The sequence below is a fragment of the Lutjanus erythropterus genome, chromosome 9 (assembly GCF_056507025.1).
Source record: "Lutjanus erythropterus isolate fLutEry1 chromosome 9, fLutEry1.hap2, whole genome shotgun sequence".
NCBI classification, from domain to species: domain Eukaryota; kingdom Metazoa; phylum Chordata; class Actinopteri; order Lutjaniformes; family Lutjanidae; genus Lutjanus; species Lutjanus erythropterus.
In genome coordinates, this window is record NC_139325.1 from 1070638 (window position 1) to 1200812 (window position 130175).

Here is a 130175-nt window from a genome sequence, read left to right on the forward strand (position 1 = left end):
TCTCTTATTTTTGTTTGCATCCACAATTTCCTCTAATTTATCTGAGGTCAGAAGAAGTTTTATGAGTGGTGGGGAGCATTGTTATCTAGCATTGTTGTCTGACACAAGGAAAGTAAAGTTTAAAAAAACGGAATAATTTTAATATATGTTCTAAAATATCAACCTGTGGTAGACATGACATGATAAAGTGCCCTCTATGGTGCCCTTCCAGTGTAGAAAGCTTGGTGCAGTGCCATGTAGGCTGCCCTGTACGCTACGCTTTTATTACAGCTGTGTATAGCTGTTGTACTTTAAGTCACATTATATTACACTTTTAATCTAAGGGATTGGAACTATTTCACCATAAATGTATCACAACTTTCTGTGTGCTGGTGCCCCAACTCATGGAGCTGGTGCCCTTTTTGCCCCGGCTCCTGAGAAAGTCTGAATCCGCCACTGTAGTTGTTGTACTTTAGGTCACATAATAAAACTATTTAAATGAGGGTTTGGAACTGTAAAATGCATAAATAAATGCAACATGGTTTTTGACATGGTGGTGCCCTACTGCATACAGCTGGTGCCCTTCTTACATTTTTGCTCCTGTTCCTCAGATAGCCACCAATGGCTTGTCCCTTTGTGCTCCTCACAAAGCAAATTATACAAATGCATAAATAAATAATAACACATTAAAATTATGCATTTTTATGAGTGTTGAGGATAAATCTAGGGGTCTTAATGTAATTATGATTCCTAATGTAAGAAAAAAGAAACTTGGTTTCCATGTTGGTACACAGCAGCTCTACTATAATAAATGGAAAACATACATACATTAGTTTTTAAATTATTAAATTAAATATAATCTCTCTTTTCTACTTAATTCAACAAAAATGTACATATTATGTTTGGAACGTAACAAAGTATATAATAAAAAGTGAAACAACAACAAAAATAATATAAATATATATTAAAAAATAAGAGGTGAAAGTAATAAATTAATATAATGAGAGACAAATAATTATTCTAAAATGCTAAGAATAAAACAAAACGGAATAACAAACCTTCAATAAATAAATGAATGAATAAATAAATAATGACAGATAAAGATCAGTTCATTTGACTTTTGGGAGGGTGCATTAAACAGATTATTGTAATACTCTAAATACTTGTTAAAATTTCCAAATAAAATGTAAATTGCCAACACACGCACACACGCACGCACGTGCGCCAGCAGTAGTCATGGAAACAGAATGATGGGCAGGTATATAAAGGCCTGCAGCTCATTTTAATGTCCCCTTTTCACTTGGATTTTGGCGACTTGACCTGTTGAGCTGCTGCAAACCCAAACAGTGGAAAGATCTCAAACTCTGCTGGAGAATCTCTCTCAGAAGGACTCAACCGGAAAGCGGATCTTGTTAGAAAAACCCAACTCTTGGATTTATTGGATTATTGTGGACAACTGCAGAGCCTGAAGATGGTCCCTGGAGGACCACCGTTGGATGACGAGGGACACCTGCTGCGCTGGGAGGACGCACAAGACATTGAAGGTAGCTAAGACGGATTTTATTTGATTGTTTTACTTCTAACTTCTTCATTGATGTAGACATTTAAAACCATTGCAAGCTTTATCAGTGATTTGTTGAATTTTAAGGTCATTTACATTATGTTATTAGGCCTGTTGAATTTGGTGAAAACAGACTTTCCGTCGACGATTTCTCGGTGTAAAATGATGATTTATGAATGGAATGTCTGAAGTATCCCGGGACAGGTGTAGAGTGTGGTAATAATTACTATGGTTGTTTGAAAACATGATTATTTTGGTTTGAAGGCACAAAATTGTCAATCGTTTGCATCGAAATTAGAGAAGTAAATATGGCGACTGGATGGATTTTTGTGAAATATTAAAATTTGTTTTACTTGCGCTCCATGGAGACGATGGAACTTTTAGCTCCGAACGTCCGGACGCGTGGGTGGAATCAAAGCAGGGCGCGCTCTCAGGGACTTGGAAAAAAAAAAAGAACAAAATGTGTCTCTTGTGGAAATGTGTCCAATGTGTTGAATTAAGTGTTATATGTACTTAAAACTGCTCTGTGCGTGAAATCAGGCCTCGTGGCTGAGAACTTGAAGCTCTGCTGTGTTCTTCTGTCTGTGATTGTGAACGGTGAAGTGAACCATGATGCCTCACTGTTGTTGTTGTGTTTAGTAATCACACAGAGCATAAACTCATAAACTGCGACAATAATGTGTTAAACTACTAGTCAGGTGTGCAGAGAGTTACTCTGGAGAAACGGTCTTGCTGGTTGCTGTGTGATGTTTTTTATTCCTCCTCTTGTCCATTTTTCTGTTGTTTACATTTCTCAAACTCCCAAAAGTGGACAGCGCGGTGCTCCTGGTCCAGCAGGTATATAACTTGGTTCACCTGCACCTTAAGATTGGAAATGTTTTAGGTCGAAGCCCTACAGAATTTATTGTTATTGTATTGTATTATTGTCTTATTTTATTAAATATTTTTCCTGTTTGATTCTGTCTCTAATTATCTGTATACAAGATATGTGTTTGGCATGAAGGAACTGAACTTTTTCATTGTGAAGCCCTGTGTTGATAATAAATTACCCTTATACTTTGATTTAATCTAAAATGTTTAATGTTTTGACAAAAATGTAAAATTTGACATTTCTTTTATCTGTGTTCCCCTCAGGTGGAATGCGTTTCCTTTTTAGAACGTCTTGGCGGCATCCTCCCAGACGTTGGCATCCCTGATGAGGAGCGTGAGGATGAGGAATGGGGAAGGGTAGGTATTCCAGTTGGGTTGTTCGCGTTTTTGCCTCCATTCCTCGACCCACACTCCTCTGATGAGGAAGAAGAGACGGAAGACGAGGAGACGGATGAGGAGGAGGATGAAGACAGTGAGGATTCCGGGGACCAGTCCACGTCTGAGGATGAAGAGGACCCCGAAGAGGACCCCGAAGAGGACCCCGAAGAGGACGAGGAAGACAGCGAGGATTCCAGGGACCAGTCCTCATCCGAGGACGAAGCAGACCTTGAGGACGACCCCGAGGACCCTCTCGTCCAGCGGTTCCCACCAGAGGACTTCTGGCATGGATGGCAACACCAGGACCCTCCTGCTGCTCCTCCTCCTCCTCCAGAAGATCTCCCCTCAGGCTCTGCTCCCTCATCCTCCGGCCTTGGCTTGTCCACGAAGAGGACCCGAGAAGAGGACGACAACGACCAGGTAGGTATGAAGAGGCAGAGGTGGACCAGCGAGGAGGACAGCGAGGAGGATTAGGACCGACGACCTGTTTGGAGGAGAACTGGAAAACTGAAGCCTCGGTGAATTGCACTCATGGACACTTTCTAATTCGGCCTAACCAACACAGTGGACGTTAAAGTTTCAGCAACATACATTTAAAGATTTTTAAGACCAATAGGACAGCAATTTAAGACCTATGTCTAATTGATTTTTTTAAAAACATTTCAAAGAACATTCTGAATGTAATGTAGGACCTAATTCACATTCAATAATCTTTTATTAATTAATTAATAATAATTCATCTCTTAATGAAATCTGATTGTATAACATCCACACTTGAAGGTCAGGTTCCATGTTGGTTTTGTATTGTATTGTATTTAAGATATTTTAAGATGATTTTAGGATTCATATCATTGGATTGTCGACTTTAAGAATTGTTCAGGAGCTGCAGAAACCCTGTCAGTAGAGTCAGGCTGACATAGTATGTGTAAATTCAAAGGAACAGGTGCAATACAATGTGGAAGCAAACAAAAAGAAACACTGGGACAAAAGCTGGAACCTTTCACTCCAAGAACGAGGACAAAGAAAAGATGGAAACACACAAACTAAAAGCACAAAGATCAAGAACAAGTGGAACCAATCAGTCTTAAAAAAGGGAGGGAAACAAGACAAGGACAGGAAATAAAGTCAACAAAAACACAAGGGAGGATTCCTACAAAATAAAACAGAAACCTAAATCTTTTTTTAATCTTCCTGTCATACTGTGACTTATTTTTCTTGAAGGTGTTCATGGTTACCAGACAAAGGTGAGTAATGCTCCTGCAAGTCTTAAGCTCACTCAGCAGTAAGTCAATTTTGATTTATTTTACTCTCTCTGTTTCTCTGTCTAGCTTTATACACCCTGCATCAACATCCCCACAAGAAGCGAGGCTCTGCATCCAGGATTCCCATGACGACCGAGAAGAGGAAGACTAGATGAGACGGATGGATGACAGCGGGAGCAGCTGGAGGGTGGTGGTCACCTTTTTTTTTTTCAGCATAATGAGTGCGTAATCCCTGCACCAAGCACCAATAGTGACAAAAAATTTTGACTTTACATTTGGGGATTATATGCATTATACAAACCTTCTCTAATATTATTCTGTTGTTTATGATATTTCTACAAATTCAACAATATGGATGCCAACAATTCAAAAGTACTCATCACTTGTTTTCCTGTCTCACAGGGCAGGGCCGACTCCTCCATACTTTATGTGCCTCTGGAGCAGCTGAGCGTGGATGTCAACCAGCCAGTCATCAACAGCCCTACCTGCTTCCAGACGCCAAAGCACTGTCTAAAGTCTCAGTGAGTAGAACGACGAACCCCCTGCCTCTGCCTCTGCCCCTCCACCCCTCGCACCGCCCTCTTCACCCAGCAGCCGAGACGATGAGGAGCCGGTCACGAAAGACACAGACAGTTCAGGCCGAAGGAGAAAATGCTGAATATGTATTTAGCAGAGGTGGGAAAGAAAAAGTAGGGGTACAGACGCTTTTGCAAAAAAGTCTGGTAAAAGCAGAAGTACTGATTCAACTTTTTACTCAAGTACAAGTTAAAAGTATAGGCTCTGAAATGTACTTAAAGTGTAAACTAACTGAACCACATGTCAATATTAATATATATTTCAGACTTTATTAAACTTAAACCATTCTAACTTAAATTAAAATGAAAAAAAAAAAAAAAATTCTGAAAATAATAAATATCAACTTTTCTCCAAAGTACAAATCAGTTTTCAATGTCAGCAACAGAATGTAAAAAATTATAACCAACTCAAGAACACATTTAAGGTCTAATTAGGGCTGCGCGATATGATTTTTAAATAATATCTCAAAATTTTTAGTCTATTCTGTGATACACAATATATATCTCAATCCAGATGTTCTCTCTAAAATAACTAATTTTCAAATAATTCAAACGTGACAAACTTTTAGAACATGATGCATTGTTGTAGTTTAAACTAAAATTAGCACAACCTTAAACATCTACAGCAGTAAAATGCAACGTGCACTTTAATACAGCAGAAATATTAATCCATAAACTTCAGATATGACAATAAAACACTGATAGCAGGACTAATTAATGTGGACAAACTCAAATATCATAATATTTGTTTTTACCAAATACCTTGATATTAATATTGTGGGAAGAATGTAGGGATAACTGTTGGTGCTTTCACAAAATATTAACACAATTTTGATAAATAGGCATCATTAATATCCAAAAACTAAAAGATATAGATATCAAATCTCACATCATATTATCAATAGAATATGGAGATATTGCTTTATTACTAATAAATTAAATTAAATTAAATTAAATTAAATAATCAATGATTCCAATCAAATGCATAAAACTAATGAGCCTGTTTTGAAAATGTAAAATCAAAAGTTTTTATAAAAATAAATACTCAAGTAAAGTACAGATACCTAAAAAAAAAACTCTTTAGTACAGTAACAAAATTTAGTGCTTAGTTACTTCCCACCTCTGGTATTTAGTTTGTCACATTCAGTAATCTGTACAGTGTGTTTATTGATTATCCTCTGAATATGTAATGTGCATATACTTCTGTTGTTTGACATGTTAAATCAAATAAATATTGTGTCAAATGTGATTCAGTGTGTTTTGGTTTTCATTTACTGTTATTGTAATATTGTACTGTAAGTGTAACTTTAAACTTTGGGATTTTGAATCATTTGGTAAATTTGGTGTTGCCTCTCTGTAACACACCCAGTTTTGGACCTTTACACTCACACAATACACAGTGTTTGAATTTGTCACAAGTGTCCCTGGAGGTTATTTTGAATCCGTTTTTTTTTTACAGTCTCTTACATGGTTCAGCTCCATCATCTCCACATAAAAGGTCCAAAAATGTATTTTTGTGTTATTTAATAGATGAGTTACGTTTCATGTACTTTATTTGATAATTAAATAGTGGAAAACTGTTAAAATGTAAATGTTGCCTTGAAGTACCCCAGGGTGTAGTGATGAACACAGATGTGATAAACTGTGGAAAATCTGTAGTTTAATAATCTTGTTTCCCTTCATAGATGAATACATTTGATATGAAAATAGATGATTAAACTCAGCCTCAATTCAGAGAGGTGGATAAACTGAGTTTACCCCCCAATACACCATCTCATTATGGATTTCCACCATGATATTTTTGGTGTTATGTATTTAAGTTTACATACTGTTAAACCAATATAAGACAGGGTGTAAATGAATTGAGCTATGAACTATTTTATTTTATTTTAAGCAGTGAACTGAAGAGACACACCAGGGAACTGAAAACAAGCATTTAAATGTAACACAAATGATCAAACACTGAAATGTGACTTACTGTCTTGTTTTCGGGAGGGTTTTGATTGTTGATGTAATTTCTGCTGAAATATGCTGACACACTTACACACAGTCCTTCCTATTGGCTGTTCCACAATGGTGCAATGTTTTTTCAGGGTAATGTCCAAACAAACAAATGTGTGAAAACTAGAAAATTAGAACTGAGTGAGACAATTTTTTCTGAAAGTATTTTCATAAAGTTCATTCAGATTTTAAACAATAACCATTTTTGAATTTCTTATTATTATGGTATGGTGTTGCTTTAAGGCAACACACACTAAAGTGTATGCTAAAATAATTCTTAAATGTCTTTAAGTCATGTTTACTTGATCTATTTTGTGACCAAAAACTACAATTTTCTTTTTACAAGCTGGCATCATAATACATACCACAGAGGTTTAATGATGTGTATCACATTTAAAACTCATGTAATATTTTATTTATTTATTTATTTATTTATTTTTTTAAATATAACAGAGTTACACAAATAACAGCAGATGAGCTGTGTGATTTGAATGGCTGTTATTAGAGACTGAACGTCATTAATCATGTGTCTCAGAGTCAGAGTTTACTGATACTTTTGATGTCAAAACACTTGAAAAATGCTTTCTATGTGGATTTCCCTGCAGACTCACGAGCTTGGTTCAGTGCTTGAACAGGTTTACACAACAGGCTTGGCGTCCTCTCTGGGCCTTTTACACTTCTTTACTCTCCATGTTCCCTGAACTCTAGCTCTAGCTAACTAGTCTTCATATTTCAGTGTATAGGACAGGGCTGCCTGAAGTGGGGCCTGTAGGATAAAAATGGCCCTCAATTAGGTTTGATTTCACCTACCATGTTTTCTAGAGGAAACATTTAAAAACTAATTTAAAAAAATATAATATATGTCACTGTTTTTTGTGAGCTAAAAATTATATTTAAGGTATTCCTAATTATTAATTGAATGATACATTGTGCAGGAATTCAGTCAATAAAGGAAACTTGGTACTCCAGTACTATTTTGCATCTTAAAGGGACAGTTTACCCCAAAAACAAAAATATATATTTTATTTTTATATATAGGCAAAAAGTTTGGCCACTCCTGGTGGAAACTAGTGGCATCTAGTGGTGAGCTTGCAGATTGCAAAGACCTCCCCTCACTCCTTTTCCAAGCATGTAAGAGAACTTGTGGTGACTGCAAAACTTGAAAACATGAATATTATATTTAATTCCTGACATATTTTGCCAATAAATCTCCCTAAATCTCACACACTGGATCATTAAATATGCTCTATAAATAAATTTAACTCCAACCTATTTATTGATTCATTGATTTCAGTTCCCTTGGCCACTGTAGTGGGGTAATATGCTTACTGTGAATTTAAGAAAGTTTGTATTGACAGTGCAGCTTTGAATCGTTATATTTCACAACATAAACAGCAGATTTTTGGGATTTGTCAGTGGAGAGTCAGTGTGGATTGATATTTGTGATAGAATGGAAGTCAAAAACACAAAATGCAAAAAAATGCTTTTTATGTTGACCATCTCGTGGACGCATGAGCTTGGTCCAGTGATCGAACAAGTTAACAAAGCAGGCTTGACATCTCTCTGGGCCTTTTCCTGAGGTCTAGTATAACAATTCGCCAACCAGTTCATATTTCTTTATATTTGAAATTTACTGAGTTCACTCATCCACAATGCAAACATTTCCTCTCATCTTAGCAGCTTTCTTTTTTTAGCCTTTAACACAAACCCCTGCTATTCTGAACCTCTATCCTTCAGCAATGCAGGTTTTATAATGTATGTATGAATGCATTAAGTCCAATATAATCCAGATGGGGTTTAATGAGCTGGACCAAAAATGTGCTCAAATAGAAGCAAGGAAATTAATGCAATCTAAAGCCAGTGGCGGGCAGCACACTTTGGTGGTTTGACACATGAAAAAAAATAGTCAAAACATTTAATGTAAGAGAGATCAAGAGGGGATAAAGAGAGGATCACACATTTGAACTGTTTCTCATTAGAGCCATTTATTCAGTGATGAAAGAGGAAGCCATAGAAAATGTCATTAAGCCACACAAGCTACCAGTATGGCTGGAATTGTAATGCAAGGCATAAAACAGCTTTAATGATATCACATGCTTTTCATATGAACTGAAAAACCAGAAGAATGTTTTGTGACAGTTCAGCTTCAGAAACGTGTCGCTCAGATTGAAAAGCCTCAGCTCTTTTCCTTCTCTAACGACACTTGATTTTCAACCAATTTTCATCCCCTTTCTTTCATCTTGTGTGCTTCTATACACTGCTGTGCATTTTAACAATGTGCAAGGACAGCCACTTTGAAAAAAATTATATAAATAATGTATGTATAATTATATATTATACACACACACATATATATATATATATATATATATATATATATATATGTATGGTCCATTTTTATCAAAAGGCTTCTAGGATCTGGTCCAGAAGCTATTTGCTGACAGCCATTTTTAATCCCTCGATTAAAAGCAGAAAAGCTTATCTCATAAAAACAGACATCCGAATCAATCACTCGATCTGCTGTTGGCTCTCTGTGAAATATGAAAATAGAAAAAAAAAAAAAAAAAGATAAACCGTGCTTCTTTCCACTAAATTGTTTGAAAAAATCAGCACTTGGTGGCTGCGGAGGAGTGGGGGAATAATTTGTCTCACATTTCCCTTCTGTTAGGCGACATTTGGTGTGATGTTGGAAGACAGAATGAAAAACATGAATATGTTTGGAGAGACAAGCATCCCTTATCAACAGACTGAGCTACAGGGGTATTTCATTTGGTGCAGATGATCAAACAATTAGAATGCATTAGACACTTTGAACACGAGGGCCTGCGTGTGTTTGCTGCTGCTTTATGCCTGTCCAACAAACTCAGTGACACACTTAATACCTGGAGGCTTTGATTCTGTTTCCAGAGCAGAATCATTTTGTCCTCTGTGTGCGCTTTGATGCTGAGATGGTGATGTTGATAATTTAATGGTTTAACTGTAGTCTGTAGTGTTTTTTTTCCTCATACACCAACAGATCAGCTGTGTAGATTACTGCATGTCTGAGTCACTGAGTTTAGAACTTGTATGTAATGGCTTTATTAAATCACCAGCTATTACTTTATAGATCAGTTACTGTGTGAGCCCTTGATAAGGACAACTTTTGGGTTGCCTCATCATGGCGGGTATTTAATCTCTTCCAGCAGGACAGATGCTTTGTCTTTTTCACTCTAGTTCATTATAAACACTCCTCCAACGGACTATAAGGCTGCTGACTTTGTGGAAAAGACTTGTTAATGTTAATGGCTTATGAGACAATGAGGAACCAGTGACCCTTTATTAACATTCATAACAGCAGAGTGATGGTTTATTTCCTCTGATAACTTATTAACATGTAAACAGCAGACTTAATGGCTTACTGAGAAATTCATGAACATTTATACATGTCTTGACTGTAAATGAAACCAGCCAGAGAGATTTCTCACAACCCAAAAGTTGTCCCCATTAAAGGTGCTACATGGAACTGCAGTCAGCATCCACATGCATGTGTGCATCACTAGGTGGAGGCACTGGACAAAACGGTGACATGACATACACTAGCATCATGTTGATAGATGAGGAAAATAAATCTAGGCTTGTGTTGCGGTGGTTGCTGGACATTAGCGGGATCGATTCCTAAGCTAATGTTAGCTAGTGTTGCACACTGTTGGCGCTGCAGGGGAGCTCAAAAGAGGCGAGGCACTTGGGAACTGCAGAAACATCTTTTGAATTTGCTGTGAAAACTGTCCTGAGTCCTTTATATTGAAATCAGACCACAGGCTGTCGTAGGTCAGCCGCTCTCAAACTAGGGGTCAGGACCCCCAAGACAATTTCTGGCAGTTCCCCGGATGGTTGTGGAGAAAAGATAAAATAATGAAATCAAAATGAGGGACAGGCTCTTGTATTGGCCTGGAAATGTAACAGCTACCTCACTAATGCTTAAAACTATAAACCAGCAGGAAAATGAGACTTAACATAAACCACTATATTCTGAACAGACACAAACACTAACAATAAGTCACACTTGCACCATGGTGGCAAAGTGGGAAAGGAGGCTGTAATTTAGACTATGGAAAGGTTTTTACATTACGTCGAACCACTGTTATAGGCAACTGAGAAAATAGGGGAAGGTATCATTTTTCTAAGTTATGTCACACGTTGGCAGTACACAATGATAAAAAATGTAAATTGCTTCAAATAGTACCTATAATGGCTTAAAACTGACTGATAAAATCATTAGAAAATGACTAGTCACAAGTGGAAAGTTGGTCTTAGAGTCCTATGCTCTCTTAAAAAAAAAATCTACACCCAGGAAGAATTTGGTTTTGGTATCATGATAGCTTCCACCTTCTTTGCATTGACCTGCAACACAGCTGGTTCTCGTCTCATTTTAATCATCATTAAACTTATGACTGGCTGACAGCATCCTCACACACAACACAAAGAGAGCTAACAAGTGTTAGCAAACAAACATCCACACTAAACACTGTGGGCCAGTTTGCTAGTCAGCTACAGATCATTTAACAGCTTAAAATTTCAAACTGAATGTTTTGGTCCGTGTTCTTCAGCATCCCTGTGAACAGAACACTGTGTGTGTGTTTGGCTTGTACACTATAGCTAACAGCAAAGTTTTACACTCTGCAAGTGCAAAGCAAGTGCTTTCAATGAGAGACACAAACTGGCTCACCCACTCAGAGCTTGGAGGCTACAGGAGAATTTCTGATCTTTAGGTAATAAAAACAATGACACTTCTGACTCTTTTTTGACTAAAAATGGATAACATTTGTAATTTGAGTTAAAATATCACCACTGCTGGGTTTTAAAACTTAAAATGGTATCTGATTGGTCCATAGACTCTGAGACTGTGGATCTTGTATTTGTTATAACCCCTTATAAGGGTGTTTTTAACATCCAAGCCTGTCTGCTCTGCTCCTAAATTAGCTGAACTGTTTAATCTCTTTAGGTTTTCTCTTTGGCTGCAGAACGATCTCTCTTTGATTACACTGAACAAATGTCATCTCAACAATCACAGTGTGACAAGTAATGTTGTTTGGTTTCTATTTCTGTTTGGTGCCGTCAGCTCAGTCACAGGTCCCTCTTGAGTTGTAATTTCTTGTCCCTGATGTGCTGGAGGAGAATCTTTCCTCTCTGCTCCAGAGTGTGGATGAGAGGCCTGAGACCGCTGGCCCCGCCTTGGCTGTCCCAGAATTCCTTGTCGGTGTAAAGGGAGCGTAGAAGAAGATTCTCCAGACAGCCTGACTGGAGCACAGACACGGCTCTCTCTGGAAACCTGATGACAGGGACAACATTAAATTTGATGTGTTGTGGCTTTTTTTAAAGTCTAGAAAACAAGATGACTAATGTGTCAAGTCTGTGTAGCCGCCCAGCGAGGCTGTGATGTTCTCTATAGACCACAATTCATGACTGCTGGACAGAAAACAACTGTTTTGGGTGACTCTTTATTTGAAGGTGTGTGCTTTGCAGAAGACTGACATGACATCATCATAACCATGACATCTGACATGAACATGAACATGAAGCAGTCTTCATGAATGTTTATGACTTGTGTCATTAAATGTAATTCTGTCAATTATGTCAACTTCACATAAACCAGAACAACATAACATGTCAACATAACCAGGGGAAAACTGAGGCAAATGCACAAACAATGTTGTTTTTAAATTAACAAATTAAAGTCAATGTAAACACATAAACCGCAAATAAACAGACTTAAAAAACAAAATCAGTCAACCACACTAAAAGACTGTACAAAGCAATAAACACCCTTTGTTCATAGCAGAACTGAGGGAGGAAGGGAGAATGGCTACGGGAGATAACACAAAGAAAGACACACAAACACCCTCCCTCTGAAAAGGGAGTAAGGTGGCCAAACTTGCCCCATGCTAACAGCATGCTAACAACAAACAGTCTAACCTGCCATCAAAAGGATTAGACCACACATACACAAAGACCAATGTCTGCCAAACGGTCCACTGGTCCTGGTTCTCAGCTCTGTCACTGCTTTTAAACTCTGAGCCCTGATTACTGATTGATCACAGCCGCTGCCAATCACTGCAGCAGCTGCAAGGAGGAGAGACGCAGGAGAGCAAGAAATACAAAACACTGTGCTACCCTTCATTCTTTGTCAAAAATTAGTTGTAATCACGTTTGTGACATTAAAGACATTTTTTGTCATGTGGACAAATATCTTCTCTCAAGTGCGTTTTTTTTTTTTTTTTTTTTTACTTTTGCCTTTATTTTTGATAGCTGAAGATATGACAGGAAAGGGAGACAGGGGATGACATGCAACAAATTAGCCACAGGCAGGAGTCAAACCAGCGGCCACTGCAGAGGACTAACAGCCTCAGTATATGGGACGCACCATCTATCAACTGAGCTATTTTATTTAGGACAAAATAGAGTATCTGCAAAAAGCCATAGAGAAACCAAGGCAAACCACCGTAACTTCAGTTACTGTATTTTAACATGTAAAATATATGCCAGAAAATGATGACATAAAGGACATAATTGACAGAATGGCAAGGGAAAGGGTAATTTCAGTCATCATCTACTCACCCTCATGCTGATTGACATTGGAGTTTAGTTTTTTTTAGTTCATGAAACACTACTTTTAGTAGTAGTAGTTTTACAAGCAAACGGTGTTGCAGAATCTCACAATTTAAGTGAATGGTGTGCAATGGTATGTAAGTCAATGTATATTTTTGTTTAAGGGAGATGCCAGCCTGAGGTGCAACCAGAGCTGTAGCAAATTTGGAATACTTTGCCATAGCATTAGAAACCAAATACTGTGCCACTGTTGCTGCATTGTTCAAGAAAAAATCAACCCTAAATCAAAAAGAGAAGTGCTCTAAACCACTTGATGTTTAGCATTTATTTTCAACATGTATTCTTCAGCTTTTGTTTGCCATTAGTATTTACACCTAATGGATTTTTAAGCTTTTATATTATTAATCTTGAGAGTGACTGACTTGTCTTTTTATGTGCACAGGCTTGTACCTTTGGCTTTCTAACCAAATACTGCTGTTGGTCATCTTTTACACTGATGATTTAACCAAGAGACTTTTATGTCCATTCCAGCCTTGGAAGTTCTCCAACACCCAGTAACCTGACCTTGTCTATGCAGAAAATAACTTTTACTTGCAGAACACTGGATGTCTAAAATTACTCACTCTGCTACTATAACTAGAGAGAACAAGCAGTTTGCTATAATGTTCAAAAGCAGTATTCCCTCAGAAGTTTACGTGACTCGGACCAGCAAATGATTTCCTCCAACATGTACAGTAATTGTTAATGGCTCCTTCTCAGTTTATGCAAACAACATATCACATTTTGAAACACACTGCTGAGCAAAATGCACCCCAAGAAGTTGATCGATTGAAATGAGTAACTCTCTGCTTCTGGAAAATCAAACCAATTTTCATTTTGTTTTACTCCATAGTCTTCAGTGATGAGAAATAATACAAGACTTTTACATTCTACTTCTCTTCAGTTTCACGTCCAGGCTTAAGATATTTAAGAGCATTTTATAGAGTGGCTTAGTAATCCTAAGTGACAGACAAAAGGGAATTTCTATCAGACCTGATTCATTCAGCATATTGAATAGCAGGCTAATTGAATGCACACTAATCTAATCAGACAGACATTGTAACAAAACCCTAACAAGCTTCCAGTGGACGTCTCTGTGCTGCTGAATTGAGTGCTGTTCACCAGGGAAATATGTTGTTAGATGTTTTTTATTTTCTCCTGAAACATTTCCTCACATCAGTGTCGGTGCCTGCTGTGAGCCCAAATAAGTCTGAGACTCAGTGTGGCGTAATTTATCAAGCCTGGGTGCCAGAATGGAGCGGAAAAACAACTTGCGTTGGCATCGTCCTGCTTTAAAATGATACATTTTGTACTCACTCGTCAATGCCCTCAACCAGCCTGAAGTTGAGGTTGTCACTGGACTGCTCTGGTCTGCCAGCGTTGTCTATGAACACCAGTCTGGAGGGATCAGCCTTCCTCACCTGAACACACACGCACAAACAGGTTACACATGAGCACAGTTCAAAAAAGTTTTGCTGTTTTTGAAGAATTTAGAACCAGAATTTTAACTTTTGGTCTTGTTTTGTTAGGGTGACATGTGAAATAAAGTGCACAGAATAACATCAAAATTTAAATAGAGACCTTTTTCACAGCAGCTATTTTGACATCGTAGGGGCAACAGGGTGATACCAATGATACTGATGTCCCGTTCCATCAAGGTACCTTGGTCAATTTTCCTGTTTATCATAGGCTGCTTAAAAATGGTCTGTGCTACACTCATCTATGTTGAAAAGAAAAACAAATTTTGAAGACGGTGAAAAGATATTACTGGGGGTCTTTAAAAGTGATGACACATCTTAAGTTAATGTTAGAAACAAATTTACTCAACTGTTTTTGGAGCACAGAGCAAAAAAGGGGTGGGACTGAGCATGGTGGCTCACTGGAAAGGCTCTGCTACACTTTAAAAAAAATATACTGTAGTTTATTGTAACTTTGCTTAGTCGTGGAAGAAAGAAATCTAATTAGTGTGCACAAATGAAAAAAGACTGTGCTCTAATTAATCATTTATGCGCATGAAAAAAAGAATGTGCAGTTAAATGAAAGGTGTCTTGTTCTTGCTAACATACAGTTTATTTAAAGCATGTCAAATTAACACAATGTTGTTCACAGGCAAACAGTGTAAATGCGTCTTTGTATCTGAGCTCGACATCACAACTAAACTGCATCGAATCCCAGCAGCTCATTTAGATGAGATCTCACATCTTTTACGCTTTATTTTGCGCTGTATTTATTATCATTTCTTAACACTCTGGATGTTCCTCCCTTACTGAACACAGTATCCATAACAACCTGAAACTTCAGTTCCTCCTGCTAACAGGCAATTAACGAAACTGATAAAAGACAGCAGACTATCTAATCAAATCTAAATGAGATGCTGGGGTTTATTGGAGTTTTGTCATGAGAATGGACAGGGAAATTTGGCTATACTTTATCTATTAGACTTGCACTAATCAATACCTTTATATTAACAATTAAATCACTCTGAGGGACAAACTCACAGAGAATGATCCTGCAACTTTAAAGGGATAGTTCATCTCTACAATATGTATTTTTGATTTTGGGGTGAACTGTCCCTTTAAACATTATCAGATACATAAAAGTGAAATATAATTCATTGTTATTTTGCTTTAAAATAGAGGAAGAAAATCTGTGTCTTGTCTCAAATAAAATGGGACTAAGTGGCTGTCAGCTTGTGGTGCTCAAAACACCAAATAAATGTGAAAAAATTCCAAATCAGTGTCTTTCCAAAAATCTTGACCTGGTTAGTCAAGATGATCCACAGACCTGTGAGCAACATGAATGCCTTGAGGGAATTTCTCCACACCTGGCACAAATGTTCACTCCAACTCAAAGATGAACTGATTAGCTTTTAGAGGTCAAAGTTGAAAGGCCAGGGTAGTGGTGACCTCACATTTTTGGCAATAACTCAACATTTCATACACTAGTTATGACAATATTACAGACAGCATATTTCTCACTTGAAATTATTCACTGGAATCACACATGTATGGTGAGAACTTCCTTTTTCTTTCAAAAAATAAACTCAATACTTTTTATTAAATTCCTTCAAAGTTACAGGTCAATATAGTGGTAAGTTCCATACTAAATTCCTTCAAAGTCTTCACTACATACATTATATGAATCTGGACAGACATGGATATAAAATGTAACTGTACTGACTGCAAGTCAGTAATTCTATTTTTTGACTGCTCTGTTTATATGACCACTGACAGCTAACTTCTCACTCTTCTTAAATGGCTTCTAGGGGGCATAATTCTTCAATTTGAAATTTTATTTCGGCCCTGACAACGTATGTCAGGGTCATGTTAATGTTGGTAGAACTTTGTAAATCTCAGCTGGTTGCATCTGGCAGTTGTGGCATTGCAGTAGGTGCTTCACTATCTGTTGGCTCATGCAGATCTGCACTCTGCTGAGTGCAGTTGTTGTACAGCCAGGATAAATATCCTTCAGTAAAATACATTACAGGATCACAAAACTGTAAATCATAAATAAAACACTGACTAAAATTAGACTCAACTTAAGTCTGAGTTCCACTGACTAAATCTTGACTAAAACAAGAGAAAAACAAAAAACTAAAATGTGACTTTGACTAGCTACAATTTCAGGAAGCGAATAGGACTAACACTACATTAATGTCAACATGTGAATGTGAACATGTGTTGTAAAACACATGTCTGATTGTCAGTAGAGTAGAAAAATGCTATAAATACATGAATCCATGTATTTGCTACTTTATGGTCTGAATATGAAGCATATGACAAAATCAGCTTGGAATAAGATGACTGAATAACAACTTTATACCTGTATGACATCAACAGCCATACAATACACAACACAACAATATGTTCACTGAGGTTTCAGCAGTGGTGTTGGAACCTTGAAGTCAAGCTCCTGCTGTTTCACACAAACGGCTTCACCTATTTTTACATATAGCAAACGATACAAATCACATGTAATCATCACCTGCCAGCCTGGGAGCTCGTTGTCTATAGCTACGACAAACATATACATCAAGGCCACTGGGTATATAATCATGTATGCTTCTGTTCTATCATTTAAATATAGAGCCATCCTCCTGTGTTGCCATGGAAGACTGGCAGCAACAAAATGTTGAACAAAAAAACAAACAGGCCAGCTGAGGTGGATTTCATTTTCTTCATTCCTTCCTCAGATATGATGAATAATGATTTGACAATAACAAGAAACAGTGACATTTAAAGTTTGGAAATCAAATCAATATTTGGCACGGCAGCAGGAAAAGTATTTTCTTTTTTCTTCTTAGCAGCCCATCAATCAAAGCACGCATCAGTAAACTTGTCCTTCGACTGAGAATAATTCATTAGTCTGCTACAAATACAGAGAAAATACCCCAAAGGCCTTCAGGACATAAACCATTCTGATGATGGCACAAAGAGAAAAAAATCTAAAAGCTTTTAAAATAAAAAAAGTTCTGTCTGTGAAGTTGAAATAGCATTATTAGAGTGGCAATGATTTATTATTATTCAATTATTAAATTAATCACCAACTATTTTGATAATTAATTACTTGGTTATTATTATTATTATTATTATTATTATTATTATTATTATTATTATTATTATTATTATAACTATTTGTGTAGCACTTTTCATGCAAAAAGAATTGTAGCACAAAGTGCTTTATAATCATAATCTCAACTAAGTAATTTTCTATGAAAAAAATCTCAAATTTCAGCTTCTTAAATGTCAATATGTATTGGTTCTTTTACTCCTCTATGACAGTAAACTGATAATCTTTGGGTTGTGGACAAAACAAGACATTTGAGGACATAATCTTGGGCTTTGGGAAACATGGATCAGCATTTTGTACCATTTACTCTCATTTTATAGACCAAACAACTGATTGATTAATCAAGAAAATAATCAACAGAATCATCGACAATGAAAATAATCATTAGCTGTAGTGCTAAACATTAATATTCTTTCTGATACGTACCAGGATGTGAACCAGCAGCAGGTCCTTGGTGTTGCCACACTTGGCGTGCAGCAGGTTCTCCACGCAGAGTTCTGTTGGATCAGGTGTGAAACCGCAGCAGTACCTGTCCAGACGGTCACTGACCTGCAGCAACAGACAAAGAACATACAGAAAGTCGTTCATGAGTGAGGTAAAGCTGCTGTTTGTTGCTGCTGATGCTATTAACACAAAGTCATCATCAGGGAAATTACGCAAAAAAATCCTATTTCTGTGGACTTTTTTGTCCCCAGTTTTCTCTCACGCTCTAACCCTCCTCCTTGAGGAAATTTCTGTTGCACAAATCCTGAGAGGAAGATTTCATCTCTGTTTATATTTGCAGCTAATATTCTCAGAAAAAGACACAAGTTAGCAATGATGCAAATATATTATCTACCATGAAACTAAAGGTGACTAATAACAGTAGCAACTACCTATACTACTATACTACTAAAAGCATACAATTTAAAATAGTTACAAGGACAGTTCACCCCAAAATCAAAAATACATCTGTTTCCCTCTGGTCTGTAGTGCTATTTATCCATTCAGATTTTTTGGTGTGAGTTGCAGAGTTTTGGAAATATCATCTGCAGAGATATCTACCTTCTCTCCAATATAATGGAACTAAATGGCACTCGACTCATGGTGATCAAAGCACAAAAAAAAAGCATTTGAAAACCAGTGTGTCTTTCCAAAAATCATGGCTTGGTTGCTGAAGATAATCCACAGACCTTGATAAGGGCAGCCTCATGTAGAAACTGTTTTCTTTCTGCAGTAGAATCTACCAGAACTACTTTACCATCTAACTAAACTACTTTATTTTCTACTAGAAAAAAAGTAGTTTCTACACGAAACTGCTCATAATTAGGTCTGTGGATTATCTTGAGTAACCAGGTCATGATTTTTGTAAAGGGACTCTGGTTTTGAATGTATTTTTTGGTGCTCTCAGTGGTGCTCTCTATGGCTGATATCTCCAAAATTCTGCAACTCACACCAAAAAAAAAAAAAAAAAAAAAAAAATCCAGATTGACAAATAGCACTACAGGACAGGGGAATACACGTTTTGATTTTGGGGTGAACTGTCCCTTTAAACTATAGTTAATATAAGATGCATGACAACCAATTTGATGACAATATTTTATTTGCTGCATTGATATAAATCTATATTAATGCTGGATGCTTTTTTTATTTTGAAGAATCTCTGACTTCACTGTTTCTCTCAAACCAAACCTACAGTACACCCTTTTTGATTGATTGGAACTGATCTGATTGATTTGGAATAAAGAGCAGGAAAAAGAAACCAAATGACAGCAAAGCAAACTTTCAGCTTTGGATGAGTCTGAGCTGATTTCATCTGCAAATCATGTTGAAACAGGCAGCCAGCGTTGGCTTATCATCCCAGTGAGAGATCTGCTTCTGGCTCACAGTCTGACAGATAATCTCCTTAAGTTATCAGTATGAAAACAGATGAAACACATATTTAGTGCCAGTGTTGATGTGCAATTACATGACTATCAAGTGAAACAAATAAGGACAGTTGTAAGAACTAGGGAAAAATTTAAATTTACAACAAAATTCATAGGCTGAATCATCAGAGCTGATGTCCGAGCACTGCCAAAAACAAAAATAATTTTTCAGGAGTTCAGAGCGTCTCAGGGCATGCCTATGGTTTGGGGAAATTCCATCCTGCATTAATCTGCTCAAGTGATTTGTAATACTAGTGATATATCAGTCTGATGTCTGACTACAGTGTTGCCAGATTGGTCAGTTTTCTGCCCAACTGTGTAGTTTTCAGTTGCACTGTGTGGGTTAAAATTGACTTGACTGGCAAATGGACAGGATTTGGACTGGTTTACCATTAGTTGGGCTGGCTTTTAAAAGACATTAAAAATTACAGTACATTATAAAATATATTCAGAAATTAATATTCCTTAGTTCTGCAAACATACAGCACAACTTTGATATGACAATTTTCATTTATTCTGCTGAGAGAAGCTATGAGTTACAATCATTACTACAAACCCGCAGCTTACCATATTAACACACACAAACTGTAGTGTTTTTGCACAGCTGTATTTTCACTGTTACAGAAACCTCTATGCTTGCAATATTATAATATTCAAATCAGATGCCCCCCCCCCACCTCATTAATTTTTTCTTTATTTTCAAGGCAGAGATCAGAAATGTAAAACTTAAGTTTTATAGTGGCAGCGTACTTGTGAACACTTGAACTTAACTAGCATTAACTAGCAGATAATTAACACAACAATAAGCATTAATTAACAGTAACAAATGTCCTGTTAACATAGGGTACTAACTAAGTATGGTTTATAAAAATGTTAATTAACATTTATATGAAGTTCACAGCTAAACCATTTTACATTAACATGTTAACCTTGAATAAATGTTAACAAGAGACATTTCTTAACAGTTAATTAATGCTTATTATGCTGTTAATTAACTGTTAGTTAATGAGGTATTAACTGATGTTAATAGCATCTTTATAAATGATTATTTATTTAAAAAGGATCCCCATTAGCGAGTGCCCTCGACACCAGCTATTCTTGGAGTCCAAAATCAGTTCATCAGATCATATCGATCATTAGCTTGTAATAACACATTTCTGTTACATATGTACATCACATGTGTGTCACAATGATTGTGCATTTAACAGTTACAATTTTCACAACCATTCATTCCAAAGTACTTTCCATACTGACTCTCGACAGCCAGTGTCAGAGAACACAACAAGACATTATGCTTAAACAATACTTGACTATTGATCAGCTGCATAAATAATACATCAACAACAAATGATGATTGAATGTGGATTTCCTCAGTTCACTTTTAGATGCAGACGACCAAACAGGTGAACAATAATCCAAGTGGCTTAAAATGAAAGATTTAACTACTTGCCCCAATATGTGTGCAGGAACATAAGGAAGGCACTTTCTTGACATGGAGATGCCATTTCCCATTTTCCTCGCAATTGTGTCAATATGATCTACCCATGACAATCGGCTATCTATTATTACTCCCAATAATGTAACCTTATTCACCTGCTGTATTGGTTCACCAGCCAAGTTCAGGGTCAGTGTAGGAATAGATGACATCTTATGGCTCGATCCCAGAATTATAGATTTGGTCTTAACACCAATTTATTTAGTTTTATCCAATCAAGGACCAAATTTAACTCAGAAGATAAGACACTTGCTAATTCTCTGGTAGTATTTGCTGCATAGTACAGTGTAGAATCATCTGCATACATTTGTATACTTGCTTTCTGTAAAACAGATGGTAAATCATTTGTAAAGATGGATTACAGGAGTGGTCCTAGACAGCTACCCTGTGGCAACCCATAATCCAACCCTTTACAGAGAGACATACTACTGTTATAATACACCCTTTGAGTCCTGCATGAAAGGTAACTTTTCATAAATGAGATTGCACTTGATCTGAATCCATAAGCTTTTAGTTTACTTATTAAAAGACCATGGTCTATAACATCAAATGCAGCACTAAAGTCCAGCAACACTGCACCTGCCATCTTAGAATTATCCATTGCTTTTGAACAGTCATCTGTCATTTGTGTGAGAGCAGAACAAGTAGAATAGTTACTTCTATAAGCATGTTGAAATCTTATGTGTAAACCATTACAGTCAAAATACTGTTTTATTTGCGAGTGAACTATTCTCTCCATCAGTTGATGAATGATTAAATAATGTATAAATCAATACCAAGGTTAACATGAACACATGAGTAAATTATTACTAGACACATTAGGTGTTCAGTAATTAACTGTCAATTAATGCTTATTGCTGCATTAACTAATGTTTATTGATGACACCTTATTGCAAAAATAAAATTCAAATCCAAGCTCCAAATCTTTCTGTGATAACAACCTTATACTGCAGCCTATAGTCGCTAACTCTAAAAAATGAGCAGCTGGAGGATGAGTAGAAATGTATCAACTCGTGCAGGCTGCTGTGGAGAATCACAACCCACAGCGAGCTCTTCCATCCTGTAGCCGTTGAAATGATGAACAATACGAGAGGGTCTTGTCAGTGTGAAAGCCTTGTGATTTACTCTCTGGTGTTTAAGTGCGAGACTGACACACAGAGAAGCAAACATACGCAACCTTGATGAGATCTGCCCTGCGGGTTTGACGGTGTGTGTGAGGATTTGTGTGTTTGCTCTCCCACTGTGTGTATGTAATATGTGTGTTTTGTGTGCATCAGTGCACTTGTGCGGGCCTGTGTGACTCAGACACAACCCTGGTGCCCTCAGGTCAGCCATGTGTGTGTGATAAAGAAAGTGTTGTGTGCTTTGTTGTGCAGTAAAGCTGCACCACCACTGTTTCTTCTCACTTGTGTGGTGATTTTTGGAGACTTCTCACCCTGCTGCCACATTTCCTTCCCACACTGGAATACACTGATTTTGAGTTTGGTCCAGCAGCCTTGTGGAGACTGAGCCAATATTGACTTACACTGCCACTGAACACCAGCAAGCCTCAGGGAAAGACAAGATGTGTTGCTCTGCTGTGGTCAGAGTCAACACAAAATTAAACTGGAACAAACTGTAAAGTGTATGTGGGGAGTCTGATTCACTCAAATCTCCATATTGAGCACAACAGTTTGCTGCCTGATGTGATGTTCTGTAAGACAGTTAACATCATCCTTTCAACTCATTTAAACCTTACATTACCTTATCTGTATACACACTTTTCCTTGTTTCAGTGTTGGGTGATAAGCTTTGTTATTGTGTTGTTTCTTCATTGAACTTCTCAGTTCTCACCAGTCAGTCAAACAGTGTGGGCAGTATGTGCTAGTTGGGTTTTATTCTAATGAAATTTGACTTTGTGTGGGTGCTGCTCTATTCTCTACTTTTCAGCCACTGGCTATTACAATGACAAATTCAAACAAGTCAGTTGTTAACTGCTTCAAAGTTCCACTACATATTAATTTTAAGCAGGTTTTGAATATGGAGTGTCTTCACACTAGAAATGTACAAAGTTAAGCGTATTTAATAAAGTCAGAGTGCATAATATACAAGACTGAGACTGCAGTCACGCTGTCTGTGAGACCGTACTTACACCAAGTATTGATTTGAGCTAAATTTTTCATTCTTTTGAATGATCTCAATCTGGACTTTAATAAATTTGGATTATTAAATGTCAATAATCTCTCTTGTCATCATTTATTCTCAGAGGTACAACAAGAGTGTATTTTAAGTGTATTTTTTGTCAAAATGGAAGTTCTCAGTATATTGATGTGTGATTTCAATGAATAATTTCCACTGAGAAACATGCTGCCTTCACTTAGATAGTATTTTACAAAGGTGGACAGAGGACTGATAGAGAGCTGAACATTATGATGGCACAGTAAAGTTGACCTTTGGCCTGTTGGATACAAAATGTCATCACCTCATTATTTTACCCTATTAGACATGTGTGTGATATTTTGGCAGAATTAGCAAATAATTCTAATCAGTTCAACCCTGAGGGGTACTTTGTCCCAAGTCTGAAAAATAATCCATCAAGAAGTTCTTAAGAAATCACATTTACAAGAATGGAATAAGAGGTTTCCACTGTAGTAACAATGGTAAAATTTGCCAATAATGCTTACATACTTTTACTTAAGTAACATTTGAATGCAAAAATGCAAAAATTTACTTGTAATCAAAGACTGTAAGACTACAGTATTTCTACTTTAACTGAAGAATCTGAGTATTTCTTTCACTACTGGTAATAACACTTCACATTTTAATGTGAAGTCCAAATTATATCGTCAAGGAAAATATTCATAACACATTTATAATGGTCTCATGACAACCAATGTCAAAACCAACCACATATGACAGTTTAATGTGATGTACCACATAAAGCTAAAGAGTTTCATTAAGGTTGTTAATTAGGGTTACTATGACATGTTTATGACACATTATGTTGTCTTGGTTATGTCAAGATGTCATGACAAAGACATGATACTATATATATTTTATAAACTAATTATTTTATATTATACAAACTAATAATAAAATAACATAGGATTACTAATAACTGGTAATTATTAGTTGACCATTTTATCGTTTTTTTAATTTAAGTTTAATTCACTATTAGTTTACTATCATTTCATTGTCAATTAATTAAATTAAATTAAATTAAATTAAAATTAATTAGTAGCCCAACATTACCTTTCTACTTTTGGTGATTTCTTTTATGCTTCAAATGTATTAAATGTAATGAAAGTGGTGCTTGCTTGGGAAGATCATCTTGCTGAAAGTATCATAAACTTTTGATTTCCATTAACTTATTTTCTGTACGAAGCCACAATCCAATGGTAAAATACCACTCGCTTTTTGTGGAGATGCTAACTTCTAGGTTGGTCGACAAAATATTTCATCCCTGTTGTACTCTATTAGCACTAAATACAAAGTACAACGGAGGCTGATGGGGATGTCACTAGTTTTGCAGATATTATATAAAAGTATTGGGCAGAAATTTTGACTTGATGATTGGAGGATCACCAAACTGTTACATTTCATCCCGTGGGCAACACAAATCTATGCCGGAGCTGTAAATATAGTTCACTAAAAGCCCAAAATATCAACATCATTGTGGAGCTAGTGAAAAAGCCAGTATGATTTCATCCTCTGGGCACCTTGGATATACTGTACAATATGCTGCATTTCATGGCAATCCTTTGAAACGTTGTTGAGCTATTTCAATCAGGTGGATAACAATCCCTACGCCACACTGCTAACTATTTTTTAGTCTTTTGTTGGTGGGTACTATTATCCCACAATGCATTGTACAAAAGAAATATAAGAGCTACTCACATATTGGACAACAAAAGTGTTATATTAAATCTTTGGAAAAACTCTTTCTCTGCACGCAGTTTAACAGCTAGTAGTGTTCCAAAGTCACAGTTTGACTGATGTCTGGGGGGTGTGGTATAATTTCAATCTGTACACTAAATATGAAGCTCGAAAATCTAACTTTACATTTTTGCCCCCAAGGCACTCACACTAGGTGTGCATTATGTCAGGTGCTGTCAGCAGGGCTCGAGACTGTAAGTCTTGTTTGGCCATGATCACATTTTTAACTGATTTCAGACTATAATCTGAGTCCACCACAAACATGCTGAGCGTGCTGAGCTCTGGTCGATTTTCCTCACAGCTGCAGCAGAAACTGCTGGGCAGCAGTCTGAAGCAGTGTACCTTTCATTCTGAAAACCTGCACTCAAGTTGTCACCTTATCCTCAGTTCCCCTATCTTCCCCAGGGTGTCCTCCACTGCCATTGTGTATGTATGTGTGTGTGTATGTGTGTGATAGAGTGAAGGTGTGTCCTTCACACTGCTCTTCCTGCGCCTTTGGTGTTTGGTTCCCTGCTATCAGAGCCCAGGGAGGTGTTAAGGGAGCAGGTAGGAACAAGTGTTCAGAGGCACGCTCATCGGCTCTCAGCAGATCAATAGGAGGCTATTAGAGCTTGGCCCTGTTACAGGGATTGACTTCTGGCAGTGAGGGGGAGAGAGCTGCCTCACGGGTTATTCATATTCAACCCCACACACACTGTAGATGGGTGTTAGATACACATTCCATCTCAGTGTGCAGACCGAACAAGGCAGGACACAATTACTACTAGAGGTTGTAAAATCAGCGACATGGTGCAGCCTCTGCAGTGTAAGTGGAGTGTGTCAGACTGAGCTCAACACCGAGGGGTTTAAATGTGAAAATAACAGTGAAATGTTCAGCACTACTCCTTCTCAAACACTTACCCCGACAGGAATAAATCCACAGCATGTGTTTATTCATGACAGGGACACGAAATACATGAACGTCATTGTGCAAAGACGCAGCTGTATGAATGGCTGCTCATCAGAGAAAGACAGCCAGGAGTCACAGCAGTTATGCTGAACACGCTCATAAAATATGAGCTCCTCATTTACTTCCAGTGGCATCTGAGGTCAGTTCTCCTTGATTAATAGGTTTTGATTTCTCCCACTCACTTTAGTATGAGGAATGGAACTGACAATGGGGGTAACTGGATTGGGGCTGACACGTCCCCTAAAATTACCTAATGAAGCTCAGTGTAAGTTCAGTCAGGAAGACTATCTTTGCACCTCATCCATCCATAACTACTCTCTCCCCCTCTCTCTTTAACCACCTATTCTCAATCAGCTGTCTGTGGGCGTTCACTTCTTAAGTCATCCAACCAGCCACAACCTCCATCATTGTGTCAAAACTTTAAATCTGTTCTCCTCTCTGCTGTTTTCAGTTGTCATTTCTGCACAGAATTGTTGCAACCCTACTCCACCCAATTCTCCTCCAGTTCCTCTAATCCAGTTCCCAGGTTGAGCTCATCAGAAGTCCAGTTCTCATCACATCCAGATCTTCAGTCATCACTTCACCACCACCACCAGTGTCTAGACTCCATCTGGGGGTTTCCTTTACTAATCATGGCTTCAGTACTCCCTTTACACATGATGATTCCCAAAGACATTTCACATTTCTCCTCGCAATTGTGCACATGTCAATTAAATGTGTTTTGTAGACTCAGAACAAAGTCTCTCCTGATTGAACTGAGTATTATCATCAAGACGAAGAAAAGCAGTAAATCTTCAACTATCAAAATAGAAGCAAATATCATTTACTGTCTGCTGATTAAAGACCTGAATGATTTGATTAAAACAACATCCTGCCATTCATCATGCAATAAGTTTGTTTTTATTGTGCACAATGACACTCATCACAGTAATTTGTTTTCCTATGGCACCCACAGAGCCTCATAATAGTTGAGACAGGTCGTTTTATAATCACGCTTCATAAGAATTCCATTCAAACCACACCACAACCTATCAGGAACATCTAGGTGCTCTACATACACAGATGTTGCCATCACTCTTTCTATATACACCACTGAGAACAACACTGCTACCTGCCAGTTGTTTTTTGTAAGCAAAATATTGCCTAGCAAGCTCACACCAAGACAAATGCACACAAATACACACATGCACAGGTGAAAATACAATGCTATACGGCTAGGTTTCTTCCTGATAAAAGAAAGTGAGCAGTTACATGTACTTTCTTAATGCCATAGAAAGAACATAGTTCCTCTATTAAACTGCTCACAACAAGGTCTGTGGATTATCTTGACTAAGTATGGCTGGTAAGACATTGCGGTTGAGTTTTTCAAATGTATTTTGTATGGCTTGCCAACTACTCTCATTATACTGGAGAGAAGGCAGACATCTCCAAAACTCAGCAATCCACAACAAAACAATCTAGATGGATAAACAGCATGACTGGCCAGGGGAAAAATATGTATTTTTTATTCAGGGGTGAACTGTACCTTTAAAAATTTCTTTCAAGAGCTGCTGGTTCCATAGGTGTTTTCCCTGATCGGTATTCCCATTTCAAAATTTTTCTTTTAATATCCTCAACGTTACTAAACATGGAAACAAAGACCTCTCCTGGAAGATGCAATGATTGTATACTGTAACTTTATGCTATGACTGCCAGCTTTAATTATTCACATTATTTCCGAGCCTGAGCTGTTATTTCTGTTGAGGAGAAGCCACCCGTTGTTGAATTAATGAACAAAACAGCTGATTTAAGCTGCAGACTGTATCTCAAGCTTTTAGTCACTATTAGTGACCTCACAGCACTGTAAGCTTTTGATTGGATGATTCTTGCCAAAATGCACCACAGCAGTTGGTGTTAACTTCTCCCCCACAATTTTGTCCACAGGCTTTTGACTTCGGCTTTTTTTTTTTTTAAATCAAAGAACCAGAAGCTTATCTAAGCAGTTGTTTATCTTTTGTAACAGGGCTTCAACCAGGGGAATTTGTCCTTGTCCATTCAAGCCGTAGAGGTGCTCCAATTGTGAGTCATGCAGTTTTTTCTATGGGACAAATGAATGGTACTTTTTCTTGTGGTGGCAGGGTCACCTGAAAAAGCTTCTCCCACTTAACAACTCTATTCACACAGGAGTAAATAGTGCATTTTTCTAGGATTATGTTAACTGCAGATTTGTCTCTCTAATGGTAATGAAGGAACATGTCAACCAGTGCAACAGTGAGGCTCGCTGATGCATTTATAATAGTTTTTGGACAGTAAGGGAGCTCTAAGCCACAGAATTGGATACAAACACACAAAACCTGTTAGCAGGATACATTCAGAGTTGGTTTGGGTTGTTTCATGGCAGCCCTTCTCATGACAGCAGACCTATCCTTAAAAGCTTTATTATTCACTACCAAAAATGTCTCTATACCATATAGTGTTCATATTATAGTTTTTTCTGAAGCCACTTTTTCATACGGTCTGCATTACTAACATGCATCTTGGCCAAACAGTTAATCTCGCCTCTAAAACTCACTCAAACCACCAAAACATTCCATAACTGCCTCAAAATAGGCTTGTTTGATCAAAATACTGGAAAGCACTCACAAAGCTTACACTATCACTCATAACACACTGACCTAAAAACATGAGCGACAGGGAGCATTGACCAGCATTACATAAAACTTTTATCTTTGATATCTGAATGCTTGTTTTTACATTAATCTGTATTTCATTATAGAATAACACCTTTCACTTTATTGACTGTGCTAAAATAAATGTAACAAGAATGAATTAGAAATTGCAGTCATTTGTTTCAATATGCTTTACTGTCTTCACATATACACTCAGTCATTTATTTGTGAAAAATAAAAAACTGACAAGAAACAAATCCCTGAGATTCCAGGGCTACAATGATACTATAAAAAACTATAAAAGTTGTAGTATAATTAGTAGTATTAGTATAATTAGTAGCACTCATTCTGTGTGTGACTACAGTAAACATAGGACACCTGGGTGGCTTTCAGGTGAAATTGCAATTAGCTGTCTTTGGAATAATAAAATTTTCATTTTACTGTAAAAATTCTGCTAAGACTTTCTATGTATTTCAGTATGGTTACTGTAAAAATGCACAACGTAGCAGTTTTGAAAACAGTGTGCTAGCATTTGAAAAATGTGCTGCTTACAGTGTTTTGCAGGTGGAGGTGGAGTATACTTGAGAAAAGAGTTCACTGATTCAATGCATTTTGTATGAAAGCAATGAAAAATGATTCATAGTTTGGTCCAACATAGACTTCTGCTTCACTGACTGTGATAAGTTTTGAATAATGTACATTTCCAATCGAAAAAAAGTATCTATTTATTCAAATATCTAGTCTGTTTGCCAATACTTATCTTTCTCAATTACTGAGACTGACAATTCCACTTAAACCATGCTCAGGCTGAACTTGTGCATAAGCAATCTCCTTTATTCCCTGAACCACAACAAGTATCTCCTGCTCAGAGATGTCTTATCACAAACACAAGTGCAGAGCAATTTCAGTCTTTTTTGTACATGACTGTACACACAGACACAAACCCCCTTTCATATAAATTTGTTATATCATAAGAATCATACAAAGTTCTTTTTTTATGCATTACAGATATATGAATGCATCTGCACTGGCCTCCTTTACTAAGTGATTCTTTGCAATAATGTAATTCACAGCTGCACTTATGAATCAATCTTCAGATGTGGCACCACCAGGGTCTGACAAACTGTGGGTACAAAAGCGTCTGTGCTTTCAAACACATAAGATCGGTGAATAATTCAACTCAGATTCCACATTAACACAGTGAATTAATTTGCGTCATGAGCTCCATCAAAGCTGCTGAAACTTTTTATTTACTTTAAACAGAACCCAAACACCATTTCCTCTGGATAATCACAACAGTATTTCCAGCGGTGTAAACAGGATTATTGTGGGGAGCTTTGAGTTTATGCTCTAATGTAAGCAGTCAGACTTTCTTTTCTCACAGTATTTGTAGTTGTGGCTTCATAGCGTGCATGCAAACCTTCCCACATATGAATAAATGAGTGCAACCTTTTTCTTCATGAGTAAAAAAAACATAAATATGGGCAGCACACTGTAATAATTCAACTGCACACTGCATATTCCCAATTTACTATAATTCTAGCCACAAGCTATCTTTGTTTTCTAATGTAGAGTGAGCACACTGCAGTGAAAATTCTCATTTGGTTTTGTTCTCCTATAAGAGCTACCTCCCAAGCAGCGTTTTTGTTCCCCAGCCATGATTGTGTCACATGATGCAGGGGAAAGTAGGGTTTCCTGCAGTGTTGTCATGGCACTGCGCCTCTGTTGAGAGGCGCTACATCATAGTGAAAGTGGGGGATTGTGCCACGCTGTTCAATTGCAAAGTCAGCCACTCAACACTTCTGAAACCATCTGGATAAAATCACTCGAGGGGATATTTCTTCTCACATGACAAGTGATCCCAAAATTCTACCACACACCTTTAAGGGGGCCTCATTTTACCCCTTCCTCTGGGCTTGTAAACGGCTCCTGATTTTTATGTAAATGTTGTAAATCTGCTGGGGTTCATAAGCTCAAACTCAAACAGGTGTTTTCTGGAGCAGAAACACACAGCAAATGGAGATTATTTTTGAAATCACTTGTTATAACCTTGATGGGAGTGACCTGATTAAACTATTGTGTAACGGCTGATGTTAGTAGCCACACATACTGGCTTGTAATTCTGTTACAAGCCCAAATGGCAACTGTGAATAATGAAAAAAAAGACAACAACACACGTTTGCACAACGAAATGAAAGTTGTGCTACAAACATTTATGTCCTCTATACAGATAATTAAAATACATTAGTCCAGCATGATCCCAGCTGTTTCAGTAAGCACTGCATTGCAGAATTTACACACTGCTGTGTCTTCTTTTGGTTGCCTTTTTGCAGATGAACACTTTGTCCTTAAGGAGCCAAAGTATAATTGCAGAAGACATCTCCTCTCAGACAGTCACAGCTTGAAGAGGGGCTGGGAGGGGAGACAGCCATTAACAACAACAAATATTTAAAAGGAGAAATGAGTCAAGGTATTTGTTGTGTTTGAAGCAGAGAGTTTTACATTCAGTCACAATAATGATGTTGACAAAAAATCAGACAATGCACAGGCAATTTAGTGACATCCCTGCAAGACCAGTCTTGAGATATAATCCTCAGTCCTCTTTATTTGAGACCGGAAATAATTTTGTAGTGCATTTATATTAGCCCCACCAGGGGATCAAGCAATCGTTTCGGTGTGTGCGTGATCAACAGACCTGCATCTTGTCCGGAGCTAATCTTGCATACCACTGGGCCGATCAGCCTAATTTTTTTGTGCACATTCCTGACTTTATGTTGAAGGACCTCTACGATTCAGAATTATGATGACTGTGATGCCATTCCTGTGAAAGCGAGAACACTTCCTCAAACTTAGTTCCCAAAGGTCAAGTTCACGGTGACCTCACTTAACACATTTTTGGCCGTAACTCAATATTTCATGCACAAATCATAACAAAGTTAGACACAAATATCAAACAGGACAGAATGAGGTGATACTTCATATCATCACTTCACTGGGACATCATGATGTTCAGCTCTCTATCAGTCCTCTGTCCTCCTTTGTAAAAATAGTCTCTAAGTGAAGACAGCATGTTTCTCACTGGAAATTATTCACTGGAATCACACATATATGGTGAGAACTTCTGCCAAAAATACACTCAATACTTTTTATTAAATCCCTTCAAAGTTAGAGTTGGAGTCACCTCAGGACAACATATGTGGGGGTCATGTTAATGTTCTTTGCTAGTTGCATTTGGCTGTTGTGGTGCCATTGCAGCATGTGCTTCACCATCTGCTGCCTGGCAGGGATCTACACACAAATTCAAAGTGCAATCAGCACACTTTTCTAATTGAATTTGCATCAGGTTGAATGTAAACAGCATCAACAATATAGTGATGGCATTATGGTCTTCACATAAAAAGTTCAAAATACAGGAAACATCTGTCCATCAACCCTGAACCTGTTTGTGCACAAAGCACCATAATATAATCAGAGGATGCTCCTCCCTTTAACTGCCGTCTGCTCGCCAGCACAAGTCCCATTCCATCCATTTAATTTTCCTGACTGGACATTCATTCTTATCTCTGCTCTCTTCCTCTCCTCCTGGATTTGTCACTGATGGCTGGCTGATCTGGTTGGCTGGTTGAAAGATGTTGTGTGCATTGTTGATTATCTCAAGGTCTGTTGCTCTTTAATCCAAACCCTACACTTCCTTTTCTAATGCTTATGAGTGTATTTCTGTCATGAAAATAACAGATTAAGACAAAAATCTAGCAAAGTTTGAAAGCCCTACTAACTGCAGCATCAAAAGCAAATTAAAATAAGTAAAATTTGAAAAAGTAAAAAAACAGTCCTAACTGTGATATCAGTTTTTGGACATGTCAGCAATTAGCAATCAGTTACTCCTTAAAGAATGATTGTACACAAAATGCACATTTTCTCGACATAACATAATTTGTAAAGGACTGGCAAGATTGCTTTGGAGAGTGGACCGTTCTTCTCTGTAATTTTCTGGGAAGGTGAAACACGTCTACAGCATGGTGATGTTGATCAGAGCCAGAATTTGTTGCAGTTGCACAACTGGGATCACTCTGATCTGTGGACACTACAACTTCCTCAGCTGCCCACATGCTATATCAACAGCCTCAAAGAGGCCGGTGTGTGTAGATGAATAGGAAACTACTTTGGTTAGCTGGCATGTTTCCCAGGAAAGTGGATCTCTTTTCAGGCAGCTATAATAGCTAATCCAAGGGGCTAATATCTGTGTTTACTTTTGGAGTACTTACTTTCAAGAGCCAAGTATTTGAAAGCTTTAGGAGAGCTAGCTGCTTACATCAGTATATGTTTGTGTTTTGCCTGATTCCATATTTTTCCAGTCTCTATAATGAAGATGCTGAGTGTAATGGTAGTGTGACCCACTGGGAATGGAAAGTTATGACAATTTTGAGGATATGACCAAAATTAAATAATGCTGGAATTTTTGATTGGCATATAACATCATTCTATCTATAATACTGTAGTCTATTGTGTTCAAGGCAGTAGGTTGATAGATGTTAACTTTTCTGCTATCGAGGAGAATAGCTGGCATACTGCTCACTCTCATTCTGTCTCACCTTGTCCTTTTTAGAATGTCTGATTGTCGACACTTCACTATCACCATGGTAACCGCATCTATCTATCTATCTATCTATCTATCTATCTATCTATCTATCTATCTATCTATCTATCTATCTATCTATCTATCCATCCATCCATCCATCCATCCATCCATCCATCCATCCATCCATCCATCCATCCATCCATCCATCCATAGTGTAACGGCACTTCTCAGTACTCTGCTGCATCTTCACCCACCTGTCATTTAGCCCAGAAACAACAGCTCTGGCACAATCATTAGCAGCTGACACCTTATAAACGAGCTCCACTCAAAATGTAAATCCAGAGATACATAAATACACGCACGTACACACTCAGAGAGACAAAAGCACACACACACTCATATCCAGACCGACAGCACCTCGTCCTCACGCACAGACACTGACACATCACTACTCTGGACACACACTCCTCAGCACACACAAAGAGACACTCACACATACACTTCCAGTACATAGGTAGAGCTCATTAAGTTGAACTGATACGTAGGAATAAGCCTGGCAGTTTTGGCCTGCTGTAACCTCTGTACCTCTTCATTAGTAAGAAATAAATGATCTGATATCTAATTACACTCAGGAATACTAACTATAGAAAGTGCAGGCTCTCTTCTCTACTACACTCTTTAAACAAGAGTAGTGCAGTTAGCTCATATAACCAGTATTTTTTTTTTAAATGATTGCTGTTGTACTGTTAACTCTAAATTGACCATAAGTGTGAATGTGACTGACAGGAATAGCTCAGATTATTTGAAGTACTTATCCATAGTCAGTGTATTACCTACAGTAGGTGCTGGTGGAGATGCCCCCAGTTTGTAGGAGCAGCAGGAGTACTGGTGGTGTAGGTGGCAAAGCAATGTATTTCTGTGGACAGGATCAGCTGCAGCTGACTTATTTTAGCCACATATAAAAACAGTCCATCTGAAAATCATCATCATTAATTTATTATCAGTTTAACTGTACAATATTTTAGAATGTTCTCACCGCTTTACTGACCTACCCTGATGGGAACCTCGCAGAACATGGGAATTGTTGATCTACCACTGCCTTGATAGTTACTTGTACTTACTTGTGGTATCATATGACTTTGGTGAATCACAGCTATCATTTTAAAACTCTGAAGTTCAAATATAACATAAACAAACTAACCATTTGAGGCAGCAGTAATTCCAGTGACTCCCATGACCTACAAGGTAAAACAGTTTTGGTTGGTTCAGAGAGAACGATATTTGTCATATATAACTGTGGTTAAGGACTCGGAAAAGGCTGTGTGACTGTAGGGTAAAGCTTTGTCAACATAGTCAACTTGACTATGTTGACTATGATCCTAACATACAGAAAGTCACATTTCTTACTGTGTGAATGACCAAGAATGATCAAGTATGGTAAAATGACTGTATCACACATAAATGTGGTCAAAAATAATAGGGGTAGGTGTAAATAACAAATGACATATATTAACTCTATATATATTAACACTACTCCTTAAACTATGTTTGAGCTATGCTGTAGTGGGGACTGTGGACAAACCCACTGCAAACACTACAGTTTTCAAGAATTTTCAATGATTATTTTACACCTTTATCACATTAAAAGTGATGTTATTCTGCTATGAACAACCAAAACTATATTTTGTGACAGCATTCTGGGTGATGAATTAAAGGAAAAACACAACAAAGTTTCAAAATGTGTCATGTCTGTAAGTAGACTTAGTATCCTGTATAGCCTGGCTGAGCCAATAGCCAACTTATTTTTTTTTCTTTTTCTAAAACAGAACTATTCAGCAGGTTTATGAACGTGTTCCCAGAGACTACTTTCAGAAGCATGCAACAGGTGTGATACAGCTGGTGCAAACACCTCCAGGGCTGTAATCATAGGAACCAGAGTCAAGTCCAAGTCCAGAAAAACCACAAACCACAGAAATGACACAATAGATACAGCAGTGTCAGCTTTCACAGACTGGTGCATGAAAGGATAAATTTTAAAAGATGTTCAAGTGACAACTTAGGGAATCAAATTAAATAAGGCAGGGTTTACCTTAGTCATAAGATAGAGGGAGCTCTACAACACCTCACAGTCACACACACTTGCACACACACACTATCACTCTTTTCTCCCTCAGTGTAATTTGTTCCCAGCTGTTTTCTGTCTTATGATTTGTTGAAGACATGTAAGCCTCAGCAGTTCTAGGCACCAGCATTTCAGCTCAGCAGTCAGCAGGTTTGTCTTGTCCCTCTGTCCAGCTGGCACATAATTAAAATAGTTATGTTTCTCATGTTTCTCCATGGCAATGGCACTGTATGCAGATGCTGAGGCTGATAGCTCATTCAAACCTTGACACATTTTTGTTATAATCTGTTATCTTTTCTGCTTTATTGCTGAAACATGTATTACCAGTGACAGAAACACACTCATAGGCATGGACTCTCACACCGCATCTATTGACAACGCAGTCAGATCAGCTGGATGCAGTGCTACAGACCGTCTCTTATAGATTACACATTATTCCATTCTGATTTAATTTAAGTCTGTATTTAAATTGGTCCCACGTGTGTGTGTGTGTGTGTGTGTGTGTGTGTGTGTGGGTGTGTAGTATGACGGGACAAAAAACTTTCTTTTTGTTGTGCAACCCTGTGTGTATATATTAATTAATAAATAAATAATAAATAATAAATTACCATGATTTTATAATGATTTAACTGCATTATACTGTATATTATTTACATTATTATGCTGTCTATTGTCGATCCATGCTGAAAGCAGTGATGTCTCTGTGCAGACACACTGCAGGCAGCATTTTTTTTTCAGTTTGTTTTTTTGTGTGAAACTAGCTTTATTTTGGCATTCTTACCCGTAATTTACACCAGGCGCGCACCTGGTTTTGTTCCGTCATGCACGCGACTTCAATTTACACCAGCAGCGTTTCAGAAGCGTTTTGCCCATCTTATTATGTTTACTTGCTCTGATTTTGTTGATTAAGTCCTCTTTTCTTGCTGTTTGTGCTTCTACCATGGATAAGCAGGCTACGTAGTTAAATTGTTTATTTTCTGTCTGTCTTTATGATCGCGAGTCTGCACGGGGTCTTTTATTTTGAAAATCAACCGGATTCTCCCCTGTTTTCCGTGCATGACTTCCTACCCGTTCGACCTGCTCTGTGTCGTTTGACGCGCCATCCGTCAAAAATAGACTCGCTGTGTATTCTCCATGGAGCGGAGCGCCGAGCCGCTTATGGGATGCCGCGGAGCTTCTGGTGTAAATTACAGCATTGACTAGAATGGCCGCGAATTGCTCTGTGTGCCGCGGCGCAGCCTGGTGTAAATTAGGGGTTATTGTTTTGTTTACTCCCTGATTTCCTGTTAAAAATACTAGGCAAGGCAAATAAGATGAAAAAAACACATCTACTCCATGCTTCTCCTTCCACATGGAGCCAAAGAAGGCCATTGTACTTGAAGATACATATGCATTTTGAATGCTGCACCCGGATTCAGAAAAGGCTCCCAGTCAATCTCTGTGATATCGTTTCATCACAAGAAGGCACTATGGTGTTGACACTGATGCCAACCCCAATGACTGTGAGGCAGCAGGACATTCAAGAGTGTACTCTCACCCACTGCATGCTGGGATACATTCCACTATAGGTGCTGTGGTACTGAATATGCTGAGCACATACTGAAGGATGGAGGATGGATACAATGCTGCTGCACATTACAACAGCAAAGCTTTTGCCTTCTAGAGCAACTGTACAAAATGCTGTAGTGTTGTCAGGATAACTGGAATTTCTCATTTTGATACAATAGTTTGGAAAATATCAATATTCAATATCATATAGCAATATTTTTGACAACACTACTGACTATGCATATTGCTAAAGGGCCCCATAAATTACATAAGGGCCCCATATGCCCCTCATATCAAATTACTACTGTCCCAGGTCACAAAAAGAGAAAAAACAGCACGAGTGAACAGCAATTAGGTAAAGTTGTGCTCTCTCCTCCAAGTCTTATCTTACCAAAGAGCAGTAACATTGACTTGTTGTGCTATCTCGCAGTCACAGTGCATCTCTTTCTAGTCTGTCAGTCTTGTTAACCTAGCTGGGCAGTGCATGTCTTGATCTGTTTGTGTCTTGCTCTCTGTGCTCTGTGACTTTGTGCCTGCAAATGTGAGAGTAAAATACAACTCTTAATTAAGTTTTATAAATGCCAACGGGCAACAGTGTTTATAAACTGCAGCTCGGAAAAAAGTTTATTGTGCCACATGTGAGTATGCATTCATATGCATGTGCACAAAATTAAACTTGTGCTCTCCAACAGCAACCTCTGTGAGAACCAGTCCAGACAACATATGGGCATCATGATGTAAGCAAAGACAATGATTATCTAGTTTCTCAGTTAACATTTAGTTCCAAGTATGAATTAATGCAAGATGGAGAGCAATGGATTGACTTGACTACTTATTAAATATTGAATTTAAAATGTGGATTAGCTGGGCATACTGGGAAATATGGACGCACATCCCTCAGTAAATAATCACCATGCTATAGTATAGTATAAACACCATTTTATATTTGAAAATGTTGTTTTATTTTGCTACTTAAAGCTGCAGCCATAGCCTGTAGGCTTATGTTTACATTGTATAGTGAAAGCTAATTGTATAAATGATGTGAGGAATGGAGTAATTACCATGCAGCAAAGCCAAAGCTTAGTGATAAATATTTTATTTTTCTACATTTTATATTTTGTACAATTTCTTAATTATGTTGATATTAATATTCACTTTTCTTAACATTAAATAGAAACGATTCTCACAAATAAATATTGTTTATTTATACCTCATTCTGTACTGTATAAGTACTTAATCTTAGAGTGACAGATGGAGCAATATGTTTTAAAAGAGGGAGGATTGTAGTGTAGCACTCAGGTGTCAGGTGTGACCGTGTAGCACTCGCAAATAGTTGGCTCACAGGTCAGGTAAGAAGGGCCCTTAGCTTAAGGGCCTCAGGGAGGTCAGGACCAGCTCTGACCTGTGTCATTATAAAACTGCCAACTATGAAATAAACACCAATGCTTATAACCACATAGTCTCATTAAAACAGCCAAAGTATTCATACTGAGCCATGTTTGGACTGCACTCTGAGTAATCAGATGGGAGAAATTAAGTAGGAAGGAAAAAATGACATTCAGAAAATTCAGTCCAGTACACATTAGTCCACACAGGGTATTATCTCCTGTCCAGTGGCAACCTCATTTCCACATGCAATAAGACTTGTGTGCACAGGTTTATAGATAATCAATGTTTTGTGCAATATACATATTTCACATTAACACTACCACCAACCTTCAGTAAACATGGCCTGTGAGATAATTTCTTTGTTCATATTTACCTCAATGCTTTTATCTATGTAGAATGTAATAAACTGACTGAGTATTTTATTGCTGCACATCACTATTACAGCCACATACCATCTTGCTGAACTCTTGCTGCTCTGTTTTATAATCCTCACAGGAAAAAGAGAAACTTTGTGCAGTGTGGGAGGATTGCTACAACCAGCTTTATGCTTCTTACGTGTCAGATCTGATGGCATCTTATCTCAATTACACTTAAAGCTGAAGCTTTGATCGCATCCTAAAATGAATGACTCAGCCAGCAAGGACATCTGGTGTGTGTGTGTGTGTGTGTGTGTGTGTGTGTGTGTGTGTGTGTGTGTGTGTGTGTGTGTGTGTGTGTGAGAGAGAGAGAGAGAGACAGAGAGAGAGAGAGAGAGAGAGAGAGAGACCAGATATGACATTTCTGTTCGCTCTGTGTGTCTTCTTTCAATTCTTTCAATTCACTGAGCAAATCAAAGCACGGGTTTACACAACTGTGTGCTTTTTTGTGCTTTAATGGTCAGTGTGAAACTGATATATAAGTCTTTATAGCAGCTGTGTCCAGTAAAACAGAAATCGATGAGGCAGAGCTTTAGAAAGTGGAAGAAATGATGATGAATGAAAAGCAATGACTGACAAAATGACTTAGTGAGTCATGGCTCAAACCACTGTTTAAAAAGGCATGGCCGCTAGCTAGCTTAGGCTACTTTTGATGGACCACTACAACCTACAAGAAGAGGGTCATGCATGTCAGCAAAAGCATTAGTAGACTAGTTTTTGTATCATTATTAGCTTGTCTACTTGTATTATAAAATATAAGTATAATAAGCAGTGAAACTGCATAAGCACAATTGTCCTCAGAAAATCCTCACAGCAAAGAGAAAAAGTATAGTAAAGCTGTTAATCAATGTGCTGCTTTTCTATCTTGTTTCACTAATATTTAGTTTTGACAAATTGTGATAAAACCTTTAAAATAATAAATGATGATAATCAGAAACAATGAAGATGTAGCAAGAAAATGTAGGCTGATCTTTAATGATCAGTTCTTACTAAAAAAGTGTTCAGGTGCTTTGAGTGTCTCCCAGCTATGGATGGATTACTGAATGAGCCTACTGGGCACAGGCCCTGGGGCCCATGGAGTAAGGGGCCTCCCTGGGCTTCACTTACAACATGTTGCTCATAAAGAGACAAATCGACTACAAAGAGACACAAAATTACCACAAAGAGACACAAAATTACCACAAAGAGACATAAAATGACAATAAAATACACATAATGACCGCAAAGGCAAAATAACTACAAAGATGCATAAGAACAACAAAGAGACACAAAATAACCAAAAAAAGGAGCAAAACAACCACAACAATGAAAACAACCAAGAACAATAAAATGACTACAAAGAGAGAAAACAACCACAGAAAGACACAAAACAACCAGAAGGAGACACAAAATGTCAACAAAATGCACACTGACCACAAAGAATGGCAAAACAGCTATAACGAGATGCAAAACGACCACAAAGAGACACAAAATAAAAACAAAAAGGAGCAAAATTACCTAAAAAAACCCCAAAAAAACCAACAAAAAAAAGACACAATCAACAGAAAGACACATGAAATGACCACAAAAAGATGCAAAACCACTACAAACAGAAACAAAACAACCACAAAGTCTGTGTGTCTTGCTTCTAAAGTAAGAGAGATGATGGGGCCTTTTACATATCTGTGCCTAGGGGCCCATTGTCTCATAATCTGTCTGTGTTTCCAGCAGGCTTTAAGAGTTCTGACTCACTATAGCACTGGCACGTCCCTAGCTGACAAGCATGTCTGTGGTTAGCTCACCAACCTCAGTGGTTCACCAACTAGCCCGGCACTTCAGTTTGTCGCCACATTACCAATGACCTGCAGTTGCAGGTCACCTATTTCTTCACTGGACGTGTGCATTGACTTTGCTGTCCCCCAGTTTGATTTGACCACGCCTTTAGATTACTGCTCACACTAATGTGCCACATTTACCTGTGGGGCTTTTCCACCGGTGCTTTTGCCCATGCCGAGTCAAACCGTGCCGCACTGATTTGCATTTCCATTACCACTTTTATCGCAACAAGCCGCACCTGAGCCCAACCCACCTCCAAGTGGGCTGCAGTGACATCACGCCGGCCATGGCCAACCCAGAAAGACATTTCTTAAAGTCTCTATATGTTCAGCTCTCAATACATTTGTAGCTTCTCACAGAATCTTTATATTTTGAAATGTGTTGCTGTTTGTACAGTGAGAAATCTGTATTATTTTAGCATTTCATTTTTCACTTTCATTTTTCTTTCAGCTGTGTCAGAGACATTTTAAGTTACTGCTGATGAATGAAGACATTTCCTCTTAGTGTTGCTTCATAACAAACGTATTTAAATACTGAAACAATAGGGGACTTCTATTGTGAAGAATTTAAGGAAACAGCACATTTATCCCAGAGATGTATATGAATGGTTTATCAATCACTTTACTCAAGCCTCCTCAAGCTTGTATTCAGTTAAAAGACACACCTTCAAGCAGGTAGCCCTGAAAATGCAAACCCCTGCCATGCTGGACTGATGGGCCAAGCCAAACTGACCCGAACCAGGCCAGCTATGTGTATGGAAAAGGAACAAGGGCTGAGAAAAGGGGTGCACTGCTGCTGTGCTGTTGCTCAAACCCCTGAAGGAGCTGTTTGAAAATAAATGTCTGAGATGCATTTTACTGTGAACACTATAATGAAAACAGCCTGATGTTTCAGACTCTTTCCTGTTTCATGAAGGAATCCTCCCTCACTAATCCTGACTCCAGTTACCCTCCCCTCTCTAAGATGGAAAACATTTATTTCCCCCTCTGCAATAATTAAAAGATTCTGTTCCTTGTGTGTGTTTGTGGTTATGTCTGAGGAAACCACAGCATGACAAAAAAGTACTTTTCCTACCTGTAACAAGAAGTCAAAGAGAGCCAGTCTCCCCCACTCTGAGTGGTGAACTCCCACACAGGGCACTGCCCTCGGGTCTGCTTCACTCCCACAGTGGGCCTGCAGGAGCTGCTGGTACTGGATCCAGCTGAGAGGCACTGAGTTCTGGTCGCTGTCTGTATCCACGAGGTGCTGGATATCTGGATCCCACCACACCACAGGTCTGGGGTGGCCTCTGATGTATCGATACGGTAGAATGCCACTGTGAAAAGTCCTCAGCACCACGGGGAGACTTCTGTTCAGTCCCAGCACCCTGTCCAGGTGGAAGGCAAACACTTCAAACCAGTCGTCAGTGCGTTTGATCAGGGAGCAGTGCCCCTGCTGGCAGCGCTCACTGTGGGTTTCTGGATGTCTGTGGCCAGGTCGATGCTGAGCTGAATCCCTCTCCGGTGATGGCTGTTGTGAGGTAAAAATAGTGTTATATAATACTTTCCATCTAGTTTCATAAAACAGCATTTTGTATTAGACTCCACATCCAGCACCTAGTGCCGCAGGCTGCAGTCATGAATATTTTGTTCAAATGGCTTCACTTATAAGAGTGTGAATGTATACAATACAACGAAATAATAACTTTTGATACAGCAGGTAAATTATAACACGAGTTCCGACTTCAACCTTCCACATGGAGAGGAGGGATTATTACAGTTTTCATATGCAGCTGAGAACTTAATGATTCTACTTTATGGTGCCAATCTTTAAAGGGCAATGCCAGGTGTTTTTGGTTTGTAGCGCTTTAAAGAGGACCTATTATGCTCATTTCCAGTTCAATATTTTTATTCTGGGGTTCTACTACATTAGCTTTGCATGATTATTTATCTTGTAGCAGCCCTTTATGCAGCTCCTCTGTTCACTCTGTCTGAAACAAGAGGTTTTAGCTCCTGTTGTTATTGTCATTGTAATGCACTGTAAAGCGTGAAACTTAAGTTATTCTATATTCTTATTACTGTCAACAAACCAGAGGATAAGACCAAAAACAACAATGCATTTGTTAACTATCAGTACTGTCTGACTTATTTACCACGTCTGTGGTGCTCATCTCTAATGCCGGAGACATACTTGCTGTTTAACCATGTGTTTGCGTTCGCGTATGCGTAGTGTTAATTTCTGAGGACATGCACAACCATCGCTCCAAATGGATGCAGGATACGCGAGGCAGCCATGAAGCGTAGGGATGCTTATGCGAACGCGTAGTTAAAAGCAAGTATATTTCCAGCATTAGCCGATTGGTTCTTACTGAAAATGTATAGCTTTAAAAACAGCCCATAAATCTAAATTTTCATTTAAAAATACCTCAGTAATTTTTCAAAAACGCTGACTTTTTTCTAATTTTTAACAAACATCAATCAAAGAGGAGGAAGTAGTGTCTTCTGTTGTGAACACCACATTACTCTACATTTGGTGCTCTGGTAAGTATTTTGGGCAGTTGGATGGTGGTGTGTGTTGGATGGGATTCAGTCAAAATAAACTAAATAATGAAAGAACTAGTCACTCAGTGTAACACTGAGGCTCACTGATAACTTAATAGTTGTTGGACAACAATGGAGCTCTATGGCACAGAGGAGTAAGATATGTCAAGCTCTGGATACATACACACAATACTTGTTGGTACATTCATTGTAGTTGTTTTTTTTGTTGACAATACAAAAAATACAGAATAACAGCAGCCTTATCCTCTAAGGTTTTCCACAAACTCAATTAATCAATCAGACTGCATCATTTTATATGATTTCTTGTAGAAGTTTCTGTGGACTGGTACAAACATGTTTAATATACAGGCCACCAGCGCAGGCCTGGAATAATTGATGTAAAATCTAGAGTTGCAAATAAGGATTATTTTCAGAGTCAATTTCATAGTCTGTTGCTTATTTTCTCAATTAATTCTTTAATAGTTGAGAAGATTTTAAAATGTCAGAAAATGGTGAAAATGTCAATCGGTGTTTCCCAAAGCCCAAGATGACGTCCTCGAAATTTGCTGTTTTATTCACAACCCAAAGATATTTAGTTTACTGTCAGAGATGAGTAAAGAAACCAGAAAATATATTTAAGAACCTGATAGAGAATTTTGACTTCTTTCTTTAAAAAGAAAAAAAACCTGATTTATCTATTATCTAAATGGCTGGTGATTATTTTAATATTCAATTCCCAATCAATTAATTTATTAATCAGTGCAGTGCTAATACAATCTTGCAATTTAGAGTGCAATCAAAACATTAGTAAGAAAAATTGCAATTCCACATTTTCCTCAAATCATTCAGATCTACATATTAAATGCTTTTATTTATTTAAAGGACAGTATGTAGGATTTAGTGGCACCTAGCAGGGGACTTGCAGATGCAACCAAATCATCTCACCCTCCCCTTCCAAACATGCAGGAAAATCTATGGTGGAAATGTGGCAGTGCAACACAGTGGACTCCATTGAAGAGGACCTGCTCCCTCTGTAGATATAAATGGCTCATCCTGAGCTACCAAAAAGGCAACAATTCTTATTTTCAGGTGATTATACGCTAATGAAAACATACTTATGATTATTATACTCTATTCCTGTCATATTCTGTTAATAATTCCTCTAAAATCTTATTTACTGAACCTTAAATGTTGTCAATCTGTTTCCTCATATTGAAATCCTACAACTAGTACATTCATCTTGGTATAGAAAGAAAATTCTCAGGAAAGATGGTGTCATTTGTTGTCATTTGTTTGTTGTAAGACTTTAGATTTTAGGCTATAGATATAAAACTGACATCATGCCATAAATCATGACCTTATAATTAATAACAGTCAAACTGTACCTGCTGGTGTGCAGGAGGATCCAGCGCCACCTGAAGCACCTGCCCATGTGCAGGCACCCTGGCCTTACTGACCACCTCCCCCTCAGCAAGGAGCACCATCTTCTGGATGTCATCCTCGCTGAGCCAGGGAAGAGGCCGGAGATCTGGACTAATCCTGATCCTTCTGAGGTCACTGCCTGGGAAGTCCTGCTCTGTAAAGCTCACACACCGGCTGCTGTCATCTTTCTTTATGGCTGCCTCAGGTCTGGACAAAGCCTTTCTACGCTCCAACAACCCAGGATTCTTCTTTGCTTCAGAGGGATCCTCTGAGAGATTATGGTGTTTTTTGAGATCCCTGGAGGGCTTTTTCACAGCCTGCTGCCCCTTACTGACTTTGTCAGATTGCCCAGAGTGCTGTCTGTGTTTTTCCAAAGCCTGGTTATGTTCAGCTTGCTTTGCATGGCTGCCATGTATTTGTGTGTCTGCATTCTTATTTATGTGTCTATCCTCCCATCTGTCTGCCTGTCTGTCTGCAGCTCGTCTGTCACTTATTAGGGTATCTTCTGGAGCAACGATATGAGCTGCTGTGGATTTTCTGCCTTCGAGATGAATGTATGCCTGTGGAGTGAGCTTTACCACAGCGCTGTGGTCGCTTGGCTTAATTCTATGCTTTGGCCCTGTGTTGTTGACTGTAAACTCTGGGAGATTGGGATGGTGATGACTGGTTGGATGCTGGATGGCGCCTGCCATCTCTATTCTTTTGGAACCTTTGCTTTTTTGTTTATTTCTGTGCAAGTCTGCGTGACTTCTCTCTTTGATGCTGTTTTTGTCATTGCCAGCAGCGGCCCCGAAAGGTTTAGGTGCCACTGAATGTTTAGACGTCTCTTTTCCAGTGGTTGATTTCCAGTCTCCGCGGTGGATGTGCGTGAGTGACTGCTGAAAGGCGGTGGCTAGAGGGAGCTCCACGACCTTGGGCCTGGATCTGAACTCCCCAGTGGAGCTCAGAGCACGGGAAGACCGATGGTTGATGTCAGCAGGCGGCAAAGGGAGGGGGAGCGTCATCGTCATCACTGCTATGGTGAAGAAGAGGAGGAAGATGGGGGAGAGGAGGAGCAGCCATTTCTGACCACAGCAGAACTTTGACCACACTCGCCAGGCCTGGAAGAAAAAATAGAGAAAAAGAAAAAGAAACACAAGTCAGAGACCCACAGAACCATGATTATAATGGAGTGGTACCATAAATTGCAAAGATAGCATTTGCACTAAACAGAACAGAGCACTCAGATTCCTGTGGGGTGAACCAAAGGCTGTGCTGAGATCTCTTGGCTCCAGGCATGTGGAAAGCAAATGTGTTCATGATTCACACTCTGCAAGGGGAAAGGGAGCAGAAAAAACAAACTGTGCTTTGGCACGTTATTCTGCTCTGTTCTGTGATATCACAATAGTGATGTGTGACCTTTGAGTGTTTATTACCCAAAATGGAAATGAGAGAGAAAAGCGGGAATCTGGTGACAAAGCGGGAGCACGGCTAAAACATCCTGTTTATGCTGCACAGATCTGAATATGTAAGCAGCAGAATATAAAGCTGGTGTCAGCCAGCTCTGTTTCCAGTAGCTTACAGCAGAATTGGACTTATCCAGCTGAGACCAATACGATTGTGGCTCACCATAATTCAGTACTGCCTCCTGCACGCAATGCACAGCGAGAGGAAAAGCCATATTTCACACAATATGCTGTCACAGCCCCGATATGGCTTACTGTACACTCACTGAAGGCTCTATAAAAGTGATTTTGCTATAGGAATTCAAAGCATTTGGCCCTTTATTTACTGTGGAGTCGGGCTGTGTAGACATATTATGCACCACTTCCATTTGACGCCTTTAAACAGCAGCATCAAAATTGCAGCTCTATGAAACTGACATCTAAATAATAAAACCAAAATAAGGCCTTCAAAAGATTTATTGTTGTGTATTCCAGGGTTTTATGTTGGAAGCAGCCTCAATAGCAACACTTATTCTGTGTGACAGCAACCATCTGAACAGAAACTACAAATACACTTGCCAGCCTTTGAGACCTCAAACATGGGGAGGATTTTAACACTTCTAGTGTTAAAACTGGAAATGAGAAAAAGAAATGGGAATTCTAAACAGGAAGTGTTGTTTGGATAAAAACAGCAGACTTTCAGAGTTATATAGTGCTCAAACACACTGTACAGTGTCAGAAACAGATTGTGATAATGAAAAGTCAAAAAAGTTGCGAAAATTTGTCAGAAATCTGGAGTGATACATGAAAATTGTGATCCCAGGAGGAAACAGGGAGAGGGCAATGAAAAACGGGAGTCTACTGGGAAAATCAGGAGGGTATGACTACAAATAAAATTGTCTGAGAAAGGCTGGCAGCCTCTCCACCCTGTGTGTGGAGAGGCTGGCAGCCTCTCCACACACAGGGTGGCCCACACTTCATGTTCAGTGGAAAGATAAACAGCTGAGGAAGCGTAGACCACCTATCCCAATAACGAAGCTTCCTTTCATTCCCAAAAATTGGAATCATTCCCAAATGAACTGTAACCTGAACCAAACAGTGCAAGTTCTATTTGAATGCCCCACTTTTTATTCTCACCTATAAGTACAGCCATAGGTGAAAGGCTGCTGTCTTCATTCCTCGCTGGGATGACCCAGATAACTGCTGCCTTTCCTCTATGCCCCCAACTGCTCTCTCCCTCTCTGTCCTCTGCTCTTTTCCTCTGTTTAGGTGAACATGCTGAGTGAAGGAATGTTTCAGACCCTTGAGACGTCCGCTCCATCTTGAGAGCCGTTAACAACATTCCCAGATCCCTCCACCTGTGAATGGATCCCATTATTCTTCTCCTGGACTGGAATGCCCTGTACTGGCTAGCACTGAGAGAGCCTGACATGTTATACACACTTATACACACACACACTGTAGGGTTCCAATGTGAGGCTTAGTTTGTGTGTCAGACTCAAATACATATTAAGATCTTGGATTTTTTTTAATAAGCCATAATGAATAGTGCTGCTGTACTGATACTATGAAAATCTACAGTACTTTACAGAGGCATTGCAAGGAATACTAATCAGTCCACAGTCGCTCAAAGGTGCTAATACGGAGCAATTCAATTATCTCCTCCAGGTGTTTTCACAAGCCCAGGTTGCATGCTGCATCAGGGAGACTGTTGCTAACTTTATTTGCTGTTGGACAATATTTACTTTGTTTTTCAAATCAAACATGGTTTGAATGATGATTCAAATTTGAAAAGGTAAGACTAATCATCATGAATTTTATCATGGATGATCATGAAACTAGTAATCATTTCATCCCTACTACTCACACTTTCTAACCAGCCAGAGGGGCCGCAAGTCATCAACATCTGCTAGGCTAAAATAAAAAAAGGCTTTTACCTGCTGGTCTGTTGCAGGCAAAATTTTGGACATCTACAAAAAAGTTTTGTCACATCTTAAAGTGGAGCTTCTGCACATTAAGTAAATACACAATGTGATGCACTTAAGTTAGGCATGACACAAGATTAATAAATCCCCACCATTTTTACTGTACCTCATTGCTGTATGTCGCGATCACCATATTGGAGCGCTCACACCAGATCCACCATAAACAAATAAGAGATGCAGGCTTCACTACAAAATTGATGATAACTTAATTCTGACTTCAAATGAAATTTGGTTTTGGTACAAATCAGAAAAATTGAAGATGATACTGATTACTTGTTGGAATTAAATTCAGTTACTATCTATATCAGCTTTATGCCAAAACATTAATCTTGTCAATAGCCAAAACTTCCACTGGAAAATGCAGGAACCAATCTTTGCATAGGCGACATCAAGTGTAAAACATTTAGAATTTCAACTTCTGTACACGTATCCAAAAATGTAGATTTTAATATCTATTACATTGTTATAAAGCCGCTTCATGGCTAGCAATGTTCTAAATAAATACACATAATGTTCTAAATAAATAACAACATTAAAACAGACCTTTTTCACAGCAGCAATTTTGGTGTTACTAATGATACTACGTAAGGTTCTGTTCCATTCAGGTCAAACAGAATCGAGGTGCGGCTATTGTGCATGTTGGCACACTGGAAAGGCTCTGCTACACTAAATGGAACAGGGCCTTAACAACTGTGTTTACACAACTATTTCACATCATATGGTTGCTGTGAAAAATGCCTTTTGAGAAGTTTGGACTTATTGCACCATTTATTGTTTTCTTATTAAGTTTGTACTGTTACGTGAACCCCGGACACTCAGTTACTATCACACTATTTTACAGTATGCATCTTAAAGATAACTGACACTATGCTATAAAACACTTTATTAAAACTGTTGCCAAATGCATTTTAATAGGTGCTTGACCATCTGTTGCCTGGCACAGAGCTGCACTCTACTGACTACACTCTAATTTATTTTGCTATTTAAAAAACAATAATGTAAACATACACTCCAGAAAGTTGTAATCCTTTTTTTCATTTTATCAATTGTGCTTCAGTGTGTCTGTGGGGAGGTGTGGGTATATTTATTATATTACAGTTCGCAGCTTATACTGCAAGCCTCAAAGCAGGGCACACAAAATAAACTAAGCATCAGTGTTTGGTCTGTGAACTCTGCCTGGCCTGGATAGCACCCAGTTAAAGCAATTTTTCAGCCTGGCTGTGGAGGCTTAGGTTTAGGAAGGCCCCACACTACAGGATAACTGGGCAGATTTTGGGGCCAATTCACTTCTTCCAAGAATCACAGGGGTGTTCTTGATTCAAGGCTGGTCTGACCAGATAATCTGTCCAGACGATCCTATAGTGTGAGGTGTTTATGGACATAATCTTACTGCTCCCAACTGAACCAGACTCTGGCCAATTTTGAATCGTACATCTTAAAATCTGGATGAGCAACAGTAAACTTCAGCCCTTGTTAGCTTGCATACTACTGTTGATAGATATTCAAATCTCACCTCTGATTCTCACTGAAATAACAGCCCTTGTTGACCGCATCCCCCCAAACATTTTCTCATTTTAGTTCTGATTTTGTTTTTTCTCACTGCAAAGCATTAACATTATTACAGCGAGTTGTCCTGTGATGTCCGTCTCAATTGTTTACATCTGCTTCACCATGAAATCACAAGACCACATTGCCCATGAAATCATGCGAGATCGTGCTCCCTCTGCCACAATAATTTTGATGAATCTTGATGTGGAACCAGCCTTAGGTGACTGGCCACTGCAGAGTGACATCAGGTTGCATTTCTCCAACATTTGATTCCGCCTTTTTGGCATCCCCTGTGGTTCCTACCGCTGCACCCTAAATAAACTACCCCCATTCAATAGAATGAGAGAATGTTTTTGCTGCAAACCCTGAATGAGTTGTCATTTACGGCTGTTGCACATGCTGTTACATGAGAGTCCACACTGATTCATCGCTCGTTGCACTGAATTACCAAGATTAAACATGTATAGATATAAATTGGCATATAAATCAGCCCATGTTGAGACATAGACATAGACACCACTGCTATTATCACAAACACAAACACGAGTCACTACATATTAATGTGTGAATGCTTCACTGTTGTTTACCCAGCGGCCTACCGTCTCTGCCTTCATCATACATCTCCCCCCTTTGTTAGCACTTGTTTTGGCGGAACATCGCTAATTAACGTCCAAGCGTGTGCAGCTTAGCGTAGCTTAGTGTGAACGTGTCAACATGAGAGTGTGTTGTTGATACTGCGTTGCCTTCAACACCTCTCGACAGCAAACACACACAGCCGGGCCACGTCGAGGGTCAACAGAGAGAGAGGGGTGAGTGTAGCTGGAGACACACTCACCCGAGAAAACACACACATACATGTTTCATGTGATGTGGTCGGCTGGACTTTAGATGTCCTCTTGTGTATAACTGTGCTGACTTGTACTTTGACCTGCAGAATTACTAATTTGAAAGAAAACACTCTGAAACCACATCATGTAAACACAAATTTCACACAGAGTGGGGAGAGGAGATTTGTGGGTAAATGCACAAACACAGAAACGGCATTTTCTGCTGCCAAAAGGATCGTATTTCCTCTAACGACAGAAGGTCGTAGTCTAAGTTATTGCAACATTTTATCTTCTCTGACACATTACTGGCACGCTAAACACATTTGCCACATTATCTTGCCATATTCTTTTTTTCTGACAGGTTATTTGTGTCTTTGTTTCTTCATCTTTGTCTGTCTCCACTTGTCTCCCTGTGCCGTTCTGACAACAGCCGAAGGCCAGCAGCTCCCCCCTACACACACATATATAATGCACATACACACACACACATCTTCCCCTAATAACCTCCTGCCTGCTCCGACAAGCCAGGTGTCTGACTATCAGACAGTTCCCCTGCTCTGTTTCTTTTTTCTCTCTCCTTTCTCTTTAATATCCCTCTTTTTCTTCTCTCCCAGCTGAGAGCTGCAGGGGAGGTATGCAGCATTAGGTCGAGACATGCAACAGGTGCTGCAGCCAGCCAGCTCGCCTTAGGAGAGGACACAGAGGAGGAGGAGGAGGAGGAGGAGGAGGAGGAGGAGGAGGAGGAGGAGGAGGGTGAGAAAGTCTGGAGGCAGAAAACTGTCTCATTATACCGTCTCATCTATGAGCCCTATTATCAGCAGAGGAGGGAGATCCTTTACTTAAGTAAAAGTACTAATACCACACTGTATAAATACTAGATATAGAGATATAAAATATGTTTTGTGTTGATGGGAGAGATTACCAAGGTTACCAGGGTATAACAAGGCCAGATAAATGAAGATTTGCATGCAATTTAAATCCCAGGGCTTTGTTTTCAAACTTATAAAACTGAAATTTAAAAATGTTTTATGAATGTACCTGTCAAGGTCCACTGATGAACTCTGACTTACACTTTGGGAATCACTGTATTGTATCATTAGACTGTCATTATTTTAATTACGTTGTCAAAGCAGCATTTTATTGTTGTAGCTGGGTGAGGTGTGGCTCATTTTAACTACTTTATATAACTATAACTACTTCCCTCATTATTTTCCTCATGAATTAATCTCTTGACTATTTTATTGACATTCATTTGAGCTTTTGATTTGTAGAACTTCAGAAAATAGTGACACTTGATCATTTTAAACTTCTGAAAAATAAACTGAAATTATTAAAACAATTACATAAAAAATCAGTGACTCCTCACATTTGAGAAGTTGGAGCAATGGAATGTTCGGCATTTTTACATTAAAAATGAATAACACGCTTATCAAAATAGTTGGTAACACTTTATTTGAAGGATTGAGGATAAGATTGCCATTACACTGTTTTAACAATGTCATAAACCTTGTCATGAACATGCAGTAGTCTTTATGAATGTTTATGACTGTTGTCATTGACTCTGAAAGTTAAATCACTTTGATACTGTACTCTGTTGTCAAACTGACCTTATAACCTTATATTTAATGACATCTTTATGCTAAGTCCAAAATGTTGCACTTTACTTGAGGTCAAGGAAAATATTCATGACATGCTCACAACAGTCTTGTGACAGCCAGTGTTAAAACCAGCCACATATGACAGTTTAATGTAATGTTAAAACATAAAACCAAACAACTTCTATAAGTCTGATAATGTCATTGTCATTACTGGCTTGATTAATGTCAAGTTGTCATAACAGAGACATCTCAAACAATGTCAACGTTACATTAGAAGTGACATAACTGACTGAATGACAGTTCCTGACAACAGTCATAAACATTCATGAAGACTCTTTCATGTTCATGACAAATGTCACAACATGTTATGACAGTGTAATGACAGTCTTATGCACATCCGTTCAAATAAAGTGTTACCAAATTGGTGCCATTCAATTTATCTATTAATCAGCTGACTGTTTCAGCTCTACATGCATATATTTTGGGTACAGTGGTTAATTAATAACAAAGGATATTTTATATTATTTTCATACTGTATGTTCTGTATGTAAAAGTCTTAATCTGAAAAGTAACAAGTAACTAAAGCCATCAAAGAAATGTGTTGCAGTACAAAGTACACTTCTGTCTGAAATGTATTGGAGTAGATGTGTAAAGAAGTGCAAGAAGAAAACACTCAAGAAAAGTACCTAAAATTTTGCAAATACAGCACTTCAGTGAATGTAATAAGTTACATTCCAGCACTGGCTTTTATCAGTGTGTTTAAAGAGACAGGACAGCAGTGGGAGAAATACCATGTTGACAGAAGTGAATGTTCTCAGTCCAAAACTGTATTTAGGTCTGACAGAAAATCACTGTAATAATCCTGGAGGAGGGACCTTTAAGGTGCTAAAAGACACCAGATGGAGGTCTTCACATCAACAACTGGAAACTGGCCATCAGGTTGGGAGTGCATTAGCTAACCATATGTGCTGGAGCTGGTGTTACAAATCTAGAACAAAGATGCTTAAAACTTAAATGACAAGAAGGGGACGCAATGCATTCTACTAAAGCTCTAAACTGCTCAGGTGGAACATTTTTTTAATCAGCGTAAATTGCTGTGAGTATAGACAAAGAAAAGAAAAGAAAAAGAAGACAGAGACTCTTCATAAGACCCAAAGTACACATAATTAGCAGTCAGAATTTATTTTGCTATACCATACCTGTATAAAAACAGGTAATTCAAAAGTGGAACTTTTCTGAGAGCTTCAAGTTCACAAGTTGTGATGTATTTACTGACGTTGTCAGAAATGATGGAGGACATAGAAGTTCGGTATTTTTTGGTAGGCACTAAGATAATTTTTTGTAATTTTAGTTGCACAGGGTTTACCTTTGTAATTTTATATACATATGAAGAAAACTATGATATTTCCGACAGCCTCATCTTTTCATTATGCTTTTGCATTTCACTGGCTTGTTAAATTGTTAGTCTCTGTGGCTTCTTGATGCTGACAGTTCTGGCGTCCATGTTTCCAATGCCTAGAAGTGGTGATCTCATGACTTCACCACTTGAACACATAGCATATCGTGTACAAAACTTCCCACACTGCAACCATGATCTAGTTCCGTTTGAAGGCAGCAATAGTTTTTAGAATAGAAATACAAAATTACAAGAGTTGTAAAATCTATTCTGTAACTCTAAACATCCATACAGCAGAGAAATCTGAGGGCAGAAACAAAACTAAAAAAGACATGATGCTGTTTACTGATGTTTAAATACATATTAGAAAGGAGCTTTGACACCATATGAATGATAGGAAGTTCAGGGAGCCGCGAGCTGTTGGTACTGTACTAACTGTAGTTAGAATGAGATCGTATTCAAGACTGGTTTAATAGAGCCATCAAAGCTGGAATTAGGTTTGAAATTTATGAGGTCAGAAGGTCTCTGTCTGTGCTAGCTTCAATTATCAGCCAGCAAACACACGCACATACACACACACACACATGCATACACACACACAAACACACACACAATCCCTGCTTGAGCAAAGAATATCTCTCCAGCTGGATCAAAGAGGATTCACAGACTCAGAGTATAATCAGTTAACACAGTTTGGCTTAATTCATTCTGAGAGACACTGAGTCCCCTGAGAGAGACACATCATGCATTTGTTAATGGGCATCATCCATTCACTAACAGGCATACTCCAATATGGAGGATACTGTGTCCTGGTGTGTGTACGTGTGCGAGCTTATCCATGTGTGTAACTGAGACAGAAAGCATGTGAGACTAACATGTCCATAGTCCTTCTGGACTGGAATTTGTTCATTTTAAAGGAAGGTCAAATTTAGTGTATTTGTCACGGATGTGAAGTAAATTTACACTGTGCTTTTTACATAGTTCAACTTTTATGAACTCTGTCCCTTTGTCCCACACAAAGATATGTTGTCTGAAACAATTTTGAGACAATAGAGAAACAGATTATAAAATAAATGTCTATGTTTATGCGTCATGGAATATATAGCATTTAATTGTTAGGTGTTAAAATTCTAAAAATGTAAGGAGGCAATGGCACAAACTCTATGCTACGTCACACACTTTCTTACACACCGTCATGGTATTCGCTATGAGATATATTCAAGTGGGCGTATGTAAATTTCCATCGCTGTATAGCAATCAGAATCAGGTTTGCATCTGCCAGACACAGTGAGTCACTGAAGTGGTGTGAGTTAGTCAAACAAAGTTATTAAACTATATTTATTATATAAGGTTACATTGTAAGAAAAAAAGAACTTCAGTGGTTGTTGGGATTGGGACAGCTGAAAGTATAATTCAGGACATACTTTTCCTTTAAGAAAAATGAGAAAACTGAAAAGTCTTTAAAAAAAAGAGGCAGCAATCATATCATAAGACACCATCATGTTTTATTCAACCCTGCTTCTGTATGAGAAGCAATAGCAACAGAGGTTTTCTCTTTGCATTCATTTTGGCCTGAATGAAATTTGCCACAACCACTGGAGTCTGAACAAACCTTATAGCACTTTGTCAGAAAGGTTCCAGCACCAATTATTTCAAACACAATGAATTTCACTCTGCCACGTCCTGGTGTGAACAAGCACTGAGCCTAAGGGTTCTTTTTTGTGTTGGTGCACATCAAACTAGCATTTTTCTGGGACTACTGAGGTCATTTCCTCCACTGTGCTGGTTTAGTATGTAGGTGATTGAGGAAAACTAAGCTGCAGGTCCATTATGACATCTTTAAAGAACAGCTTACTGTCTTCATCAAAGCAATTAGAAAGGCAATGCAAACTATTTTTTAATAAACATAATAATTTGCAGGTCTCCAAGACCTTTATTTCCTATTTATGTTATTTATGTTCATTGTAATATTATTGTATTTTATTTATATCGCAATTCTGCATGAAAGGTGCTCTATAAATAAAGTTTGATTGGTTGTTTTCCTTCAATGGTGACTCTCTTTACAGCCATCTGAAAGCAGCAGGTTAAATCAGTCTCTAATTGTTGTGATGTTGTGCATTGTTTTAAGCCATAATTATGTGCATCAGATCCACCGGTTTAATTTTGCACATCCAGCACCAGGCTGCTGTGAAATAACTACAGAAACCTGTGTGCTTGTGTGTCCATCAAACTTGTCTTTTTGATTCATCCTTCTACACTTGTACATACTGCAGTGTATATCAACATGCGTGTTACAGGCAGTTGCATTCAAACACTTCACGCAGTTACATAAAAAAATTGTAGATCAATTAAAACTTCTCTTTCCACTACAGCTCCCTCAGGACCATCTGTTGCTGCCAGTCCTCCTCTGGTGTCTCCATCCAAACACCAACAAGCCAAGCTTATGGTCGCTCACATCATCTTTTGGCTAAAGTCAAGTGCTGGCTAAAGTTCTGCAGCTTTAATTACAATACAGGTAGACGTGCAGGCTGTGATGACCAACATGATGTAACAGAGTTTATAGTAGTGTTCCCAAAAATAAATGACGGAACATAGAGCTCATGAGGAGTTGGTTCCTGCAATCAGTCTCAACTCCCCCTGGTTCCCATCTGTCTCCCTGCCACCAGCAGACATCGTCCGTCATCATACTCCTCCATCCATCCACGACTTTCATTTCTCCCCTTATTGCTTCATTCCTCCCCCTCCCCCATCCCTTCATCAACCTTCAACCCTTTGCCTCTTTCCCTTCATCCTCCATTTCTCCCTCTGGACTTCCTCCTTTCCTCCTCCATCCATAATAAGTAATAAACTATTCTTAATCCATATCTTTTTCAATTCCCCTTTCATTCAATTTATGGAACTACAGACTGCAGACAGGTATTGTCTGGATAACTGTGATAACATTTAAAATTGTGTACTGTTATGCACAGAGAACATGATGATGTCTTTGAAATTCCTATAAATTCAAAACCGTGTTTTTATCTCATAGATATATATATATATATATATATATATATATATATATATATATATATATATATATATATATATATATACATAGGATGTACTAACGGTGCCGCTGCTGCTGGGTTGAGATTCACTCCGGAGCGGATCGAAAACACATATATATATATATTTATTTATATATATATATATATGTATCTATCTCTCTATATATATATATATGTGTGTGTGTGTGTGTGTGTGTGTGTGTGTGTATAGGGATGGTAATTGATAATTAATTGATAATTAATTGGTAATTGGTAATTGATTTTGCGATTCCGATTCCATTTTCGATTCTGCTTAACGATTCGGTTCTTTATCGATTCTCTTATCGATTCTCATTTGGAAAAAAGGAGAACAAACAGGAAGCTAGACATGAACTGGAGCGAGTCCTACCAGCCTCTGAGCCAGTCAGACTCTGTCTCTCATCATGGTCATCTAAATGTAATGCATGAGAAGGCATTCATTTAACATTAACAGTGAACAGTTAGTAATAGCAGGTTTTACAATGAGGCAAATGGCGCTAACATGATAGGCAGTGTTAGTTAGTTAGTTACCTGCAGTATTAACTAGGGGTACAACAGATCAAAAAACTCACGGTTCAGATCGTAAATTATTTTAAAAATGCACTTGTCTTTGATCTTTGTCTGTCTGTAATTATCACCATAGTTATGTAATGTAATAATAATGATAATAGTAATGATAATGGTAATAATATTAAAAACTTCAAACTTATGTAGTGCTGTACTATGTATATACTATATTAGATCATTATACACTGTACAGTATAATACACAACTACGCTCTGTAGTCTGGCTAAATGTCCCGCCTACAGCACATCTGATTGGTTAGAAGTCATGATCAATCAATCAGCAGACACACTGTGTCACAGACGGGGTGAGACAGAGCTGCACTGGTGAGCAGAGAGGAGCTGTGTAGAAGTTAAGACAGCTGATATCACCAAAGTTTCAATGAACATCACAGTTTTATGATCTGTTTCTTTGGTGATAGCATAGTTACATCAGTGAAAAAAGTTATGGTCTGGATTTCACTCAAGGTGATGTGACGGCTTTTAAATCAGTCGCTCTTCACAGAGATGCGCTGCACACAGCAGCATCTGTTCTGTCTGTTCACTGCAACTCTGCATTGAGATTTCGGGAATATAACTTAAACTAACAGTGACAGTAAAACTATGATGCTCACATGTGGTCTGCGGATCCCATGCATGCCGAACCGTAGAGGGCGATCCGTACGGGACACGGATCAACTGCGATCCGTTGCAGCCCTAGTATTAACAGCAGAGGATGTCCTAACGGTGCCGCTGCTGCTGGGTTGAGATTCACTCCAGAGCGGATCGAAAACGCAACATTCATTCAAAATTATCACATGCCGTGTGGGAAAATGTTTCTACATATTGGTAGTATTTGCAGCGTGCGTGGTGACGTCATTTGCGCCCACTGGAATCGATAAGGGAATCGTTTGAAAAATTGGCAAACGATACCAAGGAATTGAAATGCTGGGAACCAGTTCTCAACAGGAACCGGTTTTCGATTCTCATCCCTATACATGTATAATTTAAACACTATCGTCTGACCCAACAGTGGCAAAAAACAAAACAAAGTGTATCCATTTTAATCAACTGAAGCTATACACAGCCACTGCATGTGGCTATGTGGCCTTGTAACGGTGTAAACCGAACTGATCATTGTACCAGAGGCAATGTGATGCAGCAGAGAAGCCTTGTGGGTGTTTATACAATGCATATTAAAATAAAAAAATCAAATTAACACGCTGGCCAAAAATGTCAGGAGATCACTAATGTCATGTTTTCTGGAAATCCTGAATATCTGTGCAAAACAAATGGTGAATGCGATGACAAACCTGCACTGTACCTCCTACAACCTCGCCAGTAGCATGACTTAAAGGACATTTTCCTCTCAGCTTGGGTGTACAGCCAAGGCTTTTCCCACATAAAACTGAGTAAAATGCTCGGTGAATAAATCAGTGGATAAAATCAGGAAACACTCTTGTGTTAGCATTGGTGAGGAAGTGCAGCTTTCCAAAAGCAATGATGTATGTCTGCTCAGGGTGGTGCTGTGTGGCAGTAATGTTACGATTTCAGCTTTCTGTTGTCTCGAACTCTCTCTGCAATCAGACATTTTGGATGTTGATAACAGCCAATCACACCATACAGATATGTCACAGACGTATGTTGTACATACCTGTATGTTTGTGTAATGAGATGACTTTGCAGCCAAAGAGAGTGTTTTGGTCATCTCAGAACAGTCTAGCAGTGACTAAATCCCTGTTTTAAACTTGTTCAGATGTCTGATAAAAGAAACAAAACAAAGGCCCTCATGCAAGAACCACTTGTACAAACAGATTCTTTCTTAAGTGGTTTGTACAAGTGATTTATAAAAACTTGTCATACTCACCAATTTTCTTGTATTTTAAATTTTCTCAGAAGTACAAACGCAATTATGTTTTTCACTGATGTCTGCATATTTCATTCCTTTGTTGACACTTTGAGTTTGAAAATCCTAAATAACACTTCATAATTATGTTGACATAATCCTCTTTGACTGCATTTCAAATTAAAATATAATTCTTATAATATAAGCCTAAATTTGAATTGGTTGTTACCCACTGTCAGTTGTGTTGGCCACATGTTCACATGCATGTTTATGCAAGTTGCTCTCCAGGAAAACATCATTGTTTTAATGCACTTTCAGACTTGGTTTGAGCTATCCTCACTGCTGGGTTTAAAAAGCTTGTGCCCAATGTTCAGTCTGGTAGAACTTTGGGCAAAAGAGTGCTGAACAGACGCTTTGCTCAGTGCAGCGACAAGCCATAGTGGTGCAGCACAAGCCATCGCAAATAGTGGATTTCAGAGTGCAGCAGTGCTGTTGTCACCTTGTCTCTGAAAGGCCTCTGACAGTGTAACATCACCTACGATGGTGTGAATCCTGTCATCCATCTCTGTGTAGAAGACTTCCCCTTGACCCCCTTGCTGTGGTGAGATGTTTAATTTTCAAATCAAACCATTTCTCCTTTATTTCACTGACAGTTTGACTCCAGTGTATTAACAGCACCATGTTTTTTTTCCGTTTCTTGGCTTTAGCGGGTCATTTAAGTCCACTGCCGAAACTGTTAAAATTATAGCTTTTTCTTTATGGATCGCCAAATGCAGAACTTCAATCTCAAACTCAGAAAGTTCTAAGAGAGCCTTATATGGCATTATTGGGGTATTAATTATGCTAATATACAAGTCTCATGCACAAGCACTCAAAGCTGATCATTTACATTTATCTGAAGGTACAAGGGTTTGCAGAGTCTAACATGACACACTCGTACAAGCCCATTGTACGAAAAAAGTAAGGAGTTCACATAAGAATACAAAAAATGCTGCTGCATGAGGCCTTATATGTATGAGAACAACAAAATTGTGTGTTGAGCTGTATCAACACACTAAATGATGATGAAGAGCATAAGGCAACAGAATGGAGTTTAGACCAGCTGGGACTCAGATGGAGTAACCTGAAAAACAATTTTGTTTGCAGTAGGGGGAAGAATAAAAGATTTATTTGTTTTACAATTTTTTCTATCATTTCAGTGTGAATGGAACCTTTCAAACACAACCTAGTGTGGATGCAAGTTGATTTCAGACAGAATATTCAGGATTATCTGGAAAAATAGATGGAATTAGGAAAAATAGACAGAAAAGAAAAAGGAAATGCTTCTACACAGCATGCCCAGGATGTTGTTTTTCTTAAAATAACAAGCATGTGTTTCATTTACTTTGTGTCAATCAACAAGAAAAAATGTTTATTTTCTCTGAAAACATGATTGCATAATTGTTAAAGAGACCATAGAAAAGATGGAGAAGATAGAAGAGATGAGAGGAAAAGGAGGGCAAAAGCACATCTAAGCACATTAAGAGAGAAATGGACAGTGTGAGTGTGTGCGTGTGTGTCCCTCAGCTGTCAACACCCGACTGTCAGCTGAGAGCGGACCTTAATGAAACCAGTCAGATTCTCTTTCTCTGCCTCACACATACGGAGGAGAGCGCAGGAGAAAGGATGTAAGAAAGATCAAAGAAATGCAAAAGCAATGCAACAAAAGCAAAGTGATGTATCAAGATGTCAAATGCATTCAGCAACTGCTCAATTCCTCTCCTGCTCGAGTCTGAGGATGATGACAACACCTGAAAGATGAAAAATAAATGAGTGGAGATATCCACAGAGATCACTGCCTAACACCATTCAGTGTTTCTACGTAGAAAACAAGAGCGCTGCATCCAGATGAAGAGGAGACGAGGATTTAACATCTTGTCTTACTTTATTTTAATATGTGTGTTTTTTCAGTTTAGGCTGTGCAATGCAGATAGAAAATACATTATTTGTGCTGTGGCTGTAGGGTTTATATCAACTGAAGAGGAAGGTTTATAGGGAGAGAAAAAGCATAAAAAAAGATCCATGTCAGTGAGTCAGTGAGTTAGTTGTGGACCAACTTGAGACAACTTTTTGTTAATATTTTGGCATTATTAAAGGTATGCTGAATTAGCTATTATCAGTTCCTGTTTGCGGTGTGTGTTTGAATGTACAGATATCTATCACTGGATTAAGGGGCCTTCACATGACAAGAAATTTGCTCTTCACTCACCACCAGGTAGGGCGCAGAGGCGGAGGAGCTCAGGTATACGTCATCAACAAGTGCAAGCCATTCACCAACACCAAACACAACACCAAACGCTACTTGTCACTCCGGAAAAAAAAAGGACGAGGAGGAAAAAGCAGACTCCCCTTCTGCAAAAACTAACCACAGCTCTATGTAACAACATGATTAGGATTTACTGTTGCTGAGCTAAAGGACAGTTTATATAGCTACGAAGCACTGATCCTGTCACTGTGTCTGCCTGGAATAGACTAGCGAATGTGTACACAAACAGCTAAATTAACGTTAGCATTGTATTTAGCTTAACAGTAGCTCGTAAACTCTGCCTAATTACAAGCCTGGTAGCCAAATCTGACTACTGACATTTCGCCAAGCAATATTCTTCCTGCCGAGATCGTGGTATGATTTTAATGTGTTATACAGTTCGAGGAACTCGGAAACACAGAGAATGAGTTTTTCTTCCATTTTCTCTCCCTCCTCTGTTTGTATGTGTCACTTCTGGCTACTCACATTCAGCTGTTATCTCATTGGTTTCACTTTGAAAGGTCAGCGGCAAACGAGGTCAAAGTTCAAATAATTTGAACTTTGGGCGCAGCGGTGAGCGGCAGATCTGAGCGGTGCGTCACGCTGAGGGTAGCGGTGCCGCTAGGTCGGGTGCCACTGCTCTCTCCATAGGAAAATAATGGGACAGCCAGCGCAAAAGCATTTTTACTGCTGATCATGTGTAGGGGCCTTTATGTTGATACTTCTCTATGATTTTTCATTGGATTTGTGGATGTTTATTAATGACGAAGATATCAGAAAGTGTAAGTCACAATGAATCTAATACCGTGTGTATTATGTCTGTGTGTTCAGATCTGAGTACTAATTGTTAGGCAAACTGCTGCTCACGCCTCACATCTCTCCCTCTTCACACCTCCTTTGACTCTCCCTTGGGGAGGCGAGGCTCACAGTTTGAAATCCCTGAAATGTTTGACTATAATTGAGCATAGTGTTAGTTCAGGCAGGCCACAAACTCGAGCTCAGATCAGAATCGTAGCCTCATCAGTTGATCTCATGCAGCACATCAGCTGGATGCTCAGCTGATTTCCTTCCAAGCAATTTGCAAATCTCATACAGGGGGCCTTATTTAAGTTGCTTCGTCTAGCTTCCACTTCCTCCACCAGCATTGTGCGATGTCTACCAAACTGGCATCTGTCTACTGTGAAACATCTCTGTTGGATGATGACTTCCTTTTTCCTTGGGTGGGTCCTTGGCTGTCCCATAACAGAAAAGCTAAGTTGCTCACCAGCTGTAGTCAACACTGTTGCTCTGAGAGCAATCTCCAACTGTCTCACTCAGCAGATTAAAACTCTGGCTCCGATCAACAAATTAACACTAACATACATCCCTACATCCGATATACAAAAGGGTCTTGTCTCTGTCCATAACTAATCAGACTCCGAAGCTCAAAACAAAGTTAGCTGGCTAGTAGTGATGTGCAGGTCAACTTTCTACAGAAAAAAACAAACACAAAAAAAGTGGTGTACATTATTAATAACTTCCAGAAAGATTGTGTGCAATAGTCCACTTTCTACCTTCCTTCGTCCTTCTCTGTCTGTCTCACTTCTCACAAACACACACAGTGCATGGTGTGCATTCTTGTGCACTCTTTTGGCTCAGCTGATCGGTGCAATAAAATAGATTTAATCCTGAAACTGTGGACTCAAAGGCAAGCCATACCCTAAAAACATACAGCATATACCTACACATGTAGGCTACTATTCTGTTGAAAATCACTGTAAAGATATGAAGGAAAAAAGAGGGGGTGAACAAGAGAGAAAATGGAAGAGGCAGAATTCATGTCTTTGATTAAGGGTTACTTATTTTGCTGTTATTCAACAATGAATAGCACGTTTGGAACAAAAGAAAACACACTGACAGTGGCCTGCAGAAAAGAAATATAGAGTGTGCTGGGTTCGCCTAACTGTGCAACTTTAACAAGAACGTAATAAATGGAAAATGGAGACATAACATTGGTGCAAAGACCAGCAGCAACATTTTCTTTTCTCTCCCAGATGTCAAAACCAGAACTTCACCAATAACCCTTGCCTTTCTGAGGGGACACACTACCTCAGAAGGCTTTTAAATCTCAATCTATTGATGGTAGAGAGCTCAGTAGTTGATGACTCCCATTGGCGATGGGCGGTGGCATTGTATTTCAGCCCAACCCTAGCCTCCACACCTGCTCCTGCTTTGTATTCTGTATCTGACTTAGTGTCATTTCTGTTGGCTCTGGTGCCTGCTCTGTTCAGTACCCTATAGGTGGTCTTTGCTGCTGCTCTTCATGCTTCAGGCTTTCCACGTATGCATGTAGGGCAGGGAGGTCCCGGAACAGAGCCGTACCACCAAATATAGCTTTAATGCAATTGTAAATAAAAGTTTTATGACTAAAGTTTCCTGGCTATAATATGCTTATTTACATTCTTTCCAAAAGTGAGATGAGAGGATCGATATCAGTTTTATGTCCGTAAGCTAAGTTAGAAGCACAAAGACTGTTGGCAGAGGCAAACAGTTCTCCTCTCTGTCCACCTAAATCCTGTTTATGCCCACCCCCGCACTTACAGTTTACAGTTTGATTTAGTCTCTAAAAGCTCTGTGAACAGTATCCTCTTACTGTTCATTTGCTATAATCCAGATGATACAAGATGTGAGTTGCTGAAAATTATGATACACATGTCTAGGTCCCCTTCACCTGTTACAGTACAGTCATAGCAATAAGCCCCCCAGCAGTACTGTAGTGCTTTATGGAGTTTTTACTTGGGTTTTGTCTGTTCAGTCAACATACAGGTGTCTGATTGATGGAGCAGGTTGGGGCTGTGTGATGCATGAGATGAAAATCTGTAAACACCACTCAAGGCTAAGAAACTACCCCCACCTTCTATGGACATTCCTCAGATAAAAAAAAATTAATCTCTGTTTTGATTTAAAACTGAAGTGTGTAAATATATTCCCTGAACTGAACACCAATCAAAGTTAAAAGGCTAGTGTGTAACATTTATAGGAGGTTATAAGCAGAATATAGTATAAATAGAATATAATGTTAAAAGTCATGTTTTCATTAGTGTGTAATCGCCTGAAAATAAGAACTGTTACCATAGAATGAGCTCTTTATATCCATAGAAAGCACCATCATGTTTCTACAGTAGCTCAGACTAGAAAAAAACACGCACTAGTTCTAGAGAAGGCCTTTCAAATTTTTCAAGAGTTTCACTGCCACCATAGTTTCTCCTATACCAGGGCTTCCAAAAGTGCGGACCACAGGCTTATGGCGACCCTTAGAAACTCTTTGTGAGAGGTGATGTAGGCTAGGGTTGGGCAATAAATTAAAAATCTCTTACCAAAAATCAACAGCCTATCAACTACCTATTGGCGAAATACTAATTTCTCTCTTTTACCAAACTAAGATGAGCTTAACTGACTCATTGACTCCTTGTAAAACACACTTTATTCAAACTCAACAGAAAAACATATAAAACTCACCAAAACCGTCTTTGTTAGTCTGTCCACTCCTCCAACAATCACCAACTCTGGTTTGGTCGAATTAAATCCTTAATTCAGAGTGCAGAGTCTGGCTTGGCAGGCTGTTTACTTAACTTGTAGAAACTTCTAAAACCAAATCTGCACCCTTGAAGCTAGGCTAACAACGTCCTGACTCCAGCTACATATTTATCTCACAGACATTAGATTGATATCATTCTTCTGATTTTACTAAATGTTGAACCTGTCCTTTAACTATTTCAACACTAATCCATAGCTCAGTGCAAACGCTTTACTCACTCAGTGGCTATAATTGCATTCAGTTTATGTTTTTAACGTAAATCAAAGAGGATTTACTGGTTGTGAAGCACTGAATTGAATAATTATTTACATCTTTCAGTGTTTCACCACACTTGTTGTGCATTTCTGTACAGGTTTTAGTTTCAGCTTGCTAATGGAATCAAAATTACACGGTGACACTGCTTTCAAATACAGACGTGGTCCTTGAACATATATTCATGAATGCATGATCAAAACACAATTTTCTCCATGATACCATCACCATTTTTTGTACCTTTCCACCCACCTGTGCACCACACATGCAGTGGTGGGACAGCCACAATGCCTTCCAAGGTCAAGACAGATGACACTCAGTGCACTGAAATACAGCCATGAAATACAAGAAGATGTTGTATTAATACATGTAAGGTCCTATAGAGAAAGGAAGGAAGCAAGCCATAATGTACTAGCACAAGTGCCAACATGCCTGAGGCAGATGAATACATCAATAATCTGTGGAATAGCTGGAGTAATATGAACTGATATCCTATGAGCACACACTCACAGAGAGGAATGGTCACACAGCTGGAAATGATGCATGTCAGCAGTTACACGTGTGGACAAGTAAATGCACTGGCAAGCAGATAGTATGAAACATAAAGTAAGAACTCCACCCTGTATGTGCTTCCAGACATTGCTGTGTATAGGCTGCACTGATTTATGGATTTCAAAACTGTCATGTGAATAAGCATTTATCTAATGATTTCTTCAGCAGTCCCATCTGAAGGAGAAACTTTACACTACTTTTCCTGTAGAGTGAAATGTGAGCAGTTTTCTATCAATGACTTTCTCCTCTGGAGACCATCAGCTCAAATGACAAAGGTGGAATTTTACATGAATTAAATCAGCAGGGCAGATTCTTTATGAGGAAGGTTAAATGTGTCTAAAGACAGAAAGAGAAATCTTTAAAGACAGGGGTTACATCCTCTAAAAGAAGAAGAATTATTCATAAGGTATTATTGTTCACACTACTAACATATACTCTACTATCTGTTCTATATCAAAAATCAGGTTTTGGTCACTTCGACTTCGACAGATCTACTAAACCTTCCTCACAAAAGCTGTGGACAGAAACATCCAAACATCCAGCCAACACACAACCTATTTCATACAGATTTCAACTCAGTTAACTCAGCTTTTGCACCAACCAGGGGTCGTCATCACACCCATAACCATACTTTAACTTTAGCTCCCGACAAAGTTTTAAAGGGGTGTTACAGTGATGTCTGTAAAGTTGGGGGGCTTTAATAAGAAAGAAGTATACAAGTTTACAACCATGCTAGTGTCTCTTTGAGGCAGTATAGGTATAACAATGCTTTGAGCTAAATGCTAACACCTGCATGCTAACATACTCACAATGATAATGCTAACATGCTCATGTTAAGCAGAAATAATGTTCAACATGCTCACTATTGTACAGTAGTTAAGCTTGTTATAAACATTTGCTACTTAGCACTAAGCATAAAGTACTGTTGAGGTATTATGATCAAAGACCTGTAAAATTTTGCAAGTATTTCATCAAAAGCCAAAGTATTGGAATAAAATGTAATTTGACCTGATTATGGTAAAAAATAAAATAAAATGAAATAAAACAAAATTTTATGGCAATACACCCAATAGTCTGGACTAAAATGGTGGACCAACCAACAAATTGTTCGATAGACGAACATTACCATCCCTCCAGACATGCTGCCAGTAGAGTTAACACAGTACCAGAATTTTAAACTTCAATGCAATACTGATTTAAAAAAAGATACTCAGTACCTCTTTTGATACCACTGAAAAAAGACAAAAGAAGTCCTGGGCACACAAAATAGCGCATGTCACTCAACACTGTTTTGCTAAACTGCAAACCAAATTTCAGGCAGGACAACAAAGACTGAACTGAACTGAGGTCTTGAATGAGCACTTTGATCACTTTTTTGTAGCTTTCAGTAATACCAAATTTATGACTATGACTGTATCATTTTCAACATGCTGACACATACTGAAAAAGTATCCAAGTATTGTTACTTTTGTCAACATTAGCTGTTAGCGTGACTGAAAAGACAATGGTCAAATTCTATGCAGCAGCAGGCAAGATGTTCTCACTTTTAGTCTCGAGTAAGGGTCAAACTTCAAAACTGCTGGTTCCTGCAACTCCCATAATGCATCTCAATAGTGTCTCTCAATACAATTTGGCAACATCTGTAGTTTCCAGTCAGAAATTACTATAATGACATAATCAGGGATGAATTTTCACAGAAGACAGTATGTACTGTTTTCAAATGCTATGTAATAATTCTCATGATTGAATACTGTCCAGTCTTGTGGTCACCTGTGACCCTGATAACGACAAAGCTTTTCTTTCTTCCAATCTTTATTAGCTCAGCATCCATGGTAACAAGCAGGGCAAGCTGTTATTCAAATATACAGGGATAGAATAGAGAAATTCATACTGTATGAAGACCCTCTCCTGGGTCAGACACAACTCATGTGATGATGATTTATCTGTTATTTATGATGATAGTTTTTAGCTTTTATTAATTATTTTATGCAGGTCATTTATTATGTAATTTTTACATCATGGATACATATAAAAACCATTACTGTCAGTCACCAGCTATGAATAATGGTGAAGACTTGTGTAATCTTCTTCAATATGCACTCATCCACGTTTATCAGTGGTGTAAAAGTGCATTGACCTCTTCGACTCATTTGGCAGCACTGCTGGGTTTAGACTTCATTAATTTTCATTTACACAGACATTAACATTAAATCTACATGTATGTGTAAAGTGAAAAGTGTAAAGTGAGTTAACAGAGACTTTTCAACCATAGCACTGCTACTTTCAAACTTTGGTGGTAGCATCTTTCATGTCACTGTTTTGGTAACACAACCCAAACTTTTACTGTTTGGTTCAGTCTCACTGATTTTACCATCTACAAAGTTAGCATCTACATGGTGAACACACTGGAGCATTTACAGGGCTTAAAGCAAGGGGAATTTCTGTTTTCTGTGAATGTGTTATGTGGTTAGCTGAAAATACTGCCTTGAATTTCTGTTGTTGGGGTTTTTTGTGGATAATTTTGTTTTTGTGTTGCTACTGTTTAAAGATCAATGATTGGGGTAGTTTAAGCTTAACGACCTTTGTTCTGATTTGTTCATCATGTTCTGAATGGGAAGGAGGAAGAAGTAAATAAAGGACAGTAAAAGTTTAGTTCACATGCCTCTCTTTGTCTCTCTGTTTTTTCAGTTTGTTGCTCAGCCCAACTGTCAGCAGCTGCCAACTGGATGTTACTGTTATAGGCTCAAAGCAAACAAAAAACAGTAAATGCGCACAAACAAAATATAAATGAAAGATATTAGCGATACTTTGGTCCTGGTCTTTCAAACTTTTCAGTGCTTTTCAGTACATTTGTTGGTAAAACAACATATGAAACATATAGGCCTTCTGTTGTCAAACAGCCAAATTAGTCCAAAAGATTACAATAATGACAAAAAAACAAAACAAATAGCCTATTCATCAGAGTGCTTTCTCAAAATAGTGCGATCATGTTTTCAGCTGCGACTTCATTAAGCCATGGTGTAGGGATGTCGCGGTTACTGATGTAGCGGCAAACCCCGGTAAAAATGATGACTATAACAATTACTGTTTTAATTTTAAAAATATATATTATCACGGTGGATTACCGCGCCGCGGTGTAGGCACCATGAGCCTTTCCAGCGTCTCATCTGAGTCTGCTGAAGTTGCTGCGCAGGCGCACTTTATAGCCTACAACCCCTAACAAACTTCGGATGAGACGGTGAAATGAAGATGCTAGTTGAAGGCACAACAATGCCATACACTTCGTTTGTTTTAACCATTTTAGTTGACAGTCACTACATGTGTATTACTATATAACAGGGGTCCCTAACTGGCGGACTGCGGTCCGAGTCCGGACCCACACGCTGTCCTATACGGACCCGGACCTATAACCAATAAATTATTAAGAGATTTTAAATTTTGACGTGACGCTTCTATTTTAACTGGTGCAACTTTTCTAGTCTTTCCGGCGCTGGTTTAGCTGATCAGGAAACACACAGACCAACTGCAGAGAAGCTGCGTGTGGAGGAGACTGTTGTTAATGACAGAGTTTATTACAACAGAAACTAACGTGATGGTTAATGACATCAACACCAACCAGATGCACTTATAAAATTAAACAACTGTATAAGGAGGCCTATAAGTAAAACAGGAGAGTCTGTGTTTCTCTGTGAGAAACTTTCAGATCTTCTCACAGCAGAGTGAACAGGTGAGGGAGGAGAGGAGGACAGACTGATCTCTAATCAATCGCGGATGCCGTCGTCCTCTCGGACTGATTAAAAAAATAAAAATGCCAAAATTGGTGACAAACTAAACCTGGGTGTCCACACAAATAAAGTCTTTGTGTGAAACACTGCAGAGTGAAACATCATGCTGTTTACAGACAGTCTGCTGTCTGTAGTTTGACAGACAGACAGAGGGTCGTGTTTAGAAGGGAACCCTAGACCCGCGAAAGATCTCACGACTTTGATTTTTTTTTAGTAGAAATGACGAACACAAATCTCGCGAGAGTTGTGCAAATAAAGAGTTACCTTCTAGACACGACTGAAAAAGGTGCGCAGCTCCAAAAATGTCGTGGTGTCGATGTTTTTAATGTGGCAGGCCGCCATAAATAAAACACTATTCACTGATCCACAGAGTCACTGAAACACTGATCACTGACCTGCTGTGATGGAAAAATACTCACATTCTTTATTTAGGTATTTTTACATTGTGGTATTAGTGTTTTCACTTAATTACAATTTAAAGATTTTGCATGTTATTGTAGGACTATCAATTCCTTCTGAACATATTCAAGGATTTATTTGTCACATGCTTGTAATACTAATGCAAGACATGTAGTGAAATGCAGTTGATCGCTCAGCTTATAGTGTGCAGGGATGTATGTGTGAATAAATGAGGTGTGTGTGGCGGAGGGGATATATACATGGAATATGTGTAAGGAGAAGGGAAGGGTGCATGATAGGGTTCGCGTGGAGGAAGGGCGCCTGTCTTCAGATAGGCCTGTTAATTGTTGTTGCTGATCAGGCCTAACACCACTGTGTCATCAACAAACTTGACAATGGAGGTATTGCTGTTGTTTGCTGAACAGTCATGTATTCAACACACTTTTTAAAAAATACCGCGGTAATACCGAAAACCGTGATAATTTTGGTCACAATAACCGTGAGGTTAAAATTTCATACCGTGACACCCCTACCATGGTGTAAACAGAGATTTCTGTTACAAATGAAGGGGCACTACAGATATAGGGTGAAAGTACATAAAGAGTCAAATCCATCAAACACCCCATTTACACCTGGTAATAAAATGCAATCTGTATCCAGATACGTTATCCAGATTGCGTTTACACCTATCTCAGATTCAAACACAGATGCAGTCAAGCAGATCTGACCACACTTAGATCACAAAGCATTTACACCTTATATTAACATGTGCTTTTCCTTATCTGGATAATATATTTTAATACCAAATGTAAATGGGGTGAAGTAGTTACAGCTGTAAATACATACATATACAGCCATGTTCTTGCTACATGACAATATTCACATTAATATTTTCCACATATAGTGGACATATAATTCTGGTTTTTAATCTAAAACAGCTCCGTGTCAGAGAATGTTAATTCCTGTGTTTAATGGCAGAGACAGGTATTTTTCTTAGGACCTTGTGGATATTACAACAGAGCTAATAGGAGAGGTATTTTCAAACTTCAAATGATACAAAAGTTGCTCTGTATCTGCTGTATCTGTTTTTTGTTATACATTGTTGAGCTGTCACCAGAAGGCCAAAAAAAGTGTTAATGTATACTACTTTACTGTATGTATAACTGTTTTATATTGGGAATAAAATGAATCACCAACTATTCTGATAATGGATTAATTGGCTTTTTTATTCAAAAAGATCATAATTCTCTGATTTCAGCTTCTTACATGTGAATATTTTCTGGTTTCTGAGGATGTCAGCTTGTATATTTTTCACAATTTTCTGACATTTTATAAACCAAACAACTAATTGATTAATTTAAGAAAATGATCGACAGATTAATTGATAATAATGAGTAAGAACTCTAGAGATTCCTTTTTCCATTTTGTTTGTGTGGTGGCAGCTGTCATCCATTGTTTTGTGAAAGTGTGTGTGTGTGTGTGTGTGTGTGTGTGTGTGTGTGTGTGTGTGTGTGTGTGTGTTCTGTCTGTATGGTGACCTGCCTGTCAGTTGAGTTGCTGGTGTGTGACAACAGGCAATCTGGCAATCTTCTACTGACAGGCCTTCAGCTGGCCAACTGGTGTGTGTCTCTGGGGTCTGTGTGTCCCTCAAGCATGTTTCCCATATCCTGTAATTTGAATATTTGTCAGCATACAAATACATTTATGCTAATTTGTATGTGCTTGGGTGACAGCAGCATTGAGAGATATCTTGGGATAATCAGTCACTATATTATTACAAGTAGCACAAGAGCATCTAGCTTGAGGCATGCAGTGCCATATAACTCCTGTAGTCCTGTAAACACCTCAGTTTACCGTCTGCACCACAGCACAAAATGACCATAATAGAGATTAACTTGAATTCCTCTAAAGTGAATTAATACTGAGATTCCTGTTTGTAAAATCCCATGTTCAAGTCTGGACTCTGAGTTGGAATAAAATGTCATACATACACCCGAACTCACCACTACAAGATATGGATTTCATAAATGTTCATAAAAGAATATATAATGTTTTTTGGGCTGCACCTAACGATTATTTTTTAATTGATTAATCTATTGATTAATTTACCAATTAATCTGATGCTATTTTTTAATTATTCAATTATATAGCAATTAATGTACCTAAAACATATCTAAATTCATTTCATTAATATTTTAATATTGTATTCAATCATAATCCTGAAAAATAGATAACAGTGGCATACTTTAAAGTTAGTCTAATTTACACCCTATTTAATAGAGATAGAGTCAGATGCCTGATCAGAAAATACTGGACCTCACATCAAAAGGAGCTGTCATGCATATTATTAAACAAACCCTTCACTGAACAGAAAAATCAGTATTTTGACTTAAAACTTAAACTGGTTATGACATGGCAGTGTTTTTTTGTTTTTTTTGCATCAGTGTGGAGCAAAGAAAATATTTTTCAGTGTTTTTCTGCAGACTGAAATGAATTACAGTCTGTAACATTATTTTTAGCCATTTCTGTGTCATACATGGCTAATAAAACGAACAGAAAGTACAAAATGGCCAAATAACACCTTCAGATGACGCATGATGTAAAGTTAATAGCAGTGGTACACATCAGTGTCTACACTGTGTAATCTATTTAAAGTGACTTGTATTAACAGAAACATATTCCATGTGTTGATGATCCTCATTCATTGTGTTTGGGTGCTGACAGAATGGGACGATGCTGCTGCAGCGGCAGGAGGATGACAGGTCACTTGTTGCTTCACTTCCGGCTGTCATGTGGAGCAGTTGTCTCGCTGGGATCAGTCATGTCCAGTTTGTGAAGCTAAAGAGAGACGAAGTGGTGCATCTCTGTCTAAAATACTCCCACACTTTAGATGATCGCAGTGAGGCTCTCTTCAGCTTGTTCTCCAGGTGAATCCAAGCTTTGGTTGGGCACAGCAGTTCATATTGACACATCAACACATGATATGTAAATCGACATATTTTTGTAATCAGTGATGTTGATTACATCAACGAATCGCCCCAGCCCTAAACGGTTTCAGACAGAAACACTACCTTGCTGTTGTATATGCTCTGCATCAAACTCCAGAGTAATAAAATGCTAGTTACTGGCACCGGTCACAGCTGCGTCACGGCACTCGGACCAATTCGCGGCCATTCTAGTCAATGCTCGTGTTTACACCAGATGCGCTGCAGCGTGTTTTATCTGCATCCCAGAAGCAGCTTGGCGCTCCACTCCGCAGAGAATACGCAGCAAGTCTATTTTTGACGGCTGCCGCGTCAATACGCACAGAGCAGGTTGAACGGGGAGAATCTGGTTGATTTTCAAAATAAAAAACCCCATGCAGACTCATGATCATAAAGACAGACAGAAAATAAACAATTTAACTACGTAGCCTGTTTATCCATGGTAAAAGCACAAAGAGCAAGGAAAGAGGACTTAATCAACAAAATCAGAGCAAGTAAACATAATCAGATGGGCAAAATGCTCCGCTGCTGAAACGCTTCTGAAACGCTGCTGGTGGAAATTGCAATCGCTCATATGATGGAACAAAACCGCAGCGCACATGTGACGTCACAAAGCCACATCTGGTGTAAATTATGGGTTAGTCATACACAAGCTAATCACATGCAGCATTTTGACTAATTCTTTACTGCTGATGTATCCAACAATAGTATAACTTATTGTATGTAAGATCACTATCATAAAAGTCCCCTTTTGTACAATCACAACCCTTAGCATTTAGTCAAAAATCAGTGTTCTATTAACTGACCAAGTACCATAACAACAAACAAAAGCTCAGCTCCTATGACTAAGCTGACTAAAGATCTCGTGATTATAAGTACTATATCCCTTAATTATGAGATTGTTTTTCTGATAATATGAGATGTCAATCTGGCAAACATGAGATGTTCTACTGACATGGTAATTTTTCTGCTTGTTCTAAAGAAAACAGTGAAGGCAACCAAAACTCCTTGGTTGGGTTGACGAAAACATCATGGGTTGGGTTAAAATAAGTATGTTACATTACGTAATAGGGTTGGGCCGAAGTATGCTGCCATCATCCAGTGAGCCCTTTACCATCATCACATTGTTGACACAACTAAGTTATGGACTGAAGTTATGGTGCTGAGATGAAGAGCCCATAGTCACATGTCAGTTTCACAGACATCACCCAACCCTATTATTAAAGCCATGTGAGAAAATGTTGCCTAAATAAATAATTCAACATTGACTTTTGGTGTCATTCAGGACATGAAGCCAAGTCTTGACTTTCTCGTTCTTTATAGTGCTTCCAACTAATTACTACAGCCTTTCATGGACAGTCTATACAGCCAGCCGCTCTCTGAAATCATCACCAGTGTTTGTAGATATCAAGTCTTTTGGACCTATACTAAAAACCCATACACACAGACTGGGGCTTTTTTTTTTTTTTTTTTTTTTTTTGCAAACCAAGCCTGTTTCCTTTGGACTTGTGTGGTGATAAATAAAAGGTTTGTCCCGCTCCTTTATTTCTTTGGGGGAACATTTCTTACTTATTTCAAAACATGTCCTCCTGTAAAAAATACAATCCATTTGGATAGCTTTCAACTGCCCTCGACTGTTTCCCATTTTCCAAGAGCTACCTCATATAAAAATATGTATTGCAGGCAACAACAAAACATCTCTTTCTGTTCAGAGTGCCAAACCAATCTCACCTTGAAATGAAAAAGCTTTGTTAAAAAGCTTTGTTCTGAGTGAACAGACTTGATGTTTCCTTCAGCAAAGGAATAAAGGATGCAGTACTTTATGTTCCTCATCTCTGTGCGTAGAATGGAGCCCAGACATCAGATCACAGCTCTGAAAGTAATTACTTCGTGGCACAAAAATCCTCGCTCCATATGGCTGCAATGGGAGTGCACATGTGGCTGAATCTGTTCCCCATTCCACATTCCATTCTCCTAAGAGGAAGGTGCAGCATGAGAGGGAACGTTTGCTCAGAAAAATGGCAGCCAAAAGATAACCAAGGATGACATTTCAAAATCATTTGCTGACATACATGAAACACCCAAAATTTGGGCGGCAGCCAAATCACATCCACTTAAGCCAAAATTCCACAATCACACAAGCACAAATCGCACAGTGTTCTGACTCTTAGTTTTCTGGTTGAATAAAGCAATGTGGCTATAGGTCTTGAGGTTTTCAAATTAAGCCAGAGGACTTTCACAGCTGCCAGAAACCACAACCTCTTTACTTCTTAGTCCCTCTTCTGTAACTCAAGTATTAAATTTAAAAGGGTCAGAGGCTGTACAGGTCACCATTGCTGCTTTATTGGGTTTTGAACACCCCCCTTCACTTTGCACCTTTGCAGAACAATTAGCCATCTATGCCTGAGTCCATGCTACCCATTGTGGTTGTTCTTTTGTTGTTCTGTTTTGACAGCCAAATTCCTAACAAGCTTTGACTGTTTTTACACAAAGTGGTGCTATTGGAGACTGTGGTTACTTAAAAATAATTAGCTGCAACGGTTGTCCATGTAGAGCCATATACTGTAAGCCACTGACTTGTTTCATTTCACGACTGACACTGAGCAGCCTGCAGACAAAAAGGATTATCATGGACACTGAGTCCCATAACATTTTAACAAGACTACAGCCATGCTAGTGGCTCTGTGAAGCCTATCAGGTGTAATGGCTCAACATCTTAATCTAGCATGCTAACATTTGTTAATTAGCACTAAACACACAGAAAACAAATAAGACTGTCATTAGTTCTGCAGGTATTTTGTCTTTAAAAGAAAAAGAACAAGCCAAATTTTGACCTGATAGTGCTTAATGTCTATACAGATTTTCACGGCAATATGAACAAAACACAAAGCACAGCTGGGGGTTTTGCTGGGATTTGGTCAAAAGTATTTGCAAAATTAAATGTCTGACATGATGACGGTGGTAAAGAAAGTCAAGGGATCACCAATGTTATTAGAATTCATCCTGGGGGAGCATCAAGGTTTGGGAGATGTCTACTGAATTGGCATGAAGATGTCCACGGTGAACAATGATGAAATCTTTGTTGGAGTCTGTTTTTCATTACATCAGAAAGACTGCCCCATAGCAGAGAAGCCAACTTGCACAAACAAGTGGGGAGAATCCTCACCAGCTCACCACTGCAGTCACCACTGCTTCCCACGGCTGCTCTGAGGGAAACCTCCGACTGTCTCATTCAGCCAAGAAAACTCTGGCTCCCATCACTAGATTAACAGACACATCCCTGCCAGGCGAGTCTCTGGTATACATCCCCATGCTGGGTTTAAAAGACTACTTCTCCATACTACATGTCTGCAACTTAGTTGTCAGCCTCTGAAGCTTGAGCCAAAAGTTAGCAGGCTAGCTATACACAAATCTAGTCAGTACCATATTTCATGTAAGTCCAGCTACTAGTTGTCTAGATCTTTCACACAAGCCTGCTGGTGGTGCTACAGGAAATATCAGGGGTTTACTGAAGTCTGTTTCTTAGGCATCATAAGTATCTGCACCAAATTTCATGGCAATTCATCCAATAGTTTTACAGATATTTTAGTCTGGGACAAAGTGGTGAACTGATCACCAGGTATTACTATCTGTACAGCCATGCTGCTAGCAAGGCTAAAAAAAGACACAGCAGCTTATTTGTTACCTCAGTTTCCATTACTGATTTCATCTTTCATTCAAAACAAGAATTAGATTATGTTTATGTTTCTGTGTAATTAAGTTGTTAAGAAAGGTGCTCTATAATACAGCAATAAATTTAATCAGCATCACTAATCTATAGACTTAACAGCCTGTTTTACATCCATCTTGAAAGTAAAGAAGCAAAGTATAGAGAACTGTATGGAAGCCTGTTTCTGCTAATGTGATGGCAAGAAAAAGATCCTGTTTGTCATTATGAGAAACTTTCTCAAAATAATGACTTAGTATCTCAAGATAATTAGACACTTTCGCAAAATATTAACTTAAAACCCCCAAATTATGAGAAACTATTTTGAGAAAGTCATTACTTTGAAATACTAACTCATTATTTTGAGATACTTAAGTCATTTTAAGAAAGTTTGTTATTTTTGAGATAATAGGTCATTATTTTGAGATAACAAAGTCATTATAAGAAAGTATCTCATCATTATGAGTTACTAAGTCATTATTTTGAGACTGCGTTATAATTTGAAGAGAGATTCTCATTATGACGGCATACAGAATCTTTTTTTTCCATCACATTGGCAAAAATGTGCTTCCATAAAACTCTTTAACTTTATAGCCCAGTGGCTGCAGTTCATTTTGACAACTCATTCTACTGCATGCAACTCTCAGACCTGAACATTCTGCCACATGGGTGGCAGTAGAGGAGTAAAGTTCAAAATGGAAATGATTCTGTCCCCTGGGAACTATAAATGTGCTCTGTAAATTCCATAGCGATTTCATCTGGCCAGTAGCATTTCATTTTTCTTGAGTACAAGTATAAAATTAAACCTGATAGTGACAGCACAGGAAAGGTCAGAGGGTCAACGCTTACCACCTCTGCTGAGCAATTTCCTGAGGGAAACTCTGCAACCTGGCCAGCAGGGTCAGGATAAATTGACTGACGGACACTGGTAACCTTATGCTACACCACTAGCAAGCCAGACAAAAAATATGCAAAAAATATGCCACTTACCGTCGCAGCCATGTGTAAATATACAGCATATATGCAGCTTCTCATATCGTATTTAAAATGTATTGACCTCGTTTTTTAGCATCTCAATCCATATTCATTTAGAAATTTACATTGTCTGCAAAGGGACCACTGACCTCTGCCTGTCTGCTCCTCACACCACTGGCTGACTTGGGTGGGGAGGGTTGGGAGGTTAAGTTTAAGATTAGGGTTAAGGTTGGCTGGGCTCAGTCCACTGAAAAAAAGAATACAAAAGTTTCCTCTTGGATGTCTCTATAGTAGATAAAAGATGATAAAGTGCTCTCAAGGGTACCCTTCCACTGAACAAAACCTGGTAAAGTGCCATCATGGATGCTCTTGCAGTTGAAAAAATGCAATGCATTGCCATGTAGGCTGCTAGAAAATTAGTTGGCCTTTATGTGCCTTTAAATGGATAAAAAGTTCCCTGTGTGTTTTTACTACGGAGGTGTAGTAATTGTTATACTTTGTGTCACATGAAAAAAACAGTTTTAATCTAAACCAGGGATTGGAACTATTTCACATAAATGCATCACAACTTTCAGCACCCTGGTGCCCCGCCTCTAACACGCAATGCCCTTATAATTTTTTTTTTTTTTGTCCGGCTCCTCAGACAGCCTGAGTCCATCACCTCCTCGCACCATTCTTCCTTCTCTGCTCTTTCCTCCCAGATACTTATCCCTTTTCTCCCTTTTATTCCTTTCTACCTTTTCATTAGCTGCTCTCAATTCTCGGCTCTGCCTCTGCTCTGTCGTCCTCTGACTTTGCAGATTCACTGTCTCGCAACCACGTGCAGATGCAACTCTTACAGATGTAATTTTTATGGCGTGGCGAACAACCTGGTTTAGGGCTGGGCGATAAAACGATAAAGATAACTATTGCTAAATAACTTTTTCTTGATAGAAATGTAAGACGTGGTCGATACAACGTCGATAGAACTCATTCCATCCATGTTTTGACAGACAATGCAAACAGCCAATGATAATGAGAGTAGCACCGTGCCGAACCAATCATGTGGCTGGAATAGTCACCACCACGTCAGGTTAGGTTGACGCACACAGCACAGTTAGATGCATTGGAGTAGCAGCCGGTAGCAGCACACGTGTTTGGGCTGCTGCAGCCTTGCACAACAGTACATCAGGAGTGGGAGAGAGATGAAAGAGAAAATGAGTGTCCTTTCGATAGAAAATGTTAACGAAAACTGGAGCTTGTTTGTATGGAAGCCCGTTTCCGCCACTGAAAGAAAAAAATATCCTCAAGGTAAGTCATAATTATGAGATAAAAAGTCAAAATAATGAGATAAAAAAATTGAAATTATGAGATAAAAAGTTGAAATAATGAGACAAAAAGTCAAAATTATGAGATAAAAAGTTGAAATAATGAGATAAAAAAATTGAAATTATGAGATAAAAAGTCGAAATAATGAGACAAAAAGTCAAAATTATGAGATAAAAAGTTGAAATTATGAGATAAAAAGTCAAAATTATGAGATAAAAAGTCGAAATTATGAGATAAAAAAGTCAAAATAATGAGATAAAAAAAGTCGAAATTATGAGATAAAAAGTCGAAATTATGAGATACAAACTGCGCATGCGCTTCAGTGACGCTGTCTTCAAAGGACCCTCCATCACCTTTCAGGCACAACCATGGCGTGCATGGCATGCTAGCGATATATAGTGCTACATAAGGTAATAAACGTTACACTGCATTTATAAAAGTCACCTCAAATACTTACGTAGCAACTACTTGCTACTTACGTAGTAAACATATGGGCTTCCATATGTTTGTGTTCTCCTGTAAAACTTGAAAGCTTTTGACTGGTCAGAATTGAGATTTTAATTTATTATATATTCCTATTTTATTTATTTGAAATACAGTTGTATGTTTTACACAGAAAATAAATAATATTTAAACCAAAATTAACCTTCTGATATCTTCACATCTCACTTAGGAGTAAAAAGGAACCTTTAAGCTTGACAGAAATTGTGATTTGATTTATATCGTGATATATATCGATATCGAAAGATAGGAAAAAAATTATCGTGATAAGATTTTTTTCCATATCGCCCAGCCCTAACCTGGTTGTTTCATTTTTGCAAACAAGCTGTGGAAATCTGCCTGCACACACACATACACACACACTCACACGCACAGCAAGTGCTATCTCCCTGTGTCTAAGAGGGAGAAGAGGAGATACTGTAAAAAAAAAGTGACATTCTTACTCGGCAGTGTTTTTTTGAAGGCTCCCTCTCCTTGTCTAAATGCTCCAAGGAGATGGGGGAACACAGTCCATCAGGCATCATAAAGCAAATGGCTCTTAGCATTGAGCTGTTCTAACACCTCCACTATAAAGACCACCGCTGAGTATAAACACTACTGTCTCACATACTTATTCCAGCCTTTATGTGTCAGTCTGTTTATTCCCGGTTAACACCCCCCCTCCAACTTCTCCTTACCTCTGCCTGTCTTTCTCTTTCACCACCCACCACTTGGTTTGCTTTAACAACAAGTCACACTGCACATCATGAGTGCTCAACGATACACCAGCCACCTCCTCACACAGACGAGCAGAGCGGCAGATGGCTGTATGGACAGTGTCCCTCTTGGAGTTGTACTCGCAGCAGATTGAGTGGGAGGCAAAGCGCCTCTGAAGTCACTTTCACTGTTCTGAAATCTCTCCTATTGTTCTCTGTCCAGTTGGTCTTTATTAATGTACAAAGCCAGTATCACAAAGCTTCAGACAGCAGCGACTCACTCATGCCAGGGGTCGTAAGACAGCCTGTCTTTTTTTATCTTCCCATTGACTGCAGCTAACTAGGCATCTTTTATTCACTCTGTTACTGGTTTATTCGTGTCCATAAACTTGCCAAATAAACATTAAGGCCAGCAGGATATCAGTTTAGACGAGGTCTTTATTCACTCAATGAAATACCTTGGTGGGTCACAACCCAGTTAATCACTGAGAGTAGGAAGTTTATTTTCCTGAGCTTGATGACATTAAACTTATTTTAAATTGGCTAAATGGGCAGTTTACTCTTTGCTTCTAATAACTTCCTAACTGCTTTTTGACTCTGCTTTATAAAACCTTGATGAACCTGTTTAATAGTGCTTACAGTCTTTTATTTTCTATTTCTTGGTACAGCTAGCTTGACACTAGAAAGAAGAATGGCACAACGTTAATGCGGAAACCAGGGCTTTACAATAGGATTATCTGTTTGCCCGGGGCAAGTAAAAGGCGATGTCGGGTACGTAAATCTGGCAACTCACTTACCCGACCAGGTAAGTGGTACAAAAGGATTAAACTATTTTGATTATCAGTTAGTAATATTTCATGCATAATGGCAGAAAATGGTGTCTTCTGCCTCTCAAATACAGATGTTTTCCGCTTTTCTTTTTACTATCGTGTTAAACTGACTTGGACTTGGACTTTGGCAAACTGGGATGTACATTTTTCAGTATTTTCTGACATTTTATAGATTTAACACGAAAATTAACTTAAATCTTTATTGTTATTTAAAAGACACTAATAAAACAAAGGCAATTGAAAAAAAAACATTAACAATGAACCCTGGGCAACTAAGATATGAGTGTGGTATTTCAGGAGCCTATAACCCCCCACCTCACAAGGAACTGCTATAATATGCAAGGCAAGTCTCCTGTGCCACGGTAAAGACATTTTACATTTTTGTAGACTCATGACAACACCTGTGTTACTGGACACTTTACAAGAAAAAAATGCCTATGATACTCAATGCCTGAAGAGTGCTTACTTTGATCTGTAATGTTCTGATGCTGTATTGATAAAGCTTCCTAGTGTACAGAATTGCAACTAGTTACAGAATTCTAAGAAAATTCTTAATTTTCCTAAATCACTCCTCCAAAGCTAAGACTCCTTGCTAGATATTTTAGGCTAAGTTATGAGCCGTCTGTGAGTATTCTCAGAATGTCTGTGAATATGGCTCCTGGCCTCTCTGGTTGAGATTTTTCTGCCAAGCCCATTTTGGCAGCCTCACTACAGTTGCTTGAAGGTGTGTTATGGTAATGTGACAGACAGAAAGTTCACAGCTTGCCTCGTTGATGTTATCAGGTTCCCTATTAGCATCCAAAGTATTGCCAAATACATGCTTTTCGCCTTGACACCAAATCCTCCGCCACGGTCTTGTTGGTCAACACTCCTTACTCTTGTCACAGGATTGGCGAAATCTGACTCTAGCTACTCTGTGCTGTGACTCAGCTGCTGCCATATGGAGCAGACACTTTCAGTTTATAATTGTAGTGTCTGACATCCATCTAAGTATTGATACATTTTACAAATTAGGAGGTTTTTTTATTTGATAAAAGTGGGTGCTGATATGCAAAAATGAACTAATTTTTAAAAAATGATGTTGGAGCAGTAGGCAAGTAATGTAATCAGTGTGTAACTGGTGTATTTCCCAACACAGTGTAACATCAGCAACAGTGACTACTGTGACAAATCTAGTGACAAACAGAGACGGCTAATGGCTGATGGCTGATGGCTTCTTTTTGGTACAAATACTCACTCAGCTCAGCTTCAATTATGTGACCCTCATCCGGCCCCTTGTAAGAGTACCTTGAGAGTCTCTGGAGGAAACACTGCTGTACAGCTCTACTTATTTTATCTTTGCTATTTGTAACTTTTGCAGTTTCAGCTAGCAGCTGCACCATGTTGGCTGATTTTCTTCTTAAAGGCTTTGCACATCCCCACAAGGTGTTTCAAATTACTTTACTAATACCATTCTGCTCAGGTTGATGCGGGGTGGGAGAAATGCTTGGAATTACATGATGCATAAAACCAAAAATGGAGCAGTTTAGATGATAACAGGGTAAGCTGTCCCACCCCCTTCTCCAGATGTTGTCTGGCTGATCTGATAGCATGCACTCTGCAATGTGTTTTGTGTGTATTTAGCTTACACTTACATTAACATTTGTTTTTCCTTGTCTTCCTTGATATCCAGATATAAGGTGTGTATGCATACCAGGTATAAATGAGGTCTCAGCGATAGATGTAGCAAACAGGTGGTTTTTCCATCTACAATTGCATTTACATGCACAGCTTCCTCAAAGAAAAAAACAGTTTTTTTTTTTCAATGCACTGTAGTAACTTTGTACTATTAACTTATATATACATGCTGGATGGTTAGTTTTCATTGACAGCACAAATGTATCTGAATTTAACAAATACTCAAATGTTTACTTCACTGTTCAACATTATTTGCCTCTGTACAAATTGTTCCACTGGCTGTCACCAAATAACAAGAAAGACTTAAGTTAACTGGCATGTTAAATCTAGGGCTGCAACCTTTTAAATGTCTGAAAATTGTGAAAAATGTCCATCCCAGTTTGTCAATATCCATGGTGATGTTCTAAATGTCTCATTTTGTCACTCTAAAAGCCAAAGATAATTATTTTCTTATGATGATAAACAAAGAAAAGCGGCAAATCTACATATTAGAATGGGTGAAAACAGCATTTTCTTCTTTTGCATGAAGAATTATTTTAACGATTAATTAATTAAGTGGAAAAGCCTCATTATTAAGACCTGGATTTATTTAGACTTCTAAAGACTCTTTGGTGTTTCTTTCATGTTTAGTCAGATTTTGGATGGAATTTGTAAATAGCCAAGAAATCTGTGTTGTCCCCCTGCTTGAGGATACCAGGTTCATCTAAATGAATAACTTTTCTCATGTTGCTTTTTGTGAAAGTTTATACTGCAGCACAAACTGTGTGTTAGCTTTGTCATTTTTGTCATATGGAAGCTGGCCAGTTTTCCTCTGTGATCCTCTTTGGTGGAGTGTGAGCCATTCATTAGCAATGTTAAGTAACTATGACTAACAACCAAGACCTTGCTTGCTCACCATAAAGTTGCCCACTTACAGTCTTACAGCACTGCACAGTATTTTTTGAAAAAACAAACAAAAGAATGGTGCTAATACCGCACTGTTCAGCCAACCTAAATAACTGCAGCCATAGACTGCAATCCATTTAGATCCTTACATCGTGTGCGCTGGCTCCCTGGGACACTTAATACACACGAGGCATCATTAGTGTCATTAATTACATGTGCTTTTGCTGCCATGACAAGTCAAAAATATCAGCTCCGAAATGTTGGTTGTAGATGGAAGATATTGTGGCCACTCATTATAAGAATTTTGATGACGGCACAGAGAAAACTTGCTCTGAAATGCCTACAGTTGGAATCTAAATTTGAACTGAAATGGACCCATTTTCAGCTATGTGCAGTCATTTCTGGTGTAGCTGCATAATGAATACAAGTCCTGTTGAGCCTTTCACTTGAGGCTGATTTTCCCAAAGATGAAGTGGTCTGATCAACTGTTTGATTGTAATGCTTATCTCATCAGATCACAGAGCAGCAACTGACAACAATACTGCAGCCAATTAAGATACTGAAGGTACTTGTTTGCCAGCTCATTAATGACTAAATATAAGGGTCATAGCTTTGAGGTAAATCTGCTTTAGTTTCCCCTCTGGTCATTTGGCAGGACGCTGCACATTTTCAGATGACAGAAGCTGAGATTTCAGGGGTCATTCATAATGCAACAGGGCAACAAATACTCTGCCCTGCCTGATGTTGTGTGTCAGTGTGAGCTGGAGGGTGAATCCATACAAAACTGTGTGTACAGAAGGTTGTGAGTGGGTAAACGTGCTCACATTAGGGCTGTTCTGTGCCAGTGCGCTGCCTCAGGCAAAATTGTTAATTATAGCCAAAAAGCTGAGTTTATAATGAGGTGCACATTTCCTGTAATTTAAAATTTCTTGGTTTATTTAACTGGAATGAGTGCAGGTATGTTTGCATTTGCACATATAATATCCGTAATAAATGACTATGTAATGTCTTGCTGCTCTAAGCTCATGCGTTGGTGTGTGTGTGTGTGTAGCAATGGTACACAATTAATTTACCCTGGCAGGCCTACTGAAACGATAGAAATAATTGAATAGTGGAGTTCACAACTGTTGCAGTGACTACAGAGCTCTGGGTCCTAGAGCCGTCTGACTCAGACATAGTTGAGGTGTACGTGTGTGAGACAGTGACACACAAAAAGAGAAAACAGAAAGATTGGTTGACTCAGCCTGGAGCTCCAAACCACACTCCTCTCATTTTCAAGATCTAAGGGAGTACATGTGGGCACACTCACCTGATACAGGCTCAATCACTCCAATCAGTTAAAGCGTGTCTACCCTCTATTTTTCTTTCTCTCTGCACACAGGCGTAGATGTGGAGGAAAGGAACAGGAAAGCACAGCTGAGAATACAATGAGCGGCAGCAGGGGCAGCAGTCCCTGGTGTTTAACATACAAAGACTGACTATACTGTGGGTCTAGAGGGGTTTTGTGTGCCCAACACTGAATTCCAGTGTGGGGCCTGTAACTGCAGAGAAGTGCTAGTTAGACCTGAGATCTGCAGAGGACTGGGTAGTAATGTTTCAAACATATATTACAAACTTAAAAGGATATGTAGTACTGAATGTACAGTCCTCTGTTGTTAAAATGTAACTCTAAAACATCTGCCAGTAGTGGAGAAAGGAAGAAGAAATGAGAAGAGAAGAATGGGAGTGAAAAGGAGAGAAGAATGGGCAGAGAGTTTCCCTCTTGGTTTCCATGTGGCAGTTCAAACCGGGAGCCTGTCTGCTCTGCATATGGAACCAATTTGAAATGTGAGACTATAGGGACAGCTTGAAAGACAGACAATCAGCCGAAAGAAGATAGGAAAATGCTGCTTTTAACTTGCCAAACAAGCTATTTTCAAAGTTTATCTCCTTACAAAAACTTGGCACAATGTAAATGTCAGGCAACACAGTGATTTGTGCACCACTATGTTGTATCATTGTATTACATATTTGCATAGAGTCACAGTGAGCACATTGCCTTTCCTGTCAGTTGTTGACATTCCTCCTACTTGTATTTTACATTTGACATGAAATGCACACAGATAGCATGGGGTTGAAATTAATCTGTAGATTATTTTCCCAATAATCAGTCCTTTTCTCTGTGAAACCTCAGAGAATGGTCCAAAAAGTAGCCTTTAAATTGCTTATTTTGTCTGACCAACAGTCCAACACCCAAAGTCTTACAGTGATTTAATGTAAAATGTTTTGCTTGAGAAGGAAATCATTAATCAATAAGCAAAATATTTGGCAGTTTAATTCATTCAGCTAATTAATTGGTTGACCAGTCCTTTCAGTTGTAACCCAAAGCCATTGTTTAGGTGTACTTAACTAGGATACATGTAGTTCAATTACTAGTTTAACAACAATTTGCATTTTGGTAGTTGTGGTTTCAGTAGTAAACTACTTTGGGTCATGTGGTTTAGGCAGTTAGTTACAAACTACATATTCATAGTATTCAAATGCCATTTTTTGCAAAACAACATTGCACAATACTAAAGCTCATTGGTGATGTTTGTCATTTAATGACAATCAGCTGCTATTTGATCAAAGTCACCTGTGGTTTCTGACCAAAGTGTGTGTAATCAAATACTTTGAATCTTCCGAGAAATTTAGCATTTCCTTGATTCCGCCTCAACAACTGCTCCCTATCCTCTCCTTAAAACACATCCTTGAGCAGCCTAAGTGAGGATTATCCTGCCATAGTGCCTACACTTCACTCAGTGTGAGTTTAGTTGTACCTCTGTGTAACAATATGGGATTCCTGATTGTGATAATTTCCTGAACTGTAGTTTGGATGTAATTGAACTACTTTTTGAAAGTAGTTTTAGTTTGAAAAGCTACAGCTACAAGCAGTAAGTGGTTGGTGACCCACAGTTTTATTATACCCCAACAATGCAAACAGAGCTTTATTGTCCAAATGGAGAATGTTCTGTTTTTCTGATGCAACACACCAAATGCTTTATGAACAGCTGCATTCTGTCCAGTGTTAGTAGCCATGAGGCTTTGATTAATAATGTAAACACTTTTAATGTGGTGTATATTTGGCTTTTTTAATGGTGCAAGAGGCTCCCAGCAAAATGGAGAAAGAGGTAAAGCTCAGATATTTCTGTACTTTTATAAATTCAGTATAATTTTGAATTATTTTTTGTTTTACTTGCAGGGGAGTACATTTGCATTGTTGTAAATGTACTTTAAGTGATAGGTTATTACTTCGACCAAAAGTAAAATTCTCAGGTTAAGCACAATCTTGTAATGTTAGCAACTAAAGTCAACATGCAACAGCTGTTATCCTTCAGGTTTGAGTCATAACTGAACTCGCTTCTACAGGTCCAAGTTCTGCTTATTCAGCAGACTTCTGGGAGTTTGTTTGTCCTGTGTCAGACTGTCCGGCTGAAGGAGAAACATTAGCGGTCTTACCATGGTTCATATCCCCGGTCGAGTGCATTCCACTGCAGCCTCTTCGCGGTCATTTATCGCAAGGACATGTCGGTGACTGACTGGAGGTTGATGAATCTCCTCACGAGCTCTGGACAGCCGGTGGTCCTGAAGTTGCAGCCACGCGCGCGACTCACTGAGTAACTTTTAGTTTGAAAAATGTTTCCACAGTGAACTAAACTCTGCTTTACTGTTGTTAAAAGTTACCCCAAGTAGCACAGGTACCATCACCACACGGTCGTTTTCTTCGCTGTAAACTCAACATTGATCTACAAGCTGTCTCGAGCCCATCCTCCTCTCCCAGGGGAGCGCGCTGCTCCACGCGAGCGTCTGGGAAAGCAGATTTCAAAGTAAAAGCCCCTGTGTTTAAGGAGGACGGCAGTCTGCTCAGAGTGAAATATGAGAAGGCTCCCTCTCTACATAATAGCGTTTCTCCCCGCTGCCAGAAAACTCAAGACAGACCTTGACACGGGGAATAACCCAGCCTACACTGCCTCGAAGCGAAAGGTTTAAATATCAAATGTATGGCAGGGGAAATCAAATGCACATAATAATATGAACATCTTCCCGGCCACATGGGATTTTCACATCAAATAAGTTATCTTTACAATGGAAAGCAAACGGTGCTTTGCAGGTAATGTTTTTCTGGCTACTAAATTCTTAAAAAAATAGCTAAAAAATATCACACCACGTGTGACTATCCAAGTCCTAAAGTCTTTAGAGGCAGGTGTAGTGTCATTGTCAGTAACCAGGGTGGGACCCATAAGTGATTGTTTTGCAAGTCATACATAAGATTCAAGTCTTGCACTTAAGTCTCATGTCAAGACCCAAGTAAAGACAGACAAATCCAAAATCAAGTCCAAAGGCCTAAATTTTGAGTTTTGTCTTAAACAAGTCATAATGTAACAGTGAGTTTGCAGCCACATTGATGTCCAAAGTTCCTTCACTATCTGTGCTATTTTAAATGTTGAATGAAGTTGCAAATTGTTGCCTCTCCAGCTGTAATTTTCAACCTGCACATTTTAATTCATTTTTGTCAACAACCTTGTAGTTTTTGTAGACACACAAACAAAGAAATCTTTGTTAGGCTACTTTTTCCAACTAGAGCTCAGTAACATTAGGGTTGATCTTCATTGTTCTCTCCTGCAGCTTGATTGGATGATGTCTGATTGGTCTAAAACAAAGTAAGTCGAAGTGGACATGTTTTAAACAACACTTTTAAATTGTTGGGCTTGGGAGAGGGTATGAAGTATTAATCAAGTCAAAACGCTCGAGTACAAGTGAAGTCACAACCTCCACACCTTTGCCAACAACTGCCTGATATGTTCTGACCTCTGCTGGTGACTGTTTGGCAGCCATTTGTCATTCACCGTAGACAAACTGTGTAGATACAACATGTAGGTCTATATAGAGCATAATATGTATAATAATATTTATATAGTGACTTAACCAGTCCCAACTTTCATATGCACCAGTACAGTGGTTCTCAACCTTTTTTCCTTGGAGCCCCCCCACCACTTGTATCTAAGGAAAGCTGAGCTCCCCCAACAGCCCACACACAGGTACACACACACCAAAAGAAGAAGTGATTCACTCAAATTTATATTTGTTTAGATTGTTCCTCTTTTTATATTTTCCCTTGTTTATATTGTTCTTATTTTTTTTACATTTTCTCCTGGCTAAACTGTTCATTTTTAAAATATTTTCCTTTTGTTTATTTATTGTTTTTATTGATGCTTCCTTCTATTTTTGCTAACCACTTCCACTAACAAATTTCCCCACTGTGGGACTAATAAAGGATTATGCATGAGGATTATCTTATTTTATCTTGAATTTACTGTCCAAAATCTGCTTCAGTTATAATTGTTTCCATTCATGAAACCTTTACCTTGTCTTATCATTTTTTTCTTTTAACAACCCAACAGAGGCTACTAGCCTCTGTGGCCTACTAACTGGCCTACTATTTTTAGAAATATATAATTTTAAATAGTTTTGTATCCAGACTTTTGTATAAATAGTGACTGTAGTTGAACATGTGAAAATCTGATTTTGAGGACCTAAGAGAAGACAAAGTGTTAAGACCCCCTGTGATTTCTGGTGCCCCCTAAGGGGGGCCCAGACCACAGGTTGGGAAACAATGCACTAATATGTCCCCACCCATAACATTATTTTGTGTAGATTTTAAAATAATAAGTCACAAATCATGCTTATTTTCTTCTCGGTGACTCCTGCTACTTTATCTGCTCTTAAATACCTCAATAAGGTGAACATTACCCATGTGACACTTACATATTATTTGCTATCTCTTAATTAAAGCTTGTGATGTTTATTATGATGCCTATTTGGGGCAGTCGTGGCCAAAGTTTAGAGAAGTGAGACTTTATGACCTGAAGGTTCAGTCTGTGGACCATCAAAATAAATCTGGGTGGACACCAGTGCCTTGCATATGAGACTGGTTATACTGGGGAACTTCCAGGTGTTATTGTGTGTAATAGTTTGTCTTTTAAAAGAGCACTGGTGTCAGCCATGCTGGTTAAATAAAGGTTTATTAGTAATAATGATTATCTTATCTTATCTTCTTTTTTTCTTTTTTCTTTTTTTTATTTTCGCTCCCTTTATTCCATTACTACATAAAGCTGCAACATCCCAGGGAGCCTTAGTTTTATGTACTAATTTCATTAACTGACAGGAGAAAATAATCAGCAGGACCAGATAATAGTTATAGAAATGACCTCTGCCACAGTTGTGGCCTACATATTGTGATAATTCTTGCAGAAGGTTGAGGGTGCCCTCTTGTGTTCGACCTTTTAGCTTCTGTGTGCACCGTTGTGTGTTTCATAAACCCATGCTGGCATAATCAAATCTATCAAAGACTGGAGTATCATGAGAACATGAACAAGCAGAATTTGAGTTATGTAAATTTTCCATTTACATAACTCATTCTAAGCAGGTTTTGAACATGTGCATTTATTCAGGACAAGTGAAAGGAATTAATTAAGATGTCTGTATGCAGAGAAAATCTACTTGATTCGTGAGTGTGCTTTTGATGTACACAGCTTCCCCACAATGCAACTGACTCATAACTGGTGTTGAAACTGTCAGGAATTTATGCCAGGAAAAGAAAAAAAAAATGTAAAATGTAAGAAATTACAAAAATAAAAATAGCAACAATCATAAGATAGGGATAGATGAAAATGTAGACAGTCAAAATTAAGGCATGAGATAGTTAATCATAATTTAATAATTTTAATTGAATTTTATTTATTTATTTATTTGTACAATAACAAAAGAAATACATTAACGAGAGAAATAACAAAAGCAAACTGTGTAGGTTAGATTTACAGAACCCCAAGAGGCTTATTAAAGGAATCTCATCTCAATAAGCATTGTACAGAAGCAAAGTCAAAAGACCAACAACATTAAGTAAATAAAATGGTGCAGTGAGAGTATTTCTACATCACTGAGTGTGATTGTGTGTGAGTGTTTGTGTATATGAACGTGCATATGAGTAAGTGTGCATGTGTGGAGAAGCACAGTTGTGCTCAGTCAGTTCCTTAACAAACACACAGTGAAAGAGAAAGGTCAGTTCAAGTCAGTTATTTTCTGTTTCAATAGTTTGGTTCATCAGCCGGGTCCAAAGCCTGTATTTAAAATTAGTGAGTGAGTTAGACTGAGATGCAGTTATTATGAAATTAAATCAAACTTTAGACCAGGTTGTCTGTATGAGTGTGTAGAAGGAGCAGGAATCTTTGTACAGCAAAAACAAAGACAAAAAATATGGGATACCCAGTCCAAATTATGAGATAGTAAGTACGTCAATCTTTTTACTTACTGTCATTAAGTAACAGAGTTATGGCTTAGTGTTCCATAGCTTGTGCAATGAAAGACTATATTTTTGCCTTGGAATTTTTGAAAAATGATGACTGAAACTCACTTTTCTTCTTTATTTTTTAATTTTTTTTAAATATATTTTCTAGTTTTTCATGTTTCCTTCTGTTTTGAAGTGCAAAATTCTATGACATGTTCCATATTTATATTTCTTTTTCTTCATTTCCCCCTATTTATACTATTATATGATTGATTTTTTTTTATTATATTTGAATTTTGAATAAATAACCTATTGCCTATTTTGAAGTCTATTCATGAGGTAGCCAGATCAGTGAAATCTTGATAGTGTTACACTGATATTTACCATTTGCCAAGATTATAACTGTCATTATGGAAGACATGATTTTGGTTATGTGTATTTCTCAATGTTTATATACTGTATAAACTGAATCATTTTTGAAGGCGGGAAGTGCCTTGGCTAAATACATACAGATTGTGGGACCGATAAAAACATTTAACATTAACTTTACAACATATTTTGTTTGATGTCAGCATGCATCTTTTAGCCTTTTAGCCTGCCGTCAGCTGTGTTGAAGAGCAATTGCCTGTAGGTGGCGATGTTGGCATGTTTGTGAAATTAAAAAACACTAAACCCTCTAAATTGCTGGCCTATTCTATGACATTGTCATCTCAGGACTAAACACTGATAAAATCAAGGCTCAAGAATATAATGAAACTAAAAATGTGGTGCTACATCGAGCTGGTGACAGACTGTAGCCACCTGTGCATCCATGCACCTATTTACACCCATGTTTTTTATTCTACCTACACTTAAAAACATCTCAACAGCATTCTTTTACATAATATGGAAAGCTATATTACTTTCTCTATGTGCTGGAAAAAGCAGTGACTGTTTCAAGTCAAGTCAGGTCAAACTTTCTTCATATAGGTCAAAATCACAGATCACAGTTTGCCTCAGGGGGCTTTTTCAATCTGCACAGTGTCATCCTCTGTCAAACTCAAATTGGCTTGGGTCCATTGCCATTATTGTCATTTTGTACGACAGCCACTTCAACGTTCAAGTGCTACAAGAAAGCACAGTATTTCTGAAAATGTACTTTTATGTTTCCATTACTAGTGTGTTTTTGTTACACTTAAAAAATGCAAACAGCACTTCTTTTATAATAACCCAGATGAAAATGGCTAGCTGAGCATTGTTGTTTTTGTCTATACTTTTGTCAAGTACTGTACAGAACTGTGTTTATATTTCAATTTCATATGAGATTGTAGTTTAAATTGGCACGAAACAACTAGAAAAAATAGTTAAATAACACAAAATCATTTTGCAGGATGGATTATGGTTTGGACATCATGTTGTGGGTCGGATGGAGGGGGATTGGGGGCCAGCAGATTGAGTCCCCCTGCCTTAGACTCTCCATTCTGAGGAAGAAATACTCCAAAGGGCCACAGAGGAGGAATCCCTCTCTCAGGATGGATAGACATGCAAGACATGTCATCTGCACAGAGCATGTAGATTATGAAATCTATGTGAACAATGTGGACGCAGGAGGATGTTGAACAACTTCAGCTGTTGCCAAGTGGGACATGAGCCATACAACCTCCTCTCCACCATAGACACCAAGAGAACAGGACACACACAAAAAAAGAAAGATAAAAAGTTAGACAGAGATGGGCAGAGAAACACACACAGCTTGGAGGCATGTGGGTTCAAACAAAAATGCCTAAACTGAGAATGTTCTGTCATGATAAAACAGTGGGGTAACAGTTTGATTTGGCTGGTTTGTTCCAAAGTGCGGCACTAGAGGGCACCAAAACGCCTCATGCAAGAGAAATGTTCTTGACCCAAACCTGTCTGAAAACAATTTCAAGTTGTGCAAGTGTGTGTTTTAAGTGTGTGTTATCATATGGTGGGAAAAAAGGAGAGTAAAGATGTGGAGTATGTGTGCGTATGAAACAATTTGATAGCACAAAGCTCGGCTGATAGTGCGCATCTGGTCCCTGACCTTTCTGCCTCTCTGCTGCCTCGCCGCCTACTCACTCATTCCTGATGTTCATGACTACTGTCCCACTGCACAATCAGCTGCTTCATCTGACTCTGCTGACCTCTGACCCCTCACCCTGATCCCCCAGCCACGCGACCCCTACGGCTCACTCTGTGTGACATTTCAGCTGAATCAAAGAGCCACTAAACAGGACGCATTGTGTGTGTGTGTAGAAGCACGCCCAATAACTATTTGAGTGTGTGCATGTAAAGGACAGTACATATGTGTGTGCTCACTTGTACTGCATCATTCCACTCTGTCAGACTGCACAGGCTTTATGGAAGACAGAAGGAGAAAAGTTCCAAACCGCAGAGGCAGATAGAGCAGAGATTTCCCTGCCACACAGTGAGCGCTTTGTTCCCGGGCAGCATTCCTCTGGCTTTACACTACTGTACATTATCAGCAGTTTGGAACCATACCAGCAAACTGCACCCCCAAACTACACTCATTTATATTGTTCTTTACTCAGAGCATTACTAGTTAAAGCAGTGGCAGACTCAGGCTGAGGGGCAGGGGCAAAACAAATTAAAAGGGCACCACCTGTATGGTTCCAAGTCCTCCTTTAGATTAAAATTGTTTCATTGTACAACTACAACAACTCTGTGATAAAAACATGCAGGGACTGATTTTACCATTGAAAGGCATGTTGAAGCCAAATAATCTTCTAGTATGTAGGGAAGCCTATTAAGTTTTGTCCACTGCAAGTGCACTTTAGAGGGCACTGCCACATTTCGTCCACTTGGAGGACACTTAAGAGGGCACTTTACCATGTTTTTATTCACTTTAGAAACCACTTAACAACATCACTAAACCGGCACTTTAGAGGGCACTTAAGCATGTTTTGTCCACTGTTAGGGCACTTTAGAGGGCACTTAACTATGTTTTGGTAACTGTAAGGGCACTTTAGAGGGCATCTTACCATGTTTTGTCTACTAGAAGGGCACTTTACCACATTTTGACCTGTGGAAGGTCACTTTAGAGGGCACTCAAATATGTTTTGTCTACTGGAAGGGCACCCTCAGAGGGCACTTTACCACGTTTTTGTACACTGGAAGGGAACTTTAGATGGCACATAATCATGTTTTGTCCACTGGAAGGGCACCCAAAGGGGCATTTTTATCATGTTTTGTCCAATAAAAGGGAACGTTAGAGGGCACATAACCATACTTTGTCCACTAGAAGGGAACTCTAGGGGGCACATTATCATTTTTTGTCTAATAGAGGGGCACTTTAGAGGCCACTAACATGTTTTGTCCACTAGGAGAGCACCTCCAGAGAGCACTTTACCATGTTTTGTCCACTGGAAGGACACTTCAGAGAGCACTCAACCATGTTTTGTCCACTAGAAGGGCACCCTCAGAGGGCACTCCACCACATTTTTGTCCACTGGAGGGGCGTTGCAGGGGACATTTTATTACATTTTGTCCAGTGAAAAGGCACCTAGAGGACACTTTTGCATAATGACCCCCGCCCCCTTGAGTGCACCAGTGAGTTAAAGTAAAGGAAAGAGTGAACTTGTCTTCTGTGACATCTTCTGCAAAACCTGCGTCTTAGAACAGAAATGTGGTGAAACACTTGTCCTAACAGAGCCACGCTGTCCCCTTTTCTTCCCATGAGACCTAGAAATCTTTAACCTGAGAGACACACATCAAACACGTCTTTGTCAACACTGCTGCGGTTATATAACCATCTTCTTGTTGCTGGATCCACAGCTGGTCAGGACCAGTTTCATTTGAATCTGCAAAAACTCCCAGAGCTTGCTGCTGGAGACACCCACCTTAAACCTACAAGAAGACTGTGAGTCACAGTTAGAGATAACAACTGGGGCCTTGTTTCACCAACACATATTTGAGCTATTATCAGATAAGTTCCCTTGTAGTTTTGCTCAGTGGGGGCAAAGATAATTTAATGCTTTGATAGGCCTGGGGAAACCCCAGCCAAGACTTTTACAACCATGACAGGTTGTTCACAAAATCTTTTTGTTCAGCTGTCACTGCTCTCCTTTATCTCATTTTTATTCTGTTTCTGCTGTCTCAGCCTTTTAGTAATGTTGCACTCTTTCTGTTGTGCATTCTTTTGCAGGGCTGAATCTTTCTGAACTCGTGGTGAAACATAACTAAGTACATTTACTTAAATATTGCACCTGAGTACAATTCTGAGCTACATGTAGTTTACTAAACCATTGCTATACTTTTACTCCACTGCTGCTTCAGAGACAGATATTGTACGTTGTAGTTTTCATGTGTTTTTGTTCAGGATTTTGTCCTCTGTTATATGTTGAATAAAGCCATGTCAGTTTCCAGCTGTGTAGATGCAACATATTTAGGGAAAGCATATAAATGTCTTATTTTATACCACAAATGCATTTCCCATCAAATGTAGAACTTCTAGAAAATGCAGACAATACAGGAGGTAGAGCTAAATATACCTGTCTTGATTGTCTTCAGATCACCTTCACCGCACAGACAGTTAAGTGTATGAATGAACAGTACAGCACACCACTATCTATCCTGTTAAAAGTCATTGTATTCTGATCACTCTGTTTCTCCCTCTCCCTGTAGCCAGATCAAGCAAAAATGCATTAAAAGGAATTGAAATGTCAGTTTTCTTAATGCATTGATGTATTGATCTACTTGATCCATAGCAAAACATACAGATAGAGATATACCCACGTGTGCCAAAATGTTTTTTTTTTTTTAAGATTTTAAAAGTGTCATAATCAATTAGATGTGCTAGTCGTCCTCCATAGCATGATATCAATCATTTTTGGTAAAGTGAGACTGCCCGTTGGAAACAGTGTGAGCCTTTGTAATTAAAAGGCCAAGGCCAGCCAAAGTTACTGTGGCTTATCCAGAATTGAAATCCTGGCGCCGTGCCTGCATGTAACAGTTTCAAGCCCCATTCTGTCATCTCATCCCAGCCTCAAACTGTCTGGTGTAGCTGCCTGACAAAATGTCCAGCCTCTGTTTCTTATAAGGTGAGTCAGGGGTGTGAAATGAGCAAGGGGAAATATTTTTGGCGGATCTTTATATGCTGGGATCAGTATTATGTTTTCCATTGTACTAGAATGAGGGTGGAGAATGAGAACAAAGAGGAGAAGCAAAGAAGGGAAGAGATGGAGGAAAGAGTATCCAGTAATTTTGGAACTAGTGTCATGACACTCTAAGGCACGATATGGGTCCTGATTTAAGATGTGTAACATGAAGATATTAGAAGTTGTTACTGATTTACTAAATATCAAACAAGACTGGGTCAAAGTAACACAAAGCACAAATATATTCCATGTAAAGACGCAGCATTCGGGCATTGTTAAGGATCACACAGTAAACTCAGCATCATGGAATCTGCCTCAGTGTGAGTGATGTCACAACTCAGACCACTGTTGTGTTGTGGAAAAGTAACAGGATGTGTGAGTGTGTGTGTTCAATCATGTGGGCACTGCAAGAGACTTCCTCATGGCAAAATTCCTCTGGTGTAATGAACTCCAGGATACAATTGAATTTCCAAGTTTTTAACTTAATCCCAAAGATGTAGGGGACCAGGCTGATATGACTGAGTGATGCTATTGCTATTTTCCTGCTGATGCAGTTGTCATTTTCACATGGCAAATGTACCTGTGTGCATCTGTGCACCCATGGGTGTGTTGGTCTTATTATGAGGTGTGGTCAGGTGTATCGCTAGCGCATTGGTATCTTGAAATTGCTGCACCACTTACCAACAAAAACTGCTCTGGTCTGACATTCAAATAAGATGCACCAACATAGGCGGGTTCACAGCACGCCTACACTCTGCTTTTAGGGCACTGCAGTTAATCCAAAGGTCATCAAAATAATACTCTGATTAACAGCTAATGATTGCAGGTGGGTGGAATTAAATGAAGCATCTGCCCACGAGAGAGATACTGTACTCATTTACACACTGTAGCATAAACTCACTGATTGTTTAAATCTGGCAGGATCGGTAAGGATCCATTATGTTCTGTGTTCTTCTACATATCCAAAAGGTCTGACACAGTCATAGGTCATACTGAGAAAGTGTTTTGAGTAAAGCCGTTTAAATCCTGACTTCCATCACAACTATCTAAAAAAAATAATTTCCTCTGGAGAATTTCCTCTGTTTCGTTTATTTACAACTATACATCAGTTCTGATGCTTAAATATTAACCACAGTTGCTGCAGAGACATTACTGCATGCATAGAAACAAAACTGAAAGCAGATTCTCTAATTGTTAAATTATCTTTTAAATTATGTTGGACAGTGCAAGCTTTGCAAGTGATTTCTCTGTTGTGTTGTATTCATATATGAGTGATTTCTTTAACAATTTAACATTTCCATGTGTGCCGTAATGTCAGAGCAGTCATGCTCCTGTGCCTTGCGTAAAGGCACACAAGGTGTCTCTCTCTCTCTCTCTCTCTCTTGCTCTCTCTGGAGAGACACTAAAGCATTTTTCACCTACCCACCATTAATCAAAAAGTTGAATTTTATGACCTGGCCCACCTGACCTGCAAAATAACCGCAGCGCCTGTATCACTATGAGCAGATAATTTCAGCAGTGTTTGCTTCTCAAGCTTGTGGAATCCATAATTTAAACGGCAATGCACCAGAGGCAGGCGTAGCTGGCTCTCTGCAATGGGAGATGACACTGATTGGTTTCGTTCATGTTGCACCCAAAACACACCCAGATATGCTTTTTAAAAAGCAAAGTGAAGCTGGACACGCAACTGCCCTTGCACTTTGGACCATACACTAGAGACTACTGAAATAGTACCCAATGTTTTAAAACATGCCATGAATAGATACCTGTAAGAAGAGGAATTCAAACACTCAGTATGTCATTCTTGCCACTAGGGATCTCTGTCACATCAAAATAATAACAAGCTATATTATTTGATTTCAGTGTGTTCATATTATTTTAGTGACACCTGTCAATTTTTTATCTATCATTGTACCCATTATCACTAATAGGAGTTATTTTCTAGTTCCTGCCCAGCAGATGCGGCAGTGACTGGCATTATTATTATCATTTAGCTATATTGAGATTTCTCACAAGGTCAGGATTTGAATTCAGGTCTATATCTTGCAGCTGACTAAATACTGCCTGTGTCACCTCATGCATAGCTGTGTACCGTATGTAATGAATTTGTGGTGTCACTTTACATTTCCAGCAAATGGTATGAACCATTTCCTGGGGAGACAGCAGATTCACTCTGACTGTACCAAGTTGTTCATGTGTTTTCACACTTGAAAGTGTGAACCAAGGTTCATGGGTTTTTTTTTAACATCACAGACATTTGATATGGTTAGTTTTGGTTTCACAATGCAATTATGTAAGTACACTAAAGAGCTACACTTGACAAATGTCAATCAAATACTGGTGTAAAGGTGTAAAAGGACCAGAAGAAAGTATAAGTTGCGTCTTTGTCTTCACGTCATACTCCACAGTGTATTATCTCATAGAGCAAAAATGACTTTGGAAAATACTGTAAAATCTTAGTGCGGACCTACCACAGTGGACCCCCACTGCTTGAGCCCAGCAAGTTTCTGTGGAACAACAATGATCTCAGTGTTGGTCTGGTTCAGGGTGGAGGCTTCAGTTTCTCCCCTGGCAAACAGATGCTGCTCCTCACAGCAGGTTCAGTTAAGGCCTCTCTCATCTCTAACTGGTGGAGGATGACACTGAAATGAGACCCGCTCCTCACCCATGGATGTCTCTCTCACATGCTCTGACTCTGACCATCTCCCTCCCTGCGTCTCTGTTAGTAATTTCTTCTTGTTTGTAGATTTGTGTGCTCTTGTTGGTCTGCTGCAAAGAAGAAGAAGAAGTCTTAGGAATCTGCAGCCTCCCTCCTCATCCCTACATTTTGGAATCCTTCACTTCCCCCATGTGTGTCTTAAAAGATAATTAAAGCTGGAGAGTTGGACTCGCTTTCCCAGACAGATGTATTTTTTGCTGCCATGTCTTGAGAGTGTTTTGGATCTGGTCTCTTTTCCCTCTCTGGCTTCCTCTCTCTCTCTCACACTCCTCTTCGTTTCCACTCTTTCTCCCCAGATATGCTTGTGAGCCCAGACGTTGGTCTTAGGGCCCAGATTGGTCGCCATGGGGACAGACCGAACAACTGACACAAACAGAGATGAGAGGAGGAGTATGACGGAGGGAAGGGCGAGATAGAAAATACAACTGAGGTCAAAGTGCAAGTGAAGAGGGTCAAGGGGTGACGCAGAGAGGGAGTTTGACATCAAAGTGGTCCAGGAGTGAAGGGGCTGCATGGATTAGATTCAAGCCTGGTGGGCTACTTGTCTGGACAAAGAGATCATTAAAGATGGAACCATGGAAGACAGGAGGGCTGTATGTACATTTCCTGCTTCACTGCACCAGTGCAGGAGGAATGTTTCATAAACTCTGTAGTACTAATGCAGAATGAAAGCAGGGTGGAAAATAATTTGACACAAGATACCCTACCCTCAGCTTTGAAACAAGTTTACAAGTTAAATATTTGGATTTGGATTACATACACACCACCATAACTTTGGAGCTGGAAAATGATAATGCTAACAGTAGTCAGGTTTCCATCCAAATGTCTCGAAATTTTGGAGCGAATTTAGTGAAAATGCGCAAAAAGAAAATGCGACTTTATGCCCATTTCCATTTGTTATTATTTTGCGATTATTGAGAGGAGAGTGCGCCATGAGATGACGTCATCAGAGAGCGTCTCTCTGCCACAAAACAAACAACACACTCGGCTGACAGTCAACAACTGATCATGGACAGATTCCTGATCAACTTTATTAACTTTATTTTTGTTAACTTTTATTTTATTAACTCCAGAAATGTTTCAGTTTCTTCGTCCCCCCAAACATATCTTACTTTATCGTCCGCCGCCTTTTCTTGTGACCACAACATATACGTGTGACGTGATATCCGGTCCAGACGTGTGACGTGGTATCCGGTCCAGTCATCGTTTGTCCGCAAAACCTGTTTCCATAGCAAAAAGTCGACTTTCCTTTTATCGATACACAGACAAAATCCACCCCCTCCAAGCGTAAAAGCGTTTTTGCGAATTTTCAGCCTTTTTTCAAATTTCTAGCATTTCCATTAATGTTTATTTTTGCTATTTTTGAACATTCGAATAAGAATAGGTGGATGGAAACCCTATTATTGAGACTACCTTTTTAAACTGCCATGATGCAACAGTTTAGCCTTAGCAGCACTCTAGATAATTAGCAAATAAGTAATTATGAGCCGTCTTTAAATTTACATGCAGCATTTCGCAACACTATACTACACATAAGCAGCTTTTGAATATGCAGTGTGTTCATACAGGAAACATGACCAAAAGATGAAGCATACTCAAACCAGACAGAATGTAAATTAATCACAGTTATTTTCATTGTCTTCTCTATGTATGTGATTCTCCCACAATGCAATGCACAAAGGAAATAGAGGGCTGCTCGCAGCTGGAAATCATTTTAATAAATTATAGTCAGTTTTGTGGAAGACTTAAGAAAACAAATTACATTTTTTAAATTTATCGACTGATTGTGAATTAAATCAGAATCAGAAACACTTCACTGATGCCCCGAGGAAATTTATAAGAATAAAAAATTCTACTACAATATATAAAAGAAATAATAATTACAATAACAATGATAAATATTCACAATAAGAAGTGTGTAAAGCTACAAGTACCTTATTGTGCAATATATAACAGTAATATAAAATATATATGTATAAATTATGTATATATATGATATATGACCCTCTTGCTGTAACCGCTGCACCACTGTGTTGCCACCTGTTGGCATAAATGGTATATAATAATCAGAAGCAAGTTTTCATCAGTGAAAATAAGAATCATTGTAGTTTTGTTACCTTAGAATGAGCCTTTCTTTGTGCATGTTTTCCAGCCACAGTAGTTTTCCTGCACACTTTGAAGGGGAGAGTGAGACAAGCTGTTTGCAATATATAAGCTCACCGCTACAAGTCACTAAATCCTACACACTGGTCCTTTAAGTCGCAGTTTGAAGTCTGAGGTCTCAAATATCATGTTTGTAACAATTGGTATCGAGTCAGTCAGTCAAAGTTTTTTGTATACTAACAGCATACAGCATACATTTGGTATTAGTGTGCAGTAGTGTGCATCGCCTTTAATGGAGGACACTTTACTCAGTTTGGATAAACTGTATTTTCTTTCTTACTTTGCATCTGTCTGACATTGTTTTTTCCTCGTGAAAGTCGTGTGACACTTGGTGAAAGTTGTGAAATGGCAGCATTTTTCTTAAGTTTGGCATGGAAAATTATTTGTTTAGGTTTAGTAAAAGATTGTGGTTTAGGTTAAATTAGGTAAATCACATAAGTATATCACAAAAGTGCAATAGTCCAGTAGTTTGTCTGACTCATCCCCTCCAACCACCTCCATCTGCGGACTTTCTTGATCTTTATACTGTGTCACTTGGCTTCTTCCTTTCAATTTAAACTTGGAATATTAGAGAACTCTGAGTCACATCAGACTAGATCTAATTCAGAAAACAAAGAAATCCAAATAGCTTTTAAATGTCACTTCTGATGAAGTACTTGCACAGAGATTACTGCTGCTGATGTTCTGCACGCAGACAGCTGAACTTCTCTGGAACTGAAGGGCTAACCACAATGTCGACGAGGTCATGCCTCTAATAACGGGCTGTGAGAAGACTGAAGAGATTCTGGTGGTTTGTGTGCTTGTCTAAAGCAGACAACCAGACAGCTCCGTGAGGCAGAAGAGATGTGTGGGGAGCAGGACGATGACAGGAGGATGAGTAAAGCTACAACATACTCTACAGACCATACAGCAGCTGTGTGTTGATCTGAAGAGCAGGACAGGAAAAGCTAATGAGACTAAGATATGTGGGTGGATGTGTGCATGCATGTGTGTACGTGTGTTTGCTCGTGGACTGTGGTTGGCAGTTATTAATCAGTCTGAACTAACCCACCCACAGACACAACACAGTCAGCAACAGGTGTAGCCTATGCTGGCATTAGAAAGTAGGCAGTTCCCCCTCCTCTTATCTGCAAAGTCTACCAAGACACAGAACTCTGCACATTAGATCTACGTACATACTTTATACTCATACTCTTCCAAACGCTCAGGGACACTTTGTTCTGAGAGCACATCAGAATTTAAAACCTCTAGGGAGAGATCATTGCAGCCTTTGGGATTCTTTCCTGGACTATTAGAGAGCATGTGGGCCTCTGGATTGTGATTGGTAATCATTAATCGAAGACACATCTGCAAATAGTTTCCAGTACCTCCAAAAGTATTCTGATCCTTTATTAGTTGTGCAGTAAAAGTATCATATTCAAATAGCAATACTATGTAAAACTCTGCATGTAAAAGCCCTGAACTGACAATTTACTTGAGGAAAAGTACACAAGTATCAGCACAGATAAAGATAAATAGATGCAGGATTCTTTGTAAATCTTTGCCTCCCTGGCTCAGTGACCGAGACAGAGGGAGAGAGGCATACAGTGTGAATTATGAGAACGAGTGCTAAGATATTCCTTTATTTGTCCCACAATGGGGAAATTTGCTGTTAGGAAGAACAAAGCAGCAAATCAGAGAAATACAATAATTTTCTGTTAAGATAAGATAAAATATTCCTTTATTAGTCCCACAACAGGGAAAGCATGTTAAAGCAACAAAGTGGATTGGAGAAATATAAAGAAGTGTGAATAAAAGATATAAAAAATAAAATGTGAAAACACAAGCAGGAAATACAAAACATATAAACAATTTAAAGGAATATAAAACTAGGAACAGGTGAAAGGATTTTAACCATCCAAAAAACAGAAAAAAGGCCAAAGCAAACACAGCAATTTTAGTCTCCACAGTGCACTGAACATTTGAAAACACTAACAAGTTAAACAGTATTTTAAAAGCATTTTTAAAAAGACAAATCTAGAGGGGAAAAAGCTTGGCAGTGAGTGAGAGCTGCTGCAACAAGCTGCCACTAAAGCAGGTGCCTTCTTGAATTTTCAGTTCAAAAGCACAAATAAACACACCTACACCTCTTTACAATACAGACAGAGAGACAGAGACAGTGATGTAACTGTTCATCACTATTGGTTGGGGGCTACACACCTCAGCCAAATAGGCTTAAGCCCAGAAATGTCCTGAGCACAGCTAAACATGAGAAAATAAGGGAATATAGGCAGGGGACAGGGTCTCTGCACACACAGACACCTCCACACACTTCTACTGATTCATATAGAGTCTATAAATGACATAGTTTGGCCCATATTTAAAAGCTTTATAAAGTATTTTCTACTGTCAAATGTAATTACTTATTACCAGTAAATAAACCTTGTTATTGATTAAATTTGCTGAAGTAAAAAGTAAATTTCACTCTGAAATGGATCATAGTATAAAATCAAAATAAGTAAGTAAAGTAAAAATCAGTGTATCATTTGTTCTTTCTATTTTCAATTGGCAATCAAAAATAAAAAAAATAAAAAAAAGTGCTGGATTATTTTGTTTTTTGTTTTTTAATCTAACACAAAAAACTAATAAATGCCTGGTTTTTAATATTTCAATTTTAGGCTCAGATCAAAAATACAAAATGGAAAAACGGGCCACATGACTGAATTTGATTTTAATATTTAATTGGTTGTGTTTACGTGACCCGGAAGTTTTGTAATAAGCATTAGCAAACATACGCTAGCTTGCTAGCCGCAATGATCTATCGATCTGGACCAGCAGGATCCATCAGCCATGGAAATTTCGGCATGGGTCAAACCGCTGTTGAACAACTGTTTGATCAAAATAGTGTGTGGTTCCAGCCATAGACATATATACTTAGACGCCGCATTGAGCGGGTTGGCCCGTTGCTGCGATACGTCAGCGTGTCCACCATATTGGATGTGGCAGATCTGCCCCATAAACTAATGCAAGGAAATGGACCGAACTTCATAAAGCGCCTTTCTACAAAGTGATTTAAATTAATGCCCTTTATTCACCCATTCACACACACGCTAATATATTTGGGAAACAAATAGGCATCAAAAACAAGGACATAGGTAAGCACCAAACCAACATATGTATATTTCTAATGTTTTTATGAGTTTTTACAGCTATCAATGTACGTAACACTGTTTTTGTGATGATAAATATTGAAATATTGATATTAAACATCTGTGTTTATAATAACCACATCCTGAAACGTAGATGTGACAGGTGGGCTTTCTGAATAAAGAGCATGGACATTTACATTTCACTGATTTTGATTAATCATTTTGATATTCATATATCTGAACATATATACATATATGTATCTGTACGGGGGCATTGATGAACATATACACATACATCTATCTGTACAGGAGGGCATTGATGAACATATATTAGGGCTGCAACGGATCGCAATTGATCCGTTTCCTGTACGGATCGCCCTCTACAGTTCAGCACGCATGTGATCTGCGGACTATATGTGAGCATTATAGTTTTACTGTCACTCTTAATTTTTATATAAGTTATAATACCTGAAATCTCAATGCAGATCTCTGTGAAGAGCGACTGATTTCAAAGTTGTCACATCGCCTTGAGTGAAATCCAGACCATAACTTTTTTCACTGATGTAACTCTGCTATCACCAAAGAAACACATCATAAAACTGGGATATTTATTGAAACTTTGGTGATATCAGCTGTCTTAACTTCTACACAGCTCCTCTCTGCTCACCGGTGCAGCTCTGTCTCACCCCGTCTGTGACACAGTGTGTCTGCTGATTGATCATGACTTCTAACCAATCAGATGTGCTGTAGGCGGGACATTGAGCCAGACTATAGAGCGTAGTTGTGTATTATATTGTACAGTGTATAATGATCTAATATATGTATAGTGTATACATAGTACAGCACTGTATAAGTTTGAAGTTTTTAATATTATTACCATTATATTACTGTTATCATTTTATATATATATGGTTCCAGCGCCGCCATGTAGCCTTACCTACTGCACTACCCGAACTGCTGTGTGCAGAGCCATTTCTGGGGGTCACGTAAACACAATCAATTAAATATTAAAATCAAATTCAGTCATGTGGCCTGTTTTTCCATTTCGTATTTTTGATCTGAGCCTAAAATTGAAATATTAAAAACCAGGCATGTATTAGTTTTTTGTGTTAGATTAAAAAACGAAAAACAAAATAATCCATCACTATTTTATTTTTTTATTTTTGATTGCCAATTGAAAATAGAAAGAACGAATGATACACGGATTGGGGGTATAAATATCACAAAATCTTAGTTATGTACTGAAGTAAGGTAAATGTGCTTATGAAATATTTTCTTTATGTATGACAGAAAAGTCGGGTGTACACCATGTGATTCTGGGCTGTCCCAACATGAAAGAAACATGACAGTGTCTTTGGTTGTGGCTCCAAAACGGTGGTCCTTTGTCGCTGTGAAAGAGGCTCAAAGGTTCTCTCAGTCTTCTGACCAAACATAGCCTGAAACTAAATCTGTCCAGCGCCAGAAATTTAGAATAACTCACAATGTGAACTCTGCTATGATATACAGCACTACTTTATTGTGCTGGTGGACAAAGACAGATCATATCAGTAGACACTATAATGCTTGAGTGTAGCTGCTGTGTTTGCTATTTTAGCAGACTCAGCATAGTACAAAAATACAAGTTACCTTAAGCTGTCTTTGCAAAATTGGCATCCCAAGTTGGCATCTTTTCCTTCGCCATTACCAGGCCCACCTTCTCCTCCTCCTCCTCGTCTTTGGATTTTTTTTCCACACACATAAATATCAATATTGTAAAGGCTCGACTCTTGCTTAGCATTATTGCTAACCACTATAGTGAGGCAGATGGATGTTGCAAGCTGAGGACATTCTCTTGACTTGTGTTGTAGCCTATGATTCAGTGGGCTTGATGATCGTACAGTCTACATAGTACATCAAACTTGATGCTGTACCCAAGTTTGCTATTCCATTCCACACTGCACAGTGTGACTTAAAAGATTGCTGTTTCACAGTCGTTAGAAGGGCTTACCGATTTTGAAAAAAGCATCTTCATTTGGTACAGATTCCTGCAAAAAGTCTGTAGAATCTGATGTATATGACAGGACATCGTTGCCTCATTACATTCATGCATTTAGAAGCTTTTTTGACACCCATTTCGCCTTTTGCAAATATTGCATCTCCTGCAATCTGAAAATTGCAGGAAGACATACTGCGATTAGCCCTACTCGTTAGGTGCCATAAGAGAGAAGAAATCCTACAGTGGTTATGCAATTCTTCTGAACTATTTAATTCTAAAATGTAAAGTAACAGTTTTATCTGACAAATAGGTAACATTAAAATAATTCTATAATAACCTGTTTTATCTTTTGATCACTTTTTTGGCAAGTTATTCACTTTGAAAATGGTACAAAGCTTTAGCTATGAACAACTTCTGTCTAAAATTAGCAGCATGTAGAGTTTGTCATACTAAGCAAGAGTCACACCTATTTCTCTGATGCATTAACAGTACTGGAGTCATATTCATCTCAGAGTGGGTTGATGTGTCATATTTTTTTCCATCTCTTAACAATAGTGCCAAACAACACCCACTCCACCCACATGGATCGATGTGAAAATGTCCAGACCAGCACCACATCCGTGCCTAGATGCCCCTGCCCAGTCCCAGCATGATGATGACTGCTCATTCATTAACTTATTGGTCCCCACCCATCACTATTCAATCCCATCTTAAATCCTGAGCGTCTGACCACCCAGTCATGCGAACATCAAAATCATTAAATCATTGTCTGATCATGACATGAAGAGTCCACCCCTGCCAGTCTTACTACACTTCACAGTGTTCTGCACTGCCAAGAAAACATTCCAATCTTGCTTTGTTTCTGTCTTTCTTTTTTCAGCTTTCTTTCTTCAGAAAATGTGTGCTGGTGTGGGCCTGTTAGTAACAGAAAACAGGATCTCTATTGTAAAATAATGACTAAGTGTTGGCACACATAGAAAACTGGACTACATTAGCGCGAAGCAAACAAGCCTCACCACTTTAAATATGGAAGAGATTATGGTTATTTTAAGGAGGACCTATACATCCTGTAGAAATCATACAGAATGTATAACTGCAGTAAGCCAGAAGCACACTGTGTCTTATCCAATGTGATGGCTGGTTAAACCCCACTCCTAAAAACACATGTTTCGCACAAGAGGGAGGAAACCTTGTCTGCACTGAAAGCATCCAGAGCTTGTGCCAACATAAAAACAGCAGTCCTCAGTGGACCTGCTGCCAAATTTGTTTTTGGTTGGAGAGAAAGAGAACATGAGAGGGGTGTGTATCGTTTTTCTTCATGTTAGCTCTGTCATTTGCTGAAGATCTGACACATAAAAGCCACACAGTAACTAACACTGACACTAACTGCTATGCAACACTCGATTTATTGCTCCCAATGAGCATTTGAGTTTGCATCTGGTCCTTTGGTCTGTACACGAGCTGTGAGTCTGCAGTCGTTTTTTGGGGTTTGTAGAAATCTGAAGACCAAAAGTTGAAAAAGGTGAGTAAACAATTACAGCCTATCTCAATGTTTTCAGATTTGTGTCTTTATCCCAAAAAAATGGGCAAAAATAACAACATTATTGTGTCTGATTTATAAAGTAGAAATATGCAAATTTATGATCTTTGTATTAAATGATTCAGTCTTGTTTGTTGTTCATAAATCAAGAAAGAGTAAATCAATTTAGGTCAGTCCAGTGTCAAGTATTAGGAAGTTCAAACCAATAATGGCGACATTGTTAGTTTGCATGGTCTGTTCAAGCAGGATGGGAAAATATAAGCAGGAAATTAGAGGAGGAAATGGAAGTAAACACAGTTGAAGGGTTATACATGTAGGGTGGGACATTGGTTCACATGGTTGCTTCACAGTAACAAGCTCAAGGTGTGAATCCATCAGCTAATTTGAATTCTTCCAGGAGCTCTGGTTTCCTGTAGTTCTGCAGGTTAAGTTTATTTATGTCACTCAGCCTGTATTGTTAATAGCTGTTTAAGTCCTGTAAGAGCAGACTGTTCCCACCCCCGTGTCAAATATGACAGCTTGGTCAGAGCCCCTCCGCTTCAAAGGATGCTGTAGGTAACCCTCCAATGCCATTTCTGGAGATGCACTAATAGCGTTGGAGTCAGGTGACATAATATAAAGAGTGAGAAAGTCTGTATAGGACTTCGCGAAACCAATAGTCACCTTAACTTCTTGTCGACCTTGGTAGAAACTAGGGACGTCGTGAGAACTGATACTTTGGTACTAAGATGAGATTTTGAAAATGAGACGCAATTCTTCTGGACATGACTGGCACAGCATTAATGCTTACAAGTGCAGTAGTCAGATGTTAAATGGCAGAAGAAATAGAAGAAAGCCTACCAGCACTGGACAACAATAACTACATGTGTAAGGTGGCAACATATGCAGCAGCAGCAACACCTCTGCTTCGACTTGTCCAAAAGAAAAAGTACACGCGGATCAATCCAGTTAACCTCCAGGGTGAGCAGGTTTGGATCGACTTTCTAGAAAACACCACAGGTTACGACAGGAGGGTCAACTGACAAGCGGTCGGAGTAAATTCTAATGACTCACAGAAACAATGTGTGCAATAGTCCTTCTACCTTCCTTCACCTTTCTTTGTCTGCCTCTCAGTCAAACACACTCACACTCACTGGCTGCAGCAGCACACACAGCAGCGCATCCAGTGTGCTCAGTCAACGCAGCTGATCACTGCTCCAAGCATGAAAAATAGGTTAAATTGTGGACTCTGTGCAAACTGTGTGGTTCTTTTTCTGCACTGTGCAGTACAACACAAGGCTAAAAAAATAAAGTATAGATCTACAACAAAAAATATCATCATGTTTGCTAACCCAGTGGTTCTTAAACTTTTACTGGTATGCAACCTCTTCAAGGTTTGTACTCCCCAACCTCACAATTATTATAAATCATTAACAATAACTGGGGAAGTAACTGATATAAAAGGAAAAAAGGATTCAAGTTGAATTTTAGAAATACATAAGAAATAAAGGTCAGCAAGAGAGCATCAAGAAAGCTCTCAGATTGTTTAACTCATTGTTTAACTCATCAGTGGCCTCATGTCGCATCAGTGTTTTATATCTCTGCTCTTCACACTGCAGGCTGATATACTTGGCATGGGGTCTGACACACAATAGTCTCACATAGCTGGACCCATCTCCACTAACACACTAACTGTCAAGTGCAGTACATCCCTCTGCTTACAGGTGTATCCCATGAGTCGCCAGATGCTTCCCATCCTTTTTGCCCAGCTGTTTTAAACATCTGTTAGACGTCCTGCCAGCTGTTGGAGCAGTTTTGAGTGAATTTCAGCTGCGTTTTAAAAGTTAGTCTTGCGGTAATCTTAATGAGGCACGCTCAGTGAAGCCTCTGTTACGTCCGCACCAGACAGCAACTGTTTCAACTAACAGCTCAGGCATCTGGGGCTGAAATGAGTCACCATAATCTGTGTTGTAATTCTGTCCAGTGGGTACCGGACGTGTAGGAACCGGTGCCATGTTGGCACTGTGTTTCGGTATCCAACCCTAACCAGAGATCCAGATTTCCCCCACCTCAGTAATAATGTCAGGTACATGGTAGCTCAGCTCTATGGTCCAATGCAAATCACAGTGGCAAGGAATCTATACTAATAATAATAATAATATAATAAAAGAAAACATAATAAAACCTGTTTAGCCAATGGAGCTTGAAAAGAAAACTTTTTATAGAGGCTAAACCTACACATAGGTCAGCCTGACACCATACAATTTTAATTGGTAATTTGGTAATCCGGTCTTGGTTCAGTTAATTTATTTCATTCCAGCTGTTTAAATGCAATGAGTTTGCTGGACCACTATAAAACTGTGGGCCAGTCTCTCTACACCAAAATCTGAGTCGACACTACAAATAGCTGCAAATAACAGAAAAAAGTAATGTTAACATTATCTGCAACTGGGGCCAATTTGGTTCAAAGTTGCTGACTGGCTAGTAGTTTAATTAGCACTCTTACCAGCAGCTATGTTACACATTGAGAAGATGTGAAATAGCTGACAATATCGTGAAGTAACAGCTGCTAAATTCTAACAGTTTTTTTTTTTTGCTAAACAAATGGTTGTTTGAACAGGCAAAATTGCGAGTTGTTGGCCTGGAGATATGACACACAGATGCCTGGTATCTACCCTCACAACGCAGGGGCAATGCCATGAAAATCAGGATGAAGCACTGGAAACACAAATGCCTGCACTTGGTGATGGTGCTTGCCTTGCTGTCTGCAGCCCTGTAGGTTTGGATGGACCCAGAACCGACATCCTCTGGCCCGCTTCCAACAGATGTAAACAAAAGCCAGCTAGTGCCACAGTTGCTCTCACCTGACAATTCATGTTCCCTGCACATAAAAGCACTTGTTGACGTCTTAGCAAGACTTCACTGGTGATTCAGTGACAGTGTAGCTGGCCATGTTCAGCCATTATGCAGGTATGTTGCTGTGAACACAACATAAGATGTAAGATGTGTGCATAACAGTCTCTGATTTCCTGTCCTCTGAGTCCCATTCCATCAATTTCATTTTACTGAATGATGATTAAATATATTAAGATAATTCATAAAGAAATTTGAAATCCACCATTATGGTCAACTCTTTTTTTAAAGAGAAGAGTTAATCTGGATCTGTCTTCCTCCGCTGACAATCCCTTGTGGTGTGATTGCAGTCAGCTGATGGTTATGTACACAGGGCTAATTGAGCCTTGGTTTGTCTTTTCTGGTTAAGACGAGTGTTTGATCTCCACTAAGCCTTTGACCACTGTCACGGCTCGCTGCCAGAGGAGATGGAGTCTCCTGGTCAGCTGGACCAGAGGGACTGACTGTGTTGCACAGACATAAAGCCCAGGTTATTGTTTAGCACCTTCAGAATGGTTTGAACAGATGTTCTAATGCAAAGAAATGCATCAGAAAATGAAATGGAGTAAAAATATACACAAAATGTGAGTGCAGTCATAGGTTGCCACATTTTTAATGGAGTGAGCAGAGAGCAGAGAGCAGAAGCCTTTTTGATATAGAGTAAACACAGCCGTTATCACTGATGCTTATTAATGATCTGTTACATTCAGGTCAAACATGCATGCAAATTGGCTCACTTGAAAGGCTCTGCTACACTAAAGGGAACAGAACCGTAATCTGTACCACTGGTAAAACCTGTGAGGAAGGTCTATTACTCAAAGGCTCAGGAAAGCTTCATGCCTTCATGCCTAAATGACAGAACAGGTTGATTACCAATGACTTACAAAATGACATATACGGCAGGTGTCAGAAACAGGTATACCGGACACAGTTGCCAACCTTGAGACCTTAAAGAAATATGTGAGATTTTGATACCAATAAGGAACTCTGTGTCCTGCATTCTGGTGACTTTTAAAGAATGAAAATAAATAAATAAATAAATAAATAAATAAATAAATAAGTAACATTTTTTTTATGTTGAATACAACTCATCCCCTTAGCTTGAAGTTGCATAAATCTCTGGCATGAACTTCCTGGCAGATTTTACAGAATGTATGTCCCTGTTTTTTTAAAAATGAAGAAAGGGGCATTATTATCAGGTCCTTCTCAGGCATTGTCTGAGTAAAAACAAAAGACTTTTAGGGTTGTATAGCACTTACACAAACTGTACAGAGTCAGAAACAGGTTGTGAGAATGAAAAGGAAAAAAAAGAAGGTGTGAAACTTTGTCGGAAATCGGGAGAAATACTGGTATATTTTGATCCTGGGAGGAAACAGGGAGCGGGCAAAGAAAAACAGAAGTCTCCTGGGAAAATTAGGGTTAGCAAGTATGATACAGACCTTAAGCATGTTACGTAAGCAGCAGCAGTTTTGTTGGGTTTGGGCACCAAAATGACTTGATTAGGCATGGGAAAAGATTGTGGTTTTTATTAAAATAAGTATGCAACTCAAGTACACAATGTGGTGCAACACAATGCAATGCCTGTCATAATTACTACGGCCACTAGAGGTACTATAAATTGTCACAGCTCCATTCTTCCAGTTTCCCTCCTGTCCCTCTGCCTCAGTATAATTCCACTCTCCCTGCCTCTGCTCCACTCTACCTGCCAGCCACTCCCACCTCGTCAGCCCAACTCAATTCACCTGCAAACACAGCTGCAGCTCTCCCGGCTCCGACTCCTCCGCCTGGTCCCGATTTCTCCTCTGCACACTCCTCGTCTGCTCCTCTGCCTCGTCGGACAGCTCTCCTGGTTTTGGATTCCTCGCCTTGTTGACTTTGCCTCCAGTAAGCCTCTCTCTATCGCTCCTTCCCTGCTGGTGAACGGAACTGTACGGGTCCGGGGGCTCACGGCTTCTCTCTCCGTCCTGTGTCCAGGTTTGGCTCCGCCCATTCCTCACGTCAGACATCCAGAGACTGTGTGTGGGCTCCAGGTCTGAAGAAAGAACTTTTACCTGTGTTTCTGTGTCAGCTCGAGTTTCCTGTTTTGCTTCGGTAAAATTAAAGGGCCATTACCAACTGTCCCAGATTTCCGTACCCAGGCCCATCTCAGCACCTGGAACTCAGCGGCCCAGTGCGACGCCTTCCTCAACAGGCTAGCACCATACATCAAGGATGAATTGGTTTCCTTCGACCTTCCACCCTCTCTCGACAGACTCATCGAGCTGACAACCAGGCTGGACACATCGACGAGGGTCTCCAGCCGCCCCCAACCTCCCCACAGAGTCCTCATTAGGGGGGGCCGAACCCATGCAGGTAGGACGCACCAGCCTGACACCTGAGGAGCGGGAGCAACGACGCCAGGGGAACCTCTGTCTCTACTGCGGCCAGGCTGGTCACTTCGTCTCCCGTTGCCCAGTAAAAGGGAGGGCTCAGCATTAAACAGGGGTGTTCTGCTGAGCCGAACCCAGGACTCCACCCCTGGCCCACGACCCTTGTTCCACGTCCGGCTCCTGTTGGTGGGGGGCTCTCACACTCTCGCTACCTTTATTGACTCTGGGGCAGACGTCAGCCTGATCGACGAGGAGCTCGCCAGCCAGCTTGGTGTTGACCTGGTTCCTCTGCCACATTCAGTTTCAGCCAGTGCCCTGGATGGCCATCTTCTGGGGACCATCACTCATCAGACCACGCCCATTCACATGCTTCTGTCTGGCAACCACCATGAGACCATTCAATTCCACGTCCTGAAATCACCTCGCCTCCCGCTGATCCTGGGCTCCGTCGTCACAACCCTCATATTGACTGGGCAACGGGGTCCATTCTGGGATGGAGTTCCTCCTGTCATCGAGTCTGCCTCAGACAAGCTGCTGCACCTCTACCATCTGTCAGCTCCAGTCCAGCCCCTGACCTGTCCGGGGTGCCCACCGAATATCATGACTTTCGGGAGGTGTTCAGCAAGGCAAAGGCTACCTCCCTGCCCCCTCATCGGCCCTACGACTGCGCCATAGACCTCCTGCCCGGCACCACACCTCCCAAGGGTCGTCTCTACTCCCTGTCTGCACCTGAAAGAGAGGCCATGGAGGTCTATATTAACGACGCTTTGGCTGCCGGGATCATTCGTCCCTCCTTGTCACCTGCTGGGGCAGGATTTTTCTTCGTTGAGAAGAATGACATTCTGATCTTCTCCTGGTCCAAGGAGGAACATGTGCATCATGTCCAGACTGTGCTCCAACGCTTGCTGGAGAACTCTCTGTTTGTTAAGGCAGAGAAGTGTGAGTTTCATGCTACCTCCATCTCATTCCTGGGGTCTCTGCCATCACCTCCTGGCCCATCCCCGATTCCCGGAAACAACTGCAACGGTTCCTGGGGTTTGCCAACTTCTATTGAAGGTTCATCCGGGGGTACAGCACCGTGGTCGCTCCACTCACTGCTCTCACCTCCTCCAAGATACCCTTCCGTTGGTCCCAGGCGGCTGAGGGGGCATTCCAGAACCTCAAGGCCCGGTTCACGTCAGCTCCCATTCTCCTGGTCCCTGACCCCGAAAGGCAATTCATAGTAGAAGTGGATGCCTCTGATGTGGGGGTTGGAGCCGTCCTCTCTCAACGTTCAGCTGAGGACCAGAAAATGCACCCCTGTGCTTTCTTCTCCCAATGTCTGTCTCCAGCAGAGAAAAATTATGACACTGGGAACAGAGAACTGTTGGCTGTGAAGCTGGCGTTAGAGGAGTGGCGCCACTGGTTGGAGGGGACAAAATTGCCCTTCCTGGTTTGGACTGACCACAAAAACCTGGAATACACCCGTTCGGCTAAGAGATTGAACTCCCGTCAAGCCCGGTGGTCATTGTTCTTCACCAGGTTCAACTTCTCCCGCAACATCAAGCCCGACGCCCTGTCTCGCCAGTTTGTGGGAGGAGAAGACACTGCTCCTGACCCTGCCACCATCCTCCCGGCTCCCCGTGTGGTGGCCTCTCTCACCTGGGAGGTGGAGGAGCATGTAAAAGCTGCCTTGGAGGATCAGCCTGGTCCCAGTTCCTGTCCCCATGACCGCCTGTTTGTTTCTCAGGGCTTGAGGTCTGACGTCCTGCAATGGGCCCACAGCTCCCAGCTTACCTGTCATCCAGGCATTCAGCGCACCAAAGAGGTCATGCAGCGATGGTTCTGGTGGCCCACCTTGGAGGAAGACACACGAGAGTTTGTCAACGCCTGCCTGATCTGCAGTCAACACAAATTCTCCCGTCAAGCCCCTGCCGGTTACCTGCAACCTCTGCCTGTGCCACATCGGCCCTGGTCCCATATTTCATTGGACTTTGTTACTGGTCTGCCACTGTCGGGTGGATTCACCACAATCCTGACAGTGGTAGACCGGTTCAGCAAGATGGCTCACTTTGTGCCCCTACCCAAGCTTCCGTCAGCCAAGGAGACTGCTGAACTAGTTCTGCAGCATGTGTTTCGGCTCCACGGCCTTCCATCTGATGTGGTCTCGGATCGAGGTCCCCAGTTCACGTCTGTATTCTGGCGGGAGTTCTGCAGCCTCATTGGGGCCACCACAAGCCTGTCCTCTGGCTGCCATCCCCAATCTAATGGCCAGTTGGAGAGAATGAATCAAGAGATAGAGACGGCGCTTCGCTGCATGGCATCCAAACACCCCTCGACTTGGTCCAAGCAGTTACTGTGGGTAGAATATGCCCACAACACCCTGACCAGCTCTGCCACTGGACTTTCTCCCTTCCAGTGCGCCCACGGCTTCCAGTGCGCCCATGGCTTCCAGCCGCCGCTGTTCCCAGCTCTGGAGAAGGAAGCTTCCTGTCCATCCGTCGAGGTCTTCATCCGCCATTGCCGCCAGACCTGGACCCAGGCCAGAGCCGCTCTCCTACGAGCAGCTGACCGTTACTCGTTGGCCGCCAACCGCCATCGTTCCCGGGCTCCCACTTATCTGGTGGGCCAGAAGGTGTGGCTCTTGACCCGGGACCTTCCTCTGAGGGTGGAGTCCAAGAAGCTGGCTCCTAAGTTCATCGGGCCATTTGTGATTGAGAAAGTCATCAACCCTGCGGCTGTCAGACTCAAGCTGCCCCGCACCATGCGTGTCCACCCAACCTTCCACATCTCCAGGGTCAAGCCGGTTCGAGAGAGTCCGTTGATGCCTGCTTCTCAGCTGCCACCACCTCCCCGGATCATTGACGGGGGTCCAGCCTTCACGGTTCACTGCCTACTGCGCTCCCGCCGCCGTAGGAGGGGTCTCCAGTACCTTGTGGACTGGGAGGGATACGACCCAGAGGAGAGGTCATTGGTCCCGGCTCGTCACATCCTGGATGCGCGGCTCATCCGTGAGTTCCATCGCCGTCACCCTGACCAACCTCCAGGATCCCCACTGCGGGTGGGGGCACCAATATAGAGACTCTGTCCGAGGTGTCCAGCGATGAGGAAGAAGAGGAGGGGCCTTCCTCAGGGGGTGACGACCCACCCATCGAGGAAGAAGAGGCTGAGATGGATGTCTCGAATGAGTTTTAGCCCTCCTCCAGGCCCCCTCCACTTGCCCGGCTTGGCTTGAACCTTGTTTTGGGACGTCAGGGGACGTCCCTTGAGGGGGGGGGGTTCTGTCACAGCTCCATTCTTCCAGTTTCCCTCCTGTCCCTCTGCCTCAGTATAATTCCACTCTCCCTGCCTCTGCTCCACTCTACCTGCCAGACACTCCCACCTCGTCAGCCCAACTCCATTCACCTGCAAACACAGCTGCAGCTCATTCCTAATTAGCCCTGTCTCCCGGAAAACTTGCCAGCCTTCTGTCCCCAACCACGAGTTCTGCCTCGGTGTCTCCTGTTCCTGTCAGCTCTCCTGGCTCCGACTCCTCTGCCTGGTCCCGATTTCCCCTCTGCACGCTCCTCGTCTGCTCCTCTGCCTCGTCGGACAGCTCTCCTGGTTTTGGATTCCTCGCCTTGTCAACTTTGCCTCCAGTAAGCCTCTCTCTATCGCTCCTGCCTGCTGGTGAATGGAACTGTATGGGTCCGGGGGCTCACGGCTTCTCCCTCCGTCCTGTGTCCAGGTCTGGCTCCGCCCATTCCTCACGTCAGACATCCAGAGACTGTGTGTGGGCTCCAGGTCAGAAGAAAGAACTTTTACCTGTGTTTCTGTGTCAGCTTGAGTTTCCTGTTTTGCTTGTGTAAAATTAAAGGGCCATTACCAACTGTCCCAGATTTCCAGAGTGCTGCTTTTGGGTCTTAAGAACACCCATCACAGTAAATATGAGTTGTAATAAGCTGCTTGTAGAATACAACCAATACACCTGTTTTTCTGTTGAGGACAGGTTGTTCCATCGGGTGTTGGTTCCATATCTGTATAAAATAGTAGCTAAATGCTGCTTCACTGTGTTGGGTATAGATGGAGGCCAGTACTACTAGCTAATGACTTCTAACAGATGTAAGGGACATACTGGGGTTATAAGCTGCTCTTAAATCACTTTAGAGGAGAAGAAGATTCACAAGAACAAGAAGATTAGGGACATACAATTAACTGTCACAGACAAAGTTCATTAGTTGGTTATAGGGTATACACAGAGTACATTATATGCCCACTATAGTTTTGCTTTTGTCGGATAATGGATGCTACAATAATGACGGAAAGTGTCTGCTCTGTGCAGCAGCAGCAGCAGAGTCTTAGCACAGAGAAGCAACCTTCAGATTCCAAACAACTACCTCAAAAAGGGAGTAACCTGACTGAACTGTACTGACAGAGGCCTGACTTCAGCCTCATCTGACACCTTTGAGCCAGGCATTATCACCCAACATCAATGCTGGACCTCACTGACACTCTTGTGCCTGAATGGAAGAAAATCCCTGCAGGTTCAAACATCTGGTGGAAAGGCTGAAAGCGGAGGAGTGGAGGCTGTTACAGCAGCAGATTAATGCCGATGGTTTTGTAATGACATGTTCAACTATGACATACACGTAATATTTGGGTGTCCATATAGTTTGTTTGGGTGTCTACATACTTTTGGACACTTATTGTATGTTTTTCTGTAGATTTATTCACTTTCATCAGTATGTACTGACAAAACAGTACAGCTTGAACAAAATGTGTCTACTTTCTGTCGCTGGCCAAGCATGTGATTTACAAGTGTGTTTATGCAATAATATGACTGTGTTTATGTTTATGAAATGTGTGTTCACACAGTCTAGACTACAGTCCAGAAAACACATGAACTTGGTAGGATAAATGATACTCAGGCAACTTTCCGCAAGTCCCCCCCTTCATCATTCTGCTGGATAACGGCCATGTGTGCTCAGTGTCTCTCTTTGTCTCCTTCACATGCCATGCACACACATCACTGACTGCATTCACAGACAATTTGCAACACTTGACAAAGCCATAAAACAACAAAAGTGACATTAAACCCCCCTCAGAACAGAGATGCACAAGCACGCATGAGCGACACAAAGAAATGTAGATTCTGTCTGTTTTGCAGCAACTAAAATGGCTAACAGTGGGGAAAATAAGGATGAGAGAGGATAAAAGTTTTGAAGCACTGATTGAAAAAACATGTAGGAACGAGTGAAAAGAGGGTATATCGTGAGGACATGTGTGCACATACAAACACAGCAAGACAAAATATCGGTCCAAAGAAACAGGATACTAAGTAAAACTGAAAGACAATTGTTTCCTGTTTTTATACCAGAAAAACGTTTGGCTTGTTGATCATTACACGTCAGACTCTTTTCTCCAGAACTTTGTACGTACGTAAACTGTGCAACATTCAAGGTACACATTTCTAGTAATTCTACAGTTAATTCTCATTTTGTATTTTCAGACATAATATTTATCCTCTTTCAAAATTTGTCACTACTGAAACACAATAAAAAAAATATACCAGATTAAGAAGGCTTGTATGCAAATACACTGCACACACTCTAATATTTCATTGGACTGCCTTCACAGCACGGCATCATTTCAATAAGTTTATGCAGTGTCACAACATTTATTTCTGTCCAGAGTTGCATTAATTTTTCACAAAGATCCTGTATTGATGATGGGAGAGTCAGACTGCTGTGTAAAGTCTTCTCCAGCACAAAGATTCTCAATGGAGTTAAGATCTGGACTCTGTGGTGGACAATCCATGTGTGAAAATGATGTCTCATCCTCCCTGAACATCTCTTTCACTATTTGACCCTGATGAATCCTGACATTGTCATCTTGGAATATGTCCGTGTCATTAGGGAAGACACTGATGTAAAAACCTGTTCATTCAGTATATTCAGGTAGTGAGCTGAACCTCGACCTGAGCAACTGAAGGACCCAGATCATAACACCACCCCCACAGGCTTGTACAGTAGGCACTAGGCATGATGGGAGCATCACTTCATCCACCTCTCTTCTTATCCTGATGCCCCCATCACTCTGGAACAGAGTAAATCTTGACTCATCAGACCACATGACTTTTTTCCATTGCTTCACAGTTCAATCTTTATGCTCAGAAAACTGAAGCCTTTTTTTCTGATTATCCTCACTGATAAGTGGTTTTCTTAAGGCTACGCAGCTGTTTAGTCCCAATCCCTTAAATTCTCTTCACACTGTGTGTGTGTGTGTGTGTGTGGAAATGTTCTTACTTTCACTATTAAACAGCTGTGAATTCTAGTGTTGATTTTTTTTTATTATTTGATTTCATCAAACGATTAAATGATCTCTCACGGATCAAGGATTAACTGTTCCCATTTGTCACTAGAGGAATGGTCTTGTTACAACTGAAACCGAAAATAATCACTTTTCAGTTGGTAGTGACTGTTTCTGTAGTGACAATTTTGAGAAAAGATCTTTAAAAAAAAAGAATAAATAAATAAATAAAAAATCACTGCCGTACTATTTTCATGAGTTGAAATTAAGAGGTTTGGGTCTGGGACAGCTACCTCCCAATACCTCCCAACAAATGATGATTTTATATAGCTCTTATCTCAAATATTAGTTTGGATTACAACAGTTAGTAGGAGGGTCTTAGTGAACATGCAAAATTCTGCACGCTTAAATGCTTTTTAGAAATATTTTTTGGATGTGGAACAGCAGTTTGCACCACTTTGGAAAAATGGCCCATATAAGGACCAGACAGCAGGTGACTGTTGGCTCTGAAACTGTATGAAAGTTTTCTTTGAATGAGCACAGATCAAATATCATCCATTTCCTTCAATGGAATTTTTAAAAAATCCACCCAAACCGATCGCTGCTGACAACATCCCTGCCTCTCGGCGGACTTTCCAGCCCACTGGGTTTCATTAGGAAGAGATGGCCCACCCAAAACAAATACTCGCCTGCCCACAGCCACTACTACCAGCCCCGGTCAGCAAGGGAAATAAATTCTCTCTTTCCTGTTGGGAGGGCCCTTCCATAACAGCACTCTGTCAGGTCGAGTGTAGCCAACATGTGTGAGGTGAATGTAGAATTTTGATGATATAACAGCTGAGATGATATTCACTTCCCTCCCTACCCCGTCTCTCTGGGTTTTTCTTTTATTTCTCACGTCCCATACAGGCTTCACTCAGCATTTTCCAACCACAAAACCTCTGTTGCTTTGCCATGTTGAATCATTTCAAGTACTTCCTCACTGCTTCCTCCCCATTTGTCCCTCTTCCATCCTTCTTTTCCCTTTCGTGAGAAACTTTGGGCAAAATGCCTGCATGGAAACATCTTCCCATTTTTGCTTCTGAGTTTTTCACCAGTTACACGTCAATCAAATACAGTTATTATTGTAAAGGTGATCATTTTTTTCACCTTATAATACAACTCAGCCTAAAGGGGAACTGGATGTTGATGTTATATTCACGTTTATGATTCAGACTATCAGCTTTTTCACAGAAATGGACACCCAGAGACTGTAGTATGAATTGTAGTCAGAGGGAAGAGAATTTAAAAGATTATTTTACAGGCAAGAAAGTTTCAGTTTGTAGTAAGTTTGTCATAGTTTAGTTTTCTGTAAAACCGCTTGGTGAACTACATCTCTCTTGTAATGTTAGCTTTCCTTAAGAGTTTTATCCAGCGCCCATGATCTTTTTACTAGCTGGGATGTGAAAGAACAACTAAGAACTTATGTATGTAGGCACTGTAGCTTCAGCAGCTAACGTTAGCTTTTGGAGGGAAAAAGTCATGACGTCACTCGCATGACTTCTAGGAGTGAAGTCTTTCTAATTATGTGTCTTCACAGTCTGATACTTCAACAGTTCCATGACAAACGACAACTTTCCTGGCGATTTTCTTTTAAATTGAAAAATATCATAAATATGATTTGTGTGTCAAATTCACCAGAAGAGGCGTGACTTTGCTTCTCTATCTCTGCCGAACTGCTTCCAGCTGTAATTTTTACATTTACAAATGATGATGTCAGTAAATTTGTAAAACACAAACTTTACTTATTCTGTGTGAATGCAATACACAAAACCAAGACGTGTTTGTGTGTGTCTGTGTGTCTGTGCCAACACAGTGATTTCAGTTTAGGCGTCAGAGTAAAATGGCTTTTCACCTTTTTTATATGCTCAGGAAAAAATAAAAAAGCAGAAATACTGTGACAGAAATAATGTTTTAAATCAGCAGACTGTGAAATAGTCACAAAATGTAATCTATAGATTTGTGGACATGGACAATCAATATTTTTTATGACAGCACAACTTTGAAATTGATAAAGATGAATGCAGTATAAAGAGGGAGAAAGTCCGTGTAGGCAAGCATTGTGGTTGGATGGGGTCAAATACAGGATTCTCAACCAGTAGACCTTCATGGTCCTGGCTAATACTCTACTTGCACAATGTATTGTGAAATATCCAGTTTACAAACTGTTTGTCTCTTTATTTCCTGTCAACTCTACAATAACACCAATTTTCCTTTGCTTCCAACCTAAGTGATCACCTCACCAGATAAAATATTATCTGGTAAATATTTTACCAAATATTTTCACTGAATTTTTTTTAACAATAATGGAAAAATCTGAGGGCCATCCATCATTTTGACGTTGGTTGCAGGAGAGATAAATCACCTTAAGATAATTAAAGATAGATAAAGAAATCTTTAGTTAACTCACTACATAGATGTCACTGATTTAAAAAAAATAATGAAAGGAGGGAGAAGATTAAAAATCTAAATCTATACAAGAACGTTTTAATCCAGAGGTCTGTAGGAAAAGAGAGAGAGAAGCTCAAACTTGCCTGCCTCATAGGGATTGCCACACGTCCTCTGATCATCCGGTATATTACAGGATCATCTCATATAGAAAGTAAAATGCACTGTCCCTTACTGACTCATTACCAGTGTTGGGCACGTTACTTTGAAAAAGTAATTAGTTATAGTTACTAGTTACTTCTCCCAAAAAGTAGCTGAGTTAGTAACTCAGAGGCAGTTACTGAGTTAGTAACTCAGTTACTCCACTATAAAAGTAACTAGTCACCAGGGAAAGTAACTATTGCGTTACTTTTTTTTTTTTTTAAGTTTAAAAATGTCAAAGAATTTGGATTTTTTTCAGAACAGGTTTCACAAGTCAGGTGTATAGAGTAGAATAGCAAAGACAGGTACCTGCACAGGTACCTTTTACCTCGATGAGATCAAAGTGGTGCCTGTATTTCCACCTCGAAAACACCGTCTTTCCCTGTGACTCCGGACTCGCTATCTCTGACAGTTTGTGTGTGTGTGCTGCTATGTGCTGGGTTTGTGTGTAAACACCCGCCCACCTGATGTCTCTGGTTGGCTTAACATGAAATCTTACTCTACTTTAGCCAATCATCATTACTTAGGCGGTTATTTCGCCCCGCCCCTCCCCCTCACCAAAGGGAAAAAAACAGACATTTGCAGCTCCTGTGTCTGTGTGAGCCAAGTTGGATGACAGCTTCAGTGAGTAGCTTCAGTAACGTGCAGTAACGGCGTGTTGGTAACGGTAACGGCATTGTAACGATAGAAAAAGTAATTACTTAGATTACCCGTTACTGAAAAAAGTAACGCCGTTAGTAACGGCGTTTATTTTAATGCTGTTATTTCCATCACTGCTCATTACAGACATGTTTTGTTAACCCCAGAGCCCTGCACCTGGCACAGGACCTAGCAAGGTGTCATTTATTCTGTCTTGAAACCCAACGGCCCCATATGATCTGGCAACATGCTCACAAAGTTTCACAATGATTGTACATCGAACAATAGACTCCAGAGTATTCAAGCACAGTTGATCCTCCAGACACAAATGAACAGAGTGTGTTCAGGGATAAGAGTGTTTGAGAAGTGTCAGATTGTCTTTGTTGAGTTACTGGACGCAATGTTCTCATACTGTTGTCTCTCTCTTTTTGTGCCACAACACAGAAAAATTGACAACAGCTGGACATATACTCATATTTGTATCCAAAAGTAGGTTAAATCCTCTTAAGATAGAAGCTAGATGTTTCCATGGTGGTCCACTGGAAGGAGAGGGATTTTCTATTGTATTAAAGGTACTAATTTTCATAAAGTCCTTGTTATTAATGACAGTGGTGGCTGTTAAGTGAACTGCAGCTATCAGCCTGGTGCTTGTGCTCCATAGACAGTGCAAGCATCCTAAGCAACAGCCAAAACATGTGAGGTGACATTCATGGGACTGAGCATGATTGATCAGCATCATGTTGATTGATGAGGTAAGAAAAGTTGGGCATGTGTTTCCAGTGGGTGCCAGTTGCTTGTTGATGTTAAAGGACTCCATCAGTAAGGTAACGTTAGCTAGTTTTGCAAACTGTAGGGTAGCTGAAGCAAGTCCACAGGAGGGGCTTTGAAGCCCATTTGACATAGTGGCCAAGCCAGGTAATGACAACATCATGTGATACACTGAGGGCCAATGAGACTTGTCCCTCAGAGACTTACATTGTAAAACTGTAGACACATTTTTTTTTTTTTTGAACTTCACAACCACCACATAATGATTTGTTTCAATATGAGAATTTGATCTATTTGATCCAATAACATTTTGAAAGTCTTAAAGAGCTGCAAAATTAAACAATTTTACCCCATTTAAGTTAGCAGAGGCTAACCCGCAAGTTAGCCATTTGGCTGAAGGCAGTCCCTACCGCGCTTGCTCTACAGGCCGTACAGTACGGAAGCATATGCGGAAGCTCAGACACATTCATGGTCCACTGAGCAGCTCCTGCAGGAAAGTATGGAGCCCCGCCTCCAAAGCTGCATCCAGTTCTTCTTATCACATCTATGAGCTGGCACTCAGAAGTGTCACTTCCTTTGGATTTTCCCAGAAAAACTGTCTACAGTCTTTTATATAGAAAGAAGTCCACAGGCAAGAGAGGTGGGGAGGGTCTTATTTCTTAATGTTCACAAACTGGCAATACAAATTGATTAATACATGTAAACTGCTTCACATAGTACCTTTAACTGGACACATATTCATGCAAATCAATACTAGAAAAACACTGAGCACTGGTAGTTATAGAACCAATAAAGTTACAGATCATGTACACTTCATGTATCTTCATAGATTGATCTGACAGAGAATTTTCAATGATTAGCAAAAAATAACCAAATGAGCTGAGTGTTCCTTGAGTTCCCTAATTCTTAAAATGAATCATTAGCCTCTGATTTATTTGTTTGAACATATGATCATCATTTAGTCATACAAAGATGATTCACAAGCTCAGTTGTTATTTAGAGCCTGTATTTAAATAGGTTTGTCTAATACAGTTTCTAAAAGCTTTCTTATAAATACATGGATTTACCTGTATGAGTGAACTTTGTGATTTTTGGAGAAGAATCATGTACTCCAGTAAAATGATGGTGAAGCATGATAATGTTGTGTATTTATTGTTACTGCTATATTGATTTTATGTGTTTCAGCAACAAGGAAGTGCTCCGACTGCATTATTATGTCTTTCAACTTACTTTCTGCAACTTTAGTAGGAGTGTGCTGCATTGTGTAAACTGCTATCTGCTGCTGCTGACACCTACATTTCAGCAAATATCCAACCAGTTTTAGTATCTAACATATGGTTGGAAGAAAGATGGAGAATGAAGAAATGTGAGAAAAGGGATTAGAAATTTTTGAGTTACATATTCAACATTTCTCACCCGTCTTCTCTCAGAACTGTAACTTTTTACTTGCACTCAGTATAACCAGCAATAGCAACCAAAAGTTAAGAAAAACATTCCTTTTCTGGCTATTTTAAACCAGCCAGTTACTCATCTACTTCTCTTGAACTCAGCAGAGACAAAAGCTGTGACACATAACTGCTCCAAAGACAGTCTGAGATCCATATGTGCTCTGTAACAGCGTCAACAAAGACTCGTCTTTGATCTGTCAATTATGAGTAAACTGTTTGAGCGCTGGTGAACATAATGATGGCACATGATGTTGTGTATTAGTCCGGGCTGTCTGTGATTAACTGTTTGTTGGTGTGCTGCTGGTGGATGGAGCTCAGTGATAATAGTCAACTGTCTCTTTTGCTGCCTTCTAACCAAACTGAGGGGTTGTTTTCTATGCTAGAAGTGGTGCTGTGTAAAATAAATAAAGCAGAAGTGATAAGCTGCAAATCATGACATATCAGTAAACAATGTAGTTTATTTGGACTCAGTTCCACTTACACTGTCCTGCTGCCCCAATTACTCACTTAAAGCATCAAATGTAGATTCATCTGCTGCAGAAAATAGTTCCCAACAAAAACACTAGCCTATTACTTGTTTATTTGCCAAAACCAGCAGTGAAATATTTTTAGGATATTACTGAGCCTTTTTTAAGAAACAAAACTATGCAAAGCCAGCTGGATGTGTAAGCAAACTAAGTTGCACACTAACTATGCACACAGTGAAGGCCTTTTACTACAAATATTAAAGTGCACATTAACACCAGAGCGAGTTTGCTCACAAGAGTCTGTGAGTGGGAGCAGGGGGGGCTCTAAATCAAATTCTGCTTAGGGCCCCATAAAGGCTGGGGCCGGCCCTGAAACTATGTATTAGTAATCCGAGACTTTTTGTCATCAGACAGAACAAATGAGGCTGAGGCTGATAACTGAAGACAGGTCTCGGAAATCAAAAAGTATCAAGAGACAGCCCAGTATTCCCAGGAATTATGTTCATGATGATTCAGATTTCTATGCAAGAGCTCGGAATTTGTGTACATCATATATTTCTAATTAATTAGTTTCTTTTTTTTTCCTACCCTTACTGTACCATAGTTAGCGCATGCACATGATGTAGAAAGAAAGAATGTTTAAAATGCACTAATTGGATGTACAGTAAGTACGGTACGAGTTTTGTGGAGGCAAAAGAACACACACATCGCCGAGGTCGACCCTTGGCAGTGTGTGTGTGTTCCTTCGCACATGCTGGAATAGCGTCGCTATGACAATCAGCTCTGACTATGTTGAGGGAGTACTATCTACAGTGGATGATGAAGTGGTATCAGATGTGAGTAGAATTAAGTCGATCCATACCATGCAGTGGAAATATGACTATGCAGTCAGCTCAGTGTGACTTTCATTAAATGACCAGTTCTTGAGAACTGAGACAAATCTCTCAATTTTGTTTATGAAATGCACTCTTTAAGGATTGATTTGTATGAAATATATGTAATTTATGTAATGTTTTACGTTTTTTTTTTTTTTGCATTTCTAAACTGTCAGAAAACACCCTTGTTCCAGACAAGAATTCACAAACCCAAACAATTTTAAAAAAGCTTTAAAATCTAAAACAACAACTAACAATACCTTCTGATAATATAAGTGGAAAAATGTGCTAATATAATAATCTTTGAGTCCAGATTTCCATCAACTGCCTCAGATTTTTACAAAAACATGATTCAGGCATTAAAAGGGTCAGCTATACCCTAAAAGCACCCCAGTCTCACATTCTCTTTTAAGGGTGGTCAAACACCGGTAAACTTTCTATTTTTCAACACACTCATTAAATAATATTGCTATCAGATGTGTCTCAACCATGACAAGTCAGCTCCATAGCCCCGAAAACCTACATAAGAATTATTAACATTAAGAGAAATCTTGACATCTTTAAAAAATAAAATGGCCTCTTGCTACGACTGCGCTATGAAATTAAAAAAATGTAACATTTATCAACTCAGGAAAACGTCGTCTCTGTCAGATTTTCTGTCTGGAAAACACAGGAAACAACCACCAGAAAGATGAAACCTGAAATTATAATTGTCTTTCATATGTACTCCTCTTTTGAAGAAACTGAACACCAAGTCTCCCTTTAAATTTAAATATATCTGTCAATATTTAGGGCTGCATGCTTGTATGAAAGCATGTTAATGAGCTGTCTGCACAAATGATCTACTACACTGTGTAGCATACCTCCTTTGATCTATTGTACCTAAATCATTTGAGAAAATAAAATCAAAAGGCAAAGATAATTAAAGGCAAACTCAAAACCCATAAATTACAGGGGGGAAAAAAAGTTTAAATTACAACAATTGAATTCTACCAAATTGAAGGCAGCGTGAGAACGGCCTCCCCTCCCTCCTCTCTCATCTCCTGCCTCGTCTCCCCTCCCTTCTCAGGGGTTTAGTTCTGGCTGCAGAGGCAGAGAAGCAGAGGTTAGGAAGTAGATTAAGAGCGGCAGCGGGGAAATCACAGGGCGGCACCGTGCACAGATCATGTTCTGCTGACTGATGAGCTCCTGCTTCCCTGCAGCTCCACCAGTCTCTATTGATTGTTAAAAATCCATGCAACATGCAGCATGCACGTACTCCTTTCGTCTGTACAGTATCTCACTATAAAAGCTTTGTATTTTAATGTATCTTTGGTGTCATTCTGTATCAGTACCTTCCTTTTGGGGCTCTTTATTCTCCTTCTTTCCTCCTGCAGATCTGCACTTAGTATCAGGATTTCTTTCTTTCCTTTTCCAGTGGCATTTCTCTCAAATCAAAACATCTCTTGATTTTCACTTAGCACAATGTAGACTTGAGTGTTTGAGCAGATGTCAGCGTGTGATGGTTTTGCCAGCTGAGCACAGAGCGCTCCTGTCCTGCCAGCTTTAGAAATGAGAGGAAGCATTTTACAAGTCGTGTGGTTGTACTTCCATAATCTGACTCATGCTGTACATCTCTGCCTCTACAGCTGAATGCAGTGATTGTATAGCATGAAGAAAAAAAAATATTTAACCACTCAAACTAGATCCATAATTCATCTGAGATGTGTCAAAAGGGAAGTACGAACTACGGTCAAGCTCAAAAAGTTGCCCCTGAGGTGTTTTATTCATCATTTCTGACTTGAATCTTCAAATTTGACTTTGAATTTAGAAATAATTTATTTATAAATGATTAACAACCATAGACATGAATGCAAAAAGCATAAGCATTTACTGAATTGACTGAATTGAGAACCGATAAAGTTAGAATTCTTAGTTGAAACTATAAATAAATAATAAATAGTTAATATAATAAATAACTTAATTTATACAAAATGATAAATAGCTAATAGTGATAATAATAATAATAATAATAATAATAATAATAATAATAATAATAATAATGATAATAATAACAATAATAATAATAATAATAATAATAATAATAATAATAATGATAATGGGATGGTTTCTTTTCATGTTTTGTGACAAGATGACTCTGTTCTACTGGAGTGCAAATTAATTGACTTTGTGACTTGAAGTATATTTCTGAGGGCTTACTTTAATTAGGAAAACTTGGATGACATGTGCAAGATGTTGCTTATTGAATTTGGGTAGATGGCAGATGGATGTGTGTTTGCATTACTTTGTATCAGACACTGACTTTATGTGAATAATTTGTTTGTAGTTGCTAAAATGTATACCTGTAGAAAGGAAATGAATACTTTAAATGCCACACAATATGTTTAAGTTTAATCCCTGTTGAGAAGTAATATCTACTTGTGTATTTTTTGGTTGTTTTGTAGTTTCACACCTCATCATATTAAACCTGTCCAAAAACGACAAACACCCTGGTCTGTTCCTTAGAGGAAGAATATGAGGAGGAGTTTAGCTGACTGCAAAGCCTAATACAGGACACGGAGTGGACATTACGTCTGAGCAGGACAACATGTCCAAAAAAGCTGCTAAATGGAGCATTCATGTTTCAGGGCATAGTGGTGTTTGACACTGAGACAGTGGAGCGGACACGCCCCCAGCATGAAAACTACTAATTTTTCATGATTTTCAGGTCCAATTTTATATATTTAGCAATGTTTTTAATCATTCAAATTTGGCTGGGTGGTTAATAAAACATTTCTGTGGTGTGACAAACTCAGAGTACACATTTATTGTTGCTTTACAGTATCTTTTAAAGACATCTGTAGTTTGTAAACAATCTAAAATTAACATAACATTGTCACATTTTTTGGAACCAGTTAAGGGTAGAGCTGCAGCATTTTGCATGAGTTGGAGGCAATGGAGAGACTTTTTACAGAGTCACAATAGTCAAGGCATGATGAGATGAACAACCCTTACTAGATCAGTAAATGTCATTAGGATTGATTGGCAGGTAGAGCAGCATGTTGTCGGCGTATGATATCACCCACAAGGAGCATGTAAAGGAAGAATAGGATGGAGCCTAAAACTGAGCCTTGGGGGATGCTATTGTGTTGTAAGGTCAAACAAACACAAGACTGTTAACCTATGAAGGTGAGGGTTTGTGTTCTGTAACACAGTTACATAATGTTACGTGTGTCACATGACTTACTTCACGTAAAAAGGCTTTGTGGCAACGTCTCATATAGACACAAGAGGATACCTTATGCATCAGTACTAGATTCAAGGGGGTGTGACAAAAGGCCACATAGCGTTTTTTTCTGGCAGAAAGGCACTGAGCCATTAAAAAAAAAATACCACACACAGGTTTTGTTTCTATGACAACAATATCTAACAAGTTCCTGTGACCGCCATTGTTCTACTGTGTAGAATCGTCTCTCCGGTTTTTAGTGTCTATTCTTTTCTGTTTGTTTCACACCTTTTGTCACTGTGAGCACTAACCAGAAGGTGCGCTGCCTCAGTTTGACTCAGTCCACAGATCTGCTGTGAATTTATACAGACTCATAAAGGTCCCATGATACTTTGTTATCTTGAAGCTTTTATTGTGGAGCAGCAAAACTGCAAAATGTCAGGTTTTCATCTCTAATAACTTGACACAATGCCTTTACACTGAAAGCAATCATGAAAGTAAAATAAAGCAGATACCTCACCTACACACACATACCTTCAGACCACAGAGATTCACATAAGTGAATATACTAAGAGCTGAACGCAGACACTTTTAAAAATGTCTGGTTCCTGCACAGACATGAGTTGAGTCTTGGCTCTCCGGCACATACAGAAAGGTAAACTCTGTCATTTTCTTGGTTACCAAGGTGACAAGTCCCAATCTGATATATGGTTAGTTGCTTGGAAAAAGTTATTTTGAGATTTTCAACGAATTGCGTGGCGTGACTGCTTGGAAAAACAATGCCACTACACCTTTTCTCTAAGCGGCCATAGATGCTTTCTCCTTGTTGGCAGCAACTGAAAAAAGATGCTAGCATTCATTAAAAAAAGCTATTTGAACAAAGGCCCTAAGGCGTCTGTATTTGATGACCTGGGATTAGAACAGGTTTTTAGTTTATTGCACCAAAACCAAACATATTCACACATGTTGTGCGTACATCTGCCTACTTGATTCACCATGTCTGTCAGATGTCTTTTTGTGTCTTTTCGTCTCTTTTCTCCATTTGAACCAGAGGCAGCTGGGATAACTGGAGCCAGGATCAGGCTGATCACACATGTTTTGAGGTCTGTGTGTGCGTGTACATCTACGGTATGTGCAAGCATGTCCATTTGTCAACGCATTTGTGTGTGTGCAAACTAGATCATATGCTCTCTGGTCCATGAATCAAGCCTGAAAGCAGACCATTATCAGTCATGTTTCTTCCCTCCCATCTGGACTTGCAGTCTAAAGACTCCAAACAGCAGAGGTGAAAGGCCAAACCTCTAAAAACAAAGCTGAGCTGTGACATCTGATGTCTGAGGTACACCACAGTTGCACAGCTTTCAGCCAGGGGAGGAGGAGGAAGAGGAGGAGGATGTAACGGGGAGTCAAACAACACCGAGGGAGACAGAGAGGGTTAAGGAGAGACAGGAGAAGTCCAGGCTCAGGTTTAGGAGGGTGTAGCAACAATGACTCTCATCTATCACA

General features: G+C 39.4%; 1 protein-coding gene across 1 annotated transcript; it reads right to left on the reverse strand.

Moving 5' to 3' along the window:
- Positions 1–11301: 11301 nt before the first annotated feature.
- gask1a (golgi associated kinase 1A) lies at positions 11302–86998 on the reverse strand. The gene is made up of 6 exons (XM_084725886.1): positions 86665–86998; positions 44507–45643; positions 41677–42111; positions 18246–18368; positions 14568–14671; positions 11302–11934 (listed from the first exon to the last, which is right to left on the reverse strand). Exons 1-6 carry the CDS (start codon positions 86665–86667, stop codon positions 11730–11732), a joined length of 2007 nt encoding a protein of 668 aa, XP_084582012.1. The 5' UTR covers positions 86668–86998; the 3' UTR covers positions 11302–11729.
- Positions 86999–130175: the final 43177 nt, after the last annotated feature.

What these genes read in the sequence shown, in the direction of transcription:
- gask1a (XM_084725886.1), bottom strand. An exon ending in ATCCTCCTGCACACCAGCAG is followed by an intron (nt 42,112 to 44,506) that starts GTACAGTTTGAC and finishes ACCTCACAACAG; the next exon opens with CCATCACCGGAGAGGGATTC. An exon ending in TGCTGCTGGTTCACATCCTG is followed by an intron (nt 14,672 to 18,245) that starts GTACGTATCAGA and finishes GTGTGTGTTCAG; the next exon opens with GTGAGGAAGGCTGATCCCTC.